We start from the raw sequence: 143,188 nt of genomic DNA, 5'->3' as shown, positions 1-143,188 counted from the left end.
GGCCAGAGAGTGATGAGTGAGCCCCTCCTAGCCTGTGTGCTCAGGCCCCTGCAGAGGTCACTGCTGTTCAGGTCTGTGTCCACTTCTGGGGGCAGGCATGACAGGTTCCCCTCCTCCCCCGCCATGCGCCCCTCCCCTTTTTGCATCGTGCTTTTTTCACTCAGTATGTCTTGGGGATCTTCCCATATGAGTGCACAGAGAGCTGCCCGATTATTTTTGCTGCTAAACAGAATTTTATTGCCTTTCCGAATTATAATTTAGGTAACCATTCCTCTATTGAGGGGCATTTAGATTACGTGGAGTCTTTTGCTGTCACAAAGTCTTTGCAATGAGTTTCTCTGTGGGCACATCATTTTGCCTTTGTCTGTGCACGTCATGTCTGTGGGATGAAACCTAGTGGGGGAATTCCTGAGTCCAAGGCTTTGTGCATTTTAACTTTTGGTTGCTGCTGCCAAGTTAACCTTCTTGTAGTGTAGAGTGGTCAGCCCTTTCTGGACTTTCAAACTTCAAGGTCAAGGGTGATGGGAACTCTTGTTTACCCTGCTTTGGGGGCCTGGAGGAAGGCATTCTGTGCCCCCCCTTTTGGGATGTGGATTATCATCTAACGTGCCAGGTCCTTCCTGGTTGACAATTCCAGCACAAGGCCCTTTAGAGAATCCCTTCATTTGTGGCTTGTCCCAGCTCCCAGGATTTTCTACCATCATTTCAGCCCTATCACCCTGTGCGCAGGGGTGAGGCTGCTTTTTCTGTCTCCCGTCAGTCTGGTAGAAGGGTAAACACCCACATCGGACATTGAAAAGACCTTTGCTTTTGCTGTCATCTGAGGGGGCCACCATGTGTGCTTTTGGGGAAGAGGTGCCATCCCTAATTACGTGCCCTGTGTGTGGACAGGTCCCTCGGTGCAGGGGCCCATTTCATTTTCACCCCTGTCACGTACTCACGGCCCAGCCTGGCTGGAGGAAGCCTGGGGCAGGTGCAGAACTTGGTGCTGCCCAAATGCCCAAAAGCCACCCTGGAACTGCATGTGGCTGTAAGTGGGTGTCCCCTGGCTGGCTCAGTGATGGGATTTAAAAACTGCTAAGTAGTTGCCAACTTCTAACAAGTGGGAGTGTCACATAAAAATCCAGATGTCTGGCCTCTCTAAAAATGTTGCAACGAAAAGTGCAAGTCTTCAGGGTCCCTCCTCCTGGCCTGGGCTGAGGACCTTGTGGTTTCTAGAAGTCTCCTGTGTGTGTGTGTGTGTGTGTGTGTGTGTGTGTGTGTGTGTTACAGCATCAGTGTGATACAATTTACATACCACACAATTCACCTATTTAAAGTGTACAATTTAATGGTTCTTTGTATATTCAGAATTGCACAACCATCAGCCACAGTCAATTTTACAACATTTTCATCAGGAAGGAACCCTCTTCCCCTTAGCTCTCACTACCCCCGAGCCCCCCACTAATCTACTTTCTGTCTCTATAGATTTGCCTATTTTGGACATTTCATATATGTTTGTGTTTTAAAAGACACCAGTAGGCCAGAGGTTCAAGGCCCCGTTTAGCCCGCAGACAGGTTTGTGTGGCCATCGTAGCGTTTTTTAATTTTCAGGTTAGTTTTGAACACTTTTGAATTGGGAGGGTTTGCGTAAATATCTGGATCACCATTTTTCTTGAACAAAACAGGTGTAGCACGTTTTCCCCTGGAACCATCCACTGGAACCCAGTAGCAGCCGCCCTCCTTAGATGGGGAAACAGGTCTCCTGTTTGCCACAGGCCCCACCCCTCCCTGGTGTTTCCCTGCCCGGCTACCATGATTGTCTTGCTTGTGCTGCTGTGTTTCTTAGAGAAAAGTAAAACGTCTCTGTCAAAAGTGGGAAACTAAAAATAAGCAGTGTGCAGAAAACATATTCTTAAGCATGGCCCACTTTCCTGCATTCATTTTCTGCCTAGTTTCTCTGTCCTTTTGAGTTTGGAGATCCTAGTAGGGCCCAAGTTACAGTCATGTCTTTTATGGGTACAGCATCTCACCAAGAGTAACCCAGAGAAATTACTTAGCTGACCCTCCTCAGCTTTTATCTCGAGACAGAGACAGTCTGAGGATTGTTTCCCCCCAGTTTTTGAACAGGGAAACTGAGGCACGGAGCTGGCCCAAGATGTAGTCCACACAGCACTCTAGGCCGCTGTCCTCCAGGAGAGTATACTTCTTGCCCCTTCCCTGGCTCATTTTTCTTTCCTTCCTCCCTCCCTCCTTCCTTTCTTTCCTGCAATGAATATTGGTTACCAATTGCCAGGTAACGAACTACCCCAAACCTTAGTGGCTGAAAACAATTACCATTTAATGGCGAATGATTTTGCAGGCTGGTGGGGGACTCATCCGAGCGGTCCTTCTGCCCCCATGGTGTTGGCTGGGCATACACATGCGGCTGCATTCAGCTGGTGGCTTGGCTGCACTGGGAGGGGCAACGTGGTGTCACTCATACGTATGTCAGGCAGTTGGTGCTGTCGGCTGGGGCGTCTCAGTTCTCCTGCATGTGGCCTCTCCAGCAGAGTGGCCTGGATTTCTTTACATGGCCAAAGTCTTTTAAGAGGGTGCATGAGATGCTGCAAACGCTCCTGAGGCGTAGACCCAGAAGTCACAGAGCGTTGCTTCTACCACATTCTGTTGGTCAAAGCAAGTCACGGACCCAGCCAGATTCAGGGGTGGGGAAGAATGGATCCCCCCTTCTCATGGGCAAAGTGGAAAAGTCATATTGTGCAAAGGTATAAAGGATAGGAGGCTGTTGGAGGGTCATCTTTAGGAACACAAGTGCCTACTATGTGTTAAGCATTGTTTTAGGCCTTGGAGTACAAAGGTGAATGAATAAAAGAGACGAAAACCCCTGCCCTTCAGGAACTTTCATTCTGGTGGCGGAACATGAGAAGAAACAAGTAAAATACATACTATGTTTGCTGGTGGTGAAACTAAAGAGACAGATAAATTGGAGCAGAACACGGAGTGGTAGGGGAGCTGCGTGCTCTCAGAGAAGGGCTGTCTGAGGAGAGACAGTTGAGCAAAGGAAGTGTGGGATGAGCTTTACCAGTAAAGGGACCAGCAAGTGCAAAGGCCCTGGGGTGAGGACATGGTGTGGTTGGGGGGGATTGAGCAGTAGATGATGAGCTTGCAGAGGAGGTGGAAGGTCCAGATGGCGTGAGGCTGGGAGGCCTCCGTTTGGCATTACTAGTGAAGTGAAGAACAGGGGATGATTTTAAAAAAAAATTAAGATGTGATTCATGTAACCTAAAATTGACCACTTTAAAGTATTCTAATTCAGTGGTTTTTAGTACATTTACTGTGTTGTACAAGCATCACCGTGACCTTATTCCAGAATATTTCCATCACTCAAAAATGAAACCCCATAACCATTAGCAGTTACTCCCGATTGCCCCCTCCTCCCATCCCTTAGGGAGAGCCAACCACTAATATACTTTCTGTCTCCGTGCATTTGCCTCTTCTGGACACTCACATCAAAGCAATCGTGTACTACATGACTTTTGTGTCTGGCTTCTTTCACTCAGCATGTTTTCAAGGTTCATCCATGTTGTAGCATGTGTCAGGACGTCATTTTTATTGCCAAATAATATTCCATTGTACGAATAGACTACATTTTGTTTGTCCATTCATCACTTGATGGACATTGAGTTATTTTAACGTTTTGGCTATTGTGAATAACGTAGAAGTTTTTGTTAAGAACGTAGGTTTTCAATTATTTCGGATATCCTGCTGGATCAGAGGCTAACTCTATGTTTAACCTTCTGAAAAACTGCCAGACTGGCTTCCACAGCAGCTGCACACTTTCACGCTCCTACCAGCAGTGTATGAGGGTTTCGGTTGCCCCACGTCCTTGCCAACACTTACTGTTTTCCATTGTTGCAGTCATAGCCATCCTAGTGGTACAGGGGACACTTTTGAGCTAGGAGGGCTTTGGTTTTAACAGGATCTTTCAGAGGAATAGATGGGAAAAGAGCAAAAGAGGAAGCGGGGGACCAGTGAGCAGGCCACTGCGACAGTCTCAGCAAGAGAGGAGGGTGCCCAGATGGTTGTGAGGGAGGTGGAGAGAAGTAGTGGGATTTGAAATACATTTTGAAAACAGAACTGAGAGGGTTTACATACAGATTGGATGGAGTGGGGGTGAGAAAGAAAGACAAGTCAAAGGTGCCCCCAGCATCTGGCCTGAGCACCTGGACAGTGGAGTTTCCATGTGTTGAATTGGAGAAGACTGTGTGTGGAGGGTCGTTTTGTGTCTTCTTGTGCCAGTCCCTTGGTGGGCTGGGGCCAGCCCCTTTTTGGTTTTTTGTCATGCCACTGGGAAGCTTGGATTGGCACTTTGGGGGAAAGGGGGATGTGGAAAAAGAGAGTGAATGTCATGATTCATACGTGTTAAAAAGAAATGTCCACCGGTCGTGCCCTGAATGTCACTTAAAGTGAGCTATTTGCTTCCTTGCCCTCGGAGTGGGACAATTTGTGCCCAGGGAGTTATAAAGGATGACGAGGGCATTCATTTTTGTTATGGGCTGGTGGAAAAGGTGTGTGGGCTGCAGCCTGTAGGACTCTGATTTCTGAGGCCACTTATGGGATTATCTGGAGAGAAAATTGTGCCATGAATGGTTTGTGCGCCTGGAGGGGTAGCTACTCCTGAGCTCCTTCCTGTTGGTTGGGAATGTCTTGACCAGACAGTCAGCCAACGCTTTCTTTGCTCTCTCCTGCTTTGGGGCACTGCCCTAGGTACCAGGAGGAGGCCATAGCTGACAAGCAGCAACAAAGAGCATTCCTCCTCCCCAAAGAGCATCTTGGTGGTTGCAAACTTCAGCTCGGGAGTCAGAGCGCTCAGGGTCAAATCTGGCTTCAGTATTTATGAGCTGTGTGTCCTTGAGCAAGTGACATAAGCTCTCTGGTCCTTTGCTTCTCAATCCATAAAAAGGGGGAAATTACAGTACCTACTGGATGGGGTTCTGAGAATCAAATGAGATAATCCATATATATAGTGATTTGCCATTGTTTTTATGGTCCAGTGGAGAGATATAGAAAGCAACCTCTTATTAAACATCTACTGTGTGTCAGCACTGTATTAAATGATTTAGCCACATTGATGATGTCTTGTTAACCTCCTAACAGGACCCCCAGTGGTTTTGAACCCAGGACTGACTCACTTCCTTTCTGCACATGGTGGGGAAGGTTAAGATTTGCTTCCTACGAGCATAGAGCTTCAGGCACGCCTTGGGGAGGAGGCAGCCTGTCAGCTGGGGTGGGGTCTGCGTTGCCTGCACCTGAGCTCTGGAAGGGGGTCTTCTGCACCTGTGTTCCTCTCCCATCTCTTGCTATCATTTCCTTCACATCAGGAGGAAGGACCAACCCCCTCCCACCTCAGTGGTCTCTCGGCTCCTTTTTTATGCCTGAGTGCATCAAGGACTTTTTTTTACCATGATTTTATTTTAGGGGTGGGGAGAACTTCCTGTGTGGTTCCCAGTCCTCCCGCCACTGAGGTCGCCTTCCCCTGTCAATCCTCCTCCGTTCGGGCACAGAAATAGTCCCAGCTGTGAGATGAAGCTTCCAGAGTTTAAATTTGCCACTGGGTACTATTTATATTCTAGCCAGAAAGATGTGTGTGTGTGTGTGTGTGTGTGTGTGCGTGTGTGTGTGTGTGCAGTCGTTTATTTTGTTGTGGAAGCGATGGCTGGGGCTGCAAGCAGTAGGCTCTGACACTGTATAAACATTTCTCAGGGGACAAGTGGGTGGTGAGGGGAACATTCAGGTGTGTGTGGGGGGAGGGGGGACGGCGGGCACCAGGCCTGCCCAGAAATGTCCGGTGTTGCCTGCCTGGAGCAGAATAATTTGCCCTGGTAAGCCAGAGAAAGTGGTTCATGGTCTAGGTGAAGTTTCTTCCTACATGCCTGGTAATTTAAAAAGAAGAAGAAGAAATGCAGGTATTTTATAAGCCATGAAAATTATACATACTTGAGGTAGGAAAAAGTTCAAGCTTATTTTTACGCAAGTGATTAAAGCAGGGGTTATAAACTGGCAGACCTTTTCACGTTCATGTTTTGCTTGGCCCAGGGAGTGTTAAAAAAATTTTTTTTTTCTTTAATTTGTGCCACTATTTAAAAATTGGGACATTTCCCATAGCATTAGAATTTCTGGCTTCTCTTGAAAAATGGAAGGATCTGGCACCCCTGAGCCTGTTTCCTGAGTGGCTACTTGCACTAGAACTGGGCAAGCACTTTCAGATCACCACAGGCCCCGGTGGCCTGCTCCCCTCATTTATGTTAATGGCTGGCCCTGATAACTTTTGAGTTTTGGACCCTTCAAATAACATAAAACCTTCAAGCCTCCCTTGTCAGACCCCTCCCCCAATCCCTACTCCCCAGGACTAAGTAAGCACCGTGAATAGGGTTTCCAGAGAAACTACCGGATGCCCAGTTAAATTTGAATTTCAGATAAACAATGAATCATATTTTAGTGTAAGTATATTGACTATTAGCAGGTTGGTACATATCATTGCAGGCCTTTGTCTGTTGACCACGTACGTATTTTGGTGGTGTTACAAGGATAGGTTGATACTCGACATCTTCTACAACTTGTGTTTCTTCTCCATGGTATTTCTTAGGAACTATTTCTCGGTGTTTTTAAGAGCAGGCTTTAAGGCCATGGACTCAAAACTACATGAGAATCCTGGCCCCATCACTGGCTGCTGTGTGATCTTGAGCAGGTTACCTCACCTCTCTGAGCCTCAGTTTCCTCATCTGAACAACAGGGATGGTAAAGGTAGCTTTGTCATTTCCTGTTGGTATTTATTTATCTCGTTTCTTTTGAAAACTGCATAGACCGATGGTCCATGGTGGTTTTAACCAGTCCTCTGTACACAGGTATCAAGATTGCTGCCAGCTTATCACTCTTTCAAATGAGAGGTTTTGAAAAGGGAAAGGAGGTTTGAGAGAACTGGGCAGATAATCCTAAGATTTCGTTTGCTTTTAAAAAAAGAAAAATGAAGGGCGTTTGTCTCCCTGGAAACCACTTGCTAATCTCCAGGATATTGTCTCTTTCCAGGCGAAGGAGGTGGAAGAGACCATCGAGGGAATGCTCCTCAGACTGGAAGAGTTTTGCAGCCTGACTGACATGGTGAGTGTCTGCCTGAGGTGTGGGTTTAGACCCAGGCCAGACTCCAGGCCCTTCTTGGAGTGTTCTGGGGAAGCCATTTTGGTGGTGATTTAGTAACCAGGAGGAGTGGGGCAGCGGCCAGCGGTTGCTCACACGCATTCTCTCTCACACCCTCATTCACACTCTCAACACCAAGGCTTCCTGAGGCGGCCATCTTGACAATGTCCTTCCCCTTGAGATGGTTTTTATTCCACAGAGGAGCCAGGCGTGGGCCACCAGGTGGCACTCTCGGGCACCGATGCAGGGAGCCGTTCAGCGGGGATGCTAAGACTATATTTAACTTTTCTCAGCTCTGCGCAGTTCACCAGGCAAACATGGAGACAGCCAGGAAATGGCTGCAGGCCTGTGAGGCCTAGGAGAAGCTTCTTGCCCAGGCCATAGCCCGTGGCGGGGTTTGGCATTGGGTTCCTTCCTGAATCCTTTTGCTCTCTCTGCTTTTGCCTCTTACCCTGGTTTGTTTGTTTTATTTATTTATTTTTTTGGAGAGGGTTGATCAAATCCTCTTGTCTGGGTGGGGACGAATGTGGAAGATGGTGCCTTGGGCCCAGAAGACAAGAGCTCCCTCCAACTCCTCTAGAAATCTCCTCTAGATCCTGGTGACTCCAGGATTGCTGCCAGTCAAGGGGGAGGTCCCAAGGAACAATGACAGAATTTTCTGGACGTTCCCAAACTTATTAAAGGGAACTTCCCAGCAACCAGGGTTTGAGGCTTCTGCCTGAAAGGCCAAAGGGGACAACTCCATATTGTGGAGTGGGGGAAGCCTGGCTGGGCCCAGTGATGTAGATTTGTGACCCTGAGAAGCAAGGTCTGGAGGGGTGTTTGCGAGAGCCCAAGGGATAAACAGTAATGGCAGCCCCAGATGTTTAGTGAACATCTGCTTTGTGCCAGGCACCGTACAAAGCGCGTTTCCTGTATCATCTCATTTCTCCGTGAAGCAACCCAGTGTGATGGGCATCATGTCATCCCCATTCATTCAACAGACCTACCTTGGACTAGCCTTGGGGACACAGCCGTGAACAACGCAGAACCATTCCCACAAAGACCTTTTCTCTTGAAAGCCAATTTTGCAGTTCAGATGGGGGTCCAGGTAGGAGCTGGGTAACAAGACAGACTTTGAACAGCCCAGACTGTCCTTTCTTCATCACCAAACATTGGCCATGTTCTCTGATTGGGTCCCGTTGTCCCCCATGAGCCCCCAGTCCGTTGGGGGAGCCTGATTTGTGTACCAGTCACTGTCATCCAGTGTTGAAATACTGTCATGATGGTGTATTCAGGTGCAAAGGGAGGCTGTGGAGGTTCTTGAAAAGGGAAAGAGGGAAGGAGCTTGGAAGATATGGAAGGAACTTCTAGAAGAAACTGGGCACATAATCCTAAGCCTTATTTGCTTAAAAAAAAAAAAATTGAAGAGCAGAGGCGTTAAATTCTGCCTGGGAAGGCTTTGCAGAACAGGTGGTGATTAATTTGGGGGTTGAAGGAGGAGCAGAAAGAATTCAGCTGCTGGGAAGGGCGGGCATCCAGGCAAATGGACTGGCCTGTAGAAAAGGAATGCCAGCGACGGCCTGGACAGTGAGGACCCGTAGGCAGAAAGATGGCATGGACTGGTGATCCCGGGACATTTTTGTTATCAAGTCCTATCCCATCCTCGTGTGCATGGAGACTCACTGTTTACCAGGAAGAGAGTTTGGGGTGGGAGTCACCTTGGGCAGGCGGAGAGGGGCCCAGGCCACGCTTGCCTTGAAAACCTCCAAGGCTTCCTGTGCTGGGAAGTCAGTGTTTGTGTTGCTAGGAGGCCCAAGCTTGCAGGCAGCGTCAGGAAGGTTCTCTTTGAACTCAAAACCTGGAGATGCATTTATGCAAAGATTTTAATACTGAGGTCATACACAGGTGACCCATAGGTCCGGTCCTGCCTGCAGCTATGGGATGTTTCTGGGGGACAAAGGGGAACTAACTGCTGACCTTTGTCCTGTGTCATATACAAAAATTTGGATTTCTGGCTTCTCTTAGAAAAACAAAGATCTGCTCCCCACCCTTCGGTGCTTCTTCCCACCTGGCCGGTATGTGTCAGAGCTGCATGGTGGCCACCCACTGTGGGCAGCACACGTGCTGTCCAGCTTGCCACCTTCCCCACTGCTCCCGTGGGTGCCTCTCAGACTCCACAACCACCTGCCAGGTACCTCCATCGTGTGCTCGTGTGTTTTATGGCAGAGAACATTTCTCTGTACTTTTGGCCCTACTGAAAGAGGGCAAATAAAACCAGACGCAGAGGGCCCCATGTTTCAAGAAATCGAAGAGAGTACACTTCCCATGGAAGTGAAGACTGTCTCAGCCCGTTTCTGTGCAAGTCAATGGGGGTGTCTAGGGCACTACTTTTGTGGCCCCTGGAGGCATTTTGAATTTGCAGCCCCTACATTGATGCTCTGTGCTGATGCCGTTTAAATGAGGGGGTCCTCTGGGCCCCAGCTGATGCTTAGCTTACCTGGTGTATCTGAGCCCAGGTATCATGGGCTCCATAGCACAGAGAGGGCTATCCAGCTCTCATTCCTGGCTGGGGACCTCCTCTTCTTTTTTGATACAAGCCAGGGCTGTATGGGACCCTTTTGGAGACATGATATCACATCATAGACCCCTGTCCCCGGGTCCCTGCCATAGCCTTGGGTAACACTGATCAAGTTAGAGGTCTGAGAGAAGCCACTTCATTCCTGATAAAATCAGGCTATTAGAAATGAGAACCCAGCTTCCGTCTGATGCATTAACTTCACTGCCGGCCTGTCCTCGATCACTCTCTGTGACTGGAATTCACTATGTTGTGCCTGCGACCTGGTTTGACCTTAGACTAATGCCAGTTGCTTCCCTTTCAAGCTCTGACTCTTCCCACTGTGGGGCCTTGGGCACAGCACGTCATTTCTCTGTACCTTTATTTTCTCCTCTGTAAAATGGCGGTAATGTTTCTGATTATCTGTTGCTGCATTGAACTACCCCAAAACTTAGTGGTGTAAAACAACAACTCATTTATGATGTGGGCCAGGGCAGGGCACAGAGAGGGTGGCTCGTCTGAGCCCTATGGCACCTGCTGGGTGGGGGATGTCCAAGGTGGCTCTTTCTTTTACTTGTGGGATGTCTGGGCTGGGAGGGTGATTGGCATGCCTCTCCTCCATGCAGCCTCTCTGCATGGCTACATTGGGGTGCCTCATAGCATGGCGATCTGGCCCCCAGAGCGACAGGAAGCAGACGATGCCAGTGTCTGGAGGCTTGCATATGGAAATTGACACAATGTCGCTTTTGTCATATTTTTTCAGTCAAAGCAGTCACATAGCCCACCCAGATCCCAGGGGAGGGGACATGGACCCCGCCTCTTCATGGTAGGAACATAAAGAACGGGAGCCCATCTTTAACCCACTACCAGTGGTATTGGTCTCTAAAGAGCTACTGTGGGGAATAGGTGAGTCAGGGATGTGGCCCAAATGAAAAGAACAGACAATAGCAAGTGTGGACAGGGAGGTGGAGCAACTGGAACTCTGATTCATTTGCTGGTGGAAATGCAAAAAGGTACAGACATTTTGGAAAATAGTTGGGTGGTGTCTTATAAAGTCAAACATATACTTACCGTACGTCCCAGCAATCCTAATCCTAGGTAGTTACTCAAGAGAAATGAAAACAAGTGCCCACTAAGACTCATACACAAATGTTCAGAGCAGCTTTGTTCATGATGCCCCAAACTGGAAACAACCCAAATGTCCACTGACAGTAGAAATGGGTGAATAAATTGTTTATTCATGCACAGCAATGGAAAAGAATGAACTATGTGCACAACTACAAAACGATCTCACAAACGTGATGGTTATTGAAAGAAGCCAGACACGAGAATATATTCTACAAATTTCCCTCAATATGAAGTTCAAACATAGGCAAAACTAATCCAAGGTGATGGACATCAAGAGAGGGGTTAGCTGTGGAGGGTGTCGTGCCTGGGAAGAGGCATGAGGGACCCTTATGGGTGGTGGGGTGCTCTATACATTGGTCTGGTTGGTAGTTACAGAAATGTAAACACATGTACAAATTCATCAAGCTGTCCACTTAAGGCCTGGCACTTTACCGTATGTCACTTATACTCACTTAAAAACAATCGCTTAGCACGGTGCCTGCTAAGTACTAAGTGACCCTTACAAGGTAGCTACTGACGTTATTTCCATCAGTATTGAAGCACCAGAGGGTGGTGACACTGACGAGGTGGTCCACAGAAACTGGATTTGTAAGGCCTTCCAACTCAGTGCCCTCTGGGGTTTGGGCAGCTTGTCCGGGCCCTCTGAAACCCCAGTGGCCTCTGGCCTACCTTCTGGCAGGGAGCAGACTCTTACTTTGCTCACATAAATGGGGAAAATTTCCTGTTGGCCTCAGCCCAGCAGTTGCATTTGGCATTGGTGTGTGTTCTGGGGTCAAGTGCATTTGGCTCTCCTTCCTAGGGGCCCTGAATCATCCTCGACAGCCATCTTTGCTGTGTGATAACCCCCACATCCTCTGCTCAGACTCTTGGGCTCCAGAGAACAGCTTGGGAAGTGGGGGGAGAGCAGGCTGAGGAAGGGTCGGCCAGGTCCCCAGGCCGATAAACCTGGCTGGGCGGTTCGTCCTGGCAGGGGCTCAAAAAGCAGATTCCTCACTGATATCTCTTTGCTCTTCTCAGTAACGTACGAAACACATGTTCTCAGATGGCCTTTGACATCATGATGCGTAGTGGGTTGGGTGTGAGAAAAGAAATGGATTGCTTTCCTTTGACTCCCCTATAGGAAGAACAGTGCATGGGGTGTCCACGCACGCCATGTTGGGGAGACTCTAGGGAGTGGTGGGGACTGTGGCTGAACAAAGGGGGCCGCTGTCACCCAGCTCTAGCTGATGTTGCCGCATGGAACGTGGGCTCAGTCTGACGAGGTGTCTGATTTTTTTACAAGTAGCCAGAAACCTGGGTCTCTAGGGGAAATATCCCTTAATGTTAGACTTGGCATATAACTTGGTTGTGTGTGTGTTTCTTTTTTTTAGACATGATGTAGGCTGGCTCTGCATGGGCCCAATAGAACGTATCTGCAGACCTCTGGTGCTTGGGGGTGGTGGCCTCAGACCAACCTAGCTTGGAACCTCACATGTCCTACTTTGTAGCTTTGTGACCTTGGGCCAGCTCATTTAGTTTTTCTGAATATTTCTCAGTTTCATTGCCCATAAAATAAGATTGAAGATAAAATACTTCCTCTTTACAATATGATCCCATGGTCACTGCTCATGGGTAGTGGTATCATGCCCCCCTTGACTCAGCCTGCATTAAGTACCCTCATTTTTTCCTTACGGTTCCCATCCCATGGAAGGACCAAGAGAAAGGTTTGGGGGCTTTTCAGACCCTAAGGATTACCATCTATTCCCCCCGCCCAATGTCTGCAGCCCGCCTTCTGGGCAGGTATATCTAGTTCCCCACTGCCTACGATTTCAGCTAGTGGAGAAGCCTCTTCATAGAGGGCCTTCTCGCTCGCCCACAGACCCTGCTCCTGTATTCCCTGCAGGTTTAGGTAGGGCCGGGGAGTGCTCCATAAATCTCCTCCCTACAGCGTTCCTGTGTCTCCTGTGGGTTGCTGAGCCCAATCCCTCCCAATTCGCACTCCCCACCCCACCAATTTGTTTCTTTAGAAATTAGCAGAAAGAAAAGATTGCATTTGATCCACTCTGTTCAGACCTTGCCATGAGTTCTCGCTCCTTTTTTGCATCATGGCGATTTCTGCTGAGTTTACCCTTGTTGAGAGATGGGTTCTCACTAGAAATGTGGCCTTGGGGAAACAAGGGGACATTGAGGACTTTTCCCTGTCACGGTAGCAAGTGCAGGTGCCTGCGGGAGTCAAGGGGATAGGGTGAGGCATTCGGGAGGCGTGGTGGCTGTGGAAACCGAGAACTCATGTCCCATCTGGAGGGGACAGCCGCTGCTCAGCCCAGCTTTTGGGACCTGGGGGGTCACTGGCCCAGTGCTGCCAAAGCTGCTGGCTCTTCAGGGAAGTTGTAAATCCAGACTAAATCACTTCGATACTTTTAAGCCATATTTATGTGTTTTACTGTGGAATCGTTTTAGATTTACAGAAAAGTTACAGAGCTAGTATGGGGACTTCCCATATCCCCTCATCCGGTTTCTCCTTTTGTTAACATCTTTCGTCACCACATACCTTGGTCCAAGCTAAGAACCCAGCACTGGTACGTTGCCACCCACTAAACTCCACACTTGATTTTGATTTCACCAATTTCCCATTAATGTCCTTTTTCTGTTCCAGGACCCCATCTGAGGTACCACATTGCATTCAGGTGTCATGTCTCCTTAGTCTCCTGCAGTCTGGGACAGTTTCAGGCTTTCCTTGCTTTTCGTGACTGGCAGTTTGGAGGAATATTTGTCAAGTATTTCATAGACGATTCCTCAGTTTGGGTTTGTCTGGTGGTTATTGTGTGTGTGGTTAGACGGGGCTTATGGGTTTCTGGAGAGAATGCCACAGAGGTGAGGTGCCTTCTCATCACATTGTATTCGGGGACACCTGTCACCCACAGGCCATCACTGGGGTGTCAGTCTTGGACAGGTTTCTCCTCAGTAACATTACCACGTCCCCCACTCCATTGCCTGTTCAATCAGTTGTTCCTATGAGACTTGTGTGTTTTCATTTTATGCTTTGGCTTATAATCCAATATTACATCATTTGTTTTGTTCAGATTGTTCCAGAGTTGACCATTTGGCTCTTTCAGGTTGACTCCTATGTTCTTTTGACATGCTCCCATCCTTTATTTTTTTAAAACGCTTCCTTACTTTCTGGCACTACAAGATGCTCCAGGCTTTACATGTTTCCTGCCCCAGCCCTAGCATCAGCCATTTCTCCTAGGAGCCCCTTTTGAATTTTAAAGTTTGGAATTAAATCAAATTTAAAAATGAAAATACTTTGTGAGCCGAATCAGGTATATCTGTGGGCCACATGCATAGATGATCCCACTTAATCCCCAAAGCATTCTTTCAAGAGAAGCACTAATATTATCCCCATTTTACAGATGAGGAAACTGAGGCACAGGGATGTCAGGGCAGTGATTGAAGCCAGGCAGCTTGAGCCAGATGCCACCCTCTCAGGACCCATCTTCAGCCTCATGGGGTGAGGACCAGGGAAAGGAGTGTCCCTCAGGACAGTGGGCTTGGAGCCAGGTTCCGGGGAGATGGCAGTGCCATGACCAGAGACGGGGAGCCAGGGGGAGGTGTGTGGTTTTAGACATTCAGGACTATGGGGTGGCTTCTGAGAAACCAAGAGCAAGGAGGGAGATGGAATCCTGAAGGGTGGTGAGAGCAGAATTCCAGGAAAACCCCAAGAAGTCTCATCTACTTAGCCAGAAAGAGGAGGAAACACAGGTAGTTTTCAAAACTATTTTTAAAATTGGAGGTTCATGCTGAGTTATCACCTGTGTTAGTTATTGCTGCATAACCAATTACCCCCAACGTAGTGAATTCCACAGTGATCGGTGGGTCAGGAAACTGCGAGCAGCCCAGCGGGGGGTCCTGTGGTCCAGGGTCTCTCTCAGACTGCAGTCAGGACGTTGGTCAGGCTCAGGGGGGGCAGAGTCACGTCCAGACATGTCAGTGGTTCTGGGCAGGATTCAGCTTCTTGTGGGTCATTGGAATGAGGGGCTCAGTTCCTTACTGGCCGTTGGCCGGAAGTCACCGTCAGTTCCAAGCCACATGGCCACTTGCTTCATCCAAGCCCGGGACCAGGAGAGAGGGCAAGAGGGAGAGACCGCCAGGAAGGTAGAGGGACAGTCTTCTATAGCCTAGTCTCAGGAGTGACAGCTCTCATTTTGGCTGACTCCTCTTCATTAGAAGCTAGTCTCTAGGTCTAGCACACAGTGTAGGGGAGGGATCACACAAGGGCATGAACAGCAGGAGGCAGGGATTGTTGAGGACCCTGTCAGAAGCTGCCTGCACACATCATGCCAAACACTCTGCCAAACGTCCTATCCTCACAGCATGCCACGGAAGCCAGGGCCATCGTAATTGCTTTCCTGTCCAAGTAAGCAAAAGTGGGCTCAGAGAGGTGCAGTGACTTGCCCAAGGTCACACAGCTCATGGTGAATATAGCTAAATTCCAACTCCAGTCTGAGTCCCGAGTCCAGCTCCTAGTGTGCTCACTGGTATTTCTCTGGTTGTTCACAGACACCACCCCCCTCACTCCAGCGTAGCCTTGGAACTTGGCTGAAAACACAGATTGTCAGCCAACCCCAGACAAATTAGACCAGGCTCGGAGGGGACTGGGTATCAGCATTTGACAGGCTTCCCCCAGGGGATTTGGATGCTCCTAGAATCTGAGAGTGGTGTGTATAGCGCCTCTCTGCAAGGGAAGGACCTGGTGACATGGAAATGGAATCTCTCACATTGAAGGGTTAGGTGTGGTCTTTTTAGCTCAAAGAAAATGGAGGCTTAAGTGTCCGCTTTCATGAACAAGGGAAAGTTGTAGCTTTCTAATGTTCCTAGTTGCTTTGGGGGTCCTTCCAAGCAGAAGAAATTGAACATGAGATGAGACGCATGGTGCCTGGGAAGGTCTCGGCAGTGTCTGCACGGAGGAAGCACCCTCTCGTTCTTAATGGTAGTGATTGTTATTTACTCGTCGGTATTATTAATTCCAGGGCAATGCAAACTCCACTCACCTTGGCTTTGGTTTAGAGGTTTTGAGTCTTTGCATTTGATCCAGTTCAGTGGTTTAGAAAATGAAGATACTTAGTTTGGGACGGGTGTTGTTGGGTGTTTGCGGGGAAACAATTTGGGGTTCAGTACATAATACCTGGGTGGGTCTGGGTCCTGAGAGGTGGGGGTGTGAGTCCCCAACTGGGACTCTGGGTTGCTCCTGGGCCTGTCCCTGGGCAGGATGCCACTCAGTGCCTTGGCCATCAGCGAGGTCTCTGCAGACCCTGACTGAGCCCAAAGGCAGGCAGGCGGCTTCCGGTGGTGGGGAGGGCGCAGAGGGCCTGATGGGATATTTTTTTCCTTGCAGATCAGGAGTGACACTTCACAGATCTTGGAGGAAAACATCCCACTCCTTAAGGCCAAGGTGACAGAAATGCGTGGCATCTACACCAAAGTGGACCAGCTGGAGGTGCGTCCAGGTTCATGCGCTTTCTGTGTGAGATCCTGTGGGCTTGTTCTGGCTCTTGCGTCCTCTCTTCCAAGATGCCAACCTGGCCTTGAGGCGTTCGACTCAGTGGAAGGGGTCAGTGGCAAAAGGGGGTCGACCCTCACGGCATTTAAAAAATGTGACAAATGTGCATTTATGTAAAGCATCCCATTTGCTTTCTATAAAAAAGATCAGAATGGTAAGCTGCTTTTGGAAGTTCAGAAGCTTTGCTAACCCTTTAAATAATAGGTTGGTGCAAAAGAAATTGCCGTTTTTGTCATTGTTTTTGACCTTTTAAACTGCAATTACTTTTGCACCCACCTAATATTTTCATTTGTTTATTGTTCCAGGTATAAATACATAAAACTCCCACATCTAAGTTTGCAGCTCAGGGCAGCTCAGTGCACTTTTACACATATAAACCCCCATGTGAAGATGACCCATACTGAGAAATAGAACACTTCCAACCCCTGGGCTGTATTCTTGCCCTCAGGTGGGGTGTGTGCTTTCTGCTTCCCCACAAGCCCCACCATGCCCCATTGCCTCCCTGCTGACTCATCTGCCCCATCTGTCATTTGTGTGGGTACTGGGATAAGCTGCAAGGTATCTCATCTGCCCCCTCGCTGCCCGTCTCCCAGAGGAGGAGCATAAGCTTGGAGAGGTGAGCCACTTACCCAGGGTCACATGGCGAAGGCGTGAAGCTGGGATGTCAGCTCCCATCCACTGGAGCCTAAGCTCTTAAATGAACTGGGGCTCTCAGCTTGGGATCTTGGCTCCTTGCACAGAGAAAGAACCGGAGGCTGGGAGGAACTTGCAATGTAATAGTAGTCACCTGGACAGAGGGGACGGGGCCCCTCTGAAGCACAGAGGAAAGGAGCATCGCAGTTGGCACTGGAGTTAGCAAGGAATTAGCATTCTCGTCAGCAGAGAGTGAGGCAGGAGTATAATTAAAACTTTGCCCTTGGAATAGCTGATTCATTTGAATTTTATTCCACACATTTGAAAGGGGGAAAAGTGAGCATTTGAAGTCCTGGTTCTTGCCTTGCTTGGGTCAGCCCAGCTCTGAAGCCCAATTATTTCCTTAGCATTCAGTCCACTAACATTTTTTGAGGGCCTACTATGTGCCACTGCGGGGCCCTCACAATGTGAAGACAGATACATCTACGTCCATATTCCAGCAGGAGAGACACGATTATAAAGCATGACCACAGTAGTTTTCTTTGACCACTATAACAAATTACCAGATTGGTGGCTTAAAACATGAATTTATTATCTGACAGCTGCTGAGGTCAGAAGTCCAAAATGTGTCTTACAGACTGAAGTTGAGGTGTCAGCAGGGTTCCTTCTGGAGGCTCTAGGGGAGAATCCTCGTCCTGGCCTTTTCCAGCTTCTGGAGGCTGCCTGCACTTCTCAGCTCATGGCCCCTTCCTCCATCTTCAAAACCTGCAAACACATAGCATCTTCCAGCCTCTCTCCTATTCTGACACTCCACTTCCCTCTTATAAGGACCCTAGGATTACGTCAGGCCCACCTGGATGAGCCAGCATCCTCTCCCCATTTCAAGATCCTTAATCACATCTGCAAAGTCTCTTTTGCCATGTAAGGTGATAAATTCACAGGTTCTGGGAATGAGGACGTGGACATCTTTGGGGGAGAGGGGTGTTACTCTGTCGATCACAATTACCGAGGGTGATTTAGAGGGAGGTGAGTGCTCCCTCCTCCCTCCCTCCCTCCCTCCTTCCTTTCCTCCCTCCTTCCCTCTTTCCTTCCTGATAATAAAAGTAATACATTTTCATTGTAGTGAAAAATATGTAGAATTTTTATTTTATACTCCCATACTCCGGACACCCATCCACCAGGGTGGCTATGATTAGCTGTCACACTCTTTCTGTCCCCCAGCCCCCATCTGTGGGGATGCATGCGTGTGTGTCCCCTGTCTCTTATCTCTTCCAGTCGGTTGCAGGCTGGGGCAGCCCAGGTTTGGCCTCTCCTGGCCTGGCTGGGCCGGCCTGCCCTTGCTGGCAAGCATTTTGGAAGCTGGTCAGACCTCATGAGCGCGCATTCCTCCGCGGCCTCACTCCCCACCAGACTGGTATTAGCGCAGGGAGCGTAAAATTGGAATCGGCTGGAGGAAGGGGACCGCAGGACTTTCTTCTGTGTTTTACAACCAGATGTGCTGGCCGAGTGAGGCCTCTGAGCTCTAGGGCCAGAGCCCTGGTTAAAGGAAGCTTCCAGCCCATGACCCTATACACACACACACACACACACGTGCACACACACACACACCCCTGATGTGGCTTTTTCAGCCTTTCACCTCTGCTCCTGCCAGAGCCCTGGGGTGGCAATGGCACAACAATGCCGCCATCTTGGGTTCATCCAGTGTCTTTTTGCTAAGGATGCATTGATTCATTCGTGCATGCATGCATGCATTCATTCATGTGTGCATACATTCACCATCCAGCTGAACCCCTTCTAGCTGACCAGGCTCTGGTCTTGGCCTGTGAACAACACTGACTCAGCACCTGCCCTTTCAGAACTCACATTCTAGAGGGAGGTCGACTGTGAATAAATACACAAGAAAGAAGTTCAGAGGGCGAGGAAGGCTAAGAAGACAGAAAACTGGGTGGCTCCACAGTGACTCGGGTTGTATTCAATCAGGTAGTCTGAGAAGGCTTCTCTGTGGAGGGGACAGTCAATCCAGGACCTTAAAGATGAGCAGCACTCATCCCATCAAGGACAGAGAGAAGGGTGCTGCCGGTATGGAGAGAGCTGGTGCAAACGCCCTGTGGAGAGTGAGGACTAGAGAGAGCTGTGTGACCTTGGGCAGATGACTCAACCTCTCTGAGCCTTGGCTTCCCTCTATAAACCAGGGTCCCTATGGGGAGAGTATGGGAGGACACAAGTAGAGGCTTGGTCAGGCCTGGTTACCAGTGGGAGCTGTTACTGTCATTGTCAGTCAGGGTTCCTGAAGGTGACCTCCCAGCTAAGCAGGCCTGACCTCTCCAGGAGTCCGCTGGCGGCAGTGATTGTGATTAAGGGCCTGGTGTCTCTGCTGGCTGAGGGAGCGCAGCCAGGAATGTGCTCCAGTCCGTGGCAGATGCGGCACCCCCACTCTCCTCTCTCTCCACCAGGCCTTCGTCAAGATGGTGGGGCACCATGTCTCCTTCCTGGAAGACCACGTGCTTCAGGCTGAGAGGGACCACGGGCCTTTCTCACAGGCCCTGCGGAGGTGGCTGGGATCCGCTGGGCTCCCCTCCTTCAGGAACGTGAGTATTTTCCACCTCCCACCTCCTCCCAGGCCCTGGAGTGGGGAGAGGGGCTCAGGAAATGAGAGTTCAAAGGGCATGTCTCATTTCTGCAGACAGGAAATGGTGTCTGGCTGGCCAGGGGAGGGCTGGCCCAGGTGGCTGGGTGGCTCAGTCCCTCCCTTGGGCACCTCTTCTTGCTGTGAGCTTTGAGTTTCAGGGCTGTGACTGCTCGCTTATTCATCCACCATTTATTGAGCGCCTGCTGTTTGCTGAGTGGCGTGGGCCATCTGAGCAGAAACAGACCCTGCCCTCCTGTCCTGTCCTTACAAACCTAAGGACATGCTCAGAGCAAGATCCAGAATTCAGACCAGGTCCTCCTTCCCAAGGCACAAGTCACCCTCCTGCAGACCAGAGGGCCTGGGGACAGTGGTGGGGTGTTCAGCCTGTGTGTGGCTCTTTGTGACTTGCAAAGGCCTCTCCTGCCTCCATCTCTGCTTCCTGGATCCTCCCTACCACCTCGTAAAAAAGGAAGGATCATTGTGTCTCTTTTACTGATGGAAACACTGAGGCCAGACTCATCCTGCAGTTAAGACTTCTAGTGTTTAAACCATGTCTGTTGTTCCAACTTATCATGTGCTGACCCGCTAGTCCAGGGGACACTGGGCAATGTCAGAGACATTTTGGTTGGCAATTGGAGGTGAAGGGTGCTATTGGCATCTAGCAGGTAGAAGCCAGGGATGCTATTGAACACCCTACAATGTGCAGGGCAGCCCCCGACAACCGAGAATTATCTAGCTCTAAATGTCAGTTGTGTTGAGTGTGAGAAACCCTGTCCTAGGCTGTATTTGATAATTATAATGATGGTTTATGTTAGGTCTCTTCTAAGTGCTCTGTGTGCTGTTTTATATGGCATCTAATTCTGAAACTAATCTTTGGAAGAAGGCACTTTTACCATCTCTCCCATTTTATAGATGAGGAGACTGAGGCTCAGGGGGGTGAAGGGACTTGTCTGGGAACACACAGACTGCTGTGACAAGGCTGGATTGCAGCCCTGGCTGACCTGTCCCGGGCATGTCTACCCAGCCGACCACCCTATGGCCCCAGTGGGGTCTCTCACTATTCCTGGGCTCTCCTGTGGGCCCCCCTCTGCTGCTGTGTTCCCCCTTTTCCTCCTGTCTGCTCCTACATCTCCCTTTTGTGTTACCACAGAGGCTCATGTATGGAGTGGTTACAGTGTTCCAGGCACTGCATTAGGCATTTCATGTGTGTTGACTTGTTTACCTTTTCCAGTCCTCATGTGCGTGGGGTAGTAACATTATTCTCACTTGACAAATGAGGCAATGGAAGTGTAGAAAGTTTCAGGGGTTGTGCTCATGCAGCCCAAGACAGAACTTGGCATGTGTGAATTCATTCCGTTTGGCCAGCCAATGTTATTTAAACAACGTGACTGGTGATACCTAACTGGGCTTTCGCTCTCTAGTCCCTGCCAGGACCCTTTGCTCCATCTTGTCTTATACCCGCCTGAGGCATGCGCTGCTCACCTGCCTGCCTCAAGGTGAGTAACTTGCCCAAGGTAGTAACAGCTAGACAGTGGACTCGCAGATCTTATGGTCTAGAAACTCCTAGTGATCCTTCAGAGCCCAAGTTAATACTACTTCCTCTGAGAAACCCTCTGGGATTGCCCCCTCTGGATAAATGCAATCTTTCTCCTTTCCAGTGACAGTGAACTCATGAGCTGCTCCCTTTGTCCGCCTCTCCCTGGAGTTATGGTAAACTGTTCCTGGGTGTCTAGGAGTGCCCCAGTCACACAGTGCTCTGCCCACTGATGCCTTTAGAAGCACGTTAGGGGAGGAAGGTCAGAGGACTTTGGCTGCCTGTGGCCTGCTGGGTGATCTGCACAATTGTCCCCATGTGGTTGGCACTAGTGTCCCCATTTAGAGGCAGGGACCAAGGCCTGGACAGGGAAAGTCACGTATCTGAGATCAGTGCTAGGGTTGGACCTCAGGCCCATGGGGCTCCAGAACTGGGGTTCCCCCGCCCCCTCCTGCAGCAGGATCCCACCAGGGTGTGGCTGGACGTGCCAGGACCTGCACCTTCTCATCTCTGCCAGACGCGGGGCCCCCAGGCCTACCTGTGGTGACTTGTTCCAGGAAACACGCTGCAGCCAGGGGTGGTGAGTCATTCTGTACCCCCGGCATGTTGATCTTAGTCCCAGGAGGGCTTTGTCTGGGGCAGACTGTGCAGGTGAGCGTGTACACACACACACACACACACGTGTGTGTGTAGGCCTGGGGGTTTCCAGGGCTCCACATGCCCCTAGGGTGCTAGCTGAGGGTACCTTCTAGATTCATTGTCTTCACGGCTTGTGTTGCAGCCCTGACTCTGCAGGCACCTTACACCTCACCCCGAGAAGTAGGTCTCGTCATCATCCCTATTTTGCAGTTGGGTAAACTGAGGTGCCAAAGGGTCAAATTGCTTGCCCACCCGGAAGCGGTGGAGCTGGGGTTTGAACCTGTGAGGCCTGGTCCCAGAGCCAGCGCTTTGTACCGCTTGGCTCTGCCAGGTCTTCCTGTGTCTGGTTTCAACAACTGGAACTGCTGTCTAGGGGGTGGAGTCCTCAAAGAACGCCCAGATGGTTCTGTGTTTCTTGCATCTGGACTTTCCCTGAGCCAGGATTTCACACTGTCTCAAGTCAGTTCCCCTCAGTGCCGGCCTGAGGTGGACACTGCCTTTCACTGACCACTGCCATCACCCTCAGAGAGTCTGCAGCAGACCTTCTGCCCCATGCAGTAGTGAGAAGCTGCTCCTCACAACCCAGATTCCATCGCCTGCCCCCGCCCGCCCTCCAAGGCTCCTGTGGAGTGGAGGCTGGGGTGGGACAGGGGCTCTTGGGCATCGCCTGGCACCAGGGGAATGCTAGCAATGGGTCCTGTCCCTGTGGGGTGAGCCACACCACTCCCCTGGAAGCCCATTCCCCAAAGGAAATAGGCCACACATCGCTGCCCCCACCATGGTCTTCCCAGAGTCAGGAATGGGTGGGGACCCTGGAGCTGGGCAGGGGCCCTTTGGGGGGATGGGAGAAAATTGGTCCTTGCTTTTTCTGCCTTGCCAGACCCACCTTCCCTCCTTGCCTCCGTCCTTTCTCTCTTTACTTCCTCACTCTGCAGATGTAGTGGTGAGGGTGGGGGGCAGCTGAGTGGGGCAGAGCCCCCCACCCGCTGCCCCAGCACACGGACCCAGACGCACCTGTCCCTGTGACTGGGTGCTGGCTGTGGCCTGGGCTGGCCCTAGGAGGCCGTGGAGGGGGTGGCCTTGGGACGCCCGTATACCACCTGCTGACGAGCTTCCCCTGAAGCCCAGCCCAAGCCTAGCTGAGCTGCCTGAGAGCTCTGTGGTCAGTCCTCAGCGGGAGGGCCAGCCTGGTGTCCTGGGCCCTCAGCGCCCAGATACCAAAATGTGCATGTTTTCATGGTAAAGGTCCACATTTTCATGCTGCACTACATACAAGCAAAGATTTTGGTTGTGCTTTTCCATTGATCCTTATAACGTTCCAAGATTTTAACTAAGAATTGTACTTCTCTTTCACTGTGGTGTTTTCAGCTGTGTGACTGTGGGCAGCTCATGTTGCTGCTGTGAGCCTCAGAGAGCTTACCTATCCGCTGAGCTGGGCACAATTATATGCTCACTAGAAAACTGGTCTGGGTTTGATGCAAAGCGACGAGAGACTCCACTAAAGCAGTGGGAATACAAAGGAAGAGAAAGACTCCAGAAGTCTCCAAAGGAGGGTTCTGAGCGTTGCTGGGACTGAAAAGCCAGCTTTGCTTGTCAAGAATGTCCTGGTACAAGACAGAATGCCTCATCGCTCAGCGGTGAGCAAGTGTCGTGGTGGTGGTGACACAGAGCCAGCCCTGCAGGGCCAGGCACTGTTGTCAACTCAACACCCCATGGGTGAGGGGCTATTTTATCCCCATTTTATAGGTGAGCAAACTGAGGCACAGAAAGGTTACCCAAGGTCAAAAGGCTGGGCATGAGGGTATGCACCCGCATTCTTGACTCTATCCCATACTGTCTGGCGAGAGAGCTGTCATCTCTTCCCTCAGGAAGCTTGTGTCTAGTGGGAGAATACGGACAACCCAATCCTAAGGAAAGTCAGTAGACAGTCGTTTCTAAAGAGGGCCCTGGCTTGCTGTGAGGGGGATCAGGGATGACCTCTTAGGAAAGGCCATGTAAACTGAGACCTGGGTCATGAATAAGAGTCAGTCTCAAGTTGGAAGAACAGGTGCTCCCAGAAGAGGGAACCTCAAGTGCAACGGCTCGAAGGTGGGACCCAGCCTGCTGCTTGAGGAGTAGCAGGAAGTCCAAGTGGGTTGGCTGAGTGATGGGGGGGGAGTGGGGACGACATGAGGCCAGGGCCAGATTGGGCAGCGCCTCGGGCCACGCAGAGAACTTAAAGACTATTCTAAGGAGAGTGGGGAGCCATGGAAGGGTTCATAGAGGGGAGTGACTTGATCGAATTTGCTTTGCCTGGAGCACTGCCAGGGCTCGTGCTCTGGCCCGAGCTAAGGCTGGCATTCAGGGTCTGCGTTGTCTTGCTGAGACTTGAACGAGAAAGCAGAGCAGGGTGCGTGGGTGCCCTCCAGGCTTCAGAGTTCAGTCGTTAGGGCTGTATTTCCTCAGCCTGGAAACATCTTCTGTGCCCTGAGCTCACTGCTATTCTTGCCTCTCAGGGTCTCAGGGCCCTTGTCCAACCGGAAGAGACAAAAGAGGCTCCAGGTGAGGGAGGGGACAGGTCTCCTGGACCAGGGTCTGAGTCCCAGAGATCATGCCCGAGGAGGCGGCTGTCAGCCCCGCGCCTGTACACAGAGGGTCTGTGGCGTCTCAGATGGAGATGATCTCAGATGTGTGCAGAAGTGAAAGTGTGAGATGGAGCTAGTCACACAGGCCACAGGCCTTGGAAAGGCTCGGGAGACCATCAGGGGTGGCCGTGTCCCCTTGGCCCAGGCCCGGTGAGCGCCATGGGTATACTGCTGACTGTGCCAGGCCTACCCCTCGGCACGTGTGCCCAGGGGCGTGGAACAGCCTTGCTAATTTGTTTAAACCACTGTTTATTTTCTGCCGAGCCAAAGCATCTTGTTCATGAGGTGTCATTTTGATTAATTTTCCTGATGGATAAGAGTGTGGTGCTAACCAAGGAAGTCTCTTTGGCTAATACCAAAACCTCTTGGGGCCAAGTCCTGACATCCTTACAGAGCCAGGCGGACTGGGGGTTTGGTTTGTGGCCTGGCCTGGACTTGGGCCTGCTCGGTCCACCTGTTTACCCCACAAATGCCCACAGGGCGATCTGGTAACATAAATGAGTGTGTCTGCCAGGTGTAACACAGGAAGAGTGGTGCGGACTGTGGTGAATTGCAGGGATGGACGTGGACCGGCAGCGGCCTTACAGAGATGGGGGCCAAGTATAGCCAGATTTTCCTATTTGGGGAAAGAAGCTGGACATCTCTTTGGGATTCTTCCCCCTAGATGTTAAACACTGTGGGAAAAATCTGTTGCACCTGTGAGTCGTACCCAGCACACTCCCCAGCTCTGGATTTTAGGCTGATGGCCTGTACCCCACAGGCCCACACCTTCAGAGGCATTTGGGACTAAGGAACAGGGGAGAGGCAGCTCCCTCACTTCTTTGTCCAAGCAGGAGCCTTCAGCTCTTAGCAGCAGCGGGACTAATGGCCAGCAATTTCATTGAACATCTGATATTGCTCCAACTATTGTAGTTATATCGAGCATGTACATGAAGGGCTTTCTGTGCCCTGTTCCAACTTCCTAGAACAGTCCCCGAGGTAGGTGTTATTAGTCCAGTTCATGAGGGAGGGACCTGAGACTCAGAGAAGGCTGTTCACTTGCCCAGGGTCACACAGCATAAGTGGCAGATCCAGGCTTTGATCCAGCTTTGACCTTGCTCAGTGTGTCTCTCCCCTCCCTCTGTGATCTTCCCAAGGGCAGGGACTACAGCCTTGGTGCCAAGGTTGCAAACTGGAGAACCTTGGGCCAAATCTACCCCATCAATATATATTCTTTGGCCGGCTTGGGATATGTATTCATTTCATTTGAATTAAAAAGCAAATTTCACGTAAGAATCTGTACTTCTGGCTTCTCTTGAAAAAGCAGAGGTCTGGGCCCCTGAGCAGCATGCCTGCCGAGCCACCATCTGGCCCAGGTCACCCATTCTCAGTTCTTACCTGTGGGTATTTGAGTTTCCTACCCAGGTGGAGCACATAGTAGGTGCGTGGTAAATATGAATCAATAGATACTCTTATGACTTCCCTGGCCCTTGATGGCCTCTCCAGATTTCTCCGGAGGCCATCTCCAGGCATTGGAGAGCTGGGAGGGAGTGTCCACGCCTGTCTCTCTCCCTGCGGCTTGGGGCTGCCTCAAGGGCTTTCATGGAGGTAATGGAGGCTGTGGGCGGAGCTGCCCTGCCCAGGCTGGCCTGCAGGAGTCCTCAGTGCCAGGCTTGGCGTCTCCTCCCCTCCTCCTCTGTGCCCCCCCAGCTCCCTCCCCACCCGCCCAGCTCAGCGGAAAGGGAGGGAGGGAGGGAGGGAGGGAAGGAGAAAGGCTCTGCCCGGCTGGGCCGCCTCCCCCTCCCTCTGCCCAGTTCCCCTGGAGGTTGACTCCCGGAAGGAGGCAGGCTTGGCTGGGGCTTTATCTTGTAGTGGAGACCAGCAAGGCACCAACACAAAGAAGGCAGAGGAGGTTCCATGGCGCCTTCTCCTTTTGCCCCGTCATCCCTTGCGGTAAAAATGCAACATGAGCAGATGGCAAATATTAATGCGACAATGGAGGGCTGAGTGGCGCTGGTCCCCAGCACCCCCCTCACCAACCCCCCACTGAATGGCTCCCAGCAGTTACTTAGCACTCACACATTAATGGATATTTGGTGGCATGCGTGCTGGGCAGGACAGAGGGCTCTTGGCAGGCTGGTTTGGGAACCAGATTTTTTTTTAATGCCGTGTATTCTTGTTGAGATTTTTGAGGGTGTGTGGGGAGGAAGTTCCTTTTGATAAGGAGGGGCTTTTATTTGGGGGCCCTGTTTGTTGAGGCCTACATGGGAGCGCTCCAGCTTCTCCCTGGTTGGTGGGACACACTCAGTGTACCCTTTCGCAAACACTGCCACCATTGGGGGCATCACTGTGACAGCAGTGTCCTCAGCCTGGGCTCTGCCGTCCCCGGAGCTGGTGGACACTGCCTGTGGCCTTTGCACATACTGATCCCTTTGCCTAGAATACCCTTCCTGCTCCCTGCCGGGTAATGTTTACTCATGATTCAAGGCCAAGTCAAAGGAATGTCACCACCTCTGGGAAGCCACCTGGATTCCCCAGGCAACATTCCTCTGGGCTCCCCAACCCCCTGTCCATTTCCCTGTTGACATAGCACCTTGCGGGAGTAGTCACTGTGGGGTCACCTGTTTGCCCCAGACCAAGAGTTTCTCAGGAGTAGGGACTGTCTTGTCTTTGACTTACTACTTACGATGATGCCACCAGGAACAGTTTTCTGGGCTCTTCTTTGGGCTGACACATGCTAGCACTTGACCTGCCCTAGCTTGGTTCATTTTCATGCCCACTGACTATTTCCATTCCCACTTTACAGATGAGGAAACTGAGGCACACAGAAGTTAGAACATTTTAACTTAGCCAGGTAGTGGCATGTTTGATTCCAGAGCCCCACAATCTTCATGCCCCAGGCATCGGAAGTCAAGTCTTCACCAGGATCAGGCAGGGAGAGGCAAAGGGGCTAGGTGGGGACTGGCCAGCAGAGAAGGCAGGTTCCCGCAACTCCAGCCAGGAATAAAGGCTCAGAATGGCCTGACCTTGCGCTTTATAAAAAAGAGGTTGAGGATGTAGATTTGTATGTGAAATCCGTGGATTTTTAAGACAAATCTGAGAGGCTCAAGGAAATCTCGGGGGGCCTGTCGGCTCACAGGCCTCCATCTCTACCTTGGCAAAGCTCTGTGGTGAATTAGTGCCTAGCCTGGTGCGTGGCCTGGGCATGGATCCAATGCCTGTTTCCTGAGGGTGGGAGAGAAGGAGGGAGGGTGGGAGGGGGAGAACAGTGGGGGATTGGCCTTGAGAACTCGAGTGGGGGGCTACGCTGAGCAGGCAGGATTGGACTCTGAACTGAGGACCCTGGCTGGCTCCAGTCCTGTCCATGGCTTGTGTGGCTAGCAATTCTACTTAGCCTTCACCGCCAGCATCTCATTAGCTGCTCCGTGCCCATTGCGGGAGGTTGGAAAGTGGAACCTGTGACCCCAGCCTGCTCAGGCAGCTCACTCTGGCCACATGGGTCCCAGTGCGGGTGTGGCAGCCACTGGACAGCACCTCACAGAGCCCAGGACATGAACCGCTTGGGTGGGGCACCTGCCTTTCCCGGCCCAGTCTGGCCATTTGAGTCTCCTAGTTTGGGGTGAGGGGGCATCACCTAGGATGTGAAGGGTCCAAGGGCCAGGTCTGGCTCCACGGATGCAGTGCCAAGGAAGGTGGTTGGTGGGGGCCCTCAACCCCCAAGATACTCTCCCTCAGGCACCCCTACTTTTTGAGCCAGACAGTATTTTCTCAGTCTTATGCAACATGTCGACAAATGCAGCATCTAAAGCCCCCTTTTCTAACCAGAGTGTCACTCCAAGGTCACTTTTCATAGAGATTCTGTCCTCCCAGTTCTCCGTCTGATAATGCAGGCCCCACCCCCCCTTTCTAATGGGAGTGTAGACCGGTGCCTGCAGCATTCGGAGAAGGAGTAGTTGAGAATTTGGACTCAGACCAGGGTTTCTCAACCTCGGCTCTATTGACGTTTGGGCCAGATCATTCTCTGTGGTGGGGGCAGTCTTGTGCTTTGTAGGATGTTTACAAGCATCCCTGCTCTCTACCCACTAGGCGCCTCCTGTTATGACAACCAGAAAGGTATCCAGAAATTGCCAAATGTCCTTGGGGGCAAAATTGATTAGGAACCACTGGTCCAGATGTGTGATAATTGCCAAAACTGGGCAGTACTGTGTGGCGCTCAGCATTGTTTCCTGTTTGCATTTGCACATTTCCTATACATATGGAAAATTTCCAGAATAAAAAGTTTAAAAATATAGGAAAGCTTGGGTTCTGGAGCCCGACGGCTCTGGGTGTGTACTTTGGCGGGGTTGCTTGCTAGCTCTACGATCTTGGAACAGGGTCTCACCTTTCCCCTGTGGAATAGGGGAGCAGTGCTCCTGCCTCCTGGGATCCAGTTGAGAGTTTGAAATGTGCATGATTCCTTCTTGATTTGGCGAAGTTCTCTCCGGTACCTACTGTGTCGTGGGCACTATGCTGGGTGCCGAGGCTCACAGACCATGAGTGGAAGAGCCAGGACTCCCTTCACAGCAGGCATCACGCTAGGCCCTCAGGGCTGACCACTGTCCTCGTTTACTTAGCAGTAGGTTCTGCCATCACTGGCCCCATTTTGTACAAGAGCGGCTGAGCAGGGAGAGGGGAGATCACTTGCGCATTGTCAGCAGGGGGAGGGAAGAAACGCAGCCCAGATATCCCTGTTATCCGACCCCAGAGCATGACCAGGTCTTCACACGGTGCTCGGCAGATCCCAGCACCCACCCAGCATGTGCTAAGTGAGTATCGGCTGCTGGGATCATTTTGTAGAAAGCTCCCTTTGAGGGGCTGATGGTTTTCCTCCTCCACCCGTGGGCTTATGTGGAGCCACCACCCATCTCACCACCCATCCCACCAGCTCACTGCTCCTTGAGCCGCCATCCCCCACCCCTCCCGGGCCAGTTTCCCATGCTGTTCACACCAGGACCACGGCTGGATTGGCTGAGGGGGTGGCTCTGCACTGGGGCCCCTCAGTAGAGGTCCTGCCTGAGGCCACGTCTCAGATGATGCTGGTCTTCAGGGGACAGGCCCCGGGGCATCCTGGGTCCCCTCCAAGTACCCCTCTTCCGGGTCCTCCCGACCATGGACCACATGTTCATGTGACACCCTGGGGGCCACACAGGCTGTGGTCCCCGCCGCATGGAGATCTCAGCCCTTGCCAGTTTCTTCTCCTCGTGTGTCTGCCCGGATCCCTGTTCTGAACCATTCGTCTGCATATATGTCTGCCTCTCTCCATGTGTCTCTGGGTCTCCGTCTATGCCTCTCTGTCTCCCTGTGTCTCACACACAGTCACTAAACCTCCCTGTGCACCCCACTCCCTTTTGTCCCTCCCCCTGCATCTCCTCTGCTGCCTTCAGGGTTCTCATCAGGGCCCTCCCTCCTCAGATGGCTGTGGGCCCCAGTGGGCCACCTACCTGTGTGGAAGGACCATCAGGTCTGAGTCTGGTCTGTGTCCACTGGCTGGGTGGCACGGGCGTCACCCACTGTCCCCTTGGAGACCTGGTGTCCTCATTGCACCTGTGTGCACGCCAGGGTGACATGCTTAGTGTGTAGGTGACTTGGTATGTGGGAGCTGTTAATGATAACAGCCGTGAGTTGGGCACCAAAGGACAAAGAAATGGTGATACTGGGTCCCTCCCTAAGTTCCCGGCCTCCCCAAAAAGTAACACTCACAGGCAGGTGCAATTAGCTGGTAATTATAAGGAGGGCAGCGTGCTTCTGACTTCTGTGAAGGACAGAGAAGGACAGAAGACAGGTCGGGGGCGTCAGTGACGTAGGTAAGGAAGGGACTTTGGGAGGGAACAGTGTGGCACGAGGTCTGAGGTCTGACAACTATGCACGAACTCATCCTAGAAAAGTGCTACACACCTCATTGCTGAATATCACTATGGTCACCTTCCCCTTGGGAAGCTATGCACCGACGCCAGCGCCTAGTCCACCCTTCAAAGCAATTTTGGAACTCTTTTCTGGAATGGCCATCAGGGCTGTCGTCGTATTACCCTTGATGTCCTAAATGTCATTAAAATGTCTTCCTTTCAATATTTCCTTTATCTTTGGGTAAAGAAAGAAGTCACTGGGGGCCAGATCAGGTGAGCAGGGAGGGTGTTCCAATACAGTTATTTGTTTACTGGCTAAAAACTCCCTCACAGACAGTGCCGTGTGAGCTGGGGCATTGTTGTGATGTAAGAGCCATGAATTGTTGGTGAAAAGTTCAGGTCATCTAACTTTTTCATGCAGCCTTTTCAGCACTTCCAGATAGTAACCTTGGTTAACTGTTTCTCCCGTTGGTACAAGTTCATAATGAATAATCCCTCTGATATCAAAAAAGGTTAGCAACATCGTTGCAACAAGTTCGCGAACATAATTTTCAGGCCTCGTTTTGCACTGGCTTGTCACTGAGTGAGGGTGGCCTGGGCAGAGGGTGGGCAGCTTCAATCAGCCATCTCAGGTTCTGGGGTGATGTGATGAGCGCAGGTGCGTCCTTCATGAATACAGGTACCCGAGTGACACCTGAGGCTGAGGTTGGGGCGTCTGGAGAAAGGGTGATCCTTTGGATGCCCAAGGAGCCTAGAAAGCTCTTGAGCTTGGTTTCGTCCATGGTCAGCTTTCTGCTGGGAAAATAAACCACGTCTCATTAAGCAGTAAATTCATCCAGGTGCCTGGTCTGGCTGATACCATCACACTCTGTCACGTTGCCAGACCCAAAGTCAAGGCCAAAGTTCCCGTTACTTGGAGAGTCCTAATAATTAACCCGGGAACCTAGTTGGAGAGGGGTAACGCTGGCTTTTAAATGGAGCGAGAAGCTGGGGCGGGGGGGGGCTGTTTCACAGCTGGACATCCGTGAGCCCGATTGGGAGGTGCCCACTGTGACCTGGAAAGGGGATCCCAGCACTGCGGCCCCAGGTCCGACTTTTCCTTTCCGGTCTCTGGCCTAGACCTGGCTCCAGAGGTCTCAGGCAGTGGTCTGAAGAGTGTGTGGGGTTGGGGTGTGGTGGGGGGGCAGGCACGGGGTGGCCAGGAGGGGCTCAGATGGCAGTAGTCATTGCTATGAGAGAAATGGGAAACCATAGGCTGCTCGTGGCTCTGGCTGCCCGTGTCTGTGCCCAGTGCCGCCTCCTGTAACCTGTGTCACTATCTGACCAGCGGGCATTTATTGAGCACCTCGTGTGAGCCACGTGCCCTAACTGATAGGTGAGCCATGCCGCTTGGTGGCTGAGCGATTTCCTGGCATTTAGAATTGTTGAAGCTCCTGTGATTAAAAATCAAAGCTCTACTAGAATTGGCTCCCACAATTGTGACTTCGTTTAAATGGTCATGTTTTGGAACTGAATGAATTTAGTACTAAAAAATGCAATGTTATGAAATTGTACACTTGGGCTGTTCGCAAGCTAATGGTGGCATTTAAAAAGAAAATGAATTCTGGGGGCCATAATAATAATGAAATTAGCCAGCAGTCGTTGAGCACTACTGTTTTCTAAGCACTTGGCAGTTACATGGGCAGAATACCCTAGCCCTGTTTTCAAATGAGAAAACCTAGGCACGGAGACGCTAAGTAACTTGCCAAGGGCACCCAGCTAGAAAGGACCACTGCTATCTGAGGGTTTGGAAATGGGATACAGTTTCCTGTGCTGAACGAAGGGACCCTGTGCTCCGTGCTGGCCGTTCCATGTGGGGCTTTGGAGCAGATGTCACAAGTTCAAATCTGAGGACATCTGTGACCCCCACCTCTATTCCCACCCTCATTCCCACAAGCAGTGTGAGTCACATGTTTGGGGGAGGGTGTGGATAGAGAGATGGTGGGAAGCCCCATAGCTTGGCCCCTGGGCCTCTGGGATGCACCCCAACCCGTTTCTTGTTCTCTTGAGAGTATGTGGGGTGGGGGTGGGGTGGACTGCATGGCCTGGCCTGGGCTTCTTCCCTTTTGTGCTGGAGACCTTGGGAGCTTGTGCCTGGACACAGCCCCACCCATCCCCCCTCTGTGCTCACACACCACCTCTCCCTCCCCCCACATTCTCCTTGGCTGCTCCAGGAGCTGCCACCTGTGTGACCCCAGCCCTTTACCTCGTCCTTCCCCAGCCCCTGGGCTGGGCTTAACGCCTTTGATGCCAAATAGCCACTCTCTTCCCCTCCTTTTTTGTCATTCATTCATTCATTCATTCATTCATTCAACAAATACTTATGACCCACTCACCCATATGAGCCAGGCGCTGTTTCAGATTCTCAGAACCCAGGGAGGACAGAGAATGTCCCTGAATGATGGTCTAGTATAATATATAATGTGCCACAGAGGAGAAAGAAAAGTGAAGAAGGGCAGGGAAATGGAGGGGGGCGTGTCAGGGGATCAGGGAAGGCCTTACTGGGAAGGTGACAGGAGCACAGTACATAGGTGTCTGGGGCCTGAGTGTGTGGCATGTTGGAGTGGGAGGTGAAGGTGGGGGGAGCAGATGGAGAAGGCGGTGGGGACAGGGCAGGGACTCCACCGTGGAGGGTTCTGGGATGCGCTGTGCCCTGCGTCTGGCTGGTGTGGAGGAAGACGCTGGGTGTGTGAGGTGGAGGTTAGAGCTGCTGGGATGGTCCAGGGAGAGATGCTGGTGGCATGGACGAGGGTGGCCAGGGTGGAGGTAGGGAAACATGGTCTGTTCTGTGTGTGTCTGTGTGTGTGTGTCTGTGTGTGCGTGTCTTTGAAATTCTTTATGGACATAATTGTGGATTCACATTCAGTTGTAAGAAATAATACAAAGAGATCCCTTGTACACTTTGCCCAGTTTCCCCCAGTGGTAACATTTTGCAAAAGTATAATATAACATTATGACGAGGATATTGACATGGATACAATCCATTGATCTTACTCAGCTCTCCCCAGTTTGACTTGTACTCATTTGTGTGTTTTAAGCTCCATACAGTGGTATCAGTCCTATACAATTTTACTTTATTTAGGTTCGGTGTCTCCACTTTCACCTCCCCTCCTCCAACCCCTGGCAACTGCTAATCTGCCCTCCATTTCTACAATTTGGCTTTCAGAAATGTTCTATAAATGGAATCATACAGCATGTAACCTTTTGTGCTGTATAACTCCCTGGAGAGTTGTCCAAGTTGCTATATGAATGGAGAGAGTCCATCCCGCTGCCTTTGCAGGTGGAGCCCCAGGTGGAGATTCGAGGGTGGGGCTCAGGGCTGGAGGCCACCAGGCCAGCATGGAGCCAGTGGCTGTAGCCCTGAGGCTGAATGAAATTGCCCAGGGAGGCAGAGGGGTTCCTGGTCGATGACTAAGCATGTATTGATTAAGCATCTACTGCGTACCAAGTGCTGTACCAGGGATACAGCTGCCCATGAGCAGGATGAGGTCCCTGCTGGTGGCGTGGGGCTGACAGGGGACTGGAGGCCTGGCTGGCGGGAGGGGGAGTGTGCTCAGCATCTGTTTTCCTCCCCTTTTCTCTCTTTGCAGCCATAGAGGGCTGGGGCCCTGTTGAGGCCAGCGGCTAGGTCCTGGGTAGAGGGTTAGACCAGAGGTCCCCAGATGATGGAGTTCATTCAACAAAGACTGACCTGTCTTCTGAGATGGGATGGCCTTTGTCCTTTAAGAATATTATTTCTTTGACAAAGGGATGGGGTTGGCAGGAGGTGGAGGGGGGAGGAGGGAGTTTTTTCGTGTCCTTGCCAGGTGCAGTGAGTTGGCTTGGGTTTGGAGCGGCCCTGAATCTATGGACCTAGGCACCCAGCTCCCACCAGTCTCCTCACCTCTGTCTCCTGTCCCCAACCTGTGCCCTCCCTGCCACCCTCTGTCTGGCCCACCTCACTTTTCTATCAAGGCCACTCAGCCCTTCCCTCTTCTTTTCTCTCTTATTTTCTCATTTTCCCCCCGCTTCATCCCTCCATTTCTGTTTTTCACTGTTCCCCATTTCCCCTTCTTATTTCCATCTATGTTCTCTTTCTGAATCCCCCTTATCTTGTTTACATTCTCTCTCTCTCCTCTTTCTCTCCTTATGTTGTTTTCTGTCTCCCTTCTGTCGCATCCACCTTTCTCTGTGTCTCCGTCTCCTGTCTCTGATTCTCTTCATATCTTCATCTCTGTTCCCACCATGCTTTCTCCATCTCTCCCTCTTTGTCCTTCTCTCTCACTCAAATCTTATTCCTCAGACCTTGAAAACCATCCCTGGTCATTCACTCTCAGGGGCCCCATGGATAAAATGTCCTAATCAGACCAGGTCAGCACATGAAGGCAAGATGAGTGCCCAGGGCCTCTGGTGAAGGACCAGGCCGTGGGGATGGAGTCAGTGTGGGGATGGTAGCCATCCGAGGCTCACAGACCAGCGTGCAGGCTGCGTGGTGGAGCAGGACAGGCCTGGCTGCTCGTGTTCCCAGACAGGAGCTCTGAGGAAAGGTTAGGTGGAGAAGAGGCTCCCAGGGTGGCCTGGACGCCTAGAACGGGGGAGAAAGGGCACAGGTGACAGTCTGGGCCTCGCCTCTGAAGCAGGTTCGTCCAGCTGTCCGGAGGTGGCTGCTGAGCCCTGGGAAGAGTCATTCTCCAGGCTGGGCAGCGGCATGGGATAGGGGTGGGGGCTGCAGGCCACTCCTTATCACCTGCGGGTTCTGCTGGATGCCTCTGTTTTTGCCCGAATGGCTTGTTTATTTAATGGAGAACAGCTGCCCATGTGAGGGACCCCGACAAAACAGTTGATTGTGTCTGTTTGCCTTCTGCTTCCCAGAGCTTAATTGGTGCTATTTTCAACATTCTTTTGTGGAGCCAGCCACCTTTGAGGCCAGCCCACAAAACCTCCAGGGAGTCTATTGATAACCAGCCTCAGAGTGAGAAGTGGACACTCTGGTGTGACAGCAGCCAGCTGTTGGTGTGGGCTCATGAACGCCACCAGGAGGTGGGACTCTGGTGGCAGGGTACCCGGGCAGAATCTCCTTGTCTCCGTTTGACAAGGAGGCCACTGAACTGAGCAGGCGGCTGGGTGTGGGTGGCTGGTTTGCTGCCTGTGCTGGGAACGACCCCTCCTTCTCCTGCTCTGTGCCCAGAGTGGGTCAGTGCCGGCTCCAGCCAACTCCATCCACTGAGGCCGCCCCCCCAATCCCACCCCTGCTCCTGCCACCACTTTGCCCCACGGTGTTTTCTCAGCCGGGAGTGCTTTCCCCATGCTGTCCATGTGTGATCTGTCTGAGGCACGATGCCAGATGGAGAACACCCACCCTGGGGACACACAGGGCCCGGTTGGAAACCCAGCTCTGTCACCACACCCGGCTCCGGACTTTGTAGGGCCCAGTGCAAAATGGAAATGCGAGACCCCTTTGTCAAAGCTTCTGAAGAATTTCAGGACAGTGACCGCGGGGCATGAGACCAGGCGTTGGGCCTGTGTGACCACAGGTGGCACGCCAGGAGGCCGGCTCTGTCTGTCACTTGTACGCATCATGCTTTGAGTGAGTTCTAAGCCCGCGGAGCCTTAGTCGTCACATTTATAAAATGGGATTTACAGTCATATCCTCGGCATAGGGGTGTCGTGAGCAGTAATTGAGATCGTGTAAGGTTTAATTGCTGTCATTATCGATGATGTTGATTCCGTTATTATTTAATAGCTCGTTATCTGTGTTGTTGCCTCTGCTTTGCGTATGCTACTGTGGATACACTTTACTTATTTTTAAATGACCTTTGTGTTTTAGATCATTTTACTTTGTTTTTATTTTTTTGTAAGGAGGGCGCACGCAGCTCATGCTGGCCCATGCGGGGATCGAACCGGCAACCTTGGTGTTATCAGCACCACACTCTAACCACCTGAGCTAACCAGCCACCCCTGTTCTAGATAATTGTAGATTTGCAGAAAACTTGTAAAGACAGTACAGAGTCCCCAAGGGACCCTTACTCAGTACCCTCCATGGTCCTTGTCTTATATCACCGCGGCCGTCCTCAAGCCAAGACACCAGCATTGGTCTAGAATATTTACTAAACTCCAGACTTGTTTGGAGTTCACCAGTTTTCTTTCACACCTATTTTTTATTCCAGACTCCCAGCCAGGGGAGCACACTGCTTTTAGCGTGTGCTTTCGTTTTAAGGTGACCTCGTGTCTCCAATAGTGGGTCACAGACTTGGCCAGGGCGGGGCTGCCAACCTTGAGCCACCCAGCGACTCCAGAATGACTAACCCTGCAGGTGGTCTTATCTGGAGGCCACGGTTCTTGATTGATCTTGGGCTCCTGAGGCTGACTTGGCAGGAGGCCAGCCCCCAGACCCTTCTGCTCCACCTGGGGCATGGAGCAGACTCGAGCCCACGCGTTTCTCATCACCTGAGTGTCTCCTGTGTGCCAGGCTCTGGCTGTTGCCAGGGCTGTGGCTCTGTCCCCCTGAAGCTCAGCTTGGTGGTGTGGAGACTGGTAGTAACCATGGAAAAAGGTAAACAGAGTATATGCAGTGAAAGAGGGACGGTGACACCGATGATTGTGAGTCCCTCAGGGTATGAAGGAAGGAAGGAACCAGCACAAAAATACCTGGCAGAACAGCCTTGATGGGGGACAGCAGGTAAAAATGTACCAAGTCAGAACCGACCCTGGTGAGGCTCTGGCCCTGAGCGGGAAAGCTGTGGGTGATGGGAGGTGACAGGCGGAGTTAGAGGGCAGCGGATCATGTGGATTTGGGGTAGAAAACCTCTAGCTCTGAGGGGACGAGAGTACACGTCCCCTGTACAGGGGAGGCCACTGCTCAGCGCTGGCTTGTCGTCTCTGCCCAGTATGCCAGGGCTTTAGATGTTTAAAAAGAAGCTTGAAATCCATTTTTCAAGAAAAAGGGCATTTCATTTTAAAATGTGAGAATAAAACCAACAAGCAAACAAAAGCAACAATATTAATTAATAAAGAAACTCAGCCCAGTGGAGGCCGCAGGGAACACACCTCTGGTCTGGGTTTAGCCTGACGACTGCCCGTTGGTGACCGGTGACAGGGCCTGATGACCAGTCCAGGAGGCGGATTGTAGTCTCACTACAAGGAGGTACTTAGCAGAGGGTCCCATTTGTTTCTGTGGACAATCACTCAGGCTGCTGTGTGGAGAATGGGTCGGGGCAGGAGCAGAGGCTGAGAGGGGGAACACACAGGGTGGCAGTGGCCATGGGGACGGGGCTTGGGAAGAAACAGCAGAAGGGATTGAGGATGGTTGGATGTTGCAGTTGGGAGTCGAGGGTGACGCCGAGGTGTCCGGTTTGGGCAGCCTGGGTGGATAGAGGTTCTGGTCAGCAGCTGGGCTTGCAGGGGGTCACTTAACCCCTAAAGCCTCAGTTTCCTTGTCTGTAAAATTGCTTGTGATACCTATGTAGACTTGGGTCTCCAGAACGTAGCAGGTGCTCAATTAAATATATTCATGTAAATATATCTTGTCTGTAATCAGACAATTGCAACCAGTGGCCGTGTGATGAGAAGAAAAACCCAGGCGCCTTGGTGTTCAAACAGGGTGACTCCAGTGCAAGCCATCAACTAGAGAGAAGTCAGACCCCGCCCCCCAGGAGGTGGGGCAGAGAAGGCAGAGGGCCTCAGGGAGGAGGGGCCAAGGTTGGAGAGATCAGACTCTGAGTCAGGAGCTGGGGCCCCCAGACAGACCTAGTTGCCTGGTGGTCCTGTCTCTCCTCCCTGACTATGTGTGAGTTTGGATTTAGTAGCCGGCATCTTGGCAGAACTTCTGAGGGCTCCCCCTCTGCTGGTTTCCATGTTAACGCTTTTCCTCCAGCTAAAAGCAGAATCCATGGGGATCCGAGAACCTTCTAGAGCAGCTGCCAGGGTCAGCATTGCCTATAACAAGATTACAGCAGCTTTTCCTGCTGCTGGGGTCCTCCCACTCAGAGCCCCCGAATCTGTTCCTCTGTCACCAGGGCCTCAGCCTCCCACTGCCACCAGCTGCTGTGGTCATCAGACCGGTAGAGGCTGGGGCTGGGGGCCAGGCTGGGGAGGAGGGTTTTGAGGGGAAGGGGGACTACTCTCAAGCAGGCATCGTGAGGCTGGCCAGCTCAACCCTGAGGGCAGGGCGGACTCGCAGGGGCTGCTTACAGAGAGATGGGAGGAGCTCTGCTTACAGCTGTCAGAGCTTTCTGGAAGACTGGGGGCCCTGGAGCAGACAGACAGGACAGCCAGGCAGGCCTGAGGTGCAGAAAGCCCTGAGGCAGGAGCCAGAGGCACCAAGGGGGAGGTCGTATGGGTTGACCCTTGGCAGGGGGCCGGTGCCAGGAGCTCAGAAGAGCCAGTTTGAGTCCCAGCTCTGACTTGTACCAGCTGTGTGGCCCTGGCACAGGCCTTCCCCTGTCCTCTTTGAGCCTGCTTTCTCCATGAAACAGGCACCATGGCAGCCCCTGCCTCTTAGGCTCTTGTGAGCACCAGAGGAGACCGTAGGTAAAAGGCAGCAGCCGCTGGGTTTGGCGGTGGCCGCAGGCTGGCAGTTCCCACCTCGTGGGGCCCAAGGCACGGGACTGGAAGCAAAGCCTTCTCCGTCCAGCCCTCAAAAGCCCATGGAGACTTGTCTGAGCAACGTGACGTGAGCCTGGAGCCACTGCCAGCTCAGATGCCCGCTGGTCGTGTGGATGAGTGAGTCAGACCGTGCAGGGTTCAGTGGCAAACCAGACAGCAACTGTCCTGTCTAGAGGGACCAGCTCATTGCACCCTGCAGGGACGTAGCCAGTGTGGCCAGATAGCTCTGCTGTTCAAGAGAAATAGGAACTCGATATTTATTTGAAACATCCCAGTTCCTCCATGTTGGCAGCTTACTCATTTTTAAATTTGCATCGGCCAAACCCGCCGTGTCTGCAGGCCAGATGCTAACCAAAGGCCACCAGTTTGTGGTCGCTGAGGGAGCTGTAAGGGGGTGCTCCTGAGGGTCCTGTGTCAGAAAGCAGATGCTGAAGGGACCTCCTCAATCCTGGACAAGAGCTCATCCCCCAGCTGGGCTCAGCCGCGGGGCCACCTGTGTCCTGGCTCTGTGCTGGGGCCGCGCACATCCTGAAGCAGGGTGGGCCTGGGTTCAAATTCAGCTCTGCCAACGCCTAGCTGGGTGATGTTGGACAAGTACCTCTCTGAGCCTCAATTTCCTCCTCTGCAAAATGGGACTACGGACACGTGCGTCTCTCCGTGGCTGTGAGAATGAATGGGTGCTGGACTGGCAGAGTGCGCCATGGACGGGGTGCTCAGGAAATGCTCACCACTCAGTCACTGGGGTTGATTTAAGAGAGGCTGGGGGCTTGGTCTCTGCAGAGAGCCAGAGCCCTTTCTCCTGTTCGCTTTTCTCACACCCTCCCCCTAATTCAATGTTTTTATTTTGGAATCAGAGACAAGTAGCTATGATAATACAGAGATTTCCCCCATACCCCTCACCCGGCTTCCCCTATTGTTAGCATCTTATCTTTACTTTATCTTCACAGCTAAGGGCCCAGCATCGATACCTCACTATTAATTAGCTCTGCAGTTTATTCAACCATATTATATTTAGTCATCATGTCTCCTGGCCACCTTGGGTCTGTGACAGCTTCTCAGACTTTCCTTGTTTTGCATGACTTTGACAATTTTGAGAACATTGGTTAGGTATGTTTTACAATATCCCTCGATTACGGCTGACTTTTTTTGTGGTTTAGACTGGGATGGGTTTTGGGGAGGTGGACCATAGAAGTGAAGTACCCTTCTCATCACATCACATCCGGGGGACATGCTGTCAACATGACATCGCACTGATGAAAGCCTGACCACCTGGCCGAGGGTGTGCTGGCCAGATTTCTCCGCTGGGCAGTTACTCTCCTCAGCCCACCTTCCATACTCTACCTTTGGAAGCAAGTCACCAAATTCTGCCCCCACTCAGCGAGGGGTGGGGCAGCAGTTAGGCTCCAGCTCCTGGCAGGGGCAATACATACATTACTTGGAGTTCTTTTGTACTTTTTGGAATTATTTTGAGATTTGTATCTCCTCCTGTCTGCTTGTTCTTACATCTAGCAGTTTTTACTTTCTTTGGAGATTATCCCATTATCTAAACAACCTGGGTTTGAGTCCTGGCTCTCACCATTTACTGTCTGTGTGACCATGGGCAACTTGCTATTATGAGAATAATAGCAGCATGTGTCAGTCAGGCTGTGTTCGTCTGTGTCACAGAAACCTGACTAAAGTGGTTTAACCAAATAGGGTTTGTGTGTTTTCCTCATGTGACAAGAAGTCCGAGGTGGCCAGTTGAGCTCATGGGTCTTCTCAAGGAAGTGTTCAGGGACTGAGGCCACTCGGCCATCCTTAGCATGTGGCTTTTACCCTCATGGTCCCAAGGTGGCTGCAGTAGCTCCAGCATCACTGCTGTGTTCCAGGCAGGACTCTGAGAAGTGGATTGTTTCATCCCCATTTTACAGAGAGGAAAGTGAGGCTCAAGAGGATGAGAAACCCTTATCTTAAAGGAATGCTGTGGGGGTCAGAGATGATGTATGTGACCTGGGGCACAGGAGATGTAATTATTTTCTCAGTGGGAAGGGCCTCTCCCAAGTCCCTTGGGGCTGGGGGGTGCCTGATGATTTGGGGATGAGGGTGGGCGTCTGGGCACCGGGGCTTCTGCAAATGGTCAGCCTGGGGCCTCAGAGCCCGTTTGGCTGGCCCTGTGGAACCTCAGAGCCAGCCTGTGAGTGGGGCAGTCATGTGACCTGCTTCTTTGAGGGTAGGGGATGCTGGGTGAGCCAGGACAGGCTGCAGTTGCAGGGATGGCCTAAGAGCAGCCAGCAAATACCACTCAGGCCTGGGGACAGTCAGCAAAGCAGGCCTGGCCCTGAATCCTGCAGCCTGTGTCTGCTGACCTATTACTCATTGCCCACTTGTATGGGAGATACAGGGGAGGGTTTGCAGTTCTTGTTCTATTTAGGAAGTCAGATTTAATTCAGGGGCAAACTATGGCCTAAAGCCAAATCTGGCCTGCCCCCATCTTTGTGAATAAAGTTTTATTGGCACACAGCCATACCATTCATTTCCTTTTTGTCTGTGGCTGCTTTTGTGCTACATGGGCCATGTTGAGTGGTTGTGACAGAGACCACGGACCACAGGGTTTGCATAGCCTCAAATATTCACTGTCTGGCTCTTTACAAGTTTGCTCTCCCTGGCCTGGACAGAAAGTAGCCAGGACCATGGCTGTCCAGTTGGGGCTTCGCTAGACAGAGAAGAAGGTGGGCCAGGACTTACAAGAGTCTGTGGGGGAGTTTCTGGAAACACATGCTGCAGCAGCCATTTGGGGTCTTTATCAGAAAAGGAACTGCTTGGGGGTGCAGACTGCTGGAGGGCAGGTTAAAGAAATGGTAAAGTGGCCTGGTGGGGCCGGTGGCCCACAGGAGAGCCCCTGCTGCTTCTCAGCTCGGCCACCTGGGGCCACAAAGGGCTGTGAGCCCAGAGGGATCAGAGCATCCGATTTTCCAAGAGAAGCTGGCAGTCTGGTTTTCATGGGAAATGTCCTGATTTTTCACATGCGTGCAGTTAATTCCTTTTTAAAACATCACAACGCTCCTGTGCATGTGATGTGTGGGCTGTGGGGGATGGAACTCGGGCACCCAGGGTGGAAGTGAGGAAGGTGTATCCGTGTGGGTAGACCTGGGCAGCACACCGGCCCAGCGCCCAGACGTCCCTCTGGCAGAGGCCAGCAGTCAGACTCTGAGCTGGGGGAGGGGACAAGGGGGGCGGAGGGAGGGAGGGGCTGTGGCAGAGCCCTGGATTTGCAGTATCAGGTTTCCAGGTCTCCCATCCTGTCCTGAGCTGGGGGAACTTTCCTGCCTGCAGACTTGGGCAGGAGCCCAGAGTTGGACACCCTTCCTTGCTTACCCGGCCGCCCCTAGAAGGGGACTCAGTAACAGCTGTAGGGTGAGGGTTAGGAGGTGGCGATCTCTGAAGTCCCCTGAGATTCTCAAGGGTTTGGGTTTCCTGCTCTGTCCTCCAGGAATCGAGTCAGTGGCAAGAGCCTTGTGGGGTGATGGAGCCAGACAGGCCTGAATGGACCCAGCTGCATGGTTCCCTGGCTCCTGCCACCTCTGAGATGGGGATGACCCCTCTCGTTGCAGGTCGCCGTGAGAATCCAGAGAAGAGGGGTGTGGCAGGGGTGGTTTTCCACGGCCTCCTAGTGTGCCAGTGGTGGGGCCTGGCCTCTCATGCGGCAGCTCTGTTCTCCCGGCAGCATCTGGGGTGCCGGGCTGTTTTCAGCCTCACAGGTCGGCCCTCACCTGCTGATTCAAAGGCTGGTTTCCGAGTGCTCACTGGCACCACTGTGGGCTTATAATTCATTTTCAGCCGGACTCTTGGTTGCAAGTGCCAACAACCCAGTCAACGTGGCTGAAGCAAGGAGAATGCCACAGCTCCAGAACAGGAAAAATCCCAGGGTAACTCTAGCCTCAGGCAACACTCGATTCAGATGTTCAGATGATATTGTCAGGTCTCTGTCTTGCTCCATCTCCCAACTTTGCTTCCCTGGGTTGGCGTCCTGCTCAGGCAGGCCCCACAGTGTGGGGGCAGAAGTGGCCCTGAGGCTCGTGGCCCACCCTCATAGGAACCTGGGACGGGGGAACCTCCCTGTCTCAAAAACAAGACTCAAGGTTGTTTCTCATTGGCCTCGCTTGGATCACATGCTTATCCCTGGACCAATCACTGCTCAGGAAGGTCAGGCCTCCTCTCACCCCTCCTTTAGCCGTGGGGTGGGGTGGGGAGAGCAGCCTGGATGGGAGCTGATACGAGTGATCCCACAGGGAAATCAAAATGCAGGTACCAGAAGGGGAGGTGGGTGCTGGACAGGCAGAAACAGCACACGCCCACCCCACACCCACCCATTCTCCAAAAGCAATTTGGGGCTAAAAGGGCCACATTCTGAGCCCGCTGGCTCGTCACAGGCTGTGGCTCCATGGCTGACTTCAGGCCCAGTGCTCCAACCAGCTGTGAGTCACTTTCCCACATTTCTCCACGTGCTCCAAGATGTCAGTGGCTTGGTCCAGGGCCGAGATGGAGCCCCCCCGCCTCCCCAGCCTTTCTCTCATCACCCAGGCTGGGGAACCTTTCAAAAAGGGAGGGCGAGCTTGTTCGGAATGGCTTGTTCTCATGAGCCCCTGTGGGTTCCTTGTGAAGACTTCCTTTCATAGTGTACATGCAAGCAGCTCTTTGATAACCCAATAGTCCCGTCTGGCTGGGCTCCCCTCTTCCTGCAACCCTGTTTTTCCTCGCTCTCCGAAGGCAGGAGTGATGTTTCCTTCCATCCCCAGGAAAGACGCCACCGTTTCTTGCATTACATCTCACTGGAACTAAAGACATGATTACATCTAAAGCTGCTAAAAATCTCTTCTGACCACTTCTCCTTGGTCCCGTCATAATTATACTGATTGTCCTCCTTTTTTGGAAGTCTGTCTCCTCAAGGGAGGAGGCAAAGTCCCCTTCCCTGTTGGTAGAATCACTTCAAAAAGAACAGGGGGGTCAGGATGTCGCCCAGCAGCCCCAGGACTGCTGGGCTGGGACCCTGTCTCTGGCCTGGCCTGGTCTCTGACCTTTGGGGACCTCATGGGCCCCTCCCCTTGCTCAGGTCCTAAACCTGTCTTTCCAGGATCGCAAAATGCTCTTTGGCCCCCAAGCCTCGTGTCAGGATGAGGGAGCTGGTCTTTGAACTGCCATAATTCACTTGAATGTTGTGTTTTCTAGATGACACGGCCATGGAGAAACAGGGTGAAGGTCATTGAAAACCATGGGTCATCTACACGTTGCATCCTCCTGGCTGTGAGGTGTATGTACCTTGTGGCTCATTTCCCAGTTGTGTTCTGGTCTCGGTGCTGTCAGAGGACTTGTGTCTGATCTGCGGGGTGGGATGCAGCTCAGGAAGGTGCTGTGCGGGGGCAGGTGGGAAAGGCCTATGTCCCAAGGATCCCCCCGTGGGCTGAGCCGAGGTGGGCTGAGTGCGGGGCTGAGTGGATCGAACGTTCTGTTTATCCTGTGGTGAGGCTGGCCCCTTGGCCAACGTGAACTGCTCGTCCTGGTTTTCCCGATGTGCAGTGGTGACACAGGGAGGAATGTGCTCCCTGGACACCTGACCACGTTCTGCCTTATTTAAAATCTTTTGATGGTTTCCTTCTGCAACAGAGAGGGCTTGGTGGGCGAAGAGTTCAGGGCTTTGGGGCTCAGACATTAGACTCTCTCCTCTCCCACCCTAAACCCAGCTGTTCTCGCCTGTAGGGACATCTGCAACAGCGTCCTCCCTGGTTCCTTCTTTCCCCTCCAGTCTAGTCTCTGTTCTGCTCTTTCTAAATCATATATCCAATTACACACACACACACACACACACACACACACACACTCTCACCTAATTACTGGCTCAATGGCTCCTTGGTCTCCTAGGAAGTTAGCATGGTCTCAAGAGCCCAGCTGACCTGGCCCTGGGTTCAGTTCGTCCCTGTCCACACACTGACCCGACTCTAGATGGAGGGGTTTCAGTGCCCAGTGTGCCACAGAGCGCCAGTCTGCAGCCTGGAACCCCATCTGTCCCACTGGGTGGGTGAGCTCCTCAGTGGCTCCCTGAACCCTCCGTCTGGGTTCTGTAGGCCTCTGTGCCTCCTGCCAATAGCCCTCGTCCCGTGGTGCTGTGGTTCCTGTGTCCCCACCAGACGGCAAGTCCCATGGTGGCTGGGACTGCAGGTGTGTCCTCAGCGCACAGAACAGGGCCTGGCCGGGCACGGGCGCTGAGTGAGGTAGTGGTTGACAGGATGGACGCTATCTAACCACAGGCTGGAGCCCCACGGGCTAGTTGCCCTGGCACCTGTGACAGCAGCTACAGGCTGGGCCAGAGCCGGGTCTCAGCCAGAGGTGCCACAGGGGCCTAGGACATGGAACAGTTGGAGCTGTGAGGGGCAGGGCAGAGGGTAGCTGGTAGAGACATACAGAAACCTCCCTCTGCACCCCTGTGAGCCCCACATACCTGCCCATGCCCCTGCTGGTCCACCATGGAGCCCCAGTCCCACAGCCTGGCAGACCCTCCCTCCCCTGGGTGGTAAGTCACTGGGCTCAGCCTTGGCTCTACGTGAGAACCGTTGCCTGAGAGCTTGGAAGCACCCTGATGCCGGGGCCACACCCCTGACCCATGACATCAGACTCAGGGCGGGGCCTGGGCACAAGCTTTCATAACTCTCCCAAGAGATTCCCGTGTGGGGCCAAGTTTGAGGTGGTTTTTCCTCGAAATGCATATGTAGCCTGGAGGGTTCTGCCAACTAGAGCTCAGGAAGGGGTGCTTGATGGAAACTCCCCTCAACAAAATCCACACCAGAAATAAGTAAGCACGTCTTAAAATGGTTCTTTTTCTTTTTTCTTCTTTTTCTCTTTTTTTAAGTAACACATGCATCTGGCATAAACTTCAGGCAGCACAGATGGGTCCTGAGGGAAAGAAGAATCAGCCTGCCCCCCGGTTCTTCTTCTCCCAGCAGTAGGCTCTGTGCCCAGGCTCCCGCGGTGAGGGTCCTGCAGGGCTGCCTGTGCCACATGCCTGCAGGTGTACGGGCCCCTTTGCTCACGTGTGCGCTTTACTTTCTCAGCCATTCTCTGTGAGAGCCGGGTCTGCCCGTTGTAGCTACACCTGCAAGTGCTCCATCCAGGACCAGGACCGACTCGACGGCCCAGCTCCCCGCAGGCAGGCGGCCTGGGCTCTCACAGGCACAGCTGCCAAAGTGTCACCCAGTTTTTAGTCACATGTGCGACTGGCCTGTAGGATGAATTCCTCCAACTGGAATTCTTGGGTCACAGAGCAAGTGGAGTCCCATGGCTGATAGGGCACCCCGTTTTCTGTCATTCCAGAAACTGTCTACGCCGACGCCCCCGACGTATAAGCTGCCCACGTTGTACAGGACTGAGGACTATTTTCCTGTGGACGCCGGGAAGGCAGCCCCCCAGACCCCCAAATGCCATCAGCGTCTGTGAGCGTTGCGGTCCTGCCATCACAGACGTCGGGTTTTGTTTTTCATATATTATTTATTGTTGTCAATTTGTTTGCTGAATTTCCTCCCTCATGTGAGGCCACGGGGCTTGGAGAAGCAGTTGGAACCCACGTGTGGCAGTGCCTCCGGGAGGAGCTGGGGAAGGCATTTCCCACCAACGTTTGGCCTGCCTGGTGTTTTAGGATGAGGTGGTCAGGTCTGACAAGTCACTATACCTGAGGGACAGGGGGGACTTTCTCTCTGAAGGGCTTTGCATGGGAATCATGGGGGACTCACCTGGTGCCACCGGGCTGTGTGGCTCCAGGTGCATCCATCCGTGTTGGATGGTTTGTCTGCAAACCCCAGTGCCCACTGGCCTGTGAATTGTGTCAATAAAGATGTCAAGAGGTCATGTGTGGTCTGGGTGTGAGAATGGGGGTGGGGAGACGTTGATGACCTATTGCTTTTTATGCTGTGTAAATGTTTCCTTGAAGGGTCCTCCTGTCACCTGGACAAGCCTGCCCCTGGGAATCTGCTCCTGATGAAGCCCCTGGCCTGCACCTGCCAGGGGAGGAGTGGCTTAGATTCCCAGCAGGCATGCAGGGGTCCTTAGGACTTCCCCAGCTTCAAAGGTGTGTTTGCCTTCATTTCTTCTCCTGCAGATGAGTTTCCTGCTGTTATCCTGAAAGTCCATAGTCCTCATTTTAGGAATGGCTATTTGTAGTTTTTCTGGAATTCCTCACAGAGCCAAGAAACACACACACACACACACACACACACACACACACACACACACACACCTGACCTGCACCTGCAGACCTGCATTAGAATTTCAAGGAAATCTAACTAATATATCAGGCAGGACGGCAGCCAGAAGTTGAGTCTTGCCAATATTAGGACAATTTTTAGAATTAAAAGATAGTGGTGAAACCCTGGTTTCAAGAAGAGCCGACATTTTTCTGTGTAGGTAGTTTCTGTAAACTTTTATAAAAGATTTATATTATAAATTATTTTAAATTATGGAAGTCTAATGTACATACAGAAAGGTGCACCTCCGTGGATGGTTCACCGAGGTTTCACAAACTGAACACATCTGTGTAACCCTCCCCCAGATGGAGAGACGACGAAACCTGTGGTCAGCGCCCAGCAGCCCTCGTGCTCCCTTCCAGCCAGTGCCCCACCCCCTGCCCAGGCCAGCGCCCCTGACCCCTATCAGTGCAGGTGGTGTCGCTGGCTTCTGCCCTCTATGGACTGAAGGGTGAGTGGGAGACGCACACACAGTATGTCGCCTTTGTGTCTGGCTTCCCTGGCTGGCACTGTGCCTGTGGGGGGCGTCCCTGTTGGCGAGAGCTGCGGGTCGTTCATTCTCATGGCTGCATCGTATTGATCATGACTGTTTTTAGTGAAGGAGGCTAGATACTCACTGTGCCCCAGTCTGCTCAGGGAGAGCAAGGATTCTGTGGAAAGTTAATTTTTGAGACAAGTGGGGAGGACACCAATTTCCGGGAGGCTGAGTATATGTTGGTTGCTGGAGAAGCCCAGGCTCCCATCTCCCTCCAGAGCCTGAACCAGGGAGAAGTGAAAGGGAAGGTCCTGTCACCAAGCCGCAGCAACTTAAGTGTCCTAAAATAGAGACCCACAGGACGGAGGCTAAGGGCTTATAGGCTCTGAGGTCAGCCTGTCTTGGTGGCACCATCGTCTCCTGCATGCCTCAGCTGTGTGACCCTGGGCTAGGCGCTTACCTTCTCTGAGCCCAGCCTGCTCCTCAGTAAAATGCAGAGAATAATGGCACTTGCCTGTTGGGTTGTTGTAAGGAAATGAGAGGACCTGTATGAGTGCTTGGCTCAGGGCCTGGCAACAGGCACTGGACAAGACGTGGCTGTTATTATGGTGACCCGGCTGTGTTTCTCAGCTGACCTGTGGCATTTAAGAGCCTCAACAGCGAGAGACTTAGGAATTGTCCTTAAATTTCAGAGTAAGAACAAGTCATGAAGAGTGAGAGCTGCCAAAAGTCCAACTAGCTCTGTCTGGGTTTCTCTGTCCGTGGATTCTTTTAGCCCCCGCCCCCGTCAGTGAAGTTGCATGAGATATGAGGAAAAGGTGACTAATGAAACTAGAATTGGCCATCCCAAGATCTCTGGGAGTTGCAGTGCCAAACAATGAACTTTTAGGGAGACTTGGGGACAGCTGAGCAAGGGAAAGCCAGGACACAGAGCCCGCCAGGAACTCCCGACCTCGGTCCTTTGAGCTGCTGGGATTCTGGAGACACTGTCCTCGTGCCTGCTGACCTGACAGGCATCCCCTTTAAAGCAAGTGCCTGACTTAAGTCCTTGTGAAGCAAATGAAAGCCTTGACTACTGTCGAGCAGGCCCCAGAGCGCATTGCAACAGTCACTTTACAGCCTAGGAAAGGGCAAGCTTCTTTCTTTTGTGGCTTTTGTTGGACGGTGATGCCAGTACAAAGGCCATTGAGAGTTTTCACAAGAGCAAGGTCCTTCGGTCAATCACCTCCCCACTTCCCCAATGGATGTGAACTCCATGTCTGTCAAAGCAAGAGGTTTCCAGACGATGGCCCACAGGTTGACAGAAATGTGTGGTTTGCCCTGAACTGTTTTTAAATTGTTTTCATGTTGAGACAACTGGGTAACCATCTGGAAAAAATAAAGTGAGTTCCATACCTCACTCTGTACACCAGGAACCGTTCCAAAATTCCAAACGGATTAAGGAGGAGTTAAATGTATAAAATGAATTTATAAGGGGACAGAAACATTAGAGAATCATACAAGATCCAGAAGCCATAAAAGATAGATAAAATTATATTAAAAAATTTTAAATCCTCTGCATGGCAAAAACAAACAAAACTCACCCCCCTCAAAAACAAAACAAAACAAAACAAAAACCTAAGCAAATTCAAAAGGCAAATGACCAAAAAGACAAATGACAAACAGGAAAATATATATTTGCAGCTTGTATCATAAAGGGATAATCTCCCTAATATAGAAACAGCTCCTACAGAGAAGTAAGAGAAAAAACAAAAAAAGAAAAATGGGCAAAGGATGTGAAGAGGCATTTCACAGAAAGGAAAATGCAAAGGGCTTTTCAACATTTGAAAAGGATAGTCAACCACAATCTATACCAGTAGGTATGAAACAAGATTTGCTCAATTTTCACTTAGCAGACTGGCAAAAATGAAATCTTTTGATGACACCATTGATGAAATGTTGAAGAAAATGTGCATTCTCATACCTTGGTGGGGAACCATTGTCATGGAATAGTTATCAACATTAGGAAGGTATATACCCTTGAACCTAGTAATTCCACCCCTAGGGATCTAACCTCCCAACATACACACACGAGAGAAATGGTAAGTGCAAAAGGTGATTCATCGTGCATTGAAATAGGAAAAGATTGGAGAGAACGCAAGTGACCATCAATACGGATGGGGCAGTTATCAATATGGGACAGTCCACATATACATGGATGGATGGAATCTCATGAAGTTTTAAAAATGGATTAGGAGCCATTTATGAATTGGTGTGGAAATACCACCAAGCTGTGAAAAGCCAAAGTGCATAAAAAGGTGCACGATATGCCATCTGTGTGAGAAAGAAAGGCATTAAAATTCTCTGGAAGGATGAACAGAAACTTGAGAACAGTGAATATCTATTTTGGGTGAGAAGTGGGCTTTTTACTTTTTAATTTTGCATACTTTTTGATGTCTTGGTGTTTGCCTTTTCAAAAATTCAATTAAAATCAATTGCCAGCAGTTAAAGATTAGGGCATTCTAGATAAAGAATTGATTCCCAGTTTCTCTTCAAAAACGGGAATATCTGGCAATACGGGGCTCTCTTTCTTGTAAGGCAACCGTGAGCTAAAGCTGAGTCACTGTAGAGGGGCCACGCTCTCCAGGTTTTTCTTGTATCCAACTTATTTCACTAATTTATTTTACTTGCTTGGTCCCTGCGGGCATCTGCCTTTGAGACCCTTGGAATTTACTCCCAGGATATGGGGTATGTGAAGAAATGCAGCTGGGTGGAGGATGGCAGCTGCATGGTCACTGCAGTTCAAGCCACTGGCAGGCGAGCAAGCATCCCTGTGCCCCAATCCCAAATTCCCTGGGGACAGGGTGTGGAGTCTCACCGTAGAAGTGTGTGCTTTCCATAGCTCTCCTTTTGGGAGTGACTGATGCCAATTCAGACAAAAACATCGTAAGAAAACTACAGATCAATATCCCTTGTGAATATAGATGCAAAAGTCCTCAACAAAATATTAGCAGACTGAGTCCAGCAATATACAAAAAGGATTACACACCACGACCCAGTAGGAGCTCTTCTGTGAATGCAAGGTTGGTTTAACATCTGAAAGTCAAACAATGTAACACCCTAGTAATAAAGGTCAAAAACCACGCGATCACCTCAAGATGCAGAAAAAGCATTTGACAAAATCCTGCATCATGATAAAAGCTCTTCTTGGGGTGGAGAGGGGAGTTCTCAGAGAGGAGGGTTGGAGGCTAAGCAGACACCCCCCACAGGTGTCTACTTACACGTTAAACTACTCTCTGGAGATGATTTGTTGACCCAGGCAGGTGGGGGCATCAATGCATTTTCCTCCCCATCTTAAAGCAAATTCCCACTTTGTCTTATGGTCAAGACACAACCATCTTTGGGTTTGGAAGGATTCAACGTAATTCTGACTCTGCAGCTGACTCTGTGAGTCCTATGAGCGTGTTGTCAATTCGAAAGCATCAAAGTTCTCATAAGTAATCGTCAGCTGGATGCATTTCAGGCTTGTAAGCCACTGGGTAGGGGCTGTGGGGTTGGAGGCTTGCCTCTGTCTTCTTTACTGGGACTTCCGGTGAGGGTGCTCTGCTGGCTACACAAGATGTGAGTTTGAGGAAGGAGTTAAGGAGAGCGGACAAATGCATTTGGTCAGGATAAACATGGTTCCCCTGAAGAACCAAATCAGCCCAGCCTGAGTGCTGGAGGCTGGTCGCTTCACCTGGAAGGACTTCCTCATTGGGTCTTCCAGGAAGCTGCTCCGTTATAAATGGAGCAGCAGCATCTCAGCAGCACGACTGTTCTGGGAGAGCCGGACCCGAGGCGTAGGAGAGGGAGACGTGGTGGAGCGCCCCGAGAACAAGGTATGTGCTTTTCTTCTGTTGGCACATCCAGGAGCCAAGTGTGGCTGCAGTGGTGACCAGCCAGGGAGTCAAGTTTATCTGTTTGGGCCCATGGTCTCCTCGTTGCCCCCCGGTGAACCGTGGAGACATTAGGGGACTAGCTTGCACGCATAAAATTGTCTTCTACACACAGGTGACACCTTTGAGAGTAGAGATGGGGGTGCTTAGGCTGTCCCACTGGTGTCTGTTGAGTGGGAGAAAGAGAGAAAATGGCCTTACACAGGAAATCACTGGTGACATTAACCGGGGAAGGCTCCTGCTGTTCCCTGGTGTGTGTCTGAAACAGTGGTTCTCAGTCTTGGCTGCCACTGGAATCAGCTGGGTCACTCCCGACTGTCACAGCAGAGGCCCTGTGGGCAGGGTCCTCGGCACGGCCAGGTTTTAACGCTTCCCAGGTGACTGTATGTGTCCAGTGCTTTCAGGGAACAGCAAACAAGAGATTTTCAAGGATTTGCTACCTCTTCTCAGTTCTAACACCTTCACCTTCCTTCCGTTTTCCACACGGCACAAGGTTTCATTTGAAAAGTGGAGTGGCCTCCACGTCTGTCTCACGCCTTCCTGAGTGGGGTGTGGAGCTGGGTTTGAGTTGGTTTCCGGTTTGGTTTAAAGTGATTCCACCGCAGCTCCAGAGATGGGTGTGGACTGATCTAAGCCGATCAACGTAATTCTAGCTCAGAGACTCATTAAGAACTCTGGCCTAAGCCCCCCGGCCGCAGAAACTGGTTCTGGAATGGTTTCATTGGGTCCGAGTTTACGACTCGAGTTCAATGGTGAGAGAAGGGAAACCCTCTCTGAGGGAAGGGGAATGGAAGCATCTGACGAACACCAGGGCCCCTGCCTAGGATGAAGGTGACCACATGGGTGTCAGGACAGGACAGAGGACCTGAGCCCTTGCTGGTGTCACTGAGCAGCTTGCGCCACTCAGGCACCACTGGTTACCTGTGCGTCCCCTTTATTAAGCCCAGTTTGAGTTGGAATTCCTGTTACCTGCCAGTGAGAATCTTATTTCATAAAAAGGGAGTCTAAAGCCGGGTAAAGAGAATTAGGTAATCGCAAAGACTTCCTTCCTGGAAAGCACTCTGAGCCAGAGCTCAGGCCAGGGCCATCTCGTAACTGCTAGTTCAGTGCCACCTGCATGCATTAGGTCACACAAGTCCCTGAGACATAAGGCTCATCCAATTCCTTCAGTCTTGCCTGGGCCAAGGAGAAAGTCGCATTTTGATGCTGGTGTGCCCTGTGCCCGAGTTTCCTTTTTAACAAACAGAGCAAGTCTCAGCTCACAGCTTTCGGCAAGTAATCACAGGTGGCCAAAACGTAGTATCATGTTTTGTCTGTCTTGTCTTTGCTTTTATGGATGCCTTCATTAGTGGCAAATAGTGCTGATTGTCTCTTTTTTGTAGAGACGGTCCCCTCCCCCCTTTTTTAAAAGAGGGAGTTGAAACATACTAAGTACGTAAAGCAGTTGTTAGGCAGATGTGGCAAAAATGATGAAGATGGCAGCGTGAATGAGTGTGGTTTGGAAACGCTGTGTCAGGGAAAGTATGATGTATTGGTTTGGAGACGGGAGCTCACGTGTCTGCGTTCATTGCAGAGAGAGGCTTTCTTAGGAGGTGAGTCTTGAGCCAAGTGTGGCTGGGAATTCTGGTGGCTGTGGACCCACACAGCCTGGGCTCAAGCTGGCATCTCCCTGTACCAGCTGGCATCTTGGGACACGCCAGCTTCTTTGCACCTTTACGTCCTGAAACCGGGAGCTAATCCTCCCTGTATAGGACTTTTATTTGGGGGAGTGGCAGGATTGATTTGAAGACTTGAAGGATCTTGAGATGTAGTGCCCTACAGCCCCACAGCAGTAACTTGAGGAAGTACTCAAGTCAATATGCGCTCCGGCTGCGTGCTGAGCTCCAGGCAGTGCTTAGGAAGGAGGTCCTACCCTAGGAAAGGTGACCAATCAAGCCTCTGGCCTGATGTCCCCTCCTGGGAGGAAAGGGCTGTGTGAGCCACTCTGAGCTCCGTTCTCAGGGGAGCCACCTAGTTGTGCTGGCAGATGTGGCCACCAGCAAGCCAGGCAGCGGTCTCCAAGGCAGGGTCTGTCCTTTCAATTCCTGGACTTCCACACGGCTGCTTCACTTCCACAGCTGTCACGTTCTGCCCCTGTCTAGAGACGCGGCAGCCAGTACAGTGCTTACATCAAGTACACTGGAAAAGCGCTTTTATTTCTAGTCTCTTGCCTCATCAGTTTCCAAAAGGTGAACAATTTGCCTACTAGGATATCCATTTTGCTTCACGTCGTAGTAAGACATTAATAAAGGCACAGCAAGGTTCTTATTACCAGAACCAGTTTGGGTTTAGGTGGGCGTACGCCTAAGTTCTGATGGTGTACTGGGGAGCGTGGGGGGAGGGGTTGGTATTACAGATGAACATTGTACTCTGAAAAATGCACTCACTTGCAAAAACTCATTTAAATAGAGCAGAAGATTCTGCCCTTTATTCCATTCAGAGCATGTCCTGGAAATGACCAGCATCTTCCTTCTCCTGTCTTCCGTAGCTGGAGCACTTTGAAATGGTGCCTTACATTTTAGGATCTGCAACTTGTACCTTACATGCTGAGTTTTGAACACAGCCCCCGTCTACACTGTAACTGCACTAGTTTCAAGTTGCAGTGAATGCTCAAGTGGAGTAAACTGATGGAAAAGGAGCAGGATGCAAAGCATTACTAAATGGTGACCCTCCTTTGGAGCAAGTTTGGACGCCTTCAAGTGCAACTTTCAGTAGTTGGTGGAGAACACCTGGTTTTTATTTTCTAGCTTGACTATCAAGTTTATCTGTTGAGTCTTTTTCTAGGACACCTCACGATGGCCAATTGATTTGTTGGACATTTTAAAATGGTGGGAGTAGCCTTTTCCTCTTGTCTTCTGGGGATTCGAGTTTTTACACGACCCTGATGAAACATGTCTGCAGTTGGTCCCAACCCAATGAGCAAACAGGGTGGGTTAGAAGTGAGGCTATGACCATTGTGGGAGGCAGGGGCAGGAGGCTCACCTGAAGCTGTGAAACCCAACACGTTCATTAAGTCCTACTAAACTGTTGAGTAACGTGTAGTCCATCATTAAGCTAAGTGGTCCTCAAGCTTTAGTGGCAGTCACCCAAAGATCATTTGGGGGCCCCATCTGGAGGGGGTTTGGTAGCAGTAGCCTGCACTCAAGATAGGGGAACAACCCCCTGTGGCAGTACCCACCTGGCGATAGCAAGTCTAATGGCTTCTAGGAAAGTGTTTCAGACAGGGCACGTCCCAAGCTTGTTGAGATCATTCCGACCTGACACTCGTTTTCTCTTCTGAAATCCTGTGCATTTTTACAAATGGGCAGGCATGTGGGCCAAACGAACTACAGGATAATAAATTATGAGATCCTTTTCTAGTTGGATCTTAAGAGGGGACAAAGCTATGTGATAGGAACCCTGGAACTGCTTAATGACAGGGAACCAAAGATGGGCCAGACAGTGCTGCACACGGTGCACCAAGGGGAACCAGGGCTGGTCGGTCTGACTCGGGAACTCACGGTCACAAGAAAATCTGAAGGGCAAAAAGGAAAGTTCTCCGGAATTATGTTCTTCCTCGATAAAATCTACAAGACTGTTCAAGCTAGTGACATTCTCTAATTAGAAAGTGGCCGTTTGCCACAGCTTTTATTTTCAGGTTATTCCAAAAGCAAACAGTAGCAACAGATTCTTTTAAAATGGCTTTTATTGAGACACTTTTAGGGCTCTGCAACATTTCTATTTGGGAATCTTCATTTCCAATTCTCAGGTGGCTAAACTCTTTTCTGAATGCCAACAAGGTCCACTCCCACCACCTTAGCAAGGACGCATACCCATGTCTCGGCTCCAATGTCCAACCAGGAATCCCCCCACACACTGTTTTGCACAAGTCTCTCATTAGTACTCCATGTGGGACTCCTAAGCACAGGCCACGTTCTTCCCACCTGTTAATTTAGGCAGAGTAAAATTTCAAAACAAATGTGAGATGGCTTCAATTTTAGCTGGTATCACTATCCTTAAGTAAGAGAAAGACCTTCTCAACACATTTTTCTGATTTGGTATTTGGGGACATCCTGTCCTAAATATTAGCTGGTGTTCACAGAACTTTATAGCCTAACTATAGAACAGAATTAATAGCTCCACGCCAGCCCCTAACACCCTGAAGATTCGATTCCTGCGCTTTCTCCTGTATTGTTTTTGAGTAGCCCAACATTTTAGGGGAAGGCTGGTCAAATTTCTCCTCTCGGGTAACAAAAGCATTAACAAGACAAATCTTTTGGAAAGAGAAATTATGGAAACCAGCCACTTCCTAACTCTTTAGGCCACCTGGGAGGTGACGGACCAGCCCCTGCCCTCTGCATGGATCAGAGGGAGATCCCATCATTGTTGTAACTGCTGAGAGCACCCTAACTGGCCATCTTGTAACTTCCTGTTCTTTAGGACGAGGTGCTCTTGGGCATCTATGCATAGTAAATATACCAGCTTCTTCCACCTTGAAAGCCCTCCAAACGTGTGATCTCCAAAGCCTTTTTCTTAATAGCAAGATGGTAAGAATTATAACAAAAGAGAGTAGTTGACTGTTTAGTAAGTACAATTGTTCCCATTATAAGGTGAAAACTAACATTTACTTCATTTAGAAGAAAGAACATCAGGGCATTAAGATTCTGCTTGCAAATCAATGCCAATTTATGTTTAACATCTGTTTATCATTGAGACATTTACATATATAAGCAGGCTCTGCTCCTTAACAAAAGGGGAACTGAAAAACTCAAGGATGTTTATTTTAGCAGTTAAAAAGGAAAAAGACCAAACAAAACCAAAAGAATGTGTAACAGGTGCCTTGGGAGAAAGCACTCTTTATGCCACCGGCAGACCTTGGTCTTCCACAAGTTTCCTCCGTGGCTGTGGCCTCCGTCTCTGATGAAAGAGCCACGGCATCAACTGGCACAAGACGTAATGGACACACAGAACTGTCATGTGTAATAAAGCAAATATTTACATTAAGCACAATACAGCAATTTATTTAGATGCTTAAAATGAATACAAAGGGAAATAAAGATCACAAAATTATACATACTACAACAGTGTGTCATATATTAGATGGTATAAATGAATACACCAGGTGGCGTTTAACTAAAGATAAAACTAAATATCCAAAATGCAGCACTCATTGGTTTGCTGCTTCAACACAACACACTTTCATACAGATCTAAAAGGTGTCAAAATTAGTAGCTGCAAAGTCAATTCTTGCATGTGATTTTAGCTTAAAAGATTTCAGAGAACAGATCTGAAATACCAGTTTTTGTTTTGTCAGCTGTAATGTCAGGGATATTCAGAACAAGAAAAATTCTATAATACAAGAGAGTCCAGATATATATCTTATGTGGCTGGCCTCTGCTGCAAGATTGTACAAGGTTATGTGCAAAAACTAAGTCTGTCCAAAAGTTCATACTAGCATAATTTCAAGCTTTTGCTAGGTAAACTAGATATAGCGTTTATTACACAGCAAGGGCAACACTAAAAAAAGAAACAAATCTATGATGGGTACACAATAACAATATCATAAGCATCACTTGGATAGGTCTAAAAGACTGTACAAATATACATTTCAACTATTCAGAATGAATACATGAAAAAAATCAATTTTCCCCAAAGTCTACTATACACATTGGACTGGTAGCTTGTATGTTGGCCCTACACTACCATGTGAATCAGAATAACACTTCTCAATGACATCCAACCAAACATTTTACAGAGGGAAAGAAATATTGAGAAGGCAGATAAAATAAACCTCTGCTTTTCCTCATGTGCATTCGTGAGCCACGAGCTTATTCACATTTAATTACTGTCTGCCACAGCAAGTTCGGAAGTAAGATCATCAGCCAATCACGTGTCATAGAAATAACCATTGGGATTGCAGTGGCCACATGTCCCTACAGCCTGATGACCCAGCACTCAGAAGGCAGTACCAGTTAGAACAGAGCTTTGCAGTCCCACTAAAAGGAGAGCCGAGTTCCAGGCTGCAGCACGTCACTGATGCCAGAGCACCCGGCACTTATGCCTGCTGGCTGCTCAGTTTAACTCCGGTTAAGCTGCCGTGCATTGGCTCAGCTACCCCATCAGTCATGTTGTCAAACTGCTCCCCATCCTCACTGTCAATTGTGCTATTCTGCCACTCAATCTGTGGGGTGGATAAGCGCTCATCATTTTCAGATGCATTCTTCCACTGTGACTGGTCCTTGGACCAAAACCCTTCAACTTTTCCATAGGAACTATTCTTCCATTTCAACTGCTCTCTGTCACCTTGCATGGTAGCCTTTTTTTTGGCAGCTGGCTTACTGCTCCTTGCATCTTCACTCTGGGAAGACTCATCGGACCAGGTTCCTGGTTTGATTTCGCACGTGTTGTCCTCAAAGTCTGACACTTGCTGGGAACCAGGGCCGCTCTCAGATGGAGAAGCACCATCTTTCCATTCCACGTCATCTTGGTCAACCTCACTATCAGAAGCGTCATGCGTTAGTTTGGTTGGCTGCTCAGTCAAATGAATAGTTTCATATTTTGAACCATCCTCGTCTTTTTGGTCTAGCTTCTCCTCAGATTCTAAAGCATCCTCAGAAATTACCTTCGGTATGTGCTCCTCTGGATTATCATTAGGGATTTTAGGCTCAACTTCAAAAACAGGGTCAAAAGGGCTACCACTTCCATTGGATTCTTCTTCCAAATTTTCAAAACTGTCAGAGGAACTGTCATCTTCCTTCCCAAGGTTGAGCTTTTTGTCAGCAGTTTTACTAGCATTGACTCTGGAATCCTTCTCATCATGATTTTCAAACAGCCACTCCGCGTCAAAATCCATCTCATGCTTAACTTTGTTTAATTCTTTCATGTTGAAGCCCAGCAACACACCAGGCTTGTATCTCTCACAGTCCCTGACACACTTCTTCCTCTTGTTACTAAAATGGGAAGCAATGTCACTCTTCCACAACCATAAACTGGCCGCCAGCTTCTCAATCTCTCTCCTGGTGGGATAGGGCTGTTTGTTGAAATACTTTGTCAGGAAGCTTTTCCTGGCTTCATAGGAATCATCCTCATGACCCTTGGGGTCTAAAGCTAAAACCACAGGCTCCTCAGGCTTCTCTTCAAAGAAGCTGGGTGAATCGCTATCATCATCTAACTTTCTCTTTTTCAGCAAGGGAAATTCCATTTGCTCGTAAGTGCGCTTCACAGGTGCCAGGCCCGGTGACTGATTGAGCCGAGAGGGCGCGTTCGTCTTATCCTGGCCATTCTGGGTCTTCCCAACACCCCTGCAGTGCACCAGATGCAGAGTGATAGTGGAGGCGGTCATGTTGCTGGTATACACACCAAGGCAATGGATACATTTGTAGGTGAGCTTTTTCTCCACCGGATGAACCGTCTGAATAACCTGGTGCCTCTCTCGTAAGTGATGTGCAAGTGCATCAGATATGGGTCCTTTTAGGATTGAAAAGCAAAGAGGGCAAAGGGTTTTCCCGACATCTTTTTTATAGGGCACTGCAGCTTGAGGTGAACTTTTAACAGGGATATCTGCCTTTTCCTGAACTTTTGGCTGTGGCTTTGGAGGGACTGGAGGGTTATTTTGGGCATGGTAAGCAACAGACTCAGCTGGGGCATCCCTCAGGTTGTATGTGGTTACAAGGAGGTGAATGTTAGTGTGACTGCCCTGCTGCAATGTCAGATCAAAACTCAAAGTAGAATCTGTTTTCGGTCCCATCTCTTCATCAATGTGAACCATCCTCATGTGTGCCGCCATCTTTTCCACATCATTGAAAGTTGAACGGCAATATGGACAAGACAGACCATGAATTAACATATGGTTGAGCAGGGTATCTGTGGGCAAATAGCGATTACAGTAGAGGCATTTGCTAGTAAAATTGTGTATTTTCATAATGTAGTTGGCTACTGCTGGGACTTTCTCAGCTTTATGTTCTTTTTCGAAGTGCACACTATAGACATTTTCAGGAAAAAGCTCATTACAGATTGTACATATTTTCCACTTTTGAGTTGAGGAAGTATTGGCTGGGGGAGGGCCCGTGGCAGCTGCAGGAGGTTTGGAACTGGACTGACCTAATACTCTGGATGCCTGTGACTGGGAGAGGGAAGGAGACTTTAACTGGCCTGATGAGAGAGAAGAGGCATTAGCAGACTGCAGAGAGTATCTCGCTGGTGCCTGGGACCTCTGCTCTGACCCAAGCCCATAAGATCTTCCATTTCCACTTGGAAGCAACTGCTTCACAGACTGAGACTGCTGAGGGATGGAAACTGGTGCGTTGCCACCTAGACCCAGTCGCATTGACTGACCAACGCCGTAGCCCTGGCTTACAGATTTGACTCCATAGTTGTTCTGCTGTAGGTGAACATTGGACATCATGTTGACTCCTGTAGAATTTAAGTTAGGCTTTGGTATTGAGAGTCGATTCACCATCTGCTGTGATGGCAAAGACCGGACGTTTCCGGAAGCAAGGGAACCAATTCTAGATTGGAGTCCCATGCCCTTCTTCTCTTGAGGTTTGGGAGCAATTAGCATCAAAGGTTTGGAGCGGGGTACTACCACGTTTGTGTGGCCAATCATGGCAGTGACCTGATAGCCTATGCGTTCATGGTCTTCGATGACATGCTGTACCAAAGCTTCGTAGGACTTTGGCATGAAAAGGCATCGCTTGCAGTGGATACTCCCCTCTTCACGAGCATTTGGGCCTAAGGGGACGGCACCATTGAGTGATTTTTCGCCAGCCTTTGCTATGTAAGGTGCTGCCACGTGCTGAAAGTGTTCCCTGTAAATGTGCTTCCTAACGATCTCGTACAGAGGGTCTCGGTAAGTGCACTTCTTGCAGTAATACACAGCTTGCTCCACACTATCAGCCTGTTTAGGTTTAAGGCCATCGCTTCTGCTTTTATCTTTCAAAGTGCTCAGGCTGCTACTGGGTGCGCTGGCGTTCGGAGCATGGAATATTTTAATGTGTGTTTCCAAAGTCTTTTTGTCTGCATTGAAGGTACAGTAGGGGCAATTAAGAAGAATCCTATTTTCAAAGTCTTCACTATGGACATTCCGGAAATGACTTTTGTAGGCAGAGAAGAATTTTGAAGAAAATGGACAAGCGCTGCAGCAAAAGGGTTTTGTCCGATAGTCCTAAAGAAAAGAAAAAACTGGAATCAGAATGCCACCTCAGATAGGCAATGACAGGTTATAGGTTTTTGTCCAGACATTCTGTTTTAACAGACATGTTATTTTTCAGGACTGAAATTAATGAATTTCTTCTGCAAAATAAATGTATGAAATATAAACTCAAATGAGAAAGCTGTTTTAAACTAAATACTTCTGAGTCCTACAGTGTAAATAAAAAACTCAGTAAGTTCTCCTCAGTGTTTAGAAAAGACCAAAGTCACATTAGATGATTAATTTTAGACAAACCAAAGACAAATATTCTAGTTAGAAACAACAAGAATAAATTATGTGTAATCACTTTCACTCTGTGAATCAGGAAGGCTTATAGTAAAATTCAGGGCCCAGAATGTCGTAGTACAATTAGGCAATCAAATATATACCTTATACCTTTTATCCTTCCCATCAATGGAAAAATTTTCATAGAAACAAGGCACATCTTCAAAAATCTCATTTTTCCCCCTGATCAAACAGTGCAGTATTCAGATTTCATTGCTGACCAAAAAACTACTGATTTGAAAAGCAGGCCACCTTCTACAAGCCATGCGGTTCCTTCTCAAGCAAGAGCAGTTCCAAAAGAAGTATTCTTTGATTTAAATTAAGAAGTTAAATAAGAAAATGTCCTACAGACTGTAAGGAGCGCATGGTGTTAAAAAGCCAATGAAGCATTGCAGAATATACTGGTATCAAAGAGCAACTTCCAGAATTGTGCTCATTAACACGTGTACTTGGTCCTTTGATGAAGACAGGTGAGACACAAGGTTGGCCAGAGATGATCTCTTTTCCCTAGAAACCTACTTTGTTTTAGATATTGGTTTGAATCAAAATGAGATACTCTGCTCTTCCTTAAAGCTCAATCCTTCTTTCGTGTTAGAATAGAGGCTTTGGGATTCATAAAATTGAACACTGTGTCGCACTGGAAAGCTTCTGTACTGTAAGCCTGTAGGTTAATACTTTTTCCTGGGGTAGTAATCAGAAAGAACCAGATAACTATACTATCACATTTCTGAGGTAGAGTTTAAAAGTACTAATTTCTTGCCAAGAATGCTTTGATAGATGAATAGATCAATAACCCAGAATTACAATCACTGAAATAGGTAACAGTAAAGTTTGAAGTGACAGTCACTTCTCCCTGTGGCAAAGGAAGTACCACCTACTTATTCCCTCTTTCTGTCATATCTTCACCTGATGATATTGTTGGCACTGCTGGCACGCTGGACTAGTCGATATTGTTTTTAATTCCAATCTGTAAAAACTGAAGTTATACCTCTCTGTCACTGCTATCCTACAGAGCCACTAAGCCCCTCCCCTCATGGAGGTTGGGTGACATCGACATAGAAAAATAAGAAAACTTAAATGGAAGAAGTCTGATCCTCCTCTCTCCAGAAAAAACAAGAATTGCAACACAGACACAGAAAAATGATGGATAACCTAGATGAACAGAATGTTGGGGGAAACATTTTAGAAATAGAAGCCAAAGCACTTGGGGGAGGGGGGTGTGTGGCCTGCTGGTATACAATGGGCTTCAGAACTTTTAAGTAACAAAATCTCTAATTTTTACACTTGAAATTTTATCCAATGACAAAAAAGACACAAAGTTCTTCCTAGGTTTCTCTGCCACTTAAGAAAATATGAAATATAGTCATGTGTCACTTAACAGGGATAAGTTCGGAGAACTGCATCGTAAGGCGATTTTGTTGTGCGAACGTCGCAGAGTGCACTTACATAAACCTAGATGGTCCAGCTGCCTACACACCGAGGCTGTATGGTCTAGCCTGTGGCTCCTGGGCTACAAGTCTGTACAGCATGTCAGGTACTGAATACTACAGGCAATCTTAACACAATGGTTAAGTATTATGTATCTAAACATACCCAAACATAGAAAAGGTACAGCAAAAATATGGTATAGGAGATAAAAAAAACGGCACACCTATATAGAGCACTTACCATGAACGGAGCTGGCAGGACTGAAGTTCTCTGGGTGAGTCAGTGAGTGAGAGGCAAGTGAGTGAGAAGGCTGGGGACATTTCCTGTATGCTACTGTAGACTTTTCAACACTGGACACCCAGGCTACACTACATTTATAAAATATCTTTTCTTCAATAAATTAACCTTAGCTTATTGTAGCCTTTTACTTTATAAACTTTAGAACTTTGACTTTTTGTAATAACACTTAGCTTAAAACAAACACATTGTATAGCCATACAAAAATTTTTTCTTCATATCCTTAATTCTATAAGCTTTTTTCTATTGAATTTTTTTAACTTTTAAAACTTTTTTGTTAAACATGAAGACACACACAGGGTCAGTATCATCATCAATATCAGTGTCTTTCACCTCCATCTCTTGTCCCACCGGAAGGTCTTCAGGGGCAATAACATGCACAGAGCTGTCATCTCCTATGGTGATAAAGCCTTTTTCTGAACACCCTCTGAAAGACCTGCCCTGAGGCTCTTCTTGAGGAGGTGTTTCTCTTTTCAGAAATATGTCCATGGTGGTTTGCTTGGTTTGTTTGTTTTTTTCGTTACAGATTTGCTTCTAAGCAGATAATGCCACCATGAATATTCCTCTCTACTACTGAGAACTTTTCGGTGTCTGGGTCCACACTTTCTAACTTTTTATGGAGTGCGCAGAGGTCTGCAAAAGCTTCTGCCAAATCATTCATTGTGAATTTTCTTGAGGGTTCTTTTTCTTCTCCTGCAGTTTCCTTTTTTCTTGCCTTTTCTTCAGCTATGTGTTCCTGTTCCAGTTCTAACAACTGCTCAGAAATCACTTCTAGAAGCTCCTCAATGTGATCCTTATCCAGACCCAGATTAAAGTTGTCACCTCAACCACACCATGTTGAATTTTTGCGACCTCTTCATCCTTGGCAAATCGTTTGAAATTATGGACGAACATTTTGAGTGTATTCTTCTAGATGCTTTCATACATTCCTTGGGCTGACATCACCCCAAGCCCAGGCAAGTTTCTTATGCAGTCATAGATATCATAATCCTTCCAGAATTGGGTCAGTGTCTTCCTCAGATGCAGCAACAGCCTGGGCAAAGGCGCTCCGTAGGCAGGAGGCCTTACAAGCCATTATAACTCCGTGACCCATTGGTTGGATCAGAGGTGGTGACTGGCGGCAAAAACACCACTTTGTTATTGGGATGACGATCCCCAATAAAAGGAGGGTGTCCGGGAGCATTACCAACAAAAAGCAAAATCTGGAAAGGTATGTTATTCTCCACACAGTACTTCTCCATTTCGCTGGTGTAACAATTCAGGAGGGCATCTTGGAAGAAGAGCTGGGGCCTCCATGACTTCTCACTGCCCTTGTAGTATATGGCAGAGTTTATGCTTGGAGACCCGGGCTGCTCGCTGTGCCAGATCACAAGGGTTTCTCACACTGTAGTCTGCAACGCTGCCCTCAAACAACACTGTTTGTCCTGTCCTTAGAAGTCTTGAAACCTGGCACTGATGTGGCCTCCTTATGGATGAAAGTCCTTTCAGGCATCTGTTTCCAGAATAGGGAGGTTTCATCCATATAGAATATTTGCTTTGGCAAGTAATTTCCCTCCACAATCAGCTTATCTAGAGATTCCAAAAATTCTTCAGCTGCCTTCACACCAGCACTTGCAGACTTACCACTCACTTCATTCTTGAATCCTTTAAGCCACCCAGAGCTACCAGTAAATTCAACATTGTAGTTGGGTTGAGCCTTCTTTCAACATCACAAACATTTTGCTTTGGCCATGATCGTCATGGTGCTGTGCGGTCTTCAATCCAGGTTATTAGAAGGTTCTCCATGTCTGAGATAGGCCCTTCTCGAAATTTTGTTAGTCTCGTTGACTTCAATGAAGCAGGTGCTTTAACAGCTTCAGGCACTTTGTTCTTGTTCTCTAAGATTGTAGTTATGGTGGAGTGGGACATGCCTGACTGCCGAGCAATAACTATCACAGATTTTCACCTTCGTAGTCCTTAATCACTCTTAATTTTGTTTCCAGGTCAATCACTTAATGTGGCCTCTTACTGTAAACATTAGAAGTGGATTTTGTATACTAAGGGGCCACGATGAACAACAAAACAACACAAGATTAAATCAAGCACAAGAGAAAATGATGCAAGCAAGAGACGCTGTAAACAGATGTATGAGGCTGCTGCTGGTGTAATACAGTAGACTGTTTTACAGAAAGCTTTTTATGTAAGTAGAAAGTACACACTCAAATAATAAAAAGTATAGCAAACATACAAACCAGTAACAGTTGTTTATTATCATCGACTATTACTGTATGTAACTGTACATGCTGTAGTTTTACACGCCTGGCAGCGCAGGTTTGTTTACACCAGCATTGCCACAAACATGAGAATAACGTGTTACGCTACTGCCTTCACAACAGCTTCAACATCACCGGGCAACAGGAACTGTTCAGCTCCATGATAATCGTATAGGACCACCACTGTATATTCAGTCCCACTATTGACGAAAACATCATGCGGCGCAAGACTAATTAATTTTGACATTTTTCACTTTAGGTTGTTGCCTACAAACAATCCATCACTATGAAAGGCCTAGACAGAGGTGAGAAGGGCGTATGCCAGGGATGCTGCCATTTGGGGAAGCCTCCTGTGCCACTTACCTGGTTTTTTGTAAGTGAAGGGTCCCACAGTCCTACATCCTCCCATGTAGTGTTTTTCAAATAAAAGTCATTAGGTTCAAACTGTTTAAAATCCTAGAAAACAGTGAAAGAAGTTTACAAAAACATAGTGGTATCAACTCTACCCAACCTTACATATATATCCTATCTCTTAACTAGGGTTAGAGTGATGTACTGGAAAACCAACCCCACCGACAACTCAATTAGGAGCCGTAAGGCTCTGAGGAAATACAAAAAGGCGTATGGAAGTTGCACTGAACATTTTGTATCAACCAAACATTCCCCTAGTGGTTAGACAGGTTTCCAAGGAAAACGCTGACGGTTCTAATTCAATAAAAAATTGAGCCCCATACTAACACATACTCTGATAAGTACCCTTCGTCAGAGTACTGTAACTCTTCAGTTGTAGGATTAGAACGGACCGTAATGTTTGCTTATAGCACTACGCATGTGATATTCCGGTTTTGTGCAATAAATAACATTGGGGGTGGGGCAGGGGATTGGACTGGGAAGAAAACACAGGACTTCTGAACCCCAAAAGGAAGAAAACTATTTAAAGAAACAGTATTATGTTAAATTTATACTCTTATATAAAAATTTAATGGCCTGCTTCCCCCCAGGCTAGGAAGATATGAAGTCTTAGGGTATAATTCCCCTTGCTCCTAAAAGGTTCACAGTTCAGTGTGGGACAATCAAGTACATGTAAATTCCAGGACATGTAATGGGTATAATAATGGGAGGAACAAATCAAATACAGGATAGAAAAAGTACCTCATCATTTGCATTATTTATTCTTGAGATGATTAGCCCACTGAGTGCAGTGTGAACGGACTGTTTCATCAGGCAGAGCTACCTGAACCTGAGGGGCTGGAGAGGGAGTGGAGTGAACTTCCACACTAGGGACAGCTAAGAGAGAAGCCCACGTTTGAGAAGCTTCAGTCTACGTGATAAACCCCTAGACTATTATTAGTGGTAATAAGGAAAAGAAAACCTGTTGAATGAGCAAATTGCTTTTTTACTTTCAATTCCATCCAACTGCTTACTAAGTGCCTATATGTGTCCACCCTGTGCTGGGCGTACACAGATGGGCAAGGTAGTTACGGTCCCTGACCAGCTGGAACTAAAAGGCTAGTGGGGAAAACAGTTTTAAACATTTCTTTTCAATCAGAGGCTTTGATCAACTAACCATAAGACCTGGAGCAACGAGACCTAAAAAAGGAGACCAACGCACTGGCAACCCCACAGGGCTATTACCCAGCTCATAGACTACGAAGGCTAGAGAAACAGTTTGTCAAGTCCAAACTGTTATACAAGGGGAAGATAATAGCCTATGATGGGTCAAAAGGGCCAACAAATGCTCAAATCCCAAGGAAAGAGACAACAAGCACCCAAACCACCAGGCCTCAGCAATCAGAAGGTCAACCAGAATATTCAGGTATGTCAGAGTGAGAACAGGCTCTGGAGTCCCACAGACAGACCCTGCCTGCCACATGCTTAGCTGTGAGGTGGACGTATTTTCTTAATCTGTGAAGTGGAGATAAGAATTCCTACGCATCCCCCACCCCAAGGTGTTGTTTTAAGGATTTGAATTTAGAGATAATTTTAAAGTATCTAGTAAAATGTCTGATATGAGTAGGCAGGCCCTCAATGGTAACTGCTTTTGCTTCAGGATGCGAAGATGAAAAAGCCCATTTTAGGGAGATGGGAACAATTAGGCTAATTCAGAAAGCTCTGGTGAAGCTAATGCTGTGGTCAAAATTAAGAATCACGCCTAAGAATTAACCATCCTGGCCTCTGACACAACGTAACCAATCAAAAGCTGAGTTATGTTAAAATTAAAAAATGACATGCTACTTACTTCTATGTGTTCTTTACAGTATTCCAACCCAATGTCACTAAGTATTTTTTTCACAGTTTTCCGGGCTTTTCTTAAACTGCCAAGATTGTTGACAGGAAGTTGGAACATAGTTTCTATTGGAAAAAAAAATTTTAAGTCAAGTCAAAACATGTACAACTTGTAATATTTACTAATTCCACTGATGGATCAAAAACCCTGGCCCAACCTCACAAAAAAGGTGAGTATCTAGCATGTTCTGAATACTTAAAGCAGGTAGGCAAAATAAGTACTCTCCGATCTTTTCTATTTTTAACAGGACATTTTATGTTACAGATTGGCTATGAATCTAATCTGGCACAATTCTGATTAAATTTTTGATGAACTTTTAAAGTTAAGAATTAGGTTAATAATACCAACAGATTATTTTAAAATCAAGTGTGAGTGCTTTTCTCCTTGTGATGTCGAACCTCTGAAAACAGAAAATGCTCACCACTTCCGCATCATTACCACAGAATTTTGAGTGCCAGGGAAAAGCAGCTTTTGTTGTCTGGGAACTCTCCTGCACATTGCTATGGTATTCTTAAACATTCTTCAAAGTTTCTGTATACTACTCAAACTAAAGACACTAATGGTTGTGTAATTTGCCCCTCAGCGAGCACCATACCTGGGCAAAAGCATTCACTTATAGTCATGGAATGAATGCTGAGAAGGGGAAAGCTGGGCACTCAGCACCAGGGCAAATAATGGTAATTATTATAGATTTTTGGGGATCCTTTTAAAAATGAAAAAATGTATGTGTGTGAGGGAATTGAAAGATTATTTAAATGACCTAATATACCAAAGAAGAAATTTAGATTCACTTTCCCCAAGTTCCTTAAAAACAAAGGTTGAAAAAATAAAATTAGTAAAACTTGGGTGGTTGAGAATTCATAAGGCGTCCAATAAGAGCATAAACGTTTCTTATAAAGTATGGTAACAAGTCATCATCAATTTAATAATCTAAATTTTACAGAATATAGAGTAGTTCTAAAAACCAAAAGCAAAGGCAAAAAAACGCATCAGGAATTAAAATTTAATACATGCAAATCTGCTTTTCTAATAAATAAGGGCTGTTACTCTTTAATACCCTACCATTTATAAACCACAATCAAAAAGTCAATCCCAAAGTAGAAAGATGTCACATTACCTCATTTATCATTCTAAGCCAAAAGTCAACATTAACTATATAAAACGGGAAGAAAAAAAGGGTGAAGCCTACCAAAACAGACAATAACTCCTAGAAATTCTGAATCCAGATGTTACCAGAACTTAGACGTCTCAAAATATTCTATATGAAGAACCAAAGTGTAACTGAGGCCAAAAGAGAAATGTATTTCACTGAGAAAAACCCTTATCAGCCTTTTCATCTTCAAGGCAGAACTCCTGCTAGCTATGAAACGTGACTATGGACAGTGTCCTCTGTACTCTCTGCCACCCAGTAACCTGTGTAACATTTAGCTAATAGCAGACTTAGAAGTCATTTCTGATACAAATTGATGTGCATTCAAGACCAAATTTATTATTCCTTATGGAAATTTGATTGCTAAATTGTTTTAAACCATCAAAAAGATTAACAATTTTAAACCAGAGAAAATTTTTAATCAGTTGCTCAATAAAACAGTTCCACAAACCAGGTCATCAAATGAAGAGACCAGGCATCAAAATGGATGCCACAGACACCCAAGCCTGAGAAGAGACATCTTGTTTCTCCATTCATTTCATAAACTCTCTGGAGGCCAAAATCCAGTTCTTTTGGAACTTCTCAAGTTAATCCTGCTTCACTTCAGAGCAGAGGTGTGCCCAGGAGGCAACCATTACTGATTTTCCCAGTATCTTGGATAAGCAGCCCAACATCTCAGCAAAACAAATACACAAAGATTTGGGTACATGGCCACCATCAAAACCACCAGTCTATATAGAAAACATCCAAAGAAGTCAAACTGCAGCTCAGGATAAAGGAAAACCAATTTTCCTATGGAAAATACCAGGCATTCTCAGTGCCTACCCGCGGCTAACTAACAACGTTGTGTGAAGACCTCCAAAGGAAGCACCCAGCGCACGGCAGGCACGCAATTTATCCACCCAGTTCTGAAAATGTGAGTAAGCTCGTAAGGGAGCTTCGTGACAAGAAACTTACAGTTTATAATATAAAAAGTGACATTTCTGCCACAGAGTAAATCTCAAGTTTACTTATTTAGGCTGAGTTTAAAAGGCTTATAAATAAAATAGTGACACTGCTTATTGGAAAATGCTGTATAAAAAAATGGTTCTTTGTTCTGTGATTAGCAACTAGGAGGAACCAAAGTTTACACTGAAAGAAGTAGAACAGTCTAAGATTGTAATTGTCTTCACGACATTTCTAATAACCTTGGGAATTCTATCATCTGCCCCCTTTCCCAGATGGAGGTGCCCTCTTCTCTATGTATTTGCTGATGGAGGCCTTTTCCAATATTGTGTTCATCTAGAGCTGGAATAACACATTCGTAGTATGTGTTACCGACCTCAAAAACATTTACAAAGCGTTTTTCTTTCTTTAAACAATTTTCTCAGTATATAAAACAGGCACACAGCACAGGAATATAAGCAAGGAAAGCTCCCTCCTACTCCTGTTCTACAGCCACAGCAGCTCCCCTTCCCAGAAAGGGCTACTGTCACCATTTCTTGTGTTTCTCTCTTGAGCTTTTCCTATGGTAGTAACAAGCCAAAGGTTCCTTGAAAGGAAGCCTCCAACAAACTTTTATCAGTCAACATTAGACTTATTATGGGTGATAAGAAAAAGAACTCCCTACTGCTTGCTGTGAAGAAACCACTTCAAATTAACTGCTGGCTCCAGGGTTCATTAATGTTATCTATTTGATTCTTATTTAAATACCTTTGCAAGAATTACCCCACCTCCTCCCCACTCCTTAAAAACCCTTTGAATTAGGAATCTAGACGAAGGGTCCATGCCTTTAGTAACTAAAGGGTAGAACAGAGTAAACAGGAAATCAACTGCCAGTTTCCTTACTTTTGAATAGAAAGAGAGCTAAAAACAGAATATTTACAATTATTAGTTGTCCCCAAGTGGCTAGTCCTTTCTCGAGTAGCTGTGGCTATCAGGCTGGCTATTTTTCACAAGGGCAGCACCATTACTCCAATACCAAGGAGCGCTCCCTGCAGCCAAACCATACGTAATCTCTCAGCTCATGGCATAAAAAAGGGAAAATATCCAATTTAATAGAACAGTATCATTGTTCATCTGTTTACCAATCATTTTCAGAGCACCTACACTTTGCCAGTCAATGTACTAGAATAGAGAGATGAACAGGACACAGTTCTTCCCGTTCAACCCTCCACCAACTCTAGGGGATGGGATCTAGAGCACAGTCGGCACGAGGTCCCGGGAGGAAAGAACACACGTGTTTGTTTTGCCTGCCCAACTTCCCTTGGACCCACTCCTGCCGCTACTGATGTGCAGTCAGTTAGGAGGCCCTTCGTCCATTAGAGCAGAGTGTAAACGACTCGGGTAGGCCAATTAGAGTATTCGATCTCTGTAGACACTGTTAGTACAGAGTGGGACATGGGATTCAAACAGGGCTGCCAGCGATGCTGACAAGCAGAGGCAGGACCTGCTGCCACATGGAGAAAGCAGAGGGAAGGAGAGTCCTGCTGACACTGCGTAAGGTCCTCAATCCAGCTGCACTCTGTGCCTGAAAGAGCCTCCACGCCCACCTGTGAATTTTCAGAAATACGAGAACACACACAATCATTTTTGCTTAAGCTTTGGTTCATGTCACTTGTCACCTAAAGTCAGACCTATAGTGGGACATAGAAGACAAAGTGAGTAAGAGGGAAGATGGAGAATTTCACGCAAAATAATTGTACTTGTGAACTGGGTCTAGTAGGAAGAATAGGAGTTTGACAGGAAGATACAGTTATTCTGGAAGATGCTCTGGCCCCTGGTTTCATTAATCAAAAACAAAACACTATATGGAAAGAGTCAAACACTTTCTAAATGCTAAAAGAATTTGGGGAAAGCTCAACAGCCCATTAATAACAGTTTAACATTTGCAAGTGTTTAATTAACAATTGAAGATAAGTAACTTTTGGTAAGCATATAAGACCTGATGAACTAGACTTAAACAATTACTTTTCCAGAATGATTTAAATTTATTGTCGAATGATTCAGCCACACTCCTTTTTCCTATCAATCTTTGCAAATTATACTCACACTACTGATTGGGGCCAAAACATTGAAGTTTTACTAATCCTGGACCAAACTCCTAATCACATGCTTTCTTAAGAAAGCAAGAGTCAGGTGACCAAAACAAAAATCTAAGAACTGTAGCCCTAGGCTACAGATGATTTAAAACCATACAAATATATACACGTAAGACTGATCAAATACATGCACCTCTTTCCCCTCCAAATACCAAAAGCAAAAATACTCCTTTACTCCAAGTACCAAGAGGGTTAGCATAAAGGCAGAGAGAGCCTGTCTCATGAGGAAGTATCTGTAGGCTGAATCTGTATGGGGGAAGGAAGATGATACAACATCAATAACTGTGGACTTGACTGAAGCAAAGACGTCATTAACTGAGAAACATAATTATAATCATTTATGAAAAAAACCCAGCTCTGCCAAAAGGCTGGGATCTAGTCAGGTGTACTCAGAATCTTTTGGGTCAGGAAGATGGAGGGAAACCCAACAGATGGCAATGCTAGGTTAGCAGGCCCAAGGCAAGGTCTGCAGGACCCAACACACCAAGAGTCAGCAGGGCTTCTCTCTATATGGTAGTCCCTCTGCAAAGCCACCAATCAAAGGTGGCATCATTTAGTCACTATTTTTAGGGGTAGCAAAAAAGCAGAAAAGCATCTGTAACTGTGCCTTCAGAAAGTAAAACAAATAAACAAACAAAAAACAAAACAAAATAAAACCCAACCTTAAACCTTTGACCAGGCACCGATAATCAACCCAGGAAAGAGAAAAAAAAAAAGCTTTCAAATCAAACTTCTCTAGATAATGTTTTAAGCTACTGCAAGTGTGGATCTAGCTTGACATTTTCCACTATACAATTCTTCATACTTTTAATATGCATTCTTATATGGTATTTCCCAAGTTCCTAATAAGAATGTGTCAATTTAACATGCCAGGAAATACAAAGTAAATATGATCATGTGTCCTAGTTTCCATCACCTGCTGGTATAACCGCTACTTTCTAATATTTGGGAACTGAAATCTGAACATATACCAGAGTGACAACTAATGTATCAGTTGTTACATTAGTGAATGCAAACCCACATTTCTGACAATGTACAAAGAGCTATACAAGGATGGTTACACTCCTTCCTGGTGACACCTAAACATAAGCTGCTTATACCAGTGGTTTTCAACCCTGCCCCACCACCCAGAGGTGAGACTCTTGCTTTTAAAGAAAACTTAGTTGAAATAGAAAAAAGATAAAAGTGGAGGGGCTCAGATTTAAATGAACAAAGGAAGAAAAAATTCTCTGCCCTCAAATATCTCCTTGAAATAGTTACTTGTTTAAACTAAGCTCATAATACAGACTTATGCCAAGGTGGCAGTCTACTGAAACAAAACCTGGACCTAGTGGGCAATCAACCAAAATAGGAAGTTGGATAGGTGTGGCAGAATTCCAACAGTTTAGTGAAAATCTCCCCTAAATAAAATTAGTCTGATCAGAACATGGTTATAAGAAGCCCACAGTAAGCACAAGGATCAGAACATAGTTTATACTTTGATGTTGTCTTTTAAATATTTCTGCATTAAAGCTGTAAAGATAAATATAGTCTCTCTGGGAATATCTTTTACCGGGATGGAGAAAAAAAAGCAAAGGCTAGAAATGATGCCATTACCAGTGAAGAAAATGGCCGCTGTGTTTTCTAAGTTAATAAAAATTAGGAAGACATTAAAGTAACTACAATATAAACAATTTCAGTTTTGGTAACCTGATCAACCCAAATTAATATTTAAGAAATTCAGATCTTTGATACTAAAACAAAGTATAGGTAGTTGACCTTTGAACAATGAGGGGGTAGGGGCACTGACGCCCTGTGCAGTTGAAAAATCAAAGTATAACTTTTGACTCCCCCCAAACTTAACTAATAGCCTGTTAACCAGTAGTCTTACTAGATAACATAGTCGAGTAATACATATATTGTGTTATATGTATTATATACTGTATTCTTAAAATAAAGTGAGAGAAAAATATTAAGAAAATCTTAAGAAAAACATTTACAATACTGTACATATTTATTGAAAAATAAATCTGTGTATAGTGGACGTGCGCAGTTCAAACCCATGTTGTTCAAGCATCAACTGTCCTCCAATTAATGCTGATATGAGTATTTACATAAAAAATTTTATAACCTAGATTGGAGGTTTAAGAGTCAGATATTTGAAGTTTCTTTAAACTCCCAACCTAACTGAAGAAATGTTAAGTTATGTTGTTTTCTAAAAAGCTAGGCATTTTAAGAAGATTCTCATGAAGAGAACCAAAGCATCAGTTACTTACTGTTATCCATGATGGTACTTTTTAAAAAACTGATTTTGTGATGTCTCTGTGGAACATTTCCAACCCATAAGATAAAAACTAGGCAGAACGAAAACACCACTCCCATATTTATGCACTCTCTTTCCCTCCTACCTCCTCAGCGACAGATTTCATACCTGTCAATATCACTCAGAGTAAAACTGTAGTGATCGTAAAACACTGTTCTCTTTTTATAACCAATAACGCTTATCTTTCCTGAAATCTGAAGTGGTGAAAACAGTCGTCTTATTTGCTTTTAAGCGTGTCACTAAATCCTACTTTTAAATTAAACCAGTTGTAAAAAGGTTTATATATTTGTAAAGCCATGCTGGAACAACCCTCCAACAAGTGAGCACATGGAGAGCCCAGAACCCACATTCAGTCTGGAAGCAATCCTACTCAATCTTTTTCTAAAACACGGTCTTGAACAGAAGCGGCTGATCTTTCAATTTCCTATAAATTCGGGTAAAAGACCTTCCATATGCCAGAAGCTCCTCATAAAACGGCAGCTCTGTCTTCTGCCGCTCTCTTCCTCAGTCCCAAATACTACAGAACAAGTAATTGTCTGATTATCTACAGGCATAGAATGCCTTTCTGGATTAGCAGATAAAACTGTGCAGCATGACAGAGGTAAGAAAAGAGTTTAGTCGTCTCCTCTCTCAATCTTACCAGAAAATGTGCAGCAGTGTTGAGGCTAAAAAAGGGGACATTAGAGAAAGTACTTTGCCAAGTGAAGACATACTTATACCAAAAGCTACATGTGAACACGGCATATATTGCTTAGGAGAATCACCGGAACACTGTTAATGAAGACAAGCAGGCAGGAAACGTCACCCATGTCTGGTTTCTTCTTAACTACTAACTGCATTGACTTTTACTATCCTGTTCGATAATAAAAGAAACCCAGTTCATTAAGTGTCAAACACAAAATTGCCTCCACTTCAGGAAAAGAAAAAAACCTTTGATTTTCTTCAAGTTTTTAACCAAATCAATTATTAAATTCTGTGTAATTTTCATAGTGAATTCTCTGGTAAGTAGACTATTTATGAAGGCAAAGTGAGTATATTTATCTAAATACAGCATCCTGTACAGAAACACTTGGCCATAGGAATACTTTGGGCCACTTTCTATAAACATGTGAATGAATCCCTTCCACAAACAACCCTGCTCTAAGAGACTATCTCTTTGCCTGGTCCCCTCAAGTGAGGGAATTTATAGAAACCCCACAGCTCAGTTCACAAGTTTACTATTTACATTTTGTAACCTGTCCACAACTCTCAGGTCAGCTATAGAAGTTGAATCACGTAGCCAGCCTTTCAAGTTTTTAAGATATTTCCTCCTTCCCGCCCAAGTGTTCCCCCTTCTCCCAAGTAAACCATGCTCAATCTTTTCACAATTCCTTGTTCTCGCATAAGCCAATCACCAATGGATGGGCTCCAGTTTGTCAATCTCTTTGATGCCCTGAGTAAGCAGTTATTCCAGATGTGACACAAGCAGAAAGTCAAGTGGGACAACACTTCTCTAATTCTGGATATTATTTTTAAATTAATGCTCCTAAAAGATGCATCTGTGTTGGTGGCAGCCACTTCATATGTTTGATCAACCAAAATCTTTTTTTTTGGCCTATGTGCTGCCGTGTTCAGCATTAGCTGGTTCAGCTGGTGAGAAAGACAGATACTCTGTATTCAATCCATGTCTGGTTAGAAGAGAAGTAACTATCAACAGTTTTTAAGTGCCCCTCAATTGAAGGGGCATGAGCATTCTCATTCCAAAATGAAAAAGAATATCCAGTACAGTCCTTAGGAAAGACAAGAAATTGAGATTCACATTCCAAATCACAACATCAACTGCAATTTTATGAAAAAGCAGTACTCTGAATACTCAAAGAACCCATGGGTTACCTATTCTAAACTCTTATTTTACAGATTAGCAACTGAGGTAAAGCAACTGGTCCAAGGATGATCAGCTTGTCAAGGACAAAGCTGGGTCTCAAGGTCATCTCCAGATCTAGGACGTACTACTCCCCCCATTACCCACAAAGATGAAGCTGTGATCTGACATGCATTACAAACAAACAATAGCATGTTATATACATACACCCAAAAGTGCCAGAGCTTCAACACCACAGGTTGAAGTGACCTTAAAAAAGTTCAGCCAAACCAGCTCAAGTGGTGATACAGAGACTAAGAATACACACTCATCTCAGGTCAGACAGCCCTATTCCATCCAGAGAACTGCAACAACTCAGCTCTGAGACCACTTGCTCTAAAGTCCTCTTACGTGAAATCACCATGGCTGCCAACATTCACTAGTCGTATCTGAAACACATCTTTCTATCCAAATTGTAATTGCAGTTATCTTGCAAAAGGAAATCCACAACCTTGGTATCCTTACATAAAACAACAGGTTTTCAAAAAACAGGTATGCTATATGTCTCTCCTTTATCATCTTCCCATTATCAATACTCAAAGCATATTCTGAAAATTGCTTGGGAAAGCAGAGGCTTTGGTGATCTTTTTTCTTTTTCTGGAGGGCAGGGGTAGGCAGGGGGTTAGTCAGCTTTGAACAACCTCTTCAGTTCCTTTTCCCAAATAAAATTCCTTTCGTTTTTGTTACATAGGCAATTGGGAAATGAAAACATAGGTCCACACAAAAATTTGTACATGAACGTTCTCAGCAGTATTCATAACACCCAACACCCAAGGAGAAACAACCCAAATCTTCATCAACTGATAAATGGATAAATAAAACATGGTATTATCCATACAATGGAATATTACTCAGCCATAAAAAGGAACGACATATTGATACATGCTCCAACATGGATGAACCTTGAAAGCATTATGCTAAGTGAAAGAAGTCAATCACAAAAGGCCACTTATTGTATGATTCCATTTACATGAAATGCCCAGAAAAGGCAAACCTACGAGACAGAAAGCAGATTCAAGTTGCCTAGGGCTACAGAATTTAGAGCAGAAAATAGAGGGTGACTGCTACTGGGTTCTTTGTGGGGTGATAAAAATATTCTGTAAATGATTCCGGTGATAGTTGCACAACACTGAATATCTAAAAACTAAAAACATTTAATTGTACACTTTAAATAGGTGAATTGTATGGTATATGAATTATCTCTCAGTAAAGCTGTTACCCCCCCCCCCAAAAGCAATTAGGCCTAGTGTAAGATTACAAAATATAAGACAAAAACATAAAATAACTTAATTTTATGTAAAGACAATAGTTAACACTGGGGTAATATTTATCCTTCCAGATTTTTATGTACCTATGATTTGTTTTTCTTTTAAAATAAACAGAATCTATGTATTTCACTGTTTATACATGCAGGAAGAAAACCAAAGTTGCTTGAAAATTTTATACATTTTTATTTTAAGAACTATGTTTGCCAGTAAGGCTATTAACCTTAAAATATGGCTAGTCTGAACTGAGATATGCTTAAAAATAATTTTATTTATATTGTGGTAATATACACTTAACAAAATTTACCAAACCATTTTTAAATGTACAGTTCAGTATTAGTCATACTGTGCTACCATCACTACTATCCACTGCCAGAACTTTTCTCATCTTTTACACTGAAACTCTATACCCATTAAACAATAACTCCCCATTTCTCCCTCCCCCTCTGCACCGGGCAACCACCATTCTATTCTATGTTTTTGACTAAGTACTTCTTATAAGTGAAATCATAATGTATTGGTCTTTCTGTGACTGGCTTATTTAGCATAACATCCCCAAAGTTTATCCATATTATAGATAGATAATTAAGTTCGCTAACTCATCCTAGAAAAAGTGCTACATACCTAATTGCTGAATATCACTATGGTCACCTTCGAAGTACTCCCCTTGGGAAGCTATGCACTGATGCCAGCGCCTAGTCCACCCTTCAAAGCAATTTTGGAACTCTTGTTCTGGAATGGCCATCAGAGCTATCGTCGTATTACCCTTGATGTCCTGAATGTCATCAGAATGTCTTCAATATTTCCTTTCTCTCCGGGTAAAAAAAAGAAGTCACTGAGGGCTAGATCAGGTGAGTAGGGAGGGTGTTCCAATACCAATAGTTATTTGTTTACTGGCTAAAAACTCCCTCACAGACAGTGCCGTGTGAGCTGGTGCACTGTCGTCACGCAAGTGCCATGAATTGTTGGTGAAAAGTTCAGGTCGTCTAAGTTTATCACACACCCTTTTCAGCACTTCCAAATAGTCAACTTGGTTAACTGTCCAGTTGGTACAAATTCGTATCAAAATCCCTGATATCAAAAAAAGTTAGCAACATCGTTCCAACAAATCTGTGAACTTAATGGTCAGATGTTTGTATGTCAGAATTTCCTTCCCTTTTAAGGCTGATTAATATTCTACACCATGTCTGCATATTTAGCTTATCCATGGACACCTGGGTGGCTTCCACCTGTTAGCTATAGTGAATAATACTGCTATGAACATGGCTGTACAAGAGTCTTCTAGACCCTGGTGTCGTATCACATGATAACTGTTTCCATAGCAGTTCTACCATTTACAGTCCATCAGCAGTGCACAAGAATTCCAATTTTTCCACAGCTTCACAACACACATTTTTTTATGGTAGCCATCTTAATGGGTATGAGGTAGTATTTCATTGTAGTTTTGATTTGCATTTCCCTAATGCTTTGCGATGTTGAATATCTTTTCCTATGTTTATTGGCCATTTGCGTGTATCATCTTTGGAGAAATGTCTTTTCGAGTCCTTTGCCCATTTGAGATATGCTTTTAAGTATAAAATATACTCAGGATTTCCAAGGTCTAGTATTAAAAAAAACAAGTATCTCATAAATACCTCTTCAAAAATACTGACATGTTAAAATGACAATACTGTGGATATAACTGGGTTAAAATGTTAAATTTCACTTTTTATTTTTTAAAATGTGGCTACTGGAAACAGATGTTTCCAAAACGTATGCTAAATGAAAAAAAGCTAGTCACAAAAGGACAAATACTGTATGATTCCACTCATGAGACACTAAAAGCAGTGAAATTCACAGAGACAGAAAGAAGGGTAGTTGGCAAGGGCTGAGGGGAAGGGAGAATGGGGGTTATTGTTTAACGGGTACAGTTTCAGTTTTGCAAGACGAAAAAAGTTCTGGAGATGGACGTGATAAAGGGTGTACAACAGTGTGAGTGTGTTTAATGTCACAAAACTGTACACTTAAAAAGTGGTTAAAATGATAGTTATGTATATTCTACAATTAAAAATAAATAAAAAACTTAAAAAACGTGGCTACTGGAAAATTGAAGGCAATAGTAGTGAATATGGAACCAGATAAGGTCTGCCTGTAATTTTATCAGCAGGGTAGTGTGGGTTCAAAATTAGAGGCATTTGTTACTCATGGGTCTCTTTGCCAGAACTACGAATATTAAGCATCTGTTTAGATTTCTCTGAACAACTTTGAAGGCCTTCACAAATTTCCAAACCATTTTGGACAACATTAAACAGTGACTCAATGTAATATATTAATGGCCCCCAAACTGTTGTCTGTAAAAAAAAAAAAAAAATCTTAGCAGAGAGTTCACTTTCCTGGCAAATCTGCTCCACTCCAAGAGGCCAGGAACAGTGGGACGCAGAAAGTCCTCACTTAAAGTCATCGTTGATAGGTTCTTGGAACTGCAGTGAAACGACGTATAAAGAAACCAATGTTACCATAGGCTGACTGATATAAACAAGAGTTAAGTTCGTTCGGCATCTCATCAGAAACAACAGTGAATGAAATGACATTATTCGAGGACCCACTGTTTATCACTCTGTCAGTGTCAAAGGCCCCAATTAACTCTGCCTTAACTGAACAGAGTTAATCCAGCTGGGGTTACTTTAATGCGAAGTTCAACTATTTTCTAGTTTTGTAAAACTTAAATGATTCTAGAGTACCTAGCAGTACAGAAAAAGACTACACGCATTTCAGCCCTCCTCAGTCTGAAAGGTATGCAAAATCACCAGAGCCTTAGGTATAAGATACTGAAGTGCCAGCAAAAGGAAGGAGAAAAAGGTTCAAGGGTGATGCCTACAGACTACATCAAAATTTATGTTTCCAAATAAGATTAAATTGTGTCCATGGACAAAAATTTAGCTGACCTATCAGGTAAAAATTTGACCTATGAGGTAAAAATGTTGACCTCCTCACTTCAAACTTCTGTAACAAGCAGGTGACCTATCACAGTAAAGCTTTCCTCTGCTGAAAGATAGTATGATGCAGTGATCAAGAATACAGCCCTAGAGCTGGGCAGATCTGTGTTCAAATACTCGCTCGGCCACTTACTATCTTTGTAACCCTAAAAACGTTACTTAACCTCTGGAGATCTGTTTCTTTATCGTACAACCAAAAGGACACTACTGTTTAAATGTCAGAAGGATTAGATGAGATGATGCCAGTTAATGCTTAAAAGCAGTTATCATTATCGGGTTGGTGCAAAAGTAATTGCGGTTTTTGCAATTATTTTAACCTTTAAAACCGCAATTACTTTTGCACCAATTTAATAGCTTAAACTAGATCAGGTACTGGAATAATCACTTCAAAAATTGTTGAGTTCACACCAGGGTATAATCTTTTAAAAAGCATGAACTATTATTATTCCTGAGAATCAGATGTGTTTGCCATACACTTGCTTCTGTACACATTACAATGTGCAAACGTACATACATAGAGGATTTTTATACATTTGTGTGAACCATTCATGTTAGATACAGTAAGCATAGTCTTAACTTTACAGGTGCTGTGGCACTTAAAATGCTTATGCAATAGAACATCTGCAAATACCCAAAATAAACTGAGGTGATTTACAGTGATGTAGAAACAAAGGTATGATCTAGATTCTTCATATTTATTTTAAAAAAATGTGGGTCATTCCTTTTTTAAGACTTTCAGACTAAAAGATTAGTGCCTACAACTGGAAAATGCTATTATGTTGCTGCTTATCCTGTTACTTTAAGATTTCAGACAAGAATCCTAGCTATCAATATGAGCATTTCTAGAACACCAAGGGAACCAATGGTTCTCAGGATATACTTGAGAGTGCTGAGAGACTATAAGATACGTATACGGATGGAGATGATGCCTGAGGGAAAAGATGAAAGCTGAACAACTGCAACCAGAGGTGTGGCCCCCTAACCTTTAATCGATGTTATCTACTAGAGTTCACATAAAATTTTATTTGAAAGGGGGAAAGACGCTTCACTGCTTAAAAAGAAAAAAAGACTGAGAATATCTCTAACATCGCAATCTAGCTTTAGGGAGTGCGAGATGGGGAGCATTTCCCAATTTACTCCTTTTGAAATAGGCATTCCTGCAAGGCAGGGCCGTGTCATGGGGAGTGACTTCAGCACTCTGCTGCCTACATAAGAATGCCACAGGCTCCGCGCGGCTTGCTGTCAATACAGGTGGAAAACCTGGCTTAAGAGAAATGTGAAAAAGGGAAATTAATTCACAAGTGGGCCTAAAAGTCCTCTGGAATCATTTCAGAAGCATGTTGCTGGTCTTTGCATCCATATGGCATAAGACAAAGGTACATTATTTTCAACCCCTTAAAAAATTTTCTACACTCTAGCAAAACTACTCAGAAATAATTTTCCCATAACGAGAAATTATTTTTTTCATCATTCTTGAAAAATAAAAAACATATTTAAATCATCTTAAGTTTTTCCTAAATCATTTCCTAGAGTCAAGGCTTAGTTAGCCAAAGCATTTATTCTTTGTAGCAAAAACATTATTCTTATAGCAGGTTTTGACAATTGATGGCTACATTTTCTGCAGAGAAGTTTTATTTTTGTTTTTCTTGTTTTTAAGTCTATCTTGATCTTGAACAAGAACTGAGCACTCCCTGTGTTTAGGACACTTCCAGTCTCAGTTCATCTCTTTCAAAAGAGCAAGAATTCTAATTGTTGACTTAAACTGACAACTTGAATTTAAAAATCTGACAAATTCTGCCATATTTCTACTAGATAGAAGTTTCTTTTCTTCTTTTTTTTTAGAAGTTTCTTTAGATACACCAGGTTTCAAAAAAGACCACTCATACAGGCTCTCAATTGTTGCCAGCTTTCACCAGAAAAGGAAAGCTTTACAGGTTTTCAAGGGAAGCACAGGTTTACACAAGCTCTTACATGGAGTATAAAGCATTCAGAATGGCAGAAGGGCAAAAGCCAGCAATTATCTGTCTAAGCAAAAATAACTGCTCACAGGGGAGAAAGAACAAGGCTGCCCTAACTAAAATACTGGGAAAAGCAATGGGACCCTATAAACATTTTCTTTTTTGATCCTTATACAAGTAATTTCAAACAAGACATATGCTACTTCAACTCACTGCCACCAACACAATTTTCATCTATACTGTCTTGGGGTATGGCTAGCTCGCTCCTTTAACTGTGGAGCCCATTAGGGATCCTTGGGTGTTAGCTGACATACAAGCACAAAACATCACTACGAAGTTATGAAGCATTCATCTGAGCCCTCATTAATCAAACAGCTCACAGGAGCATTATAAACGCCTGTGTTCCAAGCACAGGCCTGGGAACCAGCCCAGACATATTCCCGGGCTCACTTCATCATTGCATGTGGTAGTGCCTTCATTTCCCTACTTGTGAAACAGGGACAGTCCTGAGAGAATTGAGAATGGTTTATAAGATACTTGGAAAACAAAACGGGCAAGCTGGCAGTAGTATTTTATAACACCATAAAGGCCAGCAAGGGGGCCTTTCACACTGACAGCTCATCCTCATTAAAGGCACCAACCAAGTCATCTGAGAAACGTCACATAAACACAACCCAAAGCTGAGCGACTCAATTACAATCTACACACTCTTACTGGAGAGGGAATTAGGACATGTAGGGATTTATTTTCAATTCTAAGGGCGGGTCAAACAGCGTGAGTTTCTTATAGATTATGCGCATGTTTTTTGAGTTAAATCTTAAACTGCAATATATGTTCAGGGCAGTCTTCCCTTTGTGAACTCTTATCAAAAATATTTTATGCCCTCCTCTTAATTTCCAAACCTTTATTTCCTGGAACACTGCTGAAGTTCTTAAGATTTTAGGATTTCTCTCACTGCTGTCTTAGAACAATGCTTGGGATCAGTAAAACCAAGGCAGCTTATGAGTGCATCTCAAAGAACAACTAAAGGCAAAGAGCAGTGAACACACACGTGGAGATGAAGGAACCCGGAACAGAAAAATTGCAAAGAATTTTGCATTTTACACTAATAGAATAAAAATGTGCACTTCCAATCAAAACTGGCACTTTACATAGTTCGCTCACATTTTATCAGTGACTATGTGTGTGTATATATATACATATATACACACACAGCTCCATATAATCAAGTCGATATATACGCTGTCCCAATTTGAGAAGCCTGGTAACATGTGAGGGGAGCCTTCTCCCAGTGAAGCAGAATATGGATCTCATTGAAGCTCACCCCTAACCTGGCAGATATCAAAGGTATACAGGTCACGTACAAAGCTGAGGTGTAAGGAGTACTAAGCCCGGGAGAGACTGAGGAAGCACCATCATCCTTCCTACCACTTTCTAAGTAACAGGATCAGGCAAACAGGCAATAAAAACCCATGAAGTCACAGAGGAACTATGGCCACTCATGCTGGACAAAACATGGATGGTTTCTTTTATAAAGTGTCTCAACAATCAAGGTGGAAAGTGCCAATGTGTAAACAAGAAACAGCTTCTGCATTCAAAATAACAATTCAGTTAATTAGTGTAGGGCTTTGGTTCATAACAGTTTCAAATGCCAAGTTTCCAAACTAACAACATAAAATGTGCAACTGACAGTGATGCCCATCAGTAAAATACGGCATTTGCTTCAGATTTAATACCTCAAGCTCTTACGAAACTAAAGGACGAAAAACTAAGTTTATATGATGCCAATAACAACACATCAAGCTCTGTGAATCTAACTGTAATTAAATTATTCACATAGGGGAACAATATTTTTCTTAATCTTCATGTCTCTTTAGGCAAGTAAGTGAAAGTTACACTCTCATGGAAAGTATTTTACCTTCTGGAAGACATAACAAAGTTTATGACACTGTTTTAAAGCGAAAGTCCTTTGGAAGTCGAGGATGAACAAGTAGCTTATTATGCAATAGTACTGGGCATCTTGGTGTAAACTACAAATTAGCTTCTAATCTTATCAAATAAAAATGTCAATTTTCAAATACTTCCACAGCATTTTAAAAAGTTTATTTTACTAAGATTTAAACAGATTATTTAAAAAAACCTTGTAATGTTTAATCCTGATGTTTTCCTCTGCACTTACATTTCCAACTCTAAAAAAGCAGAATGTATTTTATGTGTACATACATACAAACCCTGATTAATGGAATTAGTCTGCCAAGATCTATTACAATTTATGCAATTCTTGTGTTTCTCAAAAGAAAAATACACTTAAATTCTGAAGATTTTATCTCTTCTCTATTGATCCTTATTTGCTTTTATAACAGAACAGCTCTATCTTCCTTATTAAACTAATTGTCAATAAATGTGTAGCCAACATGTGTGTATCTTAAATATATCAACAGATTGCTGAGTATTTAAAATTTCAAAATACTAAGAATTATTTTTAACAGACACTTTTCAAAATTTATAGTTACAAGGAAGCAACAATTTAACTCGTAGTGTATCTTATATAATGATGCTTTTAGTAATCAAATATAAATAATACATGCGTGTATGTTATAATGAAAATCAAAAGCTATTTTACTTGATAAAACCCTACTGGGTTGGTTATTTGGCAGCAAGTACACACTCATGGAAAGGCCGGTTCTGATCAGAGAAACTTTATAAAGTTTTTAGAAGCTTATCAACTCTTGAGATTGGGGCTTCAAAATAAGAGTAATTAACTTAATTTGTTCAACATGCTGATGGTTAATTTTAACATAAATAGCATTAGAACTTTTCCTACACTCTGGTTTAAGGGAAAAAAGAGAAAATTTAAGCAAAACAAATTCACAGTGGGTATGTTTATAACCAATGACTTCCAGATAGGTAGGGCGAGGCCAATCGCCAACATTTTCTGTACAGAAACTATAAGAACCCAAACGACAGATTTAGCTAGTTCAATGTAGAGCACCTCTAGTAAGACAGTCTTAAGAAACTGTCAACAAGAACCAAGATAAAGAAGGAATTTCTACTTCAAGTTCAATTAAGCAGGATACCCATACCCCACCATCTAGTTAACTGAGGCTTTTTACTATACTTTAATGAACTCTCACAATTTACCTAAATTCCAGCCTTCAAGCCCAATTGTTTCACCTTTTTTTTTTTTGAGTGTCAAAACCAGGAAATCTTTGAAACTGTAGAATACATGCTTTCCTAAGAGCTCACAGCAACTTTTCCTGTAAGGGGAAAATGGCTATTACCACTACGGACATCAGTTAACACTGCATCTTATGTATAATTTGCTAAACAAACAAAAGAAGCTTCAGAAACTTCATCTCAAACAAGAAATTGTCTTCAAATTACTCATTTAAAAACTCATGTACTGTACATCAAAGACCAAATACAGGTCAAAATCATATCTGTTTAACAAATACTAAGTATTTAAAATTACAAACACAAGCATTTAAATATAAGATTCTTGCAATTATTAAATAATTGCAAAAGCAATACAGTTAAGTCTCTAATGGAATACCTGAACCAAACTGCCTCCTGTTCACTCACCAAAATGTTACTTGATAGCAAATGTCCAATGAAAATTCTCCCTTAAGCACTAACTGGTTAACTATGTATCAAAAAATACACCCATTCTCAAAATATACATCCATTCATTTTCCCATAAATTGATCTTGGTGTAGCTATATAAAATACTTGTAACAAAGTCTTAAAAATATCCTTAAGTATCAACAACCACTGTCAATCTTTGGTAGCAAGTACATGTTCATGGAAAAGCCTGTTCTGATCAGAGAATCTTTAAGGTTTTTTAGAAGCTTAACAACTCTTCCGATTAGATCATCAAAATAACACAATAGAAAACTTAACATAGTTTATATACAAGAGTGCAGAATGCAAATTATTAAAACAATATTAGCAATTTAAAGTTTCTCTCTTAAGCCATAAGTCATTTCTCTGTTCAGAACCCACAACTGCAACCAGCTCTAACCGGTTCCTTGAGGAATGTGGCTAGGCTGAAATTTTGGAAGTGTTGGCTTTGGTGGTGACCAAGGAGGAAATCTCTGGCTTCCCTGTTGCTGCAGTTCCCACCCTCCAAAATGAATATACCCACCGGTGTGAATTGACAATGTGGTCCAAAGAGCAAAGCAGGAACGGAGTCCAGATCCTCAAAATGGTAGTACAGGGCATAACCACTAGGCCACCTATCAGTTCAGTACAAAAAGTACAACCCTGTGCATCATGGTGCAAAAGCTGGGGCCTAGGTTTCGCATTGTGCATCTCACACCTATGGAAATAACAAGAGGAGTAAAATCTATAGAAATCAACACACCCTAAGAAGGTGGGTGCTCACAGAAGACCAGTGTCAACACTTTTGCAAAGGTGGTTGGCTACTGAGATAATGAGTGGTAATTACAAGTCCAAAGTTGGAAGGAAACAAAATTTTACAATAAACTCTGTTGAGTTTGACAATGAAGAACTCAACATGGGCTTGATGTTTACCAACAAGGCTTTGCAAATCATGACACCCATCTACAGGCTTATGAAAATTACTACCCCACTAACATCCCTCAAGAATAATTAACTCTCCAAGAGTTGGAAAGATTTGGGCCATGAAGAAGGGAGGTAATCGGCAATACCCCAAACTCGGGCTTTCAACTTTCCCCTTTACCATCTGACCTTGGAAAGATATGGTGACACATTCAAAGTTTAAGGGTGGAAGAATTCCAGAGAAGGGGAAATCTGTGTACCAAGGATGTGCCAAGGTGATTCGTGAAGAACAAATGTGGATTGTCTGGAGTCAACAGTTTGGGAAAAGTAAAAAGACAGAACTTCTAAAGTGTAGGTTGGATTCTTTTAAAGATATAAAAATCACTGCTCTTGACTCATTTAATCCTTCGCCATGTTGCTGCTGTCAGCTCACCAACTAAGAGTGCAGAATGTGTCTTGCTGGGCCCATTTTCCCATGGTCTGTAGAAGGCGCTGTGAAGCACATCCTGTTCTAGCTCTGGGGCCCTTCCCCCCTCTGCAGCCTTACCCAGTGCAGGGAATGCGCCCCCTACTGACTCCAACACTCATCGCCTTTAGCCGACTTGGCTGCGGTGCATTTTGGGTGGGGGCTGGTATTTTCTTCATGGCCATAAACCAGAAGCCACAATGCAGATTTATAAAGAAACTGTATCAAGCTACCCAGGAGATTTCTTTTTTTTCATTTTGAAGGTTCAAGGCACTGGCACGAGAAGCATCAGGAATAGGAATTGGGTGTGTGTGGATGGACAGCATTAAAATGGCAAGCACAGGAAACAGTTTGGTTCTTTTTCCCTCCTAAGCCTTTGTCTGAGAAATGGGGTTATGACAAGAACTGTCCAGAGAAATTGGTGAATGCAAGAACATCAAGAAGACTTAGTGTGGGCATGTGTGTGGCTAAAAAGGATATTAGACCTTAGCGCCTGGTCTTGGGCAGAAGAGGAAGAGAAGCAATCGCGCCTTTTCCAGCAGACAGACATCCAGGTTGGGGGTGGGGAGGGGAAGGCAGGCAGGCAGCCCAGAGGAAAGAAGAGGTGAATAAAAGGGTGCTCAAAGAAGTACTTCCCATTCATTGCATTAAAAAGAAAATCTTCTTGCAGCGTTCTGGATTTCCATTTTCTACCATCTTATTGCAAAGTTGGGGTGCACAATGATTCTAAGAGGTCGTGCTGACCAGGCAGCTGCGACTGAGTGAAGGGGTGGTGGTGGACTCCGTGGTCAGGATAGGAGGGGAGCTGGCATGTTGGGGAGGAAAGATTGCACGGGAGAGGTAAAGACTTTCACTCCGTGCCATGCATGCTCCCCGCCCCCCATTCTGTCCCCCTCCCCCCCACCCCAGCTAAGGGTGGGTAGACCAGGCAGGAGGCTCGTCGCAGGCACTGGGGGTGTGCGTGGGGGACTCGTTGAGGGGGGCGGGAGGAAGGGATGAGTTCCAGGGATGGGAGAAGCTCGGTTCTTGCTGGGGGCGGGGTGGAGGGAGATGCCATTAGCGGCAAAAGCTCCGGTGGCCAGGCTGGCTGGTGGCCTCCGCGGGCTCACGGGGCGGGGAACGGGGGTCGGGCTGCAGGAGGAGGCGCCTGGCCCGCGGAGCAGAGCCGGGTAGCGGTCTGCACGGAGCGGGCGGTCCGTCCGCCCCGGAGTGTGCAAAGGAGCGTGTGTGGTTGGAGGGCTGGCAAGCTAAACAACAATGCGCCCCCGGGGCCGGCTCGGCGGGAGCCGCGCGGACCGAGGGTCGGGAGCAGGGCCGGATCGCGGGGCCGCGCGCGGCTTACCTTGACTCGGCCTCGAGGCGCGCACGGGGCCGGCGTGCTCGGGGGCCGGGCGGCGGCGGCGGCGGCGGGCGGATGGCGGCGGCACGGCGGCGAGGGCGCGCCAGGGCCTCGTCGCGCTCTGGCTCGGTGGCCTCGTCGGGCTCCGGCTCGCGCCGCGGCCGCGGCTGCTGCCGGGGGCGCGGCGGGCGCAGCAGAGCGGCGGGCGGCGGCGGCGGCGCGAGCGGCTCCCTCCAGTCCCCGCGCGGGCGGCGGCGGCAGCAGCGTCGTCGAGCGGTGCAGACAAAGGAGGGGCGGAGGGACGAGATGGAGGGGGTGGGAGAGGCCGCTTCACCGGCGCGGGCAGGCGGGCGGCGGTGGCCGCGCTCCTCTCGCTCCTCAGTTGCGGGGACCGAGAGAGGGAGCTGTGTCTGAGGAGACGCCAAAATCCCCCTTAGCGCTGCCCGCGGGAGGGGGAGGGGGCACAAGATGGCGGCGGCCGAGGGGCGGGAGTTCAGCTCATGGATCCCGGCGGGCGGCGGAGGGGAGACCGGGCCGGCGGAGGCGGCGGCGGCAACGGGCGGGGGAGGGGGCTGATCCCGCGTCTCCCCTCAGCAGACAATACAAGCGCCTCGGAGCGAGTCCCCGAACCTGCCCTAGCCAAAATGGCGGCCGAGAAAGAGCGGAAGTGACGTAAGTACCTCATTAGCATAAGGACTCATTGTCCAGCGAAGTGGGGGGGCAGTGGGGGACAGTACCCTTTCCCCACATGTCCCCCAGGCACAACTCTCTCGCTCTCCTGTGCTTGCACCTAACTTTTCCTGAGGGAGGGTGGCACCGACACCCCTAACCCTGCCTAAGGGAAATTATATAATCCCCAGTGAGGGGGAACTCTCGCGAGAACCTGGACAATTTGCCATTGACCCACTAGGAGGCGCCGCGGATAATGGCCGCAGTGCGCTTCCAGGGCCCGTGCGCACGGCGGGCGCCTTCCTCTGCCCGCAGCGCCGGCGGCGGAGGCACAAGCAGAGGGCCGCAGCACGCCCTGCACTCAGTCAGGTGGCCGTGCTGGGGATCCCTGCGCGGGCCCAGCTGGGCCTGGACTACATCTGGCGGGAGGGGGCGAGCGGGCAGCCCTGCGGCTCCACGTGCTGCGCGGCCAGGGCTCTCACGGGCTGGGCAGCGGCGGCCGGCAGGGATACCTGGCCTTAATGAGGTGTGAGGGCCTCGTGCTTCACACACCGACTTGAGATGAGACACTACCCCATGGATACCTGACCCCTTCCTGGTAGGGTGGGCTGTTCAGTGGGCAGGGTCTGTGTTTTACAGAAGGCAGGCTGTTGCCCTGAGACTTGACATTCTTCCAAGGCAGTGATGGGCTCTTCTCTTTGGCCTGAAGAAAACAAATGGGATCCCTAGCGCCTTGAGGCCACTGGGCTGGTGAAGCCTAAGGATGAGAAATGGTGTTGCCAATGGACCTACCCCACAAACACACTGTGACTCTAGTCCCAGGGACAGTCACTTTCAGTGCTCCCACAATCTGACAGCGTAAGACAGCATCTAGGCAGTTTGCCTTTGTAAATGTAGGCCAACCCCAACCAACACGTTGAGATAACAAACCCACCTTTAATAGCAGAATGCATCTGAGAGTGTATCACTGACTAAACATACTGAAAAGTAGTAAATGCCAATTGTGAAGGATTAACCAAGCCTGTTTTCTTAAGATGTGCTCTGTAAACACACTTATCTTTGCTGTTTCTCTAAATTTCAAGTTAACATAGTTTCAAACCATACTTAACATCCCTAAAGAATCTTAATTGAAAAATAGTACAAATTATGGTTACATGTATCTCAATGCCTACGCCTTCAGTTAGCAGGTTTAACAAGATGTTTCATCCAACAAACACAATATTCCATTAATTTTTGAAACTGTGATAAAATAATATCCTTAAAAGCCAAATCAGCATTTCAAAGGAAAACAAAAGCTGAAAAAAACTGTAAAAGGGGGGAGGGGCAAAGCATCTGATTTAGAGACAAAGATGAAGACTGTAAATTACATGTTGCAGAAGACAGGCAAAAGCTAATATGAAATAAGCAAAATAATTTTATCTTAGATTTCATACAGTGATAACACAAATACAAAGAGAGAACATCTGGATTTCATCCTTGGCCTCATTTACAAAGTAAAAAGGGATGCTGGATTCACATGTAAATGATTTTACAGTGTTTAAGTCACCACATTTACTACAAAAATGAATCTAAATAGTTCAATATTCTTTTCTAAATAACTTCCAAATGGTGAAAGTCTTCAATGCTCAAATACTTTCTTTACTGTAAATTCCAATAGTGATAGTGTTGTTTTGTAAGAATAAGAACCAAAAAGATTAAAAAGGCAAAAGGTATCTAACTCGAGTGAGGTCTGAGAAAGCAATAGTCACAGTGGGTTCTCTGAGGTATTTAATAGTTACTTCATCTCTGCTACACCTACTTGACAATGAAAATTGAACTTCTGGTTTACATGAAAAAGAATAGATTCTAAACACTTAAAAAAAGAAAAAAAAGATTATATTACTATTATGTTCACTTAAAACTAATTTTACATTGAACAGTGATGAATTTTCTAGTTAATGAGAGAAGTTGCTTCCCCAAGGAAGTTGAGTACCTGGTGGGCTGCCACCCAGCTCAGTGTAAACAGGAAATAAATAATAGTAGAGGCTCTTATTGGAATGTGTCCTGTGGATTCAACAATGGAACAGGTAATGTTCAAAATGACACCAAAGGTTTTATACTCTGGTATTCATTTCTGGTAGGATCTGTTAGAAATGCAAATGGAAAAATCAGACTTTAAATTTCTTGACTTTAGCAGCTAAATTAAGCCAGAAAAGTGTAGTAATTAGGAATACTGTCCACTAAATATGCTTATTAAATAACTTAAGAGATGCTTCTTCCTTTTACTTGCAAAGGAAAGTCAACTTGATCTTAAACTTATTTGCTCACAGTATGTATTACCCAAAAATTTAAAAGATACTGCATGATCCAAAAACATGCTAGTTAGAAACAGATCTTTTTTGAAATACCTACTTTAGACAAGGCAAACAGAATATTTGCGCTGGCTTTATTGAACTACTTAACCTGCATTTTAACTGTCAGAACACTTCTGAACAGAGAGGAACTATAGAGAAAGAATTTTTGTCTTGTTAGTAAAGATGTTGAGGGTCCTGAAATAATATGAAAACAAATATTTTGAGAACAAAATCTTTACATAGTTTGTAAGATGTTTTAAAATTACTCGAGCCACTAAAGTTTATGCTTTAATACCATCAATATTTTCCCTTACTGATAGAAGTTATTGCTCAGAAGAAAAAAAAGCAGCTGTGCTATCAACTGCTGTCAAGTTATTTCTAATTCACAATATGTATTTTAAAGACCTGCTTTGACAGATGAATAGCTTCGGCAATTCAACAGCTACAAAGAACCAAATTGTAAAATTATGCTCTAAATGTACTGTTTTATCCATTTAAGAAATTTGAGGTTCATTTTTAAAGAAAGGGCAGAGATGTCTATTGCTTTTTCAGTTCATACAGAAAGTCATATAATATTTCATGAATATAATTAGCATTCCTATTCTGACATCTGCTAAAGAGCTATGAATCGTTTTTGTAAAGAATATTTCAAAATCTTCCTCCCATAATAAATTCTGCATTCACATACTCTACGAAAGCAATGTTTTATGCAAAAACCCCATATACATTTATTTATAGGTCTTAATACAGCAAAATGTAAACGAAAATTGCGAACACTGCTCATTTTTCTAATTTGACATATAAAATGGAGTTTCTTTAGAAAAAAGATTTGCGTGAAATTTACCTTACCTTATGATTTTGCTCTAAGAGTACATATTATAAAACTCAGCAACCAGGCCTCCGTTATGTTTAAATTGAAATGAACATAATATAAATACATAACTTTCTTTTATGTAGTAGCAAAGAGAGTCAATAATCCTTTCAGGAAAGAGACTATTTCATTTCCTCCCAACTTGGATTCACCATAAACACGATCCACAAATGATATCGGAACCTAGTTAAAAAAAATAATACATTAAGTCAGTCTTCAAAAATATTAGAAAGAAAGCATAGCAGGCATACAAAAATTACTAATACAACAGAAACAAGATTAGTCCTACAACAGCAAGTCCTTCAATTAAGTTCAGAACTAGGGGCTCTTACAGCAACTGTTGCACCTCCAAGTCTTCAAACATGCATTTTATCACCTAAAACTAGACCATATGAACCAAATCGACAACTGTTTGAGGAGTATTGATCCTGCAGATTAAGTTGGTTTACTCAAGTTTCAGACTGCATTTCAAGGAAAAATTATACTCCAAAAGTAAAATGTCCTTTCACTTAATTTTTTTCATTAGTCCATCAAATTCAGCTGTCACTGTTTTAGTATTAAGTTAAAAATCTTATAATTTCCACAAGAGAAGTGGTATTCTAGTTAGCTATTTCTTGCTCTGCATAAGAGTATTAGTGTGAAACGAGGAGAGTCTGCCCGGCGTTCACTAGCTAGCTGTAAATATTACAGACCCTGCCCCCCGTAATTCCTGTCTTTTTCACTTACTCATAGGAAATGGGCAATGGGTGTCATCATCCATTTTAAAGTAGGGTGGCTGTTGTATGGCAAGAGGAAAAGCAACAAATCAACTCATCCCAGAATGCTGAGTGAAAGAAGGGCAAGGATGGAGAAGGTACCAGTAACTTTCAAATTTTTAAAAGGGAATGCTACCTTCCATTACTGTTTTAAATCTTGTAGGTCAAATGTATTAATTTGAAAGGGATGTGATTGTTCACTCTTTAGTGTATGGACAAATTCTAAACAACTGGAAGCCCTCCAAATTTACTTAGTAGTTCTGAAAGTTAAACATTTTATCACACAAAGCCTAAACCTTATTATTTCTTTATGAGGAATACAACACACTAATCACCATCAATTGCATACCTCCCCAATAGTATAATTCAACTGTCTTGCCCGAACAATCATCTCCATCTGGAAGACGTAGCCTTTAGAAACACATTTTTCTATTAATTTCTGTAGAACTTCTTTTCGGTATAACCTGTACAAAATCAAAATATGTATGAACACCTGAGTCAATACACCTGCCTACATGTATCCTGACCTTTCAAAAAGTTCACTGGTATTTCTAAAACCTAAAATTTTCAGTAGCCATTTGGATATCGAAAAGTTCTCATAGTAGACATGATACATTTGTCCTGAACCAGAAAGGTCATGAACTATTTTGTAAATAATTTAGAACAATTTTGAAAATGAGTTTAGCATCTTTTAGAGAATTATTTTTCTACCATACTATCAGAAATAAAAATATGGTAAACTGGATCATTTGAAGCACAACGACTCATTGTTTGAGTTTTTAAATTTTCTTAAAATTTACTTTTAAAGTTGAAAGAAGAGAAACTGTTTCAAATATTGGAATAATAGAGGTGATAGGTGATGAAACAACAATATAAATTAGATGACAAGAAAGAACCTAGTAATCAACAAGTGTTTCCTCATAAATGTTTACAGTGAGTTTCTATTTCCTAAGGCCCACTAAATAAATTCCTGGGATAAACGAAGTCTCCCCAGGATGAACCTGGTTAAGCTAGGTTAAGACAGGAACCTGGCACCACAGGATTGAGGCCATCCTGGTGGGACACAGATATCAGCAATCGAGGTCCCAGTTAGATACTTATAATGGACAAATGTGCAGCCTAGCTTTAGACAGACTGCAGACCAAACACAGCCCATTTTCAGTCACTGAAGTGAAACAAAACACAAATACAACAGCGACAACAAAAAGCCCCCAAAATCAGTCTCAGTCAGTAGGAAGGTAGCAGTCTCCTCCCGCCCCCTTTTTAGAGCATGTTAGGAGAGGCATTTTGGTTTAACTATTCTCTTTGGAGTTAAGTTCACCTGGATCTACAATGCCCGAGGATTTTACCTGGAACCCACATCCCCCCCCCCCCCCCAGGCTTCCTCTAAGGCCACCTTGCCTTTTGGCTTTTCAAGCTTTTAAGTGAATATAAGACAACAGAAGCACATTCCTTAGAGAACCTGAGGAGGCCTAGTGTGTGCATTCTTTTGCCCACACCAGTTCCTTAAGAATTCAAAAGAACAAGTTTAGAACATATCTGAAGTGAGAGGACTCTGATGGCGGCTGTGAGGCACCCTGGCCATTCCGCTCCGCGCTGTGTTTTCTCCACAGCACAATCCCCACATGATGCTGCATGTATTTTATGTAGTCGTCTCTTGTCATTAGAATGTGTAAACTCCATGAGGACAGGGACTTTACTGTTCAATGCTTGGCACGCAGTAAGTATTTGTTGGATTTAAAATGAATCACCCTTTAGCTTTTCTGAAAGCATCTGCAGAGCTTTCAATAGGTGAAAGGGCCCTTTGATGAAGTAACTAGGTGAACCAGGCCTAAAAGCAAAGCCCCTATCTCCCCAACCCATGAAGCCACCCAGGGTTTTCATTCACTCATCAGACCTGTGGCTGTGAAGCCCACTGGCCATTCCCTCTATAGACATGTTGTGAGTGTTAGTATTCTCTGCATTGTTGCTCCAAGGCAATCAGCGATCTTAATCAGATAACATTCTATTCCTTTGCTTTGAAGTGCGGAACTAAAGGGATGTGTTTATGGGCCCCAATCTGTCTTTTATACACCAAATTCTGCTTTCTAATAAGTTTACATTTTAATTCTAGAGAGGCTTCATTTTCATTATTTGACCTTTAATTTGTGATGGTTCCTCTCTTCATTTTTTGTTGTTCTTGGCTCATAAGTACTTTCATTTTACCAAGTAAGGACATTTAAAAAGAATTTCTCTCTTCACCTCTGTCTTGCCATCTCTGGAACTGATATTTAACAGACTTACAGCTGTCCTACAAATACTACCGTGTTTCCCTGAAAATAAGACCTAGACGGACCATCAGCTCTATTGCGTCTTTTGGAGCAAAAATTAATATAAGACCCGGTCTTATATTATATCATATATCATATCATATCATACCCAGTCTTATAGTAAAATAAGACCAGATCTTATATTAATTTTTGCTCCAAAAGATGCATTAGAGCTGATTGTCCGGCTAGGTCTTATTTTCAGGGAAACATGGTAGTTACCTTCAACAGCCAGCTCCTAATTGGTGTGTGTCAATTCTAACGAAGGACTGAAGAATCAACATTTAGTGGAAAAAGCAAATATCAACTAATATAAATTATTAATGCATAGGGTTTGGGCCTTAAAATAGATGAACAAACATTTTATAGTTTCAGAGATAAAAAGAATTTGGCAGTCTTTAGTCATTTGGCATGGTCATGTAAAACAGTTCATCTACTATAGCAAGTCTCACATTAAACAAGAACAACAAAAATTAAGAAACCCCAGAGACCTAGCAGGAGGCTTTGTGCCAATTAAACAAGAATTTTGTTTTTTTTTAATATGAAAAACATATGGAGACCAAGGTAACCAAAAAAAAAATTCTACATAAACATTAAAGAGTTTCAACTTTTCTGTAGAGACAATGCTATAAATATTCATAGAAAGTGCAGAGAATTCCTAGAAGTGGTGCTGCTTTTTGGAGCACCGTCACCAGTGAGGCCTCGTGCAGGATGAGCAGGGACTGGTCACCATGGGCCCAGGGCCTCCATCCCCAGGGGCTGATCATTAGACGTTAACCTAAGCCCTGCCTTCCACGGTGCTCTGTAAAAAGCACAATTATTTTGCTTAAGATGAGGCTTATGGCTTCCTCAGCAGCTTCTAAAGAACTTCAGTCTGCCTCTTTTTAGTGTTCCAGAACAAAAAATGGGGTAGAAATGAAAAGCATTTCTTTAAAATAAGCCATGTAAAGCCAAGAAATTTAGGCAAGAAGTTATAAATAGTAGAAAATATAAAATTACACGTTTTCACTGTACCTGAAGCTTCCTGTTAAATCAGATGCTCCCGGTCTCAGCAAAATCTGAGTTACAAAATTGGCCCCACGGCTGTCAAATACAACAATCAGATTTTCTTTATAAATACTATTTCTAAACAAGAGAAACACATCCAAGAGCAGAGTACTAAAAATGCTACACTAATTTTATAAATAAATGCAACACTATTTCACAAAAATGTTCATTCTGTAGAACAAGGAAATTTTTAGTCAGTGAAAGGAGATCTGACATTTCTGATTGTTCAGAAAATAGGGAGTTTTATTCATTGAATATGACATTCTTGCAAAGTTTAGCTATGAATGATAACAGATTTTTTTACTGGTGTATTTGCCAATAGCCATCATTTAGAATTCAGAACATCAGTCAGCCAACAAAAGAGATCAGAGATTTGGAGTTTTCTTTTCAGATTCTAATAAGCACAATGGGATAGGACTTTCAAGTAGGTACTAGGTCAGTCTACATAAAAATGGCACCTTTTATTTCTTAAAGAAGGTGTGCAAGTGGGAGAGGGTTTTGGTTTTTGGCAATCTCTGGAAATTGACCAAATATTCATTCCGAGACTTACCCTGTTTCCCTGAAAATAAGACCTAGCTGGACAATCAGCTCTCATGCGTCTTTTGGAGCAAAAATTAATATAAGACCGGATCTTATGTAATATAGATCTTAATATACTATAGATCTTATATTACATAAGATCCGGTCTTATACCCAGTATTATATTATTATATTATACTACATTATATTATTATATAAGATCGGGTTTTATACTAATTTTTGCTCCAAAAGACGCATTAGAGCTGATTGTCCGGCTAGGTCTTATTTTCGGGGGAACACGGTAGTCAGCTTGGGCTACTATAACAAAATACCAGGTGAGCTGGCTGAAACAACAGGTATGATTTCTCAGTTCTGGAGTCTGGGAAGTCCAAGATGAAGGTGTTGCTGACTTGGTTCCTGGTACCAGCCCTCTTCCTGGCTTACAGACAGCTGCCGTCTTGCTGTGTGCTCACATAGGGGGTGGGGGGAGGCAGGAAGCCCAGCTCTCTGGTCTTCTACGAAGAGTACTAATCCCACCATGAGGACCCCACATTCAGGACCTCATCTAAACATAATTACCTCCCAAAGGCCCCGCTTCCAAACACCAATACTTTCAGGGTAATGGCTGTCAAAAATGGATAATGGCTAACAAAAACGTTTCCCCCCTCAATTTGCTTAATAGCTACAAACAAACCCCGGACATAGTTTACCCCTCCAAAATGCATTTAATCAAAGGAATGTGCGTGTTTTGGTATGTATTTATACATCTATTTAAGGTATTTTTAAAGTGGGATCTTTAAAAATGCAGCAAGAGTCAGACTTAGGTTCAAATTCTGGTTCTGGACCACATAAATAACACCTTGAGCAAGTGGTAACAATCTTTCTCAGGAGTTTATACTCTAAGTCAGTACAGACATTAATAGCTAATGACAGACACAACTGATGAGCCAACTGAAAGTTGTAAATTGTCTGTGGCTGGGGCTCCCTCATTTTAAATAATAGCTGTCGTGACCAAATTGAGAGGCCTCAGAGATCACTGTTGGTCTCAACCTTGACTGCAGTACAGAATCAGCTGGGAAGCCTGTGAAAAATACTCATGCTTCTTGTCCCACCTCTGGAGAGCAAATGGTCTGCATTGTGTGTTGCGTGAGCAAGGGGCGATGAATAGGGAGCAGTTGTGTATAATTTTCTCCCTACATGATTCCGAAGTTCAGCAGGATTGAAAACCAGTTTTATTCAACCCCTTCATTTCTCTGAAGACTGAGACTCTTAACATGTTTTAAACGACTTGCTCAAGGTTCACAGTTAAAGAGGTAAAACTGAGATTAACTTAACAAAATCTTCAAAAGAAACACAGTGAGAAAAATACTAATGGTGAAAAATTCTTTGCGGGTCTTTGCATCAAGAGGTGGACTCTATTTCCCCACCCCTTTAGTTAGGGCTTGCTTTGACCAAGAATTAATGCTTTGTTAGCCCCAGAGCTTAGGACTCAAGAGGCCTTGCTGCTGCAGCCTTGATACTCTTGGACGCTGCCCTTGGGACACATGTAAAGCTGGTCTAGCTTTCCTGAAGGTGAGAGGCCACATGCAGAACTGAGACATCCCAGCCAACAACCAATACCAACTACTGGACGAATGAATGAGGAGGCCCCATTGGACCTTCTAGCACAGCTGACCCTCCAGCTAAAGGAAGCTGGAGGGTGCAGCTTCCGAATGGGCCCAGGTGCAGTTGGCAGAAACACCAGCTAATCCACAAAGTTGTGAGAAATAATGAATCATTGTTTTAAGTTCCTCAGTTTTTGGAGGGTTGTTACACAGAAATAGGAAACTGAAACAGGTTTTATTTCCATTTTATGATGACGAATGTAAAGCTTAGAAAAGGTGAAACATGCAAGGTGATACAGGTAATTAAATGACACAATCAAGATTTTACCCCAGTTCTGACTCCAAAGCCTCACCACTTTATTTTGCTTAGTGAAAGCTGAAATCATGAAATGTCTTATTTACTGAAAATGATAAAATATATATATATATACACACACACATATGGAAAAAAACCACCTATGTAGTTAAAAAATACAGATGAATAGTTCACTTAAAATCAAAGCTGAGAGTCTAGTAGAATAAACTTGTCCTGAATCACACCATTTCTAACAAAGGTTCAAGGTATATGCTGATTTTTCCTTAGTGAAAATAGCTAAAATAAAATTAATCACAGGAAATATTGTGGGTAGGAAGCTACCTGGAAATATTTACTTGAAATTACACTGACCCACAAATCCCAAGGCTGCATGGTAATTTAACCCAAATATACCTGTTATAAACATATTTCTAGTAGTTACACTAAAAAATAGAGAAATGGCACATATGTACCTGATTAATTTTCTTTTCAAATCCCAGCCATATACACCTCCATTTCCTTTGTAGCGAGTTCCAGAGACAATGTCAAAATTACCCTCCTTTTGCTTCCTGTAGAATAAATTAGCTGTCAATTAGAAAAAGCTATTGAGCATTTAATAGTTATTTTCATGAGCTACTCGTATACAAACAGAACTTTTAAGACTTGCATAGAAAAAACAATGCCAAGAAAATAGATGAACTATACTACTGAGAGAGCTTTCAAAGGTTTTCAAACCTGATTCTTTTTTCCTTTATTAATATTTAAAACTACAAAACAGTACATTTGCTGACTGCACTATGTGAAACCATCCTAAAATGTAGTAATAAAATTATAAATTTCCCCAACACCCCTCCATTCTGTTCTCAGCTCCCTTAAGCAAACAATGCTAAAACAGCCTGCTAACTCTCCAGACCTTCCTCTTTCTTTACAGAAAGATGAAGATACCCCCACTAGGGTTTTGGGTTGCTTTACAAAATTGGAATCCAAAGTAGTTCATTTTGCAACTTGCTGTCAGTTAACAATACACATAACGGAATCATCGACATCCCTACAAGTCAACAGAGAATGTTCTCATTCTTTTTAATAGCTGCAAAAATACTCCATAGAATACTGACCCCATATACTCCTACGCTGGTTTCCATAGTGGGATCCACTCAACAACACACCACAGTGAACAGTACTGCAGCATTCTTATAAACGGTGTGGAGACTACCCAAAGCGGAACATAATGGAATTGCTAAAATACAGCTTTATGAGTGTTTTTAATTCTAATAGATCTTACCATAAATTACTTTCTAAAAAAGCTGTAGCAACTCACTTCCTCTACCAATATTTAAGTGTGTCTGTTTTCTACCATCTTATTGGTACTGGGTGTATTACTCTGTAAATTTTTAATTTTGATAAACTAATGGGTAATAAAATAGTACCACATAATTATTTTAATTTGCATTTCCTTGACTATGCCCCAGGGTGACTATCTTAAGTTTATGAGCCATTTGGATTTCTTCTACATGTGGCCTGTATCTTTCACCCATTTTCTACTCCACTGGTTCTACTTTCTTATCAGGTCAAAGGGGTTTTTGTGTGTTGGAGATATAAGCGGAGACAGTATCTCTGAGATGACTTTATGCAGAGATCAAAGGATGAGAAGTTGGCCACTAAGGAGCAGGAAAAGAGCACTGCAGGCAAAGAGAACATAGCACTGTGAGCAGATGGAAGGAGTATGCCTGCAGCAGAGACTGCAAAGCGGGGAGGTACAAGGTAAGTTCAGAAAGGGAGGCAGGGTCTGAGGGGCAAGAACAGTAGTGTTAATGGAACTCCCTGAAGGATCGAAATAGGGGAGTGACATGATCTGACTTCGCTTTTGTATATTTAGTTTATATTTAGAACAGTTCCCAAATTATTATTCTGAGAGGTTTTGCGGTCTCTTGGGTTTTCTAAGAATATAACATCACTTACGAATAAATATAATTTTGTATTCTTTACCACTATTTATATTAAACTCTTGTCTTACAACGTTACTTAAAATCTCCATGTTTAATGGTAGCTAATATGCCTATCTTGATGAGTTTACTGGAAGTGATTCCACCTTCCACCATGTAATAAGATGTCTGTATTAGGACTGGGCCATCTTTATCATGTTTAAGTGGTTTCCTTCTATTTCTAAAGTTTTTATTAGAAATGGCTAGTGAATTTTATCAAATGCCTTTTAGCATCTACAGACTTAATCACACTGCTGTCTTTGTTATGTGCTAAATGCATTACGTTGACAGACTCCTGAACATGAACCACTCTGGCACTCCTGTAACAAAGCCTACTTGTTTATGGGGTTTATCCTTACGACGCAGGCACCTTTCTCTGTCGTCTGGAAGGAGCTACATAAAGGACTTATCTGTTGACCAGTCCCTTAGGGCTCCTAAAATACATCATTTAGTTATATATGTATATATTCATCAGTCTCAAATCTATACGTTGGTTTTATTTTTGATAGCAAACAAAATAGCATGTTCATTTTTAATTAATGAAGAATGAAAAATGAAAATAGGTTCAGAATCAATATAAAATAAATGATTTGAATCATTTTTTCAAATATTAGAATTACCTACCTAATGAATTCAGGAATAAATTTTGGCTGAAATTTAGAAAGAATAAACAGTAAGTCAGTAAAATAGGCTAAGACTATTATAAATTGTTAATAAAGAAAGATACCACTTACGTGGTGTGAGAGATCAGCATCCATAATAATTATGTAGTTTCCTGTGGCATGTTTCATTCCATGAATATATGCAGTTCCTAAAAATGAAAATATTTTTATTGCCACTAAAGAAAATCACCAGAAATGCTTACATATCCATTTGAAGAGAAGAACTCGTTAAGCACTCAGCATGCCCTAGTCCTCTAAAGGCGATCTTGAACTATAATGAAATACTGCTTATTCTCAATCAGAAGCATCTCTCAATCCCATTCGTCATCTCCCATTTCACCTTAGTCCTAGATGCCATCTTTTGATACTTGGAACCCTCCCTAACAAGAGTCCCTGCTTCTGCTCTTCCCGTCACTCCTGGCCCATTTCCATGAAAGTTCTGCCGTGAGTGTCTTTTACACTGTAGGAAGCCGGGGTACTAGAGCACTACTCTGATGTTTGGGGCCAACGGTGCAGCTAGCAATTACTCAGCCATCTTTCATGCCCAAAGTTCCTCAGGGACCTGGTAAGGAAGGTGACTGGTCAGGAGCAGGATTTGGGGATACTTGCATTTTCTAGCCCCAAACCACCACAGTAGCTTATTGGGAGGGCTGCTCTCTTCTAACTTCTTTTGTTCAGAAGTTTCTATCAGAGCTTTTTGGATATACAACTGTCCAGTTAGTAATTCTTGGTTGCTTTCATGGCAGTGTCCAGATTATTTCAATCCCAAAGAATGTTCTGGATTCAGATGCAGAACATTTGATGATGCCAGGAAACTGATGGTCTTCAGGACAGCAGATGGTGACTTTTAAGAACTGTGCTTTCTCTATGCTCCCTCCAATTTTTCAGTGAAATCATACCAATTCTTAACATAAGCAACTGTGACTAATAACAGAAACAAAGGCATTCAGATTTTCACCTCAGAACAACTGAGTTCATCTGAGATTTTCTATAACTCTCTCTGTTTAAAAGCTGGAAAAGCTTTGTCTTTTTAAAAAAATAAAGAGTAACTTTTTAAAACATAACTTAAAGAACTTGTTCAAAGGGTTACAGCTAAGGCAGTGTTCTGCTCCAAGACGTTTGCCCTCAGGTCCCTACCCTGTTCCACACTGCAGGGAACCTATTCCCCAGGTTCTCCTGTCATCTGGCTTCCAAACAGCTTCAGGAGGCAGAGGGGGAAGAGCCTGAGGCGAGAGAAGGGGACAGTCTCAGTGTCCTCCTGTCTCCCTCTGCCTCCCAGCACTGACTGCAGATGCTCCGTGGTCCAGCTCCTGCCAGGCAATCTCCAACTCCATGGTTCTAACCGCTCTGGGCAGCCTGGTTCCTGGACTCTGAAAGCAACATCTCCTACTGTTGCTCCTTGTTGGGGTGGTAGGAACCTCTAGCTACTACTAATCTCTGAGCAGCCTCACTGTTCCCTTTGGCTCCTCAGCAATTCCTTCACCTGTGTAACCAGATTCTCTGTATTAAATTCCCTATATTGAAAGACTTACAGTGGTTTCTGTTTTCCCAAGTGGGCTTTGACTGACACAAGCAACTCAAGTCAAGTCATTTAAATGTCATTAAAATCATTAAAAACCATCACAGGAGGTTACTGTATTTTGGCCCCGTTCCAAACTAGGAAAATACACACTGGATAGTCTTACCAAGGCCAGGAGCAGGTATAAGGGACAGATTCTGCTTACCTAGTCCCAACTTTTTCTCCCGTGGTCTCAGAAGCTGTAAGAATAAGAAACAACACTTGTGACACAAAGAGTAAAAAATCTGACTATTAAAAATTATTTTTATTCATGTAAATGCTACTCATTTTAACAGAAATAACTGCATTTCTTAGACCTTAGAGCAGAGTACACCGAACATTTTTTGCCAAAGTAAAAAAAGAGCGCTTAGTAACAAATCAAATAATTTAAGTTTTTAAGGAAAAAGCAGTATTCTTTCACCAACCTCACAATAAAAGCCAAATTTTAAACTTCTTTTTTTTTTGGTGCTATGCAGAAAACAATATGTAAACAATATCACTTATTCTATACCTTCTTGGAATATTTGGTAGCTAGACTTGTTTTCTCACTTCCCTTTGTGATTTTAAATGTTGGTATCACTCTTCCTCCATCAACTTATCTCGATTTCATGCTTGGATGACCGCATCTCATTTTCTACGGGCCCAATGACAAGGTGTTAACTTCTTTCTCTTTCCTTACAGTTTCTTAATTATTTAGTCGACCTTTTTTTTTTGCTTCATATATAAACCTTGACTTAGTTGCTTTTCTTTTTTTCTGAAAACTTCTGAGAAAGTAGAAAGCCAAGTTTTGGACTCTGTTCTAAGTTTCTGAGGAACAAGGCTCAAGTGGATGCACTACTAAGGATATCTTGTCCCCTTCTGCATTTGCCAGGGTATAAGCAGGCTGCCTCAGACTGCACATCTCTAAACAAAGCATATTCAGGTCAAGTGACCCAGGATAATTTTTTGATATGCACGTTGCTCTAGGTCTTGGGGAGGAACAAAGATAGATAAAACACATTCCTGCCCAATAAGCTCTTAGAGAGCAAGACATTCGATTAATCATCTATACTAATTACAATTCGCTGAACAAAACCAAACAAGACGTCAGGTTTAAAAAAAAAAAGATGTCAGATTTTATTTGATTTTGTGATAGTTACTGACAAAATACTGATCCCATCTGATATCTGCCCTGAAAAAGCCAATCTTTTAAAGTTCTTTTTAGATTTTCTATGTTTCAGCTGCAACATTCAGCTGAAATCTTTCTTTTTTCCAAATAAAAGATAATTCTGTTATTTATAACTTGCAGAATGTTCCGAAGTTTATATAAAGTAGAAACAATGTTGCATATGATAGCTACTATGGAGCAGTTAAAAGAATGAGGTTCTTTGGTTACAAAAGATCTCCAAGATATAACTAAAAAGTAACAATGGTACAGGAAGGTTGCATTTCTGTTTAAAAACAAACACCACCAGCACATTTAACTAGTTCTACAGATTAGACGCATACACATATATGCACAAAAAGGTCTGAGGTAACAAGTCAAACTGCTGACCGGGTCTTACCCTGCGGAAGAGACGGGATTGCAGATCAGGAAATGCTCATGTAAAGCAACTTCAGTTTAATTAGTAACGTTTACATTTTACACCAAGAATGTACTTGTTTAGGTCTTACTTAATGAAAAGTTCGCCTGGTTTCCTTCAGTGTGTTTAACCTTTCTTTAATTTCACCACCCGCCTTTTTGGCCTCCTCATTCCGAAGCCACCCTGTTAATTTGCTGTGTGACCTGGGCAGTGAGGGACTCAACGGAGCTCAACTCATTGCGCTGCCATGAGAACAGCAGGGAATTCACAGGAAGGGAGTGCAAGGCTGCTGGGCACAGGCTCTGAAGTGCGCTCACCACAACACAGCTGCTTACGAACGAACTACTTCATGTGACACTATACTTTGTTTGATAAAAAAACTTTTGTAAAAATTTTTATCACAGAAAACCTTGATAACACTGCAGAAAAACTGTATCATTTTGGACTAGGATCAACAGAATTTGAGTGAACCCATACTCTCAAAAACAACTGAAAAGAAGAAAATAAGACAATCTACAGCTAAGAAAGGCTAATTGTACTCTCTTATTTCGCAATTCTTTATCAGTGAGGCTCATTATTTTTTCACTTTTAGCCACTTGTAGTTCTTGTTTCACAAATTATCTGATTGTGGTGTTGATCTTTTTGTTAGAGATATTTTGGTGTTTGGGGATAAACAGAATATTTTAATCCTACATTTATATTTGATGATTTAAAAGCAATGAACATGTTACTACACAGATGTAAATGTGAACAAAACCATCTCCATCTTTTTGTCCTTTCCTGCTGTGACCTTTGACCCACCTCAGTCTTTAGTAAGCATACCAAAGCCACCTAAACCATAAATAATTTTGTAAATAACGGCAAGGATGACAACGAAGATGAGTATGAAACTGACAGTGTCAACCACCAGAAGGTATGGCCTCTGGCGCTATTGCATTCTTTGTCCCTTTGTCTCTTTTCAATGCTTAGTACCTGAGTTATACTGGTAAAGAATAATTTGCGCAAAACTGCTGGGCCAGTCTGTCCAAGATCTTATCCAATCTCAAATTGGGGGACAAAACAAACTGCAAACCAAACACAATACAAGTATTCAACACAGAAAGCTGTAAGCCCTCTACAATCTTAATCTCCTTGCCCTGTAACCACTGTTAACAGCTCGGAATCCGTGCCTCCAAGTTTTCTATGCGCCCACCTCTGCCATTTATTAGTTAGCTGTGTGACCTTGGGAAGTGAATTAATCCTCTTGTCTCAGTTTCCGCAACCACAGAGAGTTTCAATACTTATTTTTCTCCGTCTTTCCCCTCAACTAGACATACATGTCACTTAAAAGCAAGTAAGTGCCACCCTGGCAAGGCCTGACATTGAAAAAAAAATTCTAGTTTAAATGATTTAAAGGTCATAAAATAATGAACAAACAGGAAATTTTCCTGGTACTACAGGGAAATCATGAAAGTAAATGCTATTTTTTCTTATAATTTTGAATTTTATTGGGTTGATGGGGAAAAATGGAACCCATTGAGGACATGTTGTTTTAGAAATCTGCAAAGGTAAACTCAGTAGGCATTCCCTACAATCAATCAATTACACCTCTGCTGAACTTCTAGAACAAAAGTATTAAAAAGTTAGCTTGATGTTCCCGAATTAAAAGGCAGCACATAACTCAAGAGAATTCTATACACATATATGTGAATCAATGGCTGTGACCCAGAAATTCTAAAAGAGAAACTGGGGAACTCTTGGCCAAAGATGTGAACCTGGCATCATTGGCAGTCATGGTAGAAAGCTGAAAATCTGTCCACTTTGTGTCTCCTGTACGTCTGTACAGCAGGAGACAGTCAGAGCGGTTTGGAGGTGTGAGCACTTCTGTGAGATGCTCATCTGTGAGATAGAAAGAATCTCTAATATAGGATAGATTGACCATGTATATAAGAACAACACGTTTCCCTTAATTAAACTCTTTCCACCAACCAATACCTATCTCTTCCAACTAAATAGAAATCCTTTCATTATTTAGATTAATCAAGAATATTTGGACCCAGTGACATATTTTTATGATGCTGCCACTTCTTGAAACGCAAATGTCAATCAAGTTTCTCCAAGAGACTTCTTTATATTCATGCCAATGGTTCTCTATTGGGAGGAGGGAACAATTTTGGGATATCCAGAGACATTTTTGGTTGCCACACTGGGAAGAGGGTAGCTACAGGCATCTAGTGGCCACAGTCCAGGGAGGATGCTAACCATCCTATAACATACAGGACAGCCCCCCACTGCAAAGAATTACTGGGTCCCAAATGTCAATAGTGCCAAGACTGAGAAACTGGCGTATTACAAGATCCAATGCCTATAATGTGTTTTCTAATTAAATCTGTACTTAATTATATGCCTTTGGCCCAAGACTTAGCCAAAGTCAAGCTCACTAGAATGCTCAAACATTTTAAAATCCAAGTCAGTGACCAAAAATAAAGATTATGAAGCCATTATAAAATGAACTCCACATCTGCCTAAGTTACTCCCACAGATGAACAGGCTTCAAGGTCCAGTGGGAAAACCTAAAGTTTAAGACTCAGAAAGTCAATCTACCCCCACAAGACTGTTCTACAGATAAAAAAAAAAATGCCAAGTACTCTAAAAAATCACTCATGTTTCACATAAAAAGTCACCTTTCTCAGCTATAAGATTTTAGCTGCAGGCAGTGTTCTCTACTGAAAGTACGAGAATATCTAGAGAAAGGGAGCAAGACGATCAAGACACACATTACCAACTGCAACCTAGTCCTATAATATTCCTTGTCAATTCAATATCATGCTTTAATTTTGCCCTTCAAGAAAATTTATCATCTGTAGAATCAGTCATAAAAACAGTGTTCATCCAGACTTACTATTTTGCTGTAACATTACTACTGATCCAATATATCAAAAAGATGTAAAACCTCAAGCACGATGAAAAATGCCTCTAAATCCCTGGCGTGTAAGTTGCTCTTTATCTTTTCAGTTTCACAAACAGACTGAATTTAAGCACTGTTCATCTCTCATTTTTCCCCTATGAAACACAACTGGTAACACAGAACAATGTTCACATGACTTACAATCTTATCTGACCCATAGATCTTCTCCAGCTGTTCAGCAACATCCCTTGTTCCATCTGGGCTTCCATCATCTATGATTATAATTTCATAGTTGATTCCACTAAAAAATAAAATAATATGTATTGTTTGGAGACAGTATTCTTGAATTAAAAAATAATTTTTAAATTACTCATTCTTCATCAGTAGTGGAAATTTATTGCCATTGTAATCACTAAAGAAAACTTCAATTATCAAATGAAATGTCAGCTATTCAGTACTTCATCTCCAAACTCAGCACGTTCCTGGAAAATGCTATTATACAGTCCTGAGATGTTAAAAAATTCTCACACAGAAAACATACTCTCCAGCTTAAAAAAAAAATCAGTAATTTTACACACGCACACATAATAGGATATATGAAATTTTATTTACTTTGGAAATGGAATTGTGGAACCGTAATATCAAATCTTAGTTATAATTTCAAAAGTATATTTAAAAGATAGCTCATATTGATTGAGTACCTGAGTGATTATTCTTTTTAATTTAATCCCAAATAGATATAAAGAACATAGGAATAAGTCTGATTTAATTTTACCCTTAAGAAAACCCACTTTAGAATGGTGACATAAATCTTTTACACCATTTCAAATAGTTGTACCCACACTATCAAATAAAAAGAAACAGCACAGAATTACAAAAGATTTCAAAATTAACACCTTTCTGCTGCTCTCCATTATCTTCATGTGATGGTTTCTACTCTAGAAATAAGCCAATACGATAGCTGGATGTACGCGTGATCACTGTCATGTCTGTCCCCAGTCCCCCTTAAAAGACATTCTTTTTGTTAACTTTATTGGGAAACTTAAGGGAAAGAAAATGAGGCCAGCCAAACCCTCACCACACAACATTCAGTTTCTTCTTGGTCCTACTTTAAGAAACATGCAAAGAAATCACCCAGAAAACATTCCACTGTTATAGGCTTAAGAAAGCAAGCCCCAGCAAACTTGCCAGAAAGCTAGACTCAACCTATCCTCTAGAGTAGATAGACTTTAGCTTCCCAGGGCGCCTTAAATTTGGGCACGTGCTTTACAAGCCAAAACATGTAAGATGTTGTTTCTAGCTGATGTGCTGAAAGAGATAAACTTCATAAGCAACAGGAGTCATTCATATGCAAAATTACTGCCCTTTTCCCATTTCAAAGCACCCACAGAGCTCTAAGGTGAGGTAGCTTAAAGGAATCAAGCTGAGCTGACATTAGGTAATTTGACTGCATCTAAAAAGAAGTTGTTTCCTTCATTAAATTTCATTTTGATTAAAAAAAAATCCACTCAGGGCTGGCAGCCAGTGTGAGTGGCTGGAAGCCGGCGAGAGCTACCGTGAGTGGCCAACCAATGACCAGCAACTGACTGCCTCAGCCGGGGGGAGCGCAAGGCTCATAATACCAGCATGGGCCAGGGAGCTGTGTCCCACACAACTAGACTGAGAAACAACCGCTTGAACTGAAGTGGGGTGAGGGCGGCAGAAGAGGTGGGGAAAATCCACTCAAAAACTATAAAAAGATAAACTACACTACATACAATATTTTAAAATAGAGCAAAAAGTATGGTAGAATCAGAAGACAGATGGGAACAAGATCAGCTACGTGACAATTTCTCTAAATGGGGAAGAGCCTGTAGAAATCAAAAAAAGGTAACTAAAACTAAAAACGAGGAAAAGATCTAAAAAAATTTTGAAGAGCTATGTATGAAAAGATAGCTATCTCAGTCGAAGGAATGGAATCAAAACAGCAATGTTTTTCACCAATTAGCATTTCCAACGATGTTAAGTTTAATAATGCCCAGGTTCACTGGCCAGTGGCAGAACAGGGACACTAGTGTCTGAAGAACGCTGGAGTCCTACGCGGGTACAGTCTTTTTTGAGAGCAATTGGGAAATAACTAGCAATTTTAAGCACATCTCTGACGATCCAGCAATATCACCATCAAGACTTTATCCTCCGCATACTAGCAAAAGTATGACTGTTGCAACATCGACCTAATAAAGCAGCACTATGTGTCAAATACTTTTCTAAGTGCTGGAAAATGTGGCGTGAACAAAGTTCCCCGTTCTCATTTGTAAAGCAAAAGTAAAAAAAAACACACCAAAAAACTCTGGAAATAATCTGTGTTCGTTGACATGACCCGGTTAGATAAATTACAACAGCCATAGTACATAATTTCCAAAATAATTTGCTAAATTTGTATGTGCTGATATAGGAAGACCTTCTCTACAACGCAGTCTCATCAATGTAACCATAGAACAAGTTACTTTGTACTGATTCCAGCATTTTCTGAAGTTAAAAAAAAATTGTATCAACACTTTCGAATTCAAACTCTAAGCGCCTAGGTACTAACGACCACAACAAACATCCACCGGTGACCAGAGAAGTTGCTCTTCTGCTCTCTCCAGAAAGGCTGTCCAGCCCCACAGCGGCTTCCTAACCCAGACGCCAAACCTCACGCTTACATAAGCACTCGGCACGGGGGCGGCAGTGAGCGTGCTCGCTGGGACGCCCGGCCGCAGATCCTGACCACCTAGAGGGAGGAGTGAGGTCAGGCTCACAGCGTCGCCCAGTAAGAGTGGCCATCCCGTGAGAAAAAGGCGGCGGGAAGGCGGGGGCTGGGGGAGACCGAGTCGTGCATAATTAAGATAAAGGAGCGTCTGGCAAAAACCAAGGACAGGAAGGAGAACCCGAGACACGGAGGGAACCCTAGAACCATCCGCCTCTGCTTCCCTCGCAGGGTGGCCTCCTCCCCAAGGTTTCCCCCTCCAGACGAAGACAGGCCGGGCAGGACTGCCTCGCGCAGCCAACGGCCGACACCCAGGCCAGGGAAGCCAGCTCATCTCATTCCTCGGGGAGGGCGTCCGGGCACCGTACCTCTCGGAGAAGCTTTTCACCAGCAGCCACACGATGAGCGGGAGGTTCTCGCGCTCGTTGTAGGTGGGCAGAAGCACCGAATACTTGTCCTGTCGCGGGGCGCGCCCACCCGGCTCCCGCCGAGACCTCGGAGGGGTACGACTCGCTTCCTTGGAGGCCATGGCGGAACTGCGCGAGACGCCGGAAGCGGAATGACGGGGACAGGGCGCGCGAAGTCAGGAGTCGGACTGTACCAAATTCAGGAAGAGGGGAATGGCCTGTGTGGCTGAGAGCTAGTTCTCCTGAGGCCCTTTGTATGGCTCCATGGGAAATATTTAGGCCTTATGCATGTTTCAAGTTGAATCTTAAGGGTACTTCAGGAAATACGTATCTACGTATCCACTTTTCCAAAGCTCCATAAAGTTCTTTAGTTTATTCCAGTCGCTAGGAGACGGGAAACCGGAAACGGAAATGCCTTTAACGACCCCTTCCGGAAGAGGCCGCCATGGCTGCCAGGGAGGAGGTACTCGCCTTGCAGGCTGAAGTTGCCCAGCGTGAGGAGGAGCTGAGTGCCCTGAAGCAGCGGCTGGCGGCGGCTCTTGTGGCGGAGCAGGAGCCAGAACGCCTGGTTCCGGTGTCGCCCCTGCCGCCGAAGACCTCCCTGTCCCGAGATGAGATTCTGCGCTATAGCCGGCAGCTAGTGCTGCCCGAGCTGGGCGTGCGCGGACAGCTGCGCCTGGCGACCGCGTCCGTGCTAATCGTGGGCTGCGGTGGGCTCGGCTGCCCACTGGCGCAGTACCTGGCAGCGGCCGGCGTCGGCCGCCTCGGTCTCGTGGACTACGACGTGGTAGAAATGAGCAACCTGGCGCGCCAAGTGCTGCACGGCGAGGCACTGGCCGGCCAGGCCAAGGTCTATTCGGCTGCCGCCTCGCTGCGTCGTCTCAATTCGGCCGTGGAGTGCGTGCCCTACGCTCAAGCGCTTACGCCAGCCACTGCGCTAGACCTGGTACGGCGCTATGACGTGGTGGCTGATTGCTCTGACAACGTGCCCACTCGCTACCTGGTTAACGACGCCTGTGTGCTGGCCGGCCGCCCTCTCGTGTCGGCCAGCGCGCTGCGCCTCGAAGGCCAAATTACCGTCTACCACTATGACGGCGGGCCGTGCTATCGCTGCGTGTTCCCGCAGCCACCTCCAGCGGAGACGGTGACCAATTGCGCGGATGGCGGGGTGCTTGGTGTCGTAACTGGGATCCTGGGCTGCCTGCAGGCGCTGGAAGTGTTGAAGATCGCTGCAGGTCTGGGCCCCTCGTACAGTGGCAGCTTGTTGCTCTTTGATGCCTTCAGAGGACGGTTCCGCTGTATTCAGCTGCGGAGCCGCAGGCCAGACTGTGCAGCCTGTGGGGAGCGGCCCACTGTGACTGACCTGCAGGACTATGAAGCCTTCTGTGGCTCCTCGGCCACCGATAAGTGCCTCTCCCTGCAGTTGCTGAGCCCGGAGGAGCGGATTTCTGTCACGGACTATAAGCGACTTCTGGATTCTGGGTCACCCCACCTGTTGCTGGACGTCAGGCCTCAAGTGGAAGTGGACATCTGTCGTTTGCCGCATGCCCTACACATCCCTTTGAAACATTTGGAGCAGAGGGATGCAGGCAGCCTGAGACTCTTAGGAGAAGCAATCCAGAAAGGGAAGCAAAGCACGCAGGACGGAGGAGTTCTCCCCATTTATGTGATTTGCAAACTGGGCAATGACTCCCAGAAAGCCGTGAAGATCCTGCAGTCCGTGACAGCAGTGCAAGAGTTAGACTCTCTCACAGTTCAGGATGTTGCGGGGGGCCTCATGGCCTGGGCTGCCAAAATCGATGGAACATTTCCTCAGTACTGAGGCGGCTGGTACACACAGTCTAACCAGAGAAAGATGTGGATTGCCGTAGCTCCTTAAACATAATAATAATTTTTTTTTTTTTCAGTAATGTACAGAAAAGACTGGGATTCTGTAACATCTGTGAATACACGGACTGCTTTTTATAAGAGGCTTCTTAATGGTGATTTATTGGATGGAGGGTGTCTTGAACATGTGAGATATAATGTGACAGGATTTTGTGTTTTAAACTGCAGGTCATTTGCCTGCCCTGCTTTTTTTCCACCTCCCCCAATCAGAAAGCTCTCTAAATTGTCCGTTTTATGCCTGGAGAATTAAGTTGTTGTAAACTTTATACCGTCTTGATCACAGATGAGATACACTTAAGATCAGTTGTTTACTAAGACCTTCTTTGGGTCTTCTACAAATGATAGAATGTATTCTGCAGAAATAAGTGTTTAAAATGTAAATTGTTCCGATTATCTAGGAAGTGACCATTCTGTTAAATATTTTTAATGAATATCAAAATGAAATGTTTACAGGTTAGCAAGATAAAGGAAATCACCTGTGTAGTCTGTCAGTTTCTCTTATAAATTGCTGATTTTTTTTCTCACAGTTAATTTTTTCAGGCTGCATTATGCTGTACACATGGAACATTTTCTAAACTGTACACTGTGCTTTGACTTGCTTTAGAATCTTCATGTCCAAGTCCGTAGCTTATCCAATCTGTTCTTTTTATTTTTGGCTTTACTGTATGGCTAGGACCCCAAGTGCAATATTGAATTAAAATGAACTAGTGAACATTCTTAGCTCCTTCTCAATCTCAGGTGAAAGACTTTGACTATTTGACTAGTATTGCTTGTTGCTGCTTTACTGTGGATAAACACCCTTTGTCAGATTAAAGAGATTTCCTTCTGTTTATAGTTTGCTAAGAGTTTTCATTAAATTCATCAAATGCTTTCTTTGTATTAAATAACGTGCTTAGTTTTTTTCTCTTCTGTTCATGTAGTGAATTACATTGATTTTTTTTTATCGTGGAAGAAAAGCAGTCGCCCAGCAATTTCCAAGTGTGCACAGTACAATATTGTCGACCATCTGCAGATGCTGTGCTGCAGATCCCAGAACCCCCCATCCTGTGTGACTGAAACGACACCCACCAAACATTTGCCTTTTTTATTTTGATTTAATCTGTTTTATTCCAGTATTTTATAACAGTGAAAAAATGTAGGTGTTTTTATGTTTCTTAACTAACATTTTTCATGAAATGGTATCTAGTCTGCACAATTTCCAATATATACAACCAAATGAAAAGTAGAAATTTGGTATGTGAGTCTGTTTCAGTGGCAAACTGAAGAGGAAATGCCATGTCAAAAGGAGGCCACTATTCCAACTGATTCTTGCATGCAGGCCTGTAATCATCAGAAATCACAGATGTAAATGAAATCTTTGTATCTCTGGCTACAAGTTTTTAAAGAAGCTTAAAAGCATTGTGGGCCAGACGAAACCCTCTGCAGATCAGATTTACCAGTTTGCAAGCTCTGGTATGGACTTTCGTTTTATTATGAATAGATGGTATTAGTTAGGATAGTCATCTTTTTTTTTTTTTTTTCAGTTGGGGAAGGGGAACAGGACTTTATTGGGGTGTTCAACAGTGTGTGCTTCCAGAACTTTCTTCCAAGTCGTTGCCCTTTGAATCTTAGTTGTGGAGGGTGCTGTTCAGCTTCAAGTTGTTGTCCTTTCAGTCTTAGTTGTGGAGGGCGCAGCTCAGCTCCAGGTCCAGTTGCCGTTTCTAGTTGCAGGGGGCTCAGCCCACCATCCCTTGCGGGACTCGAGAAATTGAACTGGCAACCTTGTGGTTGAGAGCCCACTGGTCCATGTGGGAATCGAACCAGCAGCCTTCAGAGTTAGTAGCACAGAGCTCCAACCGCCTGAGCCACCAGGCCGGCCCCAGTCATCACTTTTTAACTGAAACATTGTTAACTCATTTTTTTGAATAAGTATAGGCCTTTCTCTATTATAAAGACAGTGCAGGTTTCTTATAACTGCTTTTCCCAGGGAGTTGTGGAAATAAATGACTGAGACCTGGAGAGGCGGACAAAGATGGCTGGCCTGTGTCTTATTCCCAGGACCAAAGCGGGTTCTGATACATGTCAGGAAACAATCAAGTGGACAGACAGGAACTATTTCTTATCGTAAGGACTAATACCTTAAAGTTAGGCAGTTTGGCAGTTTTGATAATTCCTGCAAAACTGGTTGTCATTGGCGACAGACCCAAGGCTGTACTTGCAGGAACGAAGCCCAAAAACCATGCACAGAACCGGCTTGTGTTGTGTTGCCCTGTCTAGTACTAGAAGAAACAAACGGCCAGCAGAGCCTCGCTAATCTCCCTTGGCCTGGCCCCACTGCTCGCCCAGAAAGCCCAACACTTCATCCACAGCCCGGGAGCAGGAAGCAGCGTCCCTTTATATTCTTTTCTGAGTCTGTCTTAGGAGGGTGTGTCTTGTAGGTAGAACCTAGTCACTTGCCTACATTCTAGCTGCAAGAGCAGCTGAAAATTTGAGTTCTGACAGCTACAAAAGGGAGGCAAAGATAATCTGAGATTTTACTCAATTAGTGAAAGAATTTTCAAAAGATGGGCTGCCAGGATCAAGAATATGACAGGTTATCTACCAATGGACCCAGATCATTTTATTTTTTGAAATCCTTTTTTTCTCTGGGGATTGTGGCTAGGTTTTTTACATTTAGATGGGGTTTGAACTTGGTAATTTTTTCCCTTTTCATTTAACAAATGGTAAGTGCCTTAAGTGTACCAGTTACCATTCTAAGTTCTCGGATAAAGATGAATAAGAGCTTTCCTGTTGTCATGGAGTTTACAATTAAAAGGGGGGGATGGGGGACAAATCAAGTAAATTAATGATAAGTGCGTTTATAAAAGAAATCAAACTTAATGTTTTGGCATGGGGAAGGAGGAGCTGTTTTGGATACGTTAATTAGGGGAAACGTCTTCAGAGAAGGGTTGAAAAATGCAAAACCTGAATGGTGAGGAGCCAGTTCAATCTGGGAGAACATCCCATACTGGGAGAAAAAGAAGTGGAAAGATCCAGAGGCATATAAACTGGGAATGATCAAGAGGTAAGTTGTTGGGTTGTGAACAATTGAGGAAAGTAGAACAAGGTAAGGTTTGAGAGAGAGACAGAATATATCATGCAGGTTATAGACCATAATAGGAATTTGGTGTTTATTCCAAGTAAAATTACAGCTAACATTTATTGAGCACTTACTATGTGATTTGGATTTGAACCCAGATGGTCTGGCTGAAGAGCCAGTGCCCTAAGCACCATGCTGACTCTCAGTGAAAACTTTGTAATAGTTTTATATGTTTCCTTGTTGAAAAACTACACCCTGATAATCACAGAACGAATAGAGCTTGTGTTTGTGTTACAACAGAAATGTACTCTGATGTACTTGGGTTGCAGATTTCTCTGTAGGGGAGGAACCTCAGAGTGAAGTCCTTGGGAGCATTCTGACTCGAATGTGTCACAGAGGTCATGTCCAGTTAGTAATGAGCCACTGGTCAAGGTAAGCGAGAACGAAAGTCTTAACATAAGGAGTCACAGCTGGTAGCCAGAAGGGTTGCCAAGGAGGGGGAGTATGAAAAAAAAGGCAGTAAGTCTGAGAGTTCCCACGGGAGAGGAGGATATATATCTATATCCAGCTATATATCTATATATAATATTACATCTATTGTGAATATAATATATATTATATTTAAGCTTGTTTATTTTTAATTAGCTGCTCCTTCCATGGCACCAGAGGGTTTCCTCAGGGCCTGAGGTCAGGTACATGACCCAGTTTAACCAAGAAAAGATTTTCTTGCTCTTAAAGGTTGAACCCTATCAGGGTTCCATATGTAACATGAGGTGGCCCTGTCCAGGTAATAGTAAATCACTTGAAATCATGTACCTGACTTTCAGGATAATTCTGGAGTTCGTTTGGAATATTAGGAAAATTACTGTGGTGCAGGAGTGGGAAAGTATTTTCAAAATAAAATGGGAAAAGGGGTTAATTCATACTTCTGATGAACTATAATTTCTGAACTGCTCAGGATGTGAGAGAAAAGCTAAACTAGCCCAGAATTTGGGTGATAAATAGGATAGATAGAAATCTAGATATAACTGTACAGATACATAGTTTACTATAAAGTCCTACATATTGACACCTACCGTGATTTCAGTGAAACCTGAAATTTCAAAAAAGTGAAAAACAACAAGTTGTGGATTATCTAGGTGTTTTGTTGAACAAGTTGCTGAAGGTAAGGAAAGAAAAAAGGCTTATATCTTAAAATTTCCTTTCTTGGTGACACCTTGGTTAAAAAGGTGCCAGAGTAGGGTGACACGAATGGAAGATGTTTTGGGCATGATTTTTATTTAGCAGTATTCTCCTTACCCAGTGCTTCCAGATGAGAGAGGCCTGACACAAATTGGAATTTAACAGATCAAAGGGCAGGTGAGTTGAAATAGTTGACTTACGTACAATAAAACTCAAGCAAGGCTTGCTATGTGTAAGAGCAAAGGGAGGCAGTGTTTTTACAACCTTGACTTAGTTGTCACCTGGGGTAGACTCTGGGTTGTCTACCCAACAGCCTCCCCACTCCCACCCCTTCCTTGCTGGCAGGGTTGAAAATGTCAGACTGCTTCCCAGCCTCCTTTGCAGTTTTTGAGCAAGCTACACTTGCAAACGATTTCTTCCATCAAATACAGTTCTAATCTGTCCACTTTTCACTATCTCCGTGCTGCTTCCTACCATGTTTCCCTGAAAATAAGACCTAGCCAGACCATCAGCTCTAATGTATCTTTTGGAGCAAAAAATATAAGACCTGGTCCTATTTTAATATAAGACCCAGTCTTATATAATACAACATAATAATGTAATATAATATATAATAGTATAATACCGGGTCATATTAATTTTTGCTCCAAAAGATGCATTAGAGCTGATGGTCCGGCTAGGTCTTATTTTGGGGGAAGCATGGTAGTCAATCCATCTCTCCATCAAATTTATAGCTTTTCTGGAACACGCACACACCATCAATTGCATCATTGAGTACCAAGGGCACTATCTATCTTAGGTCTTAAGATAAAATAAAAGAGGTGTGCATATAGCAGGCACTACCACCTCGAGAAAGTTTTGATAAGTATAAATATGCCCTTTTTGGTATTCTTGAGAGCTGTGGAGGAAAATAGGACTTTCAGATGACAAGTTTCTCTTGATGACATAATGAACAATAATTAAATATCTTTTGCATAAAGCTTAAAGGGATTTGCGAACGCAATCCCTACAGGGGCTAGTTAAATAAAGAAATGAGTCAGGATGAGCAGCTAAGGACCATGGTGAATTGGAGGGTGCCTGGCATATCCAAAGCTACCACACAGCTAACTTTGCCATGCAGGAGTGTTGGCAAACCTTGCAGTATTTTAAGAAAATCTGAACAGTTGGAGTTTTGTGTAAGATCTAATTTTTAAATGGGGAATACAAGTTTAAAAATTCTGAAACTGTTTACCAACTAAAACATACCCATAGTCTGGATGAAGACTTTAGACTTAATCAGAAAAAAACCCACGATTTGGGTCTTATTTCATTTAGTGGACATGGAGGTCACTGAGTGTCAAGGGAAGCCTAAAGCAGTTTTAACAATTTGTTAACACCTGTATTTTGTTTTTCACTTATGCTGTATTTATAGGCTAATCATTTTAGGTGGAAATTTAATATCATGTAAAGTGGTTTGAGATTAATATGTTTCAAAAGGCTGAAAAATTGGAATTGGGTGATAGGTGAAATATTAGTCAATCTACGTTTGGCTTCTCCTAGCATTTTGATGAATTGGTGATCGAATGTCATTTCTTAGAAAAATGTACCTGCCAAATCGATAATCAGAGTGAAGATGAAACAGTGTAAGTGATGAAAATGAGAGTTTATACATGGTTCTTTTGGAAGGTTGCATCTGTGGTGTTTTAGGCTGGATTAAATGAACCTGTAATAACAGCAGGAAAAAAGTGTGATAAATGGAATTTATAAAAAAGTTTTAAGTTTTAAAAAAACTTGGAAGATGATTCATAATGATTACCTGAAAAAGAGATTTTTATCCTTTTAAACATTAACTTCTAATTTTAAAAAGGAAAACATGCCTTTGAAGCATTAATACCATATGAACATGATAGTCATACATTTACATGAAAAAAAATGCTCAGTTTTAAAAAGTAATTCATGCTTATGGTAAAATCCTACAGCTTGAAAATATATACATGAAATACAATGTGGCATCCTGGATTAAATCCTGGAACAGAGAAAGGATATCAGTGGAAAAAATGGGGAAATTCTAACCAAGTCTGTAGTGTAGTTTAACAGTGTTGTACCAAAGTTAATTTCTTACTTGGCTATATATAAGATGCAAACATTAGGAGAAGTTGGGTGAAGGACATACAGCAACTCGACTATTTCTGCAACTGTAGAATTATTTCAAAAATCAAAAATTTTTAAATATGAAAAATAGTATCTACAGAAGGTGTGAGTCTTCCGTTCCACTCCTAATTCCCACTCCTTCAGTTCCCTTCCCAGAGACACTCTCTCTAACCAGCCTTATTCTGTTTTTATCCATGCCTATTTGTACATATACCATTTTCATACAAGTGGTATTTACACTGTTTCTACACTGTGGTTTTTTAGAAAAGTAGTCTACATTGGCTACTGTTCCACTTGCTATCAGTTCATTCTTTTTAACCAACATTTAGAATGCCATTACATACACGCTCTACCGTTTCTTTAATCAGTTTCCCCATTGAAGGACATTTAGGATTTTTACAGTCTTTTTGCTATTAGTAATAGTGCTTCAAAGAATAGCTTAATATTTACGCTGGAAAGGCTATTTCCCAACACCTTAGCCTCCATAGTCTTTTCAAACTTTTAGATCTTTGCCATTCTGAAGGTTTTTTTAAAAAAAATCTCATTGTGTTTATTTATATTTTTATTATAAGTAAGCTTGCTTGCGGGTGTTCATTTTACAACTTTATACATGTAATTTACATGTTTTTCATATGCTTAAAAGTGTTCAAATACAACTGCTGTTTATTCTTAGCTCATTTTTCTATTGAGTTATATAGTCTCATTCTTATTGAAGTATATGGTTAAGAAAAACCACGTTGGGGGAAAAAAAATCTGTGTTCCTCAGCAAAAGAGTTTTGAATTAGTTCATTCTTCAGACATTTATTGAAAGTCTACTACATACCAGGCATTGGCCAAGTTCTGGGGATACAAGATAATTAGGATGTGTGGCTTGCTTGCCGGGTGTTCATGTTACAACTTTATACATGTAATTTACAGAGCCCTTTCCCACCTACATTATTTCATTTAATCCTTCAACAGCTCTGAGATAAAGGGAACTGTCTCTTGTTCATAGGCTCCTGTTATACGTCCTCGCCAATAATAGAGTTCCCTGAAATAGCCTCGTTGTCAGGGAGCCTTGGTCTCAAAGTGGAATTAGGCTCTCTTGTTCCTGGATAGCGTTTTAGAAAAGGTTCTGTTGTAGAGGGGGCGAGTTTTTCAGCTGTTCCTAAGTATTTCATGTGTCCTGATGGTCCTCAGAAAACCTTTTTCTTTGGAGCCGTGGTGAGACATTGTGAGCAGAATGAATTACCAGGATAATGAGGCTCGTATCCCGGTGGTCCATTATTGATGGTCTCCCGATGGGGTCAGACTCACTTCAGTGTGGCCTTTTGGTCTTTTTTTTTTCAGAGTAGGTGGTTGGAGTCAGGGCGTGTGGGACACCTAGACCATCCATTAGCTAAGTGCAGATGTGTCGGATACACGTTCCTTATTCCCAATGAATGGGTTGTATAGACTTGTTTTATTTAAGATTCTCTGTGTACATGTTTATAATTTCACATTTGAGTTTCCTGACTTGAAAACAAGCATATCATGGCAACTGGTTCTCCCTGGTTGAATATCTGAAAGCTGGATGGCTTCAGCTCTTAACACTTTTCCAGGTCCAAGCCAATTGTGAAGTTTTGCTATTAGAAACTCTCACATGTAATAACACGATATAAAAAAGAAAAGTTGAACACAAGACTCGGGATATAGTGACCTTGGATGAGAGGAGGGAGGGGATGGAAAGGGGAACCATGTGGTTAGATGCACGTTACCACACCCATCTGATAGCGGTTAGTTTGTGGCTAATGTTACATAATTAAAAATAACTTAATAAATAGGACAGATCATGCACAACCAATAATGAGAATCTGCGACAAACCATTACAATTAATCCAATTATGTGCACCTGACATCCAAAGAAAAAGAGAAAACAGTAAAAAGGAAAATGTCTGCTGAATTTGACCACCTTAAAAATTAATCTATTGGGCCAAGATCACAAATTAGTTTGCTAATAATAGAGAAGAACTGCTAATGGATGGTACCCTATTCTTTCTCACACTGTCATATTTCCCTTCATCGTTTTCAACAAAAGGGAAGGCAAGCAGCCTCCCCGCTTTACCCCCGGAAGTTTGTGTTTGTTTTTGCTTTCTCTTCCAAAGAGTTACGTAGAAAGACTCTTTGGAAGATTTAATTAGAAAAGTTTTATAGAAAAGCTCTTAAGACCATTTAATTAATCAAACAGCTGCTGTATATTTTAGTCTCATGTGTCCATTCTTTTGCAGAGAAACATCTGCCTCTCCCCAGTGCAAAGGCACATGTTTCCAGTCTGTTTGCATCCACTTTATTAGAACTAGAGCCTGTGTGTTTATCAGTAGAGGACACGCAACAGGGAGATTCACTTAGGTCATGTCAGAGTAACACAACTGATTCATTCAAGAACTATTTACCGTGCATTACGAATGGGTGGGTAGAGGTGCCTGGAATATAGCCATGGACAAGACAGACTTGGATTCTGTCCGTACAAACTCATTCTAGTGGAAAAGAGAGATGACAATCAAATATACAATCACACAATGTGATTCTATGAAAAATGAATAATGGCTGGGGTGGTGGCCAGAGAAGACCTCTGATAAGTGGTCATTTAAGGTGAGAGGCATGAAGGGGAGATGGCAGGAGCCAGGAAATGAGATGGGGAAAGAGCATTCCATGCAGTGGGAACGGCAAGTACAAAGGTCTTGAGGCTGGAAAGAGCGTCCTGAGTTGGAGGAACCAAGAGAAGCCAGGTAAGCCTGGAGTAGAATGAACGAGAGGGAGAGGAAGGCAGGTGCCAGATCATGCAGGTACAGTGGGCCATGGCGAGGAGTCTGGATCTTATTTTAAGGGTAATGGAAAACGGGTCCTCAAGCTGTGCTTGTGTGCAGAACTGGACAGGAATGCAGCAAGTTAATGCTGGGAGAGCAGCGCCCAGCCAATGATGGACGGGAGTTGGTGGATAAATGCCCCCATCTTCTGGCACCTAGAGCGAGACAACTCTGACGTGTGTTTTTCAGTCTCTCAGGGGTCCCCAGTGGGATCGAGCTCCAGCTGGCCCCAGTGACAACCTACCCATTAATAACCCCGTTTTTTCCCTTCCCTGTCTCACACCTCTACCCCTCTCCCGGAGTTTCCTGGGATCTCCTCCCAAATCAACAACTTGTACTCAGATTCTTGTCTCAGAGACCCATTCCTCTCACTCACCTCTCTCCTATGACCTGACACTCAGCAGGTCCCCAGAAAGCATTTAAACAAATGCTTCTGGCAGCTGAAACACTGGCATGTTTCACAGGCGAAAGACTGGCATGGGAGCTTGGGATTTCCTTTCTTGTTTTTGTTTCGACTTACTTTTTAACAGGAGAAATCGAGAATATTATTTGTCTTTGTACATAGAGGTTTTTTATCCGAATGGACTGCAAGACGTTTTGTATACCCCCTAAATACTCCAGTTTGTTCTGCATGCCAGAAACTGGAACTTTTTCACTTCTGGAACTTTATTCCTGGGCGCTTAGAAAGCACAGAGTATTCTGCTGGGGCTCCTCTCTCCAAGTCTGGGCCCCCCAGCCACAATGCTGCATAGGGAGGCAGAAGTCTTTCTAACACGAACTTCTTCAGTCATGAAATGGCCAGGGAGAAACAAATCCCCTCTCATGCCCATCGCTGCTCCTGGCCATCATATTTGCTTGGCCGGATGCTGGGAACATCTGACAGCAACAGAGTGACTGACAACAGTCATCCAGAGAATCAAATCTATGGCAAATCTCACAAAAGATACGGGACTTCATAAGGCTAATACACAAGATGCTGGAGAACTACCTGAAATCCCCAAAGGCACTACAGGAGATAGCAGACAAGGGGGAAAGGAAAACCCACATGGAGGATGCTCCCAGAGACAGAGCTTTAGGAGAATGATATGAAAACCATTAAGACAGGCCTTTAGAAAAATCAATGAGCCATCATGTAATTTCCAGAAATCAAATGTCCAGAAATGACTCTCCTTCTGTTTGGACAACAAAAGTGAAATGGATTTTTATTGGGCTGTGGAATAGTTTTTGATGAAAAATTATGAAAAGAAAAATTGCCTTGGTCTATTCTTTATTCGAAGAATGAAGCTATAGTTTGCAATAACCTAACTTCGAGTAAGTAAAATTATTTTTCAAAAACCTTTTTATTTTGGAGTAATTATAGATGCACAGGAAGTGGTAAAAAAAAATGTACAGGGAATTCATGTACCCTTTCCCAGCTTCCCAAGTTTTTGTTTTGCATAATGATGTTACACTATCAAAACTAGGGGAAGGACATTAATACAATCCACAGGGTCTATTGAGATTTCACCTATGATACATGTATTTATTTATGTGTGTGTGCAGCTCTAGGCAATTCTATCAAGCGTAGACTCATAGAATCACAGTCAAGATACAGAACTCTTCCATTATCACCAGGCTCCCACCAGGGACCGTTTTGTAGCCACATCCACCTCTCTCCCATCCCTAACCCCTGGCAAGCACTAATCATTTTGTTATTTCGAGAATATTATATAAATGGAGTTGCACGGTATGTCACCTTGAGCAATTGGCTCTTTTTCGCTCAGAATAATTCCCTGGATGTCTGTAGCATGCTTCCCAGAAAGATAGCATGTTTCCCAGAAAGATATGTCTAAGTCCTAACCCTCAGAACCCATGAATGTGACTTTCTATGGCAATGGGATCTTTGCAGATGGAACTAAGTTGAGGATCTTGGGGTGAGCTGACGCTGGATATACATCATCTATAAATCCCATTGTATGTTCACCACCCAGAGTCAGTCTCCTTCCATCACCATATATTTGATCCCCCTCACCCTCATCTCCCACCCCCCACCCCCTTATACTTTTCTAGCTAGGGCCTGCTGTCCCCAGCTCATCGGGCTGTAAGAATTGCAATCTGGTTGACTCAGACTTTTGCGTGGAAGCACAAGCGAAATTGGCCAGAATTAATGCACAGTGAAGGCCGGCCTTGAATGGGTAGAGCTCAGAAATTCAGCGTTAAGACTCTCACCACGGCCTTACCTTCTTACATCTGGGGATTACCACCCAGTCCAGCTGACATGGCATATGGAGGGCCGCGGGAAAGGCACACAGACCACACAGGGTCCACTTGCTGCTTGACACGCATGAGGAATTGGGAAGAATGTTCCAGTGGGCTGGGGAAGGAAGGCTAGTGAATAGAGCAGCTTACAGGGGTCGGCTGAGGTTACACTTCCCTTCTGTTCTCAGCCAGGAGTAGCCGCAGGGGCCTCATTCAGCTTCCCCCTGGCTCTTTGTCGTCTTTGAATATTTTTCAAGCACTGTCTCTGTGCCAGCACCGGGCGTGCAGCCGTGAGTAAGGTAGACACACGTTTTGCTCCCAAAGCTCACGTCATGGCGGAAGAGAAGCATTAAGAAAACCCGGTACACACCGAGAACCAGCTACATAATTTGCAGGGCCCCTTGTTCAAACACCGTGAAGAATTTTCATAGTGGAGACAGCAGAGTGTTAAACCCCAGCGTGTGGGCTCTGTAGTGATGTCTGGAGGTTGTCACAACTGGGGATGGGCGGGGGGACGGGTTACTGGCATCTAGTGGGTAGAGGCAGGGATGCTGCTAAACATCCTCCAGTACACAGGACAGACAACAAAGGCGTATCTGACCCCAAATGTGTCGAGGTTGAGAAATCCTGCTTTAGTCAATGACAATTTTGATATTGACAGAAAGAAAAAAATCAGAAGGTTTTATGAAAACATACAGCCAGGGGATCTGCCTTGGTCTGGCGAAGGCTTTTGGAAGGAAAGGTCCTTTGAGCTGAGACATGAAGAATGAGTATGAATTAGCCAGGCCCGGAAGGAGGAGAGAAAGTGGCAGATTTGGGGGCTTTGGGGAGTCCATTCTTAACATCCTTCTTTGTGGAGGTTCAAAACCAAATGATAAAGAGACATGAGATTTAGGTCGACGAAGGCAAAAATTCCACCTTTATAAATAAGAAAGCAACTTGGGGCCTGTGCTTAGATATGGCCAATCTTGCTAACACAAGCTCTGACAATTAAGTTCGTGAACTCATCCTAGGAAAAAGTGCTACATACCTCATTGCTGAATATCACTAGGGTCACCTTCAAAGTACACCCCTTGGGAAGCTATGCACTGATGCCAGCGCCTAGTCCACCCTTCAAAGCAATTTTGGAACTCTTTTTCTGGAATGGCCATCAGAGCTGTTGTCATATTACCCTTGATGTCCTGAATGTCATAAAAACGTCTTCCTTTCAACATTCCCTTTATCTTCATTACAGAAAGAAGTCATTGGGGGGCCAGATCAGGTGAGTAGGGAGGGTGTTCCAGTACAGTTATTTGTTTACTGGCTAAAAAACTCCCTCACAGACAGTGCAGTGTGAGCTGGTGCATTGTCGTGATGCAAGAGCCGTGAATTGTTGACAAAAAGTTGAGGTTGTTTTTGTCTGAGTTTTTCGTGCAGACTTTTTAGCACTTGCAAATAGTAAACTTGTTTACCTGTTTGTCTAGTTGGTACAAATTCCTAATGAATAATCCCTCTGATATCCAAAAAGGTTAGCGACATCATTTTAACTGTCCATTTGGACTGGTGGAACATTTTTGGTCGCGGAGAATTGGCTGACTTCCATTGTGCATTTTGACACTTTGTTTCAGGGTAGTATTGGTACATCCATGTTTTATTACCGGTGATGACACGGCCCACAACATCATCTTGCCTCTCCAAAAGGTCTTGTCAAACTTCGACTCTCCTTTGCTTTTGTTCATCAGTGAGCTCCTTCAGGACCATTTTTGCACACCCCTTTCTCATGGCAAGATTTTCCTAACTGTTTGTCTATCAATGTTTACTGGGTCTGCTATGCTTCTCACAGTCAACCAACGATTTTGATGCATAATTCAATGAATTTTTGCAATGTTTTCATCAGTTCTACTTGTTACTGGCCACCCTGACCTCTCTTCATCAGTGACACATTCTCTCCCCTCAGAAAAATGTTTAATCCATTTGTACACTGCCATTTTCTTCATGGCATTATCCCCATAAACTTGGACTAACATGTCCCTGATTTCACTCCCACTCTTGCCAAGTTTAACAAGAAATTTAATGTTTGTTCATTGCTTTAATTCAAGCTCAGACATCCTCGTGACAGCACAAAAAAACACGCAACAACAATAACGAACGTCACTCAGCAAGACACCGCAACACGTCGACAGGAACACAGCTGTGAGACACTGATATACCAAGGTTATGAAACCGTACCGAGCTGTTTGTACAGTGCTGCCAATGTAAGTGCATGGTGGCAAGTTCATGAACATAACTGTCAGACCCCCCCATCCCCACACACTTACTGCCCAGACTGCAGGCCTACCTGAGGGAAAAAGCTGCCCTGTCGCTCATCAGAGTACACCTCCCACCAAACTCAAAAAGAGGAGACAGCAAGGGACCACAGCCAGCCCTTATCCCAATTCCCTCTCCCCAACTCACCAGCTGGATAGTCAGTCATCCCCCCTGGAGAGGCATGAGAAGGTGAAGGAGGGTTGAGGGAAGCAGGACTGTTACTCTAGCACAGTGTTCTCCTCCATGGCTGCAGAGTAAACTCACCTGGGGGCCTCTGAAAAGCCCTGTTGCCCAGGCAGCATTCTAGCCCAAATGAAGCCAGAATTTAAAGGGCCAGGCATTGGTTGTTTTTTTTTTTTTTTTTTTTAAACTTCACCCCTCCCAGTGTTGCCAGATAAACTATAGGATGCCCAGTTCCCTTAGTCTTTCAGAAAACAATAGGGACATTGTTTTAGTCCAAGTATGTCCCAAAGATTGCATGGGACATACTTATACTACAAACGTTGTGTATCTGAAATGCAAAGTTAACTGGGCATCTTGCATTTTTAATCACTAACTTCTGGCAACCCCGTGATCTCAGATGATTGCCACCTCCAGCCAAGGTTGAGCACCATGGAACCAAGGAAACAGGAAGACTAGGAAGTAGGTATCTTCCTCCCATTATCCTCCCACCTTTGGCTCTCTTGACCCTAAAGCAGATCTGTTAAGCCTGTGGACAATCGGGCGGGGACAGCAGTCCTCAGACCAGTCCTGGGCCTGCCTCATTGAACCCCAATCTCAGCCAGTACTCCTTGTGGATTCTTCTAGACGGACTGGCTCAGCAGTGGGCTGGGAAAAACACGTTCTTTACATCAACAGAAGGCCTTCTCAGTCGGCCTCACTGAAAGCGAATTCCCTATTTCTTTTCCCATATCCAGTTATGCCCAGCTTTGTGAGTCAATGTGGCCCATCAGTGGTTTAGTAATGACATTATCTGTACTCCTATAATAAAATGGACCCAATTACTTCGGTGGATTTGAGCTCAGCATTTAATTCCTTCAGACTTCAATTTACTTGCACTCTCATTTACAAGGCATCGTTGAACATTAACTTGTCCCAGAGAATATAATAAAGGCTTTATTATTCAAAAGTGGAGTCATTGGACAGTTAACTAGGATAAGCAGGGATGGGACACTCTGATTGATCAGGTCTGGGTCACATGACCACCCCTGGAACTGGGCTGGGTACAGCTCCATCTAATCCCATGGGCTGTAAGTGAGGGAGTGGTGGTTCCTGTTTTAAAACGCAGGCTTCACTATTATTCAGAAATGGTGAGGCCAACAGATCAGGAGATGACTGCCACTGAAAAGATGGTTTTATACTCAGATTCCAAGGCGGGGGGGCCTGCTATGGGGAAACCTCATAGGGAGGAACTGGGATTGGCCAGGAGGCTAGGGGGTGAGGGAAAGTAGACAAGAGCCTTTATTGGGGTTTCCATGAGCAGGTGCAGGAAGCAGGGTAAGCAGGTTTAGGATTGGCTAGTTGGAATGATTTCATTGGCTCTGGGGCCTGGGGGTGGGTCCTAGTTGCCTGGTACCTGGCCCTCCGTGATTAAGGCAGCTGGATAAGGGCCTGGAGTATGACAGCCTGAAAAAGGAGGTGACTGGGCTCTGGGCTCTGGACTGACTGGTTTGCATATGAAAAGTGCACTCCAGGGTGAATTGTCTACTGTGTCTGGAAATCGGCTAACTCAGGGAGTGGCAGTCCCTCCTGGGTCAGCACGGCTCCAAGATGTCAAAGCATCAAAAACACATAATAAAACGATATGATTAATACAGTTATCGAAATAAAAATCCAGTTTCTGTGACCAGAAGTGGAGGCAGATGCTGGGCGGGCAGGAACAAAAGATCTCCACTACTGAAATACGATTCCAGCCACTTCGGACCCCCAATTAGGACCCTGGTTACTTTGTTGATTTTTATCCTAGCTCTCCCGGATGGACCATCTTTCTTTGTCACTAAGATTTACTGCCCCTACAGGGCTCCTGGTTAGTCCCTTCCTGGGATCCCTGACAAAATGTCCAGGTCTTCTCCAGGCTTCTTGGTCCCACGTCACTGGGTCCATGGTCCACATCTGCCACTGTCATTCATTCCGATCACAGTCGGGAAAAGCTGACAGTTGACAGTGGCTGCAGTTCTCACTTCCCCTGGCACGAGGCCCTCTTGTTTTATTTGACACCATCCAGAAAGCGTGCCTGCTGTTGCCAGGAGCAGGGGGTGATCTGAGCAATTGAATATGTTTGTCTTCAGGCGTTAACAGGATGGTTAGTCACCTCTAAGGCACACGTGTTGGACAAAGTGAGAGACACGCCATCGGGGCAGCTGCCATTCGGACTGAGAGAAGACTGTCAGGTTTTGAGACACTTTGGGCTGTTGAAGGGGCTTTTCCCTTTTTGTTCCCACCTCCTTATTCATTGAGGTCCTTCCCCAGGGGGCGGGTGTTCATTAGAAGCTGCTGATGAGAAGGTGCCTCCTTTGTGGTTGAACCACAGAAGCAGGAAGTGATGAATCAAGGAGGGCTTGTGTGTGGGTTCTGGATTGTGTGGGGACAGAGGGCTCGGGCCACCACCTCCCTCGAGCAGGAGGCTTTTGTGCTCAGCTCTCAGCCTTCTCTTTTCTCTACCAGCCCATTTTAGCTCATCTTATTCCAGCAAGAGTTTTGCACTCCCATTGAACTGTTTTCTCTGCTGCTTGCAAATTGCTTGAACAGTTTTCCCCAGCAGTGGACTGAGGTTTGGGTTTTAACGAGGGATTGTTTGGGGATCATTTTGATCTATATGAACTCAAAGAAGTTGGCTTTGCTACATCGATCTTCCCCCAAACCCTCCTTCTTAAACCTGCCCTGCCTCCTGCAGTCCTTAGCTCTGAAAATGGCACCGCCATCCTTTCTGGTACTGAGGCCACAAGCCCTGGAATCATCCTTGCCTCCTCTCTTCCTCTTATTTCCACATCTAACTGTCATCAAACCCTGTTGGTTGTAGCTTCAAAATACACCCAGAATCGGCCTATTTCTCACCCCCTCCCCTGGTCCAAGGACCACCACTTCTAGCCTGAACCATCAATCACATCCTGGTCTCTCAGCTCCTACCTGGCCCACCTCAATCTGTTCTCCCACAGCAGCCAGAGGGTATCTGTTAACACCTACATATTGTCACACCTGTGCTCAAAACCCTCCACTGACTCCCATCTCATTCAGAGTAAAAACCAAGTTACCCAGAGGACTGCCACCTGCCCTCTGACTTCTGTGTCTGGTCTGCTATGCTCCCTCCTGCTCTCGCTGCCCCAACTGCACAACCTCACTGCTGTGCCTCCAACACACCAGATGTGTGCCTCAGGGCCTTTGCATAGGCTATTCCTCCTGCATTGCCCAAATATCACTTTCTCAGGGAGGCCTTCCCTAATTACTTAATTTAAATAATTTAAAATAAAAAAAAAAGCAATTTAAAATTTCATCTTCTCTTGGGCTTCCATGCTTTGCTTTTCTCCATGGTGTGTCACCCTCTGATGTACTGTTTTCCTTATTTATTTGTTTACTGTCTGTCTCTGTCACTAGAACATCAGCTCTACGAGGGTGGGGACTTGTGACTTTTGTTTCCTGCTGTATCCTAGTGTCTAGAACACAGTAGGTGCTCCATAAATATTTGTCAAATGATTGATCGAATCACTCTGGCAACCATCTTATGGCCTGAATAAGGTTTTGGAATTGTTGATGACTCTTTTAAAAAAACAAAACAAAACTGTGTGAAGTGTCTGAGTTTTGAGTATGCATAAGGGTTCCCCTTTTGTTCAGAACTCTCAGAGGCAGCTCACTTGACAATCTGGTGGCTGAGGGAATGAGTAACCTGTTACTCTTCCTTGTGAGTGAGAAGTTCCACTGTCTACACAGTCTTTGAAAATGTCAATGGGGTTGAGTCATGGGCTGTGGGATTGCACCATGCAGCTGGCCTATGAACCAACTCGATGACCAAATTTTCCATGATGTTACCCGAGTCAGAGACCCCCCCACCGCCACCCACCACACTCACTAAAAGAGAGAATAAATTTCACTGGGGATGCCTTACCTGTCTCAGGTGTGGCCATGCCAGACCTGGGCGGTGTGGTGTAGGTCAGAGGCATGACCTTTGAGGACACTTCTAACTGTCTGGCAAGTCACTCCACTTTGCTGAGTTTCCTTGTGTGTAAAGGAGGGATAATGTTCGTTTATTCACCAACGGTTATTGAAAATTGAGGGGGGCCTGGAGACTTGAGTGAACCAGACAGAAAGGCACTGTTTCCTCAGTGCTCATGGTTGGTGAGAGAAATAGATGATAAGTAGGTTAAAAAAAAAGATATGAATTGCACTATTGAGAATGTCATGAAGGGAATGAACCAGGGTAGTGGCATAGAGAGTTAGGGGTCAGCCAGGTTGGGGCCAATGTTAGCAGGACCATCGGGAAGGAGATGGCACCAGGTAGACGCGCCATGTGAAAATCTGGGTAGAGGGACCAGCAAAGGCAAAGGCTCTGAGGTGGGAAAAAGCTCAGTGCATTGGAGGCCAGAGGCCAGTGAAGCTGGAAGGGGGTGAGGGGAGGAGAGGGGGACAGGGTAAGGTCAGGGTCAGAGGATGTTATGACTGGGGGAGGACATGTGAGAAATTTGGGTTTTGATCTATGGACCTACCGAGGACAAAATGTCACGCTGTATAAAGATCACAAGTGACATAAAGTGAGTCTTTCCTTCTGGTGTGTCTTGCCTGGGGGGGACCAGACCCCTGCTCGAGCTTCCCCTGGGCTTCCTCAAGTTTGCAGCCATTCCCAGGAGGAAGCCAGGCTCTCCAGGGCAGTGTCATAGTGGGAAACCAGAGAGGGGTCCTGGAGAGAGTGTCGCGTGGCTGGCTGAGTCTGGGTCACTTTTCAACCTGGGCCATATTTGAGCCCTCAGTTACCATCGAACAACAGTGGTGTGGTGGGCGCGTTCATGGTAAGTTACTTCAACATTGCAGGGCCACATTTCTCAGGGCGGGCCATCAGAGCATCCCATCTTCAGTCTCTGAAGAAAGTGAGCTCTGGAGCTGACATCTGCTTTCTGCTTCAGTCCTGATTTTCTGCTTCAGGAACACAGGATCAGCAGGGCAGCTGCGTTCCACCACCAGGAGGGGGCGCTAGATCACTTTTTTAAAGTGTCATGTACACTCTTTAAAAAATGTAACTAACATTCTTTAAGTCGACTTTTAAAAATTAAAAACACACCTTAGTCTCATTTTAGCAACAATATCTGTGAGGTCATAGATTTGCTGTACTCATTTAATCTTTTCCCTAATTTACATGAAATTGAGTGGGTCCCAACCACCATCCCAAAGGTAATTCTTTATACAGCACTTCCTGTGAGCCAGGCATTTTTCTAACATCTTTATAAATATGGCCCCATTTAATTCACACACAACATCATGAGGTGAGAACTATTATTATCCCTCCCTTAAAGATGAAGAAACTGAGGCAGAGGTTACCAGACTTGCCTTGGCCCACTGTGGCAAGTGTTAGAGGTGCTTATACGAGGTACCTGGAGTGGTCAAAACCACAGAAACAGAAGGTTACATGGAGGTTGCCAGCGGCTGGAGGTGGGGAGAGGGGAAATGGGGAGTCTTTTAATGGGCATAGAGATATAGTTTTGCGAGATGAAAAAGTTCTGGAAATCTGTTGCAAGACAATATGAATATACTTAACACTACACATAAAATGGTTCATAGGGTAAATTCTATGTTGTTTTCTAACCATAATTAAAATGTTTTTAAAGTAGGAGAAAATGTTTTCTTATTTGCGGTCCAGCCAGTTTGATATTCTCCAACGCAAAATAAAGGTTCAAGGACAATAGGAAGGAAGGAGTCTGGTGGACTCCACAACACGGTGCTCTTGGGAGAACAGTTTGGGGACCTCTCAGGCTAAGGCGACCTCGTGGCAGCCATGCTTCCCTGCCATCACGCCAAGGGCCCTTGTCTGGGAGAGGATTCTGAGCAGCGTGGGCAGTGAACTTGATCTGGTATGCTTGTTTTTTTTTTGAAGTGACTATGTAGTCGCTTTATCATATAATTATTCATTTATCTTTTTCCCAACAAATGTAATGAGACTAAATGTTGTGATTTTAAGGACTAAGCTTCAGATTTATTTAAATTTTTCAACTTGAACTTTTAAAAAAGCTGTTTACACATGTTTCTTAAAAAATGCAAAGAATTTCATGTTACGTATTTTTTTTACCACAATAAAAAATGAAACTAAAAAAAAACATGCAAAGAGAACCAAAACATAAACAGTAAAAAGTAAGAACCCTGCCCTCCCCAACGCTGAGATCCCCAGTTCCCTGCCCTAGAGCTGCCCTGGTTATCAGTGTCTTGTGTCTCCTTCCTGAGATGGTACGAGGTGTGAGCGCAAGCAAAGATGTAAAAGCATCATCCTTCTCTTAAATACACACGTGAGTGTTCTCTACACAGCATTTCTCACCTTGCTTTTCTCACTTCGCAATGTCCTTTTGAGATTGTCCTAGATCAGTACATGTACATAAATCTAATCCCTTTTAACAGCTCAGGTATTATTGCACTATATACATGTACCATGATCAAATTAACCTCTCTTTTGATGAGGTTTTTTTTGTTTTGTTTTGTTTTTTGGCCATAGTTCCCTGTGACAGTCTGCTGAAACTTAAGGATCTCATCTCAGAAAAGAAAAATACTTTAAGTGCATGAAGTAAAATACGTAGGAATATAGGGAAACTAATTGCGTGGAAATACAGTTCGATCAATGGACACCCTGGGAGTCTGAGGACCCTGCGACAAGGACCCTGTCATGCGAGGTCTCTGGTCCCACTCTCCGCACCAGAACGCAGGACATGGTGAGGCCAAAAAGGAACACCAACAGAGCCATAGACAGAGGAGTCATACCACTGTAGTCTCACTGGTGGTTGGGTTGGAGACACAGGAAGAAAGAGCCACAAGATCCGCAATTCGCCATCTGCTTCTCTGCCAACCAACCAATCAACCAGCATAGCCACGGCAGTTATATCAGCGGCTAATGGCCAACCAGTAACAGCTGATGGCCAACTAGTCACAGCTGATGGCCATCTACTACCTGAGCCAGCACCTTTCCACATGAGGCCGAGAGCCTGGAAACTGCTCTCTGGGACTCTGTCCCCACAGACCCCCTAAGTGGTTTCTAGTATGTTTTCTATTACGAATATGTATGTATTATATGTTGCAATGAACATCCTAGTATATTTACCTATTTATTTCTGTAGGATAACTTTCTAGACATGGAATTACTGGGGCAAAGATTTGAATTTTCTACCATGAGAAAGCAGTGCCTTTACATAAAAAAAGTTATTTATAAAAATAAAATATTTCTATTTATAAAAAAATAGTCCTCAAGCGTGGTAGTGAGGGTCAAATTAGATCAAAATAGGAGGATGCTTACCTTCTATTTAGAGAAACAGGTGATTAACAGATAGAAAATGCACAAATGATACAGAATCATAGCTATGGAGGAAGTCACTCCTGGTGCTGTGATGAGAGAGAGGAGGCGGGTGGTAGCTTCTTAAAACAGGATGACGGCCAGGGTCAAACCTACAGAGGAGGTGATATGTGAGTTTGAGGACTGAAGCATGAGAAGTAGCCAGGCCTGTCAACACCTGGGGAAAGATAGTATTCTTCCCATGCTTGCCTGTTGGGATCGACTTCTAATCTGAGGTCGAAACCATGAAACTATTGTGAAGAGAGCCTACCAAATACCCACCTACGACATGGAACGGATGTTACAGACAGCCTGAATGATCTCCCCTCGCTGAATATGGAACAGCTCGGAGCAACATGAATAGCCGGAAGCCTTGGAACTTCTTCCAGATGCACAGATGTGTTAGGGTGCTTCCTCCCTCCTTTACCGGCACTTTACAAACCTGAATATTTGCAAGCAGGGTCAGTGGGGAGAGGGGTCTTGACACCAGATTGCAGTTCTTTGAAAGACCAGTAGGTGGGGGTGAAGGACAAGGAACAGATAGACTTTGCGGCATCCAGACCGTCGCGCTTCAGGCTGAGCCCATCGCTCCCTGAGCGTAGCTCAACAGTGTAAGTGTATGAATGCCAGCTTTTGGTACGTCCATTTCCCCACTTTGGGTAAGCGTCCTAAGTGCAGAGAAATATTTTTCTACTATAAGAAACATTACAGCTCAAAGAAACAGCAATGGATATTATGGCTAGAGGTCAAGTAGTGATGGGTGGGGACTCTGAGCCAAGGGACTGCTCCTGCTCATCCAAAGGGGACAGCTGCTACTCAGTCTCACCAGTGGCTGCTTGGCGGGAATATAGGCTTGGTGATGCCAGAGGTTCAAATTTCGCCGAGAAGCCAGAAATCTAGATTTTTATATAAAACCTTCAGGTTTTAAAATGTTAGTGACTCACAGTACAATGTGGGTTCCAGTCAAACGCTTCAAGGGGATGGATGCCGTCTCCATCCTTCTGGAAAGAGCTGCTACTGGTCTCTTGACTGAGGGAAGAAGGAAACCCTCGTGTGTGTCGTCAGATGTTTGGGAGGAGATTTTACATCTGTCATCTCGTGTCACCATTATCTACTGTATGCAGTGGCCATTCTGAGGATGCTGAAGTGCTCAAGCCGCTGCCCGGGGGTCACTCTGTTAAGAGGCAAAACAGGGATCGAAACCAGACCACACTGCCTCCTTCAGGAGTGAGTGACTAGGAAGTCTGGACATCACCCATTCAAAATCAGTCTTTGTCACAGCAGCAATATTCACAACAACAGAAGGGTAGAAACAAACCAAATGTCCATCCGTTGATGAGTGGATAAACATAATGAAGGTAATCCACACAATAGAATATTACTCAGCCATGAAAAGGAACGGAGTACTGACACATACTATGACATGGATGAACCCGAAAAGAAGCCAGACGCAAAAGGCGACATATTGCATGATTCCATTTCTATGAAATGTCTAGAGTTGGCAAATGCATAGAGGCAGAAAATAGACCAGTGGTTGCCAGGGGCTGGGAGGCGGGGAAATGAGGAGTGAATGACGGCTAGGTTCTGTTTGGGGTGATGAAAACGTTCTGGAACTAGATAGTAGTAATGATGGTTGCACAGCACTCTGAATGTACTAAATGTCACTAATGGTAAATCCTATCTTATGTGTCTTTTACCACAATAAAAAAGGGAAGCCATCGGCGTGGGGGAACCGATGTGGACCCTCCCTCTCTCCTCTTCTATTCAGACTGGCTTTGTGCCAGGCTCGGTTGTAAGTTCTCTCCAGGCATGAGCTCGGTTCGTCCTCACACACAGCCATGAAGTGTAGTCTGTGCTCCTCAAGTTTACCACGTACGCCAGTCACCTGGCAATCTTACCAAAATGCAGCGTTTGATGCAGTCGGCCTGGATGGGGCCTGAAAGTCTGCATTTCTACAGGCCCCGGGTGAGGCTGACGCTGCAGGTCCTTGGAGCACATTATGAACACTGAAGTTTTCTTAAGGATGTAGAATAGGCACAGAGATAGAGCCTAAGGAACTTGGCCAAGTCGTCACCTCATCAGTGGCTGAGCCAACCCTCTTTACTTGCTCAAGTCAACTGAACCTCAGGGAGGTCGGGAGGCCACTAAAGGGATGCTAAGGGGATAGCTCATCTATCAATGTTACTTTGTGCTGGGCCAAGTACTGTTTTTAACTGCGGGTTCAGAGCTAGAATTCAGATGGTGTTTGAACTTGGATGGGGAAAAAAATCCATCTTTATTTCTCTAGCCTCTAACTGAAATTTATCATTTTCTTCCACCATGAATGTGGTGGCAAATCTCTGCAAGATTAGCAGTGCCCGTGATCGATGATGGAGTTTAGGACACATGACAGAATTCAAGACATGCCACCTCCAAATATGCCACGTTAGAATACTGATTATTTTGAGCTAAAGGCACTTGAAAAACAGCAGGTTTGAAAAGGGCTCTCTGCCCTCCCTTTTTCTTTCTGAAAGCAAGAGACAAACTGCCATGTGAAAGATGCCCTATCTGTACCAGGAGGAAAGACACATTCTTATCACCAGAGACCAGGAGTTGAGGCTGAGAAAAATCTGTCCAGATTTGTTAAAATAACTCATCTCCCTCGAGTCTCCCCGTATATGTATTTTAGTTACTTTTCCATAATGCCCCTCTTTGGCCAACCTAGAATATAAGCACTTAGGCTTGGTCACTTTGGGTCTTCATTTCCTTACGAGGCCTCCTGTGTCACATAAAACTTCTATTAAATAAAATTTTATGCTGCTCTCTTGTTAATCTATCTTTTATTACAGAGCCCAGCTGAGAACCTAGACGGGCAGAAGGAAAAAGACATTTTTCCTCTCCTACACTTATCACCTATCACCAATAAAACCCCAGATCGTTTCATGCTATGTTACATTTGCTGAATATACATGAAGAATATCTTGAAATATTGTTTATGCTCTGCAGTATCTCCCAACTATGGCAATTATGAAAACCACTGCTCTATCTTGTTAATTAATGGGTTCATAAAGAAGCTTGTTTATTATTGAACGACCTATTTGTTTTAAAAAATATTTTGATAACTGTATTTCACGGTGATAGGTTTCTATTGCAATCCTATACACAGAATCCTCATTTCTAACAGGCTTCTGGGGGGGCGTGGGTTCCCCTGGCCCACGGACCATGGTTTGAGTAGCAAGGGTTGAGAGGACACTCAGGTTCACTGTAAACCTGCTGCTTTTGACCACAACTAGGAGAGAGAGAGGCTACGATCACCCAAAAAGCACATCTGTATTTCCCAAGGCAAACATAACTCAAGCCCCTCTTCACTGGATTATCCAGGGCCCAGCTTTGCTGTGCAAATTAGCTGTTCACCAAATTTTTGTCTAAAATCCACGTACGTACACCACTGGCAGACAGCACCATTCACAGGCAGTGTTTATTGGGTTTGCTTTCCAACTTTTCAGTTTCCGCCTGCTTGGGTGCAGTGTGATTGCATTTTGCATCGTTCTCTCTTCCTTGGTCCTCCTTTTGTCTCACTTACTTTTTACCCCACAGCAGCCTGGGTCAGTGTGCAAATGAAAGACTGTCCTGGGGAAGATGAGAATTCTCGCTGGGCTGCCTGTTGGAAAGAGATTGAAATAAAGATTGAAAAAAAAAATTCTCTTCCTTTTCGGAGCAAGTAGAGGCAGGTTTGTTGAAATCGCTACAAGGGACAACGTTGACATTTGAGCTTCTAAGAATACTTTTTTGGGAAGAAGTGTCTGTTATAGCACCCCCATTTGCCTCTGCTTCTTCTACATAGATTGGCTCCAGGGCTGGGTGGTTCAGTATGGTGGAGCTGGGCCCTGTGTGACCTTGGCAAGTTTCTTATTCTAGCTATAAAACGGGGCTCGTGACAGGGCCTATGGAGCTGGGCATTCCCTGTCTGTTTCCCACACCCATTCTTTGCCCAGGGAGGCTGACTACTGGGGACTACATCCCTCAGGCATCCTGGCTTCTGATTGGCTTCACCAAAGGGGGCACTGGCAGAAGACTTGTGATGGAGAATTTATTACCTGTTTCCTCCCTGCTCTGGGCTGCAAGCTGTACATTTCTCTCCGACCACAGCTCCTGCCGGGAAGATGCCTCTATAGCTTCAGGCCTGGGTATGTCTGTCAATTACCAAATTATTGCATCTCAGCTCCAAATTCACCCTTCAATACCTGCTCCGCAATAATGGGCAGGGTTCCTTCAAGTACCTCTCGTTGGCAGTGAGTGCAGTGTTAAGGTTTCTCAGTACAGGGTGCTAGAGGAACAATGTTGGCTCTGCCTGTTTTCATCCTTCACCCGCTTTCAGTCTCCGAGGTAGAGCCTGTTCCCAGGGCCTGGCCAATCAGATCACTGTCTCTTCATGGTCTTACTGACTGACTCAGAGATGGGCACATGGTCTAAGCTTCTCGAGTCAGAGTGAATCTCAGAGCTCCTGGCAGGAGCTACCCAAAAGGTACCTGCTCTTCCCTGTTGGACTTGAACTCGAGAAGAGGAGGCACTGGGCTGCTGCAGCCATGTCTTCACCTCGAAGGAAGAGTTTTGAGCACCCGGTGGAATATGAGAGTGAAGCTGACAAGTTACGGATTGTAAGATGGAGAGACACAGACTCCTTGAGACCTGGAGCTGCCCCTGCAGGTGGCAGGACCTTGGGACGTTTCGGTCATGTGAGCCTATGAGTGTCCTCTCTTTAAATTCTTTTCTCCACCATCACATTCCCTCCCCGTGTAAGCTGGTTCGAGTTGGGCGTTCTGCTATTTAGAAACATAATAATCCTGCCTGATACAGTATCCATTTTAATTTTTACAACATGGCTTTAGGAAGAAACTATTGATAAGTATCTCCTCTTTGCTGGGTACTTTACTGCCTCATCTCGTTTATTCCTCTCCTCATCTCATTTAATCCTCTCCTCATCCTTGCACAGCCCTTGGAGGAAGGTGTGATCATTATTCCCACCTTCTGGATGAGGAAAACGGTGCTCAGAGCAGTTAGGTGGGTAACTAGCTCAGGGCCGGCCTGCTAGTGAATGGTAGAAGCAGGACACAGCCCTTTCCACCAGCCCAGGCTGTCTCCCTGCAACGTGGAAGCCAGCCGTCCACCGACTCCAGTGCCCAGAGCCTTGCATCCCAGCAGAGGGAGCACATACTGGCCACAGGAAAGGGCAGGGGCGAAATCCAGATCCCCGAGTAGTTGTACGACGATGCAGTTCCCCCACATTCATTATCTAACTGCTAATGAAACGATCTCCAAATTGTGGTTCTGCCAAGTCTGTCGTAATGAAGTGCGAACATGAACTTGTAATTAGCAGCTGCTGCCGTGCAGGCAAATGAGAAATGTGCACAAGTCCCTTGAAACGTTAGACAAATTCAGGCTAGAGCGTCTCCCCGTTATCTTGTGTATGTTATTAATTTATCAAATCCTTTTCAGTGTTGCTAGTTGTGTTGGAGGCGGGGGGCATAATGAACAATGATAGCAATAACCACTATTTATTGAGCACTCACGATGGGCCAGATTCTCTTCTCGGTGCTTTATATCCTTTATTTAATCCTCATGTCACCCCAGTATGGTGGGTGTTAGTGTTCCTTTTTTTTACAGAGGACGAACAAGAGGTTCAGTAGTTCAGTAACTTGCCCAGGGATGCACAGCAAGGCAGTGGCTTGCCAGGAAATTGAATGTGAGATTCTCTGGCTCCAAAGCCCAAGATCATTCTGTTTGTTCTGGGACTTGCAACACTTTTGCTACTCCAGGTTACCCCATACTGGGTTACCCCACCCAGCATGTGCCTATTTGGGTGGTTCAGATGAAGAAAATTATGTGGATTGATTCCTCAGAAGACCAGCGTGCCTGGTTGGCAAGAGTTTATAGTTCAGTGTTAAGACACAGACAGTTAAAGGTATCTTGAGATGACAGATGCTAAGGTTTACAGGACCCTTCCTGGACTTCTAATTCAGACCCAGCCCAGCAGCCCCAGATGGGATAAGATCCAACAGCTGACGGCAACAGAAGAAAGGGAGTGCTTCTTTCCTGCAGGCAACCTCCCTTCCCCACAGCCGTCCCCAGTCACCTTGGCTGACTGTCACTGCTGAGCAATTTTTATGCCAATTGCAAAAGATCCCATAACTTCTAAAAGGAGGAGGCATTTCCCATGTAAATGACTTTGTGGAGAAACAGCTTTACAGCTTTTGTCCACTTAGCAGGGTGTGCACGGCCGCAGATATGATAGCATCAGAATAGAGAAAATAAAAGACATGGATACTAATAAGTGGATTTGTCTAGAGAATGAGTCTAAATACTTCTTTTCTGGGTTCAGTGTATGTGTAATAATACATATGATGGAATACCAACAGCTACCAAGTAATCCAGACCTAGGATAGACGTCGTCTTATCAGGGTCTTTATTTTCACCCTATTTTTAAAAGTAAGGCCGGTTGGTGGCTTTAAATTTATTTCAACAAACTTATTTATTGGTGTTTTTGCAGGTTGTTTGGATAAGCAGTCTGTTCTTTCCGGAAGAGAAATTAAAAAAATATATTTCAGGCTCTGTTTGATGGTTGCAAAGTCCCACAGTATCTTCTCATACGTTTAATTCACTAAACTCATGTGATAGAGCTTGTCTCCAAACAGAAATCATTGGGTGACCCTGGCGGGGGTGTGGGGGGAGGTGCTGTTTGCCTATGGTAATTGTAGTGTCAGTCAACAGGAGTAAGTTGTAATGAGATTCATGCCATGATATAGATGAACAAATATGGCTGATATGTCTGTGTATTTTATAGGTCTCTGAACAGAAGTAAGGAATTCACTGATTCATTTATTCATCCAACATTTATTGAGCACCTACTATGAGCCATGTGCTGTCCTAAACTGGGGATACTGTTGTGAAGGCCCCTGACCTCATGTTGCTGATCATCCAGTAAAGAGAGAAAGACCATGAGCAAATAAATATATAATGTGTTAGGTGATACATGGGTTTTAGAGGACAAAGCAGGGTAAGGGGACTGGGTTTTTTTAACATATAGATTTTATTATTATTCAGGTGTGGCAAAGCCAATAGATCAGGATCAGGGGTTGACTGCTATTGAAAAGATAGTTTTGTTACACTCACATATCTCAAGAGGAGGGGGTGTGCCCCCACGGGTCCCCACAGGGGAGCACTGGGGCTGGTTCTGAGGCTGAGGGCATGAGCTTTTATTGTGGTTTTTGAGGGAAGGGAATAGGGAAGGCAGGTAAGCAGTCTTAGAATTGGCTAGTTTGAATGATTTCAGTGGCTCTGCGGCATAGGGGCAGGACCCCAGTTGTCTGGTACCTGGTCCTGGGACGTTAGGACAGGTGGATAGGAGTGTGAGAGCTGCATAAAAGAGGTAGTTGGGGTTAGAGGTCTGGATTGGTTGGTTTGCATATGAAAAGCATGCTGTTACTGTCTCTAGGAATTGGCCAGCTAGGGGAGACGCAGTCTCTTCAGGGTCTGCAAGGCTACAGATATCAAAGCATCAGAACAGAAAAAATAAAAGACATGGATACTACAATGGGGACCTGTTAGGAGTGTGGTCTTGTATACAGGGCTGCAGCGATGAGGTCAGATAAGGCCTCTCTGTTTTAGGACACTTGAGTAGAGACCCGAGTGAGGAGAGGGAGTGAGTGATGTGGGTATATCTTAGGGGAGAGTCTTCTAGGCGGAAGGAACAGCATGTGCAAAGGCCCTGAGGTGGGACCATCCTTGGTCTGTTCCATGGATAGAAGAGGTTGGTGTAGCTGAGAGAGACGAGGAGGAGGCAAAGAGACTGTGTCAGGGAGGTGGGGCTGAGAGACTCTGGCTTTGACTGTGCGTGGGATGGGATGTCACCAGGTTGGAGGGGGGGTGCTGTGAGCAGAAGATGAGCATGATCTGAGTTGGGTTCTAACAGTCCCTTTGCTGTTGTGCAGAGAACAGATGGGGAGGGGAGGCGGGTGAGCAGGGAACCAGGGAGGAGGTTCTATGAACAATCCAGGTGGGCGAGGATGGGGGCTGGACCCTTGGAGGAGGATGTGGTCAGATTCCTGATATGAGCTAACAGGACTGGTGGGTAGCAGTTTGAGAGAGAGGGAGAGAGAGGAAGGAGAACTGGTGTTAGGAGGAATAATACTATTTGTTTTTCTGGAGGAAAACACATGCAAAGCCATTTCGGCAACTGGAAACCTGAGTGAAAATCACGCTGTCTTGTGCTGCGCTCTCTCTCCACGTGCCTGCACCCCTCTGTTATTTCACATGTGCAGAAATATTTTACTCACATGTCTTTTTCTCCACCAAAGTATCAGTACCTCTGGGGCTGATCCCACTGAGAACAACCCCATTGCTTTGTTGGTTTTGTCCCCAGCTGCTGTGATCGCGCCTGTTTCAGAGGAAGCGATATGTTTGTTCAAAGACTTGACACATCTGTGTTTTCTCCACTGGAGGAAGGATGATCCCAGCAGGGACACGTTTTGGTACCCGCGTGCTCCCTTGACAGCTGGTGGAATGTCAGGGGCTTCTCCACTGCTGGGCTCTTGCACTGGCTGTTCTCCGGCTTGGATCTCTGCCCCTGCCCCTCCTCCAGGTCCCTTTTAAATGCCACCTGCTTCAAGACTCTTTCCCTGACCCTATTCAGGGGCTGCATTCCACCTCCCCCACCCCAGTCACTCTCTGCCAGGTCACCCTGTGCTCACCACCATGAAGAAATGATTTTCTTCAATTCATATGGTCACAGTCTTTCTCCCCATCACTGTGTGGGTCCTGTGAGGGCAGGGGCCTGGTTCTGAAACACTCACTGCTGTAGGAGGTGGTGGTGCCCATCCTGATCCCCTTTAGTGGATGGGGTGCCCATGCCCAGCAGCTGCGGGTGGCAGGTGCTAAAGTCTCCCACCTGCGCTTCTTGAGAGATGCCCTTGGCCAAGTAGTGCTATCTCACCGGAAGGTGCCTGGGGTGCCAGAACAGGACCAGAACTAGGGAGAGGCAAGTACAAAGGCTGATCCTGTCTTTATTGAAAATTTTGACAGTTTGTTCATTGTGGGTTTTTGGCATTTGTCTTGGTTTTTAAAAATACAGCATTAAAATATGACTTACCTTGATCACTGAGTTTTCTTTTGGGTTCCCCTGAAATTCTGAGCCCAAAGGTTAGAAGTCCCAGTCCTGTTCAGAGATGGGGTCTGAGAATCTGTATTGTTATAGCCTTCCCAACCCCCACTGTGAGTCTCACAGAAGTGCTGAGCTTCTGTAGCATAACCATGTTGCCTAAAAAAAAAACAAACACCCAAATTTGGGAACTTGCTGTTTCCCCTAGAATTGTGATTTTCGCACACTTTCCCTGCTGTTTGGAGTTAGTCACCTGTACCAGGGTCAAAGGGAGACCCCATAGGGCAGGGGTAAGGGATTGTGGCCCATGGTTCAATCAGAACAGCCTTTATTTGATCAGATTTATAGCTAGATTTTTCTCCATCAGATTTCACATGGCTGAAAAAAATGCGGGAAAGCCATGATCATAACGTTGATCACAGACCTAGAAGCAGCGAGTGAGGTGTCCTGAGGCCTCCTGATTC

At 45.4% G+C, this 143,188-nt stretch overlaps 4 protein-coding genes and 1 long non-coding RNA gene across 10 annotated transcripts in view; 3 read left to right on the top strand and 2 right to left on the bottom strand.

Annotated features, from left to right (window-relative positions):
• BCAS4 (breast carcinoma amplified sequence 4) overlaps positions 1-46,790 on the top strand; it is a 53,286-nt gene extending 6,496 nt beyond the window's left edge. The window contains exons 2-5 of the mRNA XM_019726091.2: positions 7,066-7,137; positions 16,212-16,313; positions 19,463-19,597; positions 46,260-46,790. Coding sequence (XP_019581650.1) covers positions 7,066-7,137; positions 16,212-16,313; positions 19,463-19,597; positions 46,260-46,382 — 432 coding nt within the window. The 3' untranslated portion in view covers positions 46,383-46,790. The remainder of the gene's footprint in view (positions 1-7,065; positions 7,138-16,211; positions 16,314-19,462; positions 19,598-46,259) is intronic.
• An 8,490-nt stretch (positions 46,791-55,280) lies between these two features.
• ADNP (activity dependent neuroprotector homeobox) lies at positions 55,281-88,422 on the bottom strand. Of its 6 annotated transcripts, XM_074317460.1 has the most exons (6): positions 88,291-88,419; positions 86,106-86,279; positions 85,103-85,218; positions 67,284-67,396; positions 65,408-65,500; positions 55,281-60,755 (listed from the first exon to the last, which is right to left on the bottom strand). In XM_074317460.1, exons 2-6 carry the CDS (start codon positions 86,270-86,272, stop codon positions 57,648-57,650), a joined length of 3,597 nt encoding a protein of 1,198 aa, XP_074173561.1. In that variant the 5' UTR covers positions 86,273-86,279; positions 88,291-88,419; the 3' UTR covers positions 55,281-57,647. The 6 variants fall into 6 exon arrangements, with proteins under 6 accessions (XP_074173561.1, XP_074173563.1, XP_074173562.1 ...); XM_074317462.1 differs by lacking the exons at positions 85,103-85,218; positions 86,106-86,279 and adding an exon at positions 79,403-79,487 and having other exon boundaries at positions 67,284-67,398; positions 88,291-88,391; XM_074317461.1 differs by lacking the exons at positions 85,103-85,218; positions 86,106-86,279 and having other exon boundaries at positions 88,291-88,422.
• Positions 86,605-89,971, top strand: LOC109444578 (uncharacterized). The gene is made up of 4 exons (XR_012491075.1): positions 86,605-86,617; positions 88,031-88,563; positions 88,885-88,959; positions 89,639-89,971. It is a non-coding gene; the product is annotated as an uncharacterized LOC109444578 (long non-coding RNA).
• On the bottom strand, positions 89,873-110,799 carry DPM1 (dolichyl-phosphate mannosyltransferase subunit 1, catalytic). The gene is made up of 9 exons (XM_019726086.2): positions 110,434-110,799; positions 107,539-107,638; positions 103,055-103,088; positions 101,403-101,479; positions 101,293-101,318; positions 99,160-99,255; positions 96,236-96,304; positions 93,265-93,379; positions 89,873-92,343 (listed from the first exon to the last, which is right to left on the bottom strand). Exons 1-9 carry the CDS (start codon positions 110,592-110,594, stop codon positions 92,239-92,241), a joined length of 783 nt encoding a protein of 260 aa, XP_019581645.1. The 5' UTR covers positions 110,595-110,799; the 3' UTR covers positions 89,873-92,238.
• Positions 110,800-110,917: 118 nt separating this feature from the next.
• MOCS3 (molybdenum cofactor synthesis 3) lies at positions 110,918-113,189 on the top strand. The gene has a single exon (XM_019726085.2). It carries the CDS (start codon positions 110,918-110,920, stop codon positions 112,292-112,294), a length of 1,377 nt encoding a protein of 458 aa, XP_019581644.2. The 3' UTR covers positions 112,295-113,189.
• Positions 113,190-143,188: the final 29,999 nt, after the last annotated feature.

The sequence above is a fragment of the Rhinolophus sinicus genome, linkage group LG13, assembly GCF_036562045.2.
Source record: "Rhinolophus sinicus isolate RSC01 linkage group LG13, ASM3656204v1, whole genome shotgun sequence".
Taxonomy (NCBI): Eukaryota; Metazoa; Chordata; class Mammalia; order Chiroptera; family Rhinolophidae; genus Rhinolophus; species Rhinolophus sinicus.
This window is presented reverse-complemented; position numbering and strand designations above follow the sequence as displayed.

Excerpts from the sequence above, each read along its gene's own strand:
- ADNP (XM_074317460.1), bottom strand. The coding sequence starts at position 86,272 with ATGCACAATGCGAAACCTAGGCCCCAGCTTTTGCACCATGATGCACAG. Across the intron at positions 85,219-86,105 it reads CACATTGTCAATTCACACCG|GAAAAGTTGCTGTGAGCTCT; the intron begins GTGGGTATATTC and ends TTCCCCTTACAG. Across the intron at positions 60,756-65,407 it reads CTTCACTTACAAAAAACCAG|GACTATCGGACAAAACCCTT; the intron begins GTAAGTGGCACA and ends TCTTTTCTTTAG.
- DPM1 (XM_019726086.2), bottom strand. The coding sequence starts at position 110,594 with ATGGCCTCCAAGGAAGCGAGTCGTACCCCTCCGAGGTCTCGGCGGGAG. Across the intron at positions 99,256-101,292 it reads TTTATTCCTGAATTCATTAG|GAAGCAAAAGGAGGGTAATT; the intron begins GTAGGTAATTCT and ends TTTATTCTACAG. Across the intron at positions 93,380-96,235 it reads GATTTAACAGGAAGCTTCAG|GTTATACCGAAAAGAAGTTC; the intron begins GTACAGTGAAAA and ends GATTTTGTACAG.
- MOCS3 (XM_019726085.2), top strand. The coding sequence starts at position 110,918 with ATGGCTGCCAGGGAGGAGGTACTCGCCTTGCAGGCTGAAGTTGCCCAG.